The sequence below is a fragment of the Eurosta solidaginis genome, chromosome 3, assembly GCF_040869045.1.
Source record: "Eurosta solidaginis isolate ZX-2024a chromosome 3, ASM4086904v1, whole genome shotgun sequence".
NCBI lineage: Eukaryota > Metazoa > Arthropoda > Insecta > Diptera > Tephritidae > Eurosta > Eurosta solidaginis.
In genome coordinates this window covers 111,078,783-111,222,961 of record NC_090321.1, presented here as the reverse complement: position 1 = coordinate 111,222,961, position 144,179 = coordinate 111,078,783, and positions in this window count along the sequence as shown.

The following is a 144,179-nucleotide window of genomic DNA, read 5'->3' as shown; positions in this document are numbered from 1 at the left end:
CTTGACATTGCCCTGGAACCACTCTGCATAGGTGTAAGATGGCGGTGGACCAGGGTTGTCTTTCTTAACCTTAACGGCCACCGTAGCGAGCGCGGCCTCGATCCACTTCCACTGTTGTTTCGGGATCCTGCCATATTCGCTGCTCTCGTCTATAACGCCAATGATCTGCCGACCCTTGGCAATTTCGGCGAAAGATCGCGTCCAGCCTCCCTGCGTCTTGGCCCTTTTCGGTGCCGTGGGGTTGAATTCATCCATGGACCGCTGGCGTTTCGAGGTTTCATCACTCTCGACTAAAACTTTTAAAATTACTTGAACTAAAAAATTAAAAATAATAATAGTTTAAAAAAACTAAAAAAACACGCTTTTATAGCTAACCGAACTAAAAAATAGAAAATAATTTTCAATTAAAAAGAGTTTATATAACAGTAGTAGAAGGTCAAACAATTATTTATAGTTAATCACCTCAAAATACAATTATAATAAAATTTAAGTTATTAACAGAATAATTTAGTTCACAGTAAAAAGCGTGGGGTGCTTTACATTGAATGTTACAATCATTCTATTGGCAACTATCTGAGAGGAAAGGTATGAAATGTAGTCAAATGCACTCCACGCTTTTTAATCTGAATTAAATTATTCTGTAAGAACTTAAATTTTATTATAATTTTATTTGAGGTGATTAACTATAAATGATTGTTTGACCTTCTACTACTGTTATATAAACTCTTTTTAATTGAAAATCATTCTCTATTTTTTAGTTCGGTTAGCTATAAAAGCGTGTTTTTTTAGTTTGTTTAACTATTATTTATTTTTAAGTTTACAGGCGGTCTTTATAATAATTCGAAAATAGATATTTCTTTCTTATTATTTTATCTTTTCGTTTGTATCAAAGTTGATTATGGCATATTTTATGTGCTGTTTCCACCAAACCCAAACACCGTGTTTGCCTGTTTTGGGTTTGAAATAGTTGTCAACTGTTTCCACTGCGTGTTTGAGGTAATCAACTCTATTAGTTCCAATCATTGCATTGACTTTTCTATATCTCGAACTTGCTTTAAAAATATGTTATTTTCTGTTTTAAGCTAAATAGTTTAGTACTATCCATATACATATGTACACATATATCCGTATGGAATATAATCTGTAAGATTTTTGTAATCATAGACTTAAATAAATAAATATGAAATATGAAATAAATTGTGTTCAAACTGTCATTCGCTTGATTGTTTATTTTGTTGTGAAGTTTGAAGTTGAAAAAATTATATTAATTACAATAAAATTAAAAATGGTTCATAAAATTCAATTAATATGATGATTGTGTCATTATTTTTTAAAATAAGAGATAGCGAAGTGACAACTAACTATTTAAAACGAAAAGTTCTTTATAATAAAATGCTATTGACTATAGCTGCATGTTTCAACAAAATTATAATACGCTAGGTGTATGGAGTTTGGTATGTTAGCAACTTCAATATACAATTTTTAGGTTTAATAAATAAATTTCAGGAACATTCAAGTACATTTTAGGAGGTGGACAGCAAGAAGAACGGCCCAAAGTTTTTTAAGGAAAACTTTAGAATGACACGATCCAGCTTCGACAAGTTGTGCAATCGCCTTCAAAAAATGAAGAAGAAGGACACAATCATAGGAATGCGATTCCTTTAGAGAAGCGTGTTGCTATTGCTTTATATGCACTGGGATCTTTCAGTGAATATAGATCGATTGCAAATTTGTTTGGAGTAGGCAAAGCTACTGTTTGCAAAATTTCAATTGAGATTTGCAATGAAGTCTGGGCGTGCATAGCGCCGGAATATTTCAAAAGTTTCCCCCTCACAAGGACTGGGATAGAGCAAGGAGTAGCAGACTTCAATGCAATGGGTTATCCACAATGTATTGGATCCATAGGTAGGCAAATTAATAGCAACATGGAAAACAGTTTAAACCACAATTCGTTATCTAATACAGATGGTTGTCACATAGAGATACAGCCTAAAAAAGAAGAAGCTGTCGACTACTACAATTATAAGGGTTGGTATTCCGTAGTGCTTTTGGCTTTGGTAGACGCAAAATATAGATTCATGTACATCCACTGTGCTAGCCCGGGAAGATGTAATGACTCGAGTATATTTGAGCGGTCGTCTCTCAAGCGGGAGCTGCAGGAATGTGCACTTCTCGATGAAATGAGCTGGTATCATGGGCGCACAAAAATACCAGTGCATATTATAAGCGACTCCGCGTTCCGACTCTCGCAATATGTTATGAAGCCTTACCCGTACAACGTCGAAAACTCGGCTGGACAGAAATTGTTTAATTATAGGTTATCCAAATGTCGACGAGTTGTTAAAAACGCTTTCGGCCATTACAAAGCCAGGTGAATATATGTAAATAATAAAAACGGAAATCGCTTTCAGTCCTAATACAAGTTTCTTTATATTTTAGGTTTAGAAGAATTGGAAAAGGTATTGATAATCATATCAAAAATGCAAATGTCATAATTTATGCAGCATGCGCTTTACACAATTTTTTTGATCGACGAGAAGGACCCTGTCCTAAAAAATTGGCTTGTGGATATGCAGCGAGATATTAGGCGCAGCCCCCTAGGTCACAATAATTTAAATGACAGATCAGAAGGAGAGGTTATAAGGAACGGATTAATGGAATATTTCGGTAAGTTTGCTTGTACAATTTATGCACTTGCGCGTGTTTCTTTGCTGAAACGCACAGTATCGTTAATTTATTTAGAGAGGTCCTTAAATCAATCACCTCATTAGAGAACCATTTCTGTGCTGATGATATGGGCAAGTTGAGGTCAGCTGTGACACTCTTGTGAAAACCCTGAAAGCAACTCGACAGCTTTCTCTGGGCTTTGGCGTTAATGTTGTTTCGGTCGTTGTTTTGCTGAAAAATGTATATGTCCTTCTTAGGTAGACAGATCTAGACTATGAGCCAACAGGCAGGTGAAAAACATCGACTCACCCTATTCCTGCTCCATTACAACAATAATGACCTGTGGCTGAACCCAAATCGCTCTCATTACGTCGTTCGTGGTGGCACTTGATCTGTAGGAATCCTTTCGGTGTCATTTCACCCCTATTTAGCTCGCCACATATTACGCCAAAAATATTCTCAAGGAAGCTAGCATTGAATATGTTTGAAGGCGCCATAGGCTATATGCATACACATTCTGGGCTTACCTATGGATGTGGGATGCACCGTTGTGACGAGCTATGTAGCCATCAACGCCGGTTGTTTGCTCGGTCACTAACCGCAGGTTAAGATTAAATAAACTAACTACAAATATCGTCAAACTAAACTATATACAAAGATACGTTTACATATATCCGGACTGGAACTGGACATTCCAAAAAAATTTCGGCTGATTTAAACTATCTGTTGGCATGAACTCTTTAACCAGTTTGGTGTCGACAGAAAGATATTTTTAGGTTTTTCTACATTTTGGTATATTTAATACATTTGTACATAAGTGTGAAGGTGCCAAAGTTCATATACATTTTAATTCTATATATAGTGTTGTTCAAAACAAAAGCAACAATTCATATAAATTTTAAGGCAATATATAAAGTTGTTCAAACCAAAAACAACAAATTCAATGCAAATATATAACTGGCTATATTTTTTATGATAATCAATTGGCATAAACGATTGTTTTTAAATATAAAACAGCCATTGGCAGGTAAATTATTTTTAAAACATTTACTAACTTAAAACAGTTATATTCAAGCACAACAAAAAAAAAAACACACACTTTGCCTAGTATGGAAGAGTGCCAAACTAGAGCAACAAACCCAACGAACCTTCCTATTTGAGAACGGGAATACATCTTGAGGCCCAAGGTTTATTGGTTTTGAGTAGCGATCTCAGCTGTCAGTCCCCATTGATGTTTCATAACTGGTTATAATTGTTTGTTGCATGGGAAGCTTTAATTGAGTACATTTCGGCTTAATATCCCATGGAGGGTCTCGAGGGGACTCAAGGCTTTTTATTGAGATTAGATGCCGTTCGGAGACGTAAGACAGGCGCACAAAAATTCAATACTGCGTTCATTGCCATCACCACCGATGAGTATGTACATCACACACATAATAATTATAACAACACTTTAATTTGTCAGCAGACTGTTAAAACCCATTCAAAACTATGGAAAGAGATTTGTTTAACCTCGGTAAACCGAAAAGCGTTTACGAAAAATGTTATTTCTGGGAAGAGATATTTTTATACCATAGTTGAAAATTCGTAAACAAATACACTCATTGTCACTGCTGATTCAGAAAAGTAATCTACTTACTAAGAAATACTATATATCATAAAGCCAATGTGACCAAACCAGGAATATATTACAAAGTGCGGCCGATATTATTTATTCCTGTCTTTCAATATCCCTTTCCACATTTTTGGGTCTTGTCGACGGACAAATGAAAAGTTTACCATACTAATTTTTGGTATTTTACAAATATTAATGACAATATCTGTCTCGATTAATAAAGTTACCTCGTATACTGTCCATAACAACGGCTTCAACGTTGTTAATTCGATCGTTTCCTATAATGCGATGAACACGTTCATAATGCTTCCAAGAAGCAGGAGAACAGCCTGTTCCTTGGCCTCTTTTGCATTTGCTGAAAAAATGTTCCACATAACACTCAAATTAATAGTTATGTGCAAATATGGATAATGTTCTAGGACCGTGGCCGAGCCCAAAAAAATAGCTAAAAATCCGAAAGTGGTACCCAGAGATGCATTTTGGCCCCGGGATATCCAATTCGAAGGCGAAAATCTGATATATCTGATACTCCTCACAAATTTTTTTCTGTGTACAACAAAAATACAACAACCACATGAAAACTTCAATTTTGTTTTGCAAATATCCCGAGAAGTATGAGAGATATCGGGTATCCGCTTCCGGATTCGAGATCCTGGGGCAAAACAGCGTGTCTGGGTATCACTTTCGGATGTTTTGCTATTTTTTTAGGGCTCGGCCACGGTCCTAGAACTTTACTCAAATATGTATATATATTTAGTAATGGTCTAGGACAGCGGCTGACTCTAGAAAAGTTAACTAGAGTGATATCTAGAGTACGGACGTTTCGGGACCTCGAATTCGTTGTATGGAACCCGATATCTGTAATAATTCTCAAGAAATGCTCAAAAGAAGGTTGTAAGTTGTCATGTCCTTGTAGTATTTTTAAAGAGTCAGCGGTAATTCTATACGACAGCATGACACTGCTAATACGCGTCCAAAAATATCGACGTATTGACATCAGTATTAATAATCCGAAACCGGAAAAGAAAAATTTTAAGTCGTTCAAAAGATATTAACGAAAACCCGAAAAATTACCCACGGGTCCCTCGGAAACCGGGTGTGGGATCCACAGTATTTTTGCGCAGAACACCTTTCTGCATTGGCGGCCTTCGGCCGCGCTTATAAAAAATTACCCTGAGTGGTCCAACACCGATTTGGATACCAAAACTATATCCGCGCAAAACACTTATGTTCACAATTTTTTTTGTTGGTACATCATTACAACAACCACATGAAAATCGCCACCTTCAACTGCAAATATCTCCGGACAGTTTTCCGGATAAAGTTTTTCTTTTCCGGTTTCGGATTATTAATACTGATATCAATACGCGTCTTTTGACATCTCTCTCCATATTTTTAAACGCGTATTAGCAGTGTCATGCTGTCGTATAGAATTACCGAGTCAGCTGCTGTCCTAGATTCCTACCCCATATTTCTTAGCTATATCTCATTGTAAAATTGTGTATTTTATACTTTATATTGATGGAACGAACGTCGCCAATCAATCCTGCCAATGACTGGGCCATTTCTCCATATATGTGAGAGTTTTTGCGTGGCCCACGCAACTCGCTGCCCTTCTCCTCCCACAGGTCTATAAATGTCTCGTATGCTGCAGGCGTCCATAGTATTTTAGTTTTTTTTATTAATATTTTGCGCCATATTTGTGGTTTTACCACTTTTTAACTTTTTTACCTTTTTTAATTTTTTAACATTTTTGACATTGTCATTGACAATCGCAAACAATGTTGCCATGACTTCGAGAAGAATGTGAAAACAAAAGAGAAACAATTTACATAAATGAACATTATTGCCATCAGTTAATAATAAAAAGTATGCAAACCCAACACAAACACTCTTTCAAAGATGGTTTGGAATGAGTTTGGGTTTCGATTTTTGTATGGAATTTGACAATTGTTTAGACTTGTGTTTTGCCCTTAAACACGCTCTTCGAAGGTAAAAACGGGTTTGCATTTGGTGGAAACATGATATTAGCGTTGTCGTCTAGTTAGACGAACATACATAATTTTAAGCCTATAAGACCTCATAGTTCGCATTCATTTTAAAATTTATCAATAAAAATTCAAATTTAATTCCGGTTAATCACAGTGTGCGACAAGTTTTCTTCAAAATTTAAATAAAAATTCAAATATTTGTGGATTTTATTTTATCTTTTTTTTTTTTGTACCAAAGTTGATTATGTCACATTTTAGCGTTGTCGCCTGGCTAGACGAACATATTTTAAGCCTATAAGACGTCATATTTCGTATTCATTTTAAAATTTATCAATAAAATTCAAACTTATTTCTGAATAATCACAGTGTGAGACGAGTTCTCTTCAAAATTCAGATATTTGTGGATAAAGACCATAGTGTCAAATTTCGTCTGGCAAGACGACAACGCTATGATGTGTTGAATTTATTCACCGCTAATCGGAGGGATAAAGTAAGCTGCTTCCAGAATGAGTTGCCGATGAGGTGTGAAATCTTTTTCGAACACGAAAAATTGTTTCGCCACCCTCTGCGATAAGGTGAACAAAAAATGTGAATATTTTCGGGTGCAAATAAAAATCGCAATAAGGGTGATTAAAGCTTGGCGTAGATGTTCTGATGAAATATATAGCATTGTCCGTAGACTAAACAAATATAGGCTGGAAACTACAGAAAGTGGTTTTCGGGCGCATATCTCCAGATTTTTCGGTCTACTAGAAATCCTCAGTATGCAGCCAGAATTACAGCTTGATGTTTGTCTCGTGAAAAATTTATTCAATTTATTCTTATGTTGTCACACAATCTTATTTATTTATAAACAAACTTAATTAAATGTTTATTGGGTACTGTGAAAATGTTTACTTTGGTAGATACCCAAAAGCGAATCGCACTAGTTTCGAGCTAGTGCAGATCTGTCGCATTAGGGGATGGTACTAGTTTTAATGATGTCCCCTTGACACTTTTACAAAAGTGTGATGTACTACGAAACGGAAATTGCGGATCTTTTGAGTGCAATCTTAGCTGTTTCAGTGGTTGGTGGTTCTGAAATAGTCGCAACCTGTGATTAATAAATTTAAATCTAGCTCAGACTTCAGCGCTGTTGGTACAACTTCGAGCTGCAATATTACCGATAGGGCGCCATTCGAAAATGTGTGTAACATAGACATATGTACATTAAGATGGTTCTAATAAATCAAATAAACGACTTTCCTCGTCTCTTTACCTTATATTGTAGTCGCAGGGCCAAAAATATATCATACGTATTTTGGTCCCGGGTGGTGACGGTCTAAGGATGTCGCACATAGTAGGTACATTTTTGATTAGCCTATGGAGATAAAAATGCTACAGAAATTTTTTTCGCAAAATCGATAGTTCTATAGTAGATAATGTCATACATAAATCTAAGCCCGGTACCATGTTATTTATTTAATTTGTTAAGACCAGCTTAATGTATGTTCATATGCTCATCTCAACGCCTCCAAATATTACGAGATAAACGAAGTGACCGGCTAGAAATTTCGGTAGGCCATACTTATAGCTCCCGTGGAAATCGGGCTTGTACCGCATTTTATGCAATGTCTACGGTGAGTGTTTTTGCGGTTACAGCAGCAACAAAAATCTAATAAAATTATCGATAGTTTTGCAGCTCTTGTAAAAATGTTGTTAATAACTGTCTCACTCTGCATCCGATTAGCACAATTTCGAAGGTAGGGTTTAAGTCTGAAGTGCGAAAATGTTGCTTTGCGTGACTGTCTCCAATATTCGTTGCATATGTACATTAGGGTGGTCCTTATAATCGAATGTAGTATTTTTTCCAGTCTCAGCCCCTAGCTCGGTTGCACCACGGTCAACTATATCGCACAACAAGTAAGGAAGGCTAAGTTCGGGTGTAACCGAACATTACATACTCAGCTGAGAGCTTTGGAAACAAAATAAGGGGAAATGACCATGTAGGAAAATGAACCTAGGGTAACCCTGGAATGTGTTTGCATGACATGGGTATCAAATGGAAGGTATTAAAGAGTATTTTAAAAGGGAGCGATCCTTAGTTCTATAGGTGGACGCCTTTTCGAGATGTCGCCATAAAGGTGGATCAAGGGTGACTCTAGAATGTGTTTGTACGATATGGGTATCAAATGAAAGGCCTTCATGAGTATTTTAAAAGGAGGCGGGTCTTAGTTCTATAGGTGGTCGCCTTTTCGAGATATCGACGTAAAAGTAGACTAGGGGTGACTCTAGAATGCGTTTGTACGATATGGGTATCAAATGAAAGGTGTTAATGATTATTTAAACGGGAGTGGGACTTAGTTCTATAGGTGGACGCCTTTCCGAGATATCGCCATAAAGGTGGACCAGGGGTGACTCTATAACGTCTTTGTACGATATGGGTATCAAATTAAAGGTACTAATGAGGGTTTTAAAAGGGAGTGGCCCTTAGTTGTATATGTGAAGGCGTTTTCGATATATCGACCAAAATGTGGACCGGGGTGACCCAGAACATCATCTGTCGGGTACCGATAAATCAATTTATATATGTAATACCACGATACTGTTCCTGCCAAGATTCCAAGGGCTTTTGATTTCGCCCTGCAGAACGTTTTGATTTTCTTCTACTTAATAAGGTAGGTGTGACACCCATTTTACAGTTTTTTCCAAAGTTATGTTTTGCGTCAATAAACCAATCCAATTACCATGTTTCATCCCTTTTTTCATATTTCGTATAGAATTATGGGATTGTTTTAATTTTTCGTAATTTTCGATATCGAAAAAGTGGGCGTGGTCATAGTCGGATTTCGGCCATTTTTTATACCAAGATAAGGTGAGCTCAGATAAGTACGTGAACTAAGTTTAGTAAAGCTATATCGATTTTTGCTCAAGTTATCGTGTTAAAGGCCGAGCGGAAGGACAGACGGTCGACTTTGTATGAAAACTGAGCGTGGCTTCAACCGATTTCGCCCATTTTCACAGAAAACAGTTACCGTCATAGAATGTATGCCCCTACCAAATTTCACAAGGATTGGTCAATTTTTGTTCGACTTATGGCATTAAAAGTATTCTAGACAAATTAAATGAAAAAGTGCGGAGCCACGCCCATTTTGAGCTTTCTTTTATTTTTGTATTTTGTTGCACCATATCATTACTGGAGTTGAATGTTGACATAATATCATTATATACTGTAAAGATATTAAATTTTTTGTTAAAATTTGACTTGAAAAGAAAAATTTTTTAAAAAGTGGGCGTGTTCGTTCCGATTTCGCTAATGTTTATTTAGCACACATACAGTAATAGGAGTAACGTGCCTGCCAAATTTCATCATGATATCTTCAACGACTGCGAAATTACAGCTTGGTAAACTTTGAAATTACCTTCTTTTAAAAGTGGGCAGTGCCACACCCATTGTCCAAATTTTTACTTATTTTCTATTCTTAGTCATAAGTTCAACGCGCTTACCAAGTTCCATTGCTTTAGCCGTCTTTGGTAGTGAATTATCGCACTTTTTCCGTTTTTCGAAATTTTCAATATCGAAAAAGTGGGCGTGGTTATGATCCGATTTCGTTAATTTTAAATATTGATCTGAGATGAGGGCCCGGGAACCTACATACTAAATTTCATTAAGATACCTCAAAATTTACTCAAGTTATCGTCGTTACGGACGGACGGACGGACATGGCTAAATGAATTTTTTTTCGCCCAGATCGTTTTGATATATAGAAGTCTATATCTATCTCGATTAGTTTATGCCGTTACGGATTACCGTTATGCGAACAAAATTAATATACTCTGTGGGCTCTGCTCAGCTGAGTATAAACAATTTTATCCCGATTGGAGATGGTTTATGCGTGTCCCAGGGGGGTCAAAGTTGAAATTGCTCTATGGAGACTCAAAAAATAAAAGTAATTTTTCTTTTTATCTAATACTCGAAATCGGTAGCCCTATGGTATAGAATATCATATGCAAATTCTGGTCCCCATTAGAAACGCTTAAGGGGTGTACCAGGGGGGTTGAAGTTCAGACTACCCTATGGAGACTCGAGAAATAAAAGCGATTTTCCTTTTTATCTAATACCTGAAATAGATATCACTAGGGTCGAAGATATCACATACAAAATTTGGTTACAGGGGGTAAAAGTTTAGACTACCCTATGGAGACTCGAAAAATAAAAGTGATTTTTCTTTTTATCTAAAACTCAAAATAGATATCACTATGGTCGGAGATATCACATACAAAATTTGGTTATGATTGGAAAAGCCTAAGGCGTGTCGCAGGGTAAATGTTCAGACTACCCTATGGAAAATAAAAGTGATTTTTCATTTTATCTAATACCTGAAATAGATATCACTATGGTCGGGGATATCACATACAAAATTTGGTTATGATTGGAAAAGCCTAAGGCGTGTCGCAGGGGGGTAAAAGTTCAGACTACCCTATGGAGACTCGAAAAATAAAAGTGATTTTTCTTTTTATCTAATACCCGAAATAGATATCACTATGGTCGGAGATATCACATAAAAAATTTGGTTACGATTGCAAAAGCCTAAGGCATGTCGCAGGGGGGTGAAAGTCCAGTTTAACCGATGGAGGCTCAAAAAATGTGAATAATTTGTTTTTATTGAGTTTTCAAGTTATAAATAAAATAATAAATTCATGTTCGTTCATTTTACATCATAATTAAACAATAAATTTCTAAATAACCAATGGTTGTAATAAAGATTGCTTTGTAGCGTTTGGGTACTTTTCTTTATAGTATTTGAATACCTGCAAGATACATTGTTTGTCCTCTTCGTTTTTGGATAAGATTTTGTTGTACTCTTCTACAAGTTTAACTCCTCTCTCTGCCGTATCGTTTACGACTTTCAAATTTTTTAATCTATCAACAGCTTTAATATAATTTTCGTTAGCTGCCCAACAATTTGGGTCTGAATGAAGAAACTCTTTATTTATGCAAAACCTATCGAAAAAATCTAAGCTGCTTTTATTTACAAACTGATCTAGATTGGCAAATACTCTTTTTTCACTTCCTATTACAAAGTCATACTTTTTTCCTACAAAGTAATTGTCTTTTCCTAGAGCTGCAACCATTTTTTGCTTTGTTTCTTTTAAAATTTTGTCATCAAATAGTGCCATATAAACTGTTTCCGGTGAGAGATACCATAAATGATTTTTGAACTTCGAGAACGTGGCTTCACCTATCACCTTGTCATAGTTTTTGTATTGGTATAACTCATTAACAAAAAAGAAGTCAGCGCCTGGGGCAGCTACGGATTTAAAGGCGTGCGTGCTTCCCATTCTCTAAATAAATCTTAACTATAAAAATGCATAAATCCCGAAGTGCTATTTCTAAATTTTTTTCCAATATGTACTCTTCTCGAAAGAGTATAAATACCCTTTGCCATCCACCGAGCGTGGTGGAAGGCGCCTAGTGTTGAAAATGTATAGCTCTTTGGAGAACAACCAAGAAAAACAAGTGCTAGTTCTACAAATTCTTTATAGTTTTCACGAGGCTGTCTTGATACTAAAATGTGATGGAAGCTATCTAAAAGCTCTTCTTTATTAGGTCTTGCTCTTCTGACGAAGCCGTCCTCAATTCCAGCTTTGAAATTACGTTTGTCTAAATTGGACCAGGCGTCTCTAAAGTTTTTAAAAATCTCAACATTAGGTCCTTTTGATAAGGGTATTTTTGCTCTGAAAGCGCTGCGTAACACTATTTCGTATATATGTTGACGACACGGCAAATGCAGCAAACTTTTACCAAGTTTTTGTTCCAAGAAAACACAAGCTCCCTGTAACCTGCCCGTGTTCGATGCCGTTGTATCACAACCTACCGCTTCAACTTTGTCGTGTACTTTCCACCTAACAAGTAAGTCGTATACTACAGAAGCTTGTGCTTTTCCACCTCCGTTCGAAATTGCTGGAGCACCGAGTAGTTGTTCTCCATCTTCCCAGGAAATAATTGTTGGAAGCCTGTCTACTTTCCCTGTTCCTTCTGTTGCAGGCAACAACTTCCCATCCCAGTGAACGGTAACTGACATAATTGCTTTGGATTCAAACGATTGTTTTTGCTGCTTCATTATGTATTGGCACTTTTGTAGACGACATCGTCGGATTCTACTCCGGTTTACGGTTTACGTTTTTACAATTGCACCAAGGGCTTCGGATACTGCTATTAGTATTCTGACTGCATTTCGATCGCTGACTTTACAACTGTCAAGAACTGATACTAGTTTGGGTGTAATAAAATTTGTTTGCCCTCGTTTGTTTTTTTGCCACTTTTCGACTTGATCGTTCTATTGAGCAATTTACTTTACGCTTATCAACAACTGATACTTGTTTGGGTGTAATTAAACTTTTCTGCCCTCTTTTCTTTTTTGGTTCATTTCGACTTGATATTTCTAGTGAGCAATTGCTTCCCCGATCAAAATCTTCATTTTCGCTTTATTCAACGGCTTCTTCTAACGCAGTATTGAAATGATATATGGAATTACATAATTGTAAAAAGTAACAAAGAATGTTTATTACCTCCAGGCCAGTCTACGTAGCAGATTTTTTTAAGCACTTCTTTATTATTTCCGGTACAATTTGTTCTTGAAAATGCGCCTAAACGTCCCTTCTTCCTCTGATTGATAAGAAACTCCTTATCAGTTTGGTTGTTGATCATGTCCAATGCTTTTTCGTGAGCTATATCAAATAAATTTTCCAGTTCTCCGCAAAATCTCGACTCTTTCGCTTTTGGTGTGCAGAATGGCGTTTACTGCTTTTAAAAAGCGCTTCTAACTTCGCAACACTATGATGTTTAGACTTGAGAGGGATGCGTGCTTTTTGCCAAAACACTTCCGTCGCTTTTATCACAAGATATGCCCTCTCGCGAACACTTAATTTTATTTTTCTAATATTGTAGAAAAAAAAACCCGTAACACTTGCCCATTAGAAGGCAACTTGGTACCCGTAATTTGGTTTTCATTGAGGCCTACTAAATAAATCTTAATTTTTTGTCGCGATACAGTATTGAAACGAAATATCAACTTCAGTTCTTGATCACTTGAAAACGTAATTTATTTTATGCAATTAATTTGCTTATAATATTGACAAAACCCATAAGTTACTATATATAGACCATTCCCCTCTTTTCTCTTTCTCTTTTATTTTGCGAGTCTCCATAGGGTAGTCTGAACGTTTACCCCCCTGCGACACGCCTTAGGCTTTTCCAATCATAACAAATTTTGTATGTGATATCTCCGACCATAGCGCTATCTATTTCGGGTATTAGATAAAAAGAAAAATCACTTTTATTTTCCGAGTCTCCATAGGGTAGTCTGAACTTCAACCCCCCTGCGACACCCCTTAGGCGTTTCCAATCGGGACCAGAATTTGCATCTGATATTTTCTACCATAGGGCTACCGATTTCGAGTATTAGATAAAAAGAAAAATAACTTTTATTTTTTGAGTCTCCATAGAGAAATTTCATTTTTAACCCCCCTGCGACACGCCTAAACCATCTCCAATCTGGATAAAATTTTTTGTGTGATATATTCGGCTATATTACTATCGATTTAGGGGTTGAGACTTTGGAAATCTGATGATAAAATTTTCTCCATACAAATAAGGATCACCCTAATGTACATATGTATATGTAATTAAAAAGAAGTCGGATCCAGGGGGCGTTTTGAGGGGTGGGTTTGGAGGAACTCGAAAAATAAAATGTATTGATTTGTGATTATATTCCTTTTATTGTCCATACAAATATAAACACCAATTTCAGAATTTAAAATAATCGAATGTTTGGCTATTTTGCAATACTTTTCCAAAAATTCATTCGATGAAACCTCAATGTCATAATTTACTATGAGGAGAGGTAGTCCATTGAGTATATCCTGAAGCATTTACTTCTAAGCCAAGTTTTTAGTCGTCTCAGAGAAGAAAAAGACCTTTCAGCCATAGCGGGCAACGTGCAAAGCATGTTAGGCAAAGTATGAATGGTACGAAAGATGTTTTTGACACAAGTTTTCAGTGAATCGATAATAGATGGTATTTAAATTCGAGATACAGATTACAGCTTCCATTTTTGTTGCCAAAGTACAGATTCTCCGTAGTTTCATCTTTTCAGTTTCAACAATTATGATCTCAGTTCTTTCTCTTTTTAGTCTTGCCACTAGTGATGTAATTTGTTCCGAAACCTTTAGAAGATCAGTTGTTTCGCTTTGTAAAATTACACTCTAAGAATTCCCTTATTACAAGCCCATCTGGATTCGCCCAGAAAACGTATCGGTGGATAAGACGGGCCTAAAATAAAAAAATAAGCATAGCTACTTCCAGAAAATTACGTGACTTCAAGAGCTTATCAAGGCAATGCCAAAGATTCGAATGATTTGAAAATCTAGAACGCAAACGTTCTAAGGTACTCCAGCTGTATTGTTATTAACCCAAGCACAGAGTAGAAGCCATACTTTCAAATGCCTTTCAAGATTTTTTCCTATATTACTAATCTACACCAGTGTGATGTTATTTTGGGAAGTTTTGCTGAGGTAAGTTTCATATGGTTTGTCGAAACTGTATTACCAGAATCAATAAATTTGATCAACTGTCTGAAATTGTCGCCATTTTCTTTCGAAAATCTAATTGGCTCGTCGTCTCTATGCCCTCGTAATGATAATTTTGGTTTTCAAGCAAAATAATTGCATTGGGCTTTTATTGTTGTTTACGAGGATTTTCCCCTACAGCCATTGCCTTTCTGTGATCTGAATAATTCGAATCATTCAGACAAATTAAAGCATAAGAGTGCGAAAAACATTAAATTTAAGAAAAAATAGCGTATTTTCACGTGCTTTTTTGATCTAAATATCGAAAATTAACATTTTATCTTGTCCACTATAGACAATTTGTACATCTGGTTTTTACACTGAGTCAAATGTTACTTAATGGCTCATAGCTAGAGCGTTCACTTATTCGACTTTTTCACAAACCGGGTTTCGAATTATTCTATTTTTGAAACCCGGTTAAAATCGTATAAACTGCTTTTTAGTACCTTCCTTAAATAATTAATCGTAAATCGGTTATAAAAAACAAAGGAAATCCTAAGTTAATACAGTGTATGCAGAAGAATATTAAGACTTTTTTCATATCATAGTACGCTATTCATTTGAGGTATTAAAAACTTGTCAGATGTGAAAATATTGCCATTAAAAAAATTTTTAAAGAATTTTCTGACAAGATCGTCAAAAATACCTTTGCCGCACTTTTTCGCAAAATGATTTGGGTTTTGAATACCTCTAAAGATTTAATCAAACTCACTCTTTAAATCATTTTCTGAATCTGAAACACTTAGCTCTGCACTATAATCAGATGTGTGAACTTGATTCACCTCAAACAATCGACCATACAATGCTGCAGCGTATTTTTTGTTTCAATTTGAGAAGCGTAATCTAAATAAGTATAGTTTAAAAAACTAAACAGCACGCCGTAGCACAGGTCGTGTCTCCGCTATTAATACAACTCGTTTTGTAGCGAGTTATTTAACCACTGCCTTCTTCAATAATTGCCGCTAGATGGGCCTCTTTGCGCGCCTAGCCTAGAGAGGGTCCCGTCCCGCCAATTTGTAGGAAAAATTAAAAGGAGCACCAAACAAATTGGAAGAGAAGCTCGGCATAAAACCTTTTCGGAAGCTATCGCGCCTTGCATTTATTTATTTTATCTTGAAGGCATTTATAGTCCTTGTGAAAACCTGGTTAACCGAAGTGAAAAAAACAGAGTTATTCGATATTTAGAATTTTAAGATTTGAAAAAAACTGACCAAAAAACTAAGAAAAACCCGGTTCGAATAAACCGGGTCAATCACCATACTCACAGCCTATGAATATAAAAGCTTAAGTAGTAAGTAAATTTCAGTCTATATGTGTTAATGTATTATTTAACCTTTCAATCTTATTGAAAGTGCACAAAGTACACACATGCGACTAAAAACAAACGGTAATTGCGTTTGTACAGTATAATAAGGCTATATGAGAAGAAAACTTGGTTCAAAGGTTGTTTTGAAGCGTGATCCAGATATGGATAGAAATTTACAATGCAAATGCAACAACAAATTGATCCATATGGGTCACATTGTTCTTGTATTTGCATGTTTAATCTCTATCCGTATCTGGATCACGTTTCATTGGAACACGAGGACTATGTTGTTAGGGTTGCCAGGCGTAATGACTTTGGCGAACAATGATGTTCTTCTAATGGACTGTTTTTTTTTTTATGAAACCAAAGTCAATATGCAATTACAGTGATTTTCGCCTACTACACGGTTAAAATTTTGAGCCGATATTTGAAATTTTTTGCACTCCATATGACGCTCTGCAATAGGAGGCCCCTTATTATATTATACGATCCGTAATCGGAGCTCATTTTTTAAATCAAAACAGCTCTGAAATGGTTGATCGGATTGATGACATATTTCGCATAGCTACAACGAGTACGCTTCCCATGGCAGCCGGTTCTATCTACCGGAACGTGTAACTTAATTTGTTGTCTGCCCCCTAGTGCATTGTATCAAGACTGTATTTTTTTTTTGGGCCTCGAACACACCTGATATTGGGCCAAACCAAAATCCATTGAAACATTTCTTGCGCATACCTTTCTGTTGATGCATATCCAACAGCAATTTAAACAAAAATGAGTTTTAGATGGTCAAATGGTCTCTCGATCACCTAACGTATATGATAATAATTTAATTTAGCACAAATGGTATTAATTCTCATTTTAAAATTATCTCTATCAGCAATGAAATATTTTTTCAAAATCCCCTATCACCATAAGTTTTTGTCCCCTGTTATTCTAGTCAATATGTAGCTATTATATGTAGCTTCAATCGAATAATTGGGTCGCAATGGTGTAAAAAGGTTTATAGGCATACACTTTCGTTTATCAATATTAGCAGTAGGGGGACTCATGATAGCATATAAACTTATAAGGTGTAAAATTATATCCATTTACACACGCGGTTATATGAACGCACCTAGTAATACTCTTGATAAACTTGATTGTTTTTCAGCTGTATTATTTCCAAAAAAATTTTTTTGATTGTTATACAAATTAAAAAATACCAAGATTAAGTGAAAAATCAAAACTAAAACGCCTTTACTTGCTGATGTTGGAGATTTTTGATGAAAATGCCTTCTGTAATGTCTGCAAGGTTGCATTCCTTTGAGTTTACCGCGTTTACACAATGAAATGTGCGCGTAAATTTATACAAATTGTGTAAATGATTTTTCATACAAAATTTGACAGCTCGTGCGTAAACTAGATAAATTTATACGTTTACACACTTTATAAGGCATTTATACGGTTACATGAGTCCCCCTAGTGTTTTTTTACACGATCGCTTAGAAAATGCTTAGAATGCACATCTAGCGGGAAGTAGCTACAGAACATGTTGTACCGAAAAGCGCAGACACAAACCTCTGGTGGCCATAGTGTATAACATATAGTTGAATCAGTTGCGATGAATGGTGGACACACACAATTTTTAGAGGCGATTAGTGTAGAGGTGAAACATAGTATAATGCGTATTGAAATTTAGTAGTACTCATTTTATGAGTAACAGTTTCGGAAGAGTAGATAAAGTTCGACGCTTAGCAGTCCATATAAAGTTCAAGCGTAAACGTCTATAGATGTAACACAAAATACAGCCATTGTCAGTGTCGCAAAATATTTTTATTTGGCCAGGTCTGCCCGTGCGTCCGCCCACGGCTAACGTTTTCCATAAGACCTGCTTTGAGAATCAACATCATTGTTTTCTATTTAGAGCTCCAGCAGGTTTCGTGTTTTCGAACGAATCGCAGCACCTCGAATTTTGGCTTTCGGCATATCTGGATTTATAATAGCTCATCGTCCATGAAGAACTGTTATCATCAACATTTTCTTTTTCTTCACTTTCGTCCTCCTCTCGTTTGTCGGGAATTAACTCATCTACATCCTTTTTTAAACGGTTCTATTTAGCTTGACTCTGTGTAGCGGCGGGCCGTTGTGAACGAATTTCGTAATTAAAATTTAAGCTACAAGCTATAAACTTGGAATATAGTTCAGAACCCGATGACAATGCAATAATAAGAAAAAACTCCGATAGGTGGCGACGGATCGAAATATTTAAAAAAGTCCTATATGTGGTGTGATTGGGCACATCTTTGGAACACATAATACATACATGAATAGAAAGCGATCTATGAAAAAATCAGCGTCAGGTGGCGCAAGGATCGAGATATTATAAAAAATCGTATTTGTGGTCCGATTTGGCTCATATTTGGAACACATATTACATACAGAAATAGAAATCGCGTTATGAAAAAAATGCGGCTAGGTGCGGCAGGGATCGAGATATTAAAAATACTCGTATTTGTTGTCCCATTTGGCTCATATTTTGAAGAAATATTACATACAGTCCGGTAGAAGTGACATCAAAATACTTTGCAGTTCGAGGAGGGACAAGCATACGCGGCGCCGAGTCGAGTAAAGTCTTTGGAATGATTATGTATTGAGGACTTAGATTGTCATAAATTGTCAGGAATGAGTCACTAAATGAACTAAATAGAATGAGAAATAATAGGCAATTAAATAAAGACTAAAAACTTGAAAATAAAATAATTAAAAAAAACAGCTTTAAGTTAAACGTTTTTATTGAAAACAATACTTTTAAGTAATAATAATACTAAAAGCTAGAAAATAATTAGGTAGGTACTAGTCCTCATCAATCTAGGGCGTTGATCAGGCAATTAAATAAAAGCATTGGGCGGGTGAAATTTCTAAAAAAGTGAGGCGTAGCATACCTAAGCGATTTGTGTGGGGATGCAAAGTTTCACGTTTTTTGTGGTCTGTATGAAATAGCTTTTACCGTGAATAATTTATCTCAACAATATATGCCGTAAACGTAAGTATTTGATGGAATTTGAAGCTTCTAGCCGTTAAAAAGGGGGCACAAATGACAGTTTATAGCGAAAAATTTCTTATCTGAACAATCGGTTGTATGGGACATATGCTAATATACGACAAATCTCTTCGACTTTTTCAGACAACAATATTTGCTATGTATATACGAAAGCATATTGTAACAAATTTACTTGCAAATACTCTTATTTGCAATCCTCTGCTAAGTTCGAATCACTAAACTGTTGAATAAATAACTCCAATATTGAATAATGGAAAAATGGCCTTTATTAAAGTACTTCACAATACGACTTATACTTTGCTACTCGCTGGCTTAATAACCAAACTGATTGATAACTCAAATTAAACTCTACTATTGGCCGCCAGATCGCGTGCTTAATCAATAACTAATTGAGTGCTCAACTCAAACTGAATTACAGCGCCTCTACATCTGTCGCCTTTTATACTCTTTGGTTTCCTCGTTCGCATTTTTCTAGAATCTACTAGCATTGTCCATGAGCTCTCAAAATTCTCAGCTATAACTAAAATTGCACATTTTATACATCTTTTAGGCGCTTCCAGAATCTACTAGTCCAGTAGCTCTCAAACTTCTCAGATATATGCATGTGTTAGTGCATTGACTCTCCGCTGCTCGTATACGTACATGGTACATATATGTAGACGCAATTATTTATTCGTTTATGTAGATACATAATGATTGAATTATTGATGTGAATATTTGTAGTTTACAGTCTCTCGCGCACACATGGGCGTATAAGTAAATACATCTGTGTGTGACATCTCTCGGCTGCCTTATATATGTGTATACATGATTTGATTATTGACGTAAATATCGCTTAGCATGCCTTAGCATGGTATAGCTTAGTGATGCTAATATCCGTGACACTGCCCTCCACCTAAGTCTGATCGTCCCGATCAGATAAATCTCTCCATCTAAACGCCGCTAGCATCTCCAAATGAACCACCTTTCTATTTCGTGGTTTCCCAATGGTTTGTATGCGGTAGATGGAATTACTGATCTTTTTCACAACCTTGTACGGGCCTTCCCAAATGCACCGAAATTTGGCTGGAACACCTTTCCGCCGGTGAGGGTTGTTTAACAGTACCAAATCTCCCTCCAAGAACCCTTCCGAATTATTGTTCTCATTGTACCTGCGTTTGATCTTACTACTCATTATCCTTAGTCGTTCCCTCGCACTCTGTTGTTTGACCAATGAACTAATTCGCAGAGCTTGCGCTTGACGGATTGGCTTGACAGTATCGTTCCGCCGTTTCCCAACAGAAGTGCGCGATGGCTTGAAACCACCTTTGCATTCTTCCTGCAAAATTCTTGCAGTCGTTTTAGTGCGTCCATTAGGGTTTGTCAATGCCGGTGTTTTTCTCGCAGGTACTTTTGATTTCGCTTTGTTTGGCCCATTCGTTTCATCAACCTTTACCTTTGACTTTCGTGACCTTTGTCGACTTTTCTCCACCAGTACTCGATTACTGCTGAAACCTTTTTCCAAACTGAAGTTAATTGGCACATCTTGGTTCTTATAATGCATAATCCTTTTCTGCATGTCGATCCTGATGTCATAGTCAACTAGGAAATCCATTCCCAATATGACTTCATCAACGATTTCTGCCACAACGAATTTATGTAGAACCATGACCTCCCCAATTAAGACCTCACATACCACTTCTCCCTGGACTTGGTTATACTCGCCAGTAATCGTACGCAATCTTGCTCCAGGTAATGGCTTTACTTTCCTTTTGACCAAATCAGATCGGATCAATGAATGAGATGTGCCCGTATCTACAGTCAGTACACGCTCCTTGCCATCCACATTTCCTTTGACGGTAAGACTGCTCGATTTCCTTCCAGTTTGCGAGATAGGTATCACACGACATTCCATAGCTGGGGCAAGTCCTAGATTTTTACATTTGACTCGCTCTTGTTTATCTCCTCCAGCTTTGCTTTTACGACCAGCCAAGTTGGAACTACCATGACCGGTTCTGCAATGACGTGCAATGTGACTTGGGTTACCGCACTTGAAACACTTCATAACTCCGGCATTATTTTGTTGTAATCCCTTCAGTGCTTCCAAAATTGTGTCTACCCAATTGGGCCTTTCCACTTCCACGCGATGAGCTTTGTATGCGGGCTTACTCAAAAGTGACGCTGTTTCCTGAGTCAGTGCATGGGATACCGTTTCAGCAAATGTTGACTTTGGGTTCGCGTATGTGGCTCGCTTCATTTCGACGTCCCGTATGCCGTTAATAAAGCTCTGAATCTTTACCCTTTCTCTGTATTCCACGGGTGCGTCCGTATTTGCAAGATGAGCCAATCTTTCAACATCCGAAGCAAACTCCTGCAACGTCTCGTTTGATTTTTGGTAACGGTTTTGCAACTCAATTTGGTATATCTGTTTTCTATGCTCGCTTCCATAACGTCTCTCGACAGCGGCCATCAATGCTTCATAGTTGTTCCGCTCTCCTTCGGGAATCGTCTGTAGGATTTCGGCTGCTGGCCCCTTCAATGCTACGAATAGAGCAGCCACTTTATCTTCAGCATTCCAGTTGTTCACTGCTGACGTCTTCTCAAATTGAAGCTTGAATACTTCGAAAGGAACAGAGCCGTCAAAAGATGGAGTTTTTATCTTCGAATTGCTCGCTGGACCAGGTGAGCGATTTAGTTGTAACTGTTGCATAAGACCTTTCAACGCTTCTATCTCGGCATCAATTTTGTCCTCGAGTTGTAAAATTTTTGCATCCTGCTCGTCCAGTTTCGCAAAGAGCTGCGATGATACCTGTTCCGAAATGTTTGTCGACATTCCAGATATACGTGCCTCTTGCGCTTCCAATTGAGATGACATATATGTCTTCTGTTCTTCCAATTGAGATGACATTTGCGACGCCATTTCGGAAATGCGTGCCTCCTGTGACTCCAGCTGAGATGCCATTGTCGATGTTTGTACAGATACTGTGTTCGTCACTGTCTGCGGTGTTTCATTTTTTTCTTCCATTTTTGTTGTTGTTTTGTCGCTTTCATAATGAAAGTCATACTCCTCAGCATTGTAGATTCCTTCAAATACCATAGCTACACTTAGTCGTTTTTGTAGCTGGGATTTATCGCCAAAAGTAGCCACTCCACGGACTTCCAACCCCTCCTTCAGTTGCTGGATCGTCAATTAACTCAACTTTGGCATGTCCAAGTTTATTCGAAATCTTCGGAATTTATTCAACAATTCCTTTTCTGACACCAATTGTAACGAATTTACTTGCAAATCCTCTTATTTGCAATCCTCTGCTAAGTTCGAATCACTAAACTGTTGAATAAATAACTCCAATATTGAATAATGGGAAAATGGCCTTTATTAAAGTACTTCACAATACCACTTATACTTTGCTACTCGCTGGCTTAATAACCAAACTGATTGATAACTCAAATTAAACTCTACTATTGGCCGCCAGATCGCGTGCTTAATCAATAACTGATTGAGTGCTCAACTCAAACTGAATTACAGCGCCTCTACATCTGTCGCCTTTTATACTCTTTGGTTTCCTCGTTCGCATTTTTCTAGAATCTACTAGCATTGTCCATGAGCTCTCAAACTTCTCAGCTATAACTAAAATTGCACAATTTTATACATCTTTTAGGCGCTTCCAGAATCTACTAGTCCAGTAGCTCTCAAACTTCTCAGATATATGCATGTGTTAGTGCATTGAATCTCCGCTGCTCGTATACGTACATGGTACATATATGTAGACGCAATTATTTATTCGTTTATGTAGATACATAATGATTGAATTATTGATGTGAATGTTTGTAGTTTACAGTCTCTCGCGCACACATAGGCGTATAAGTAAATGCATCTGTGTGTGACATCTCTCGGCTGCCTTATATATGTGTATACATTATTTGATTATTGACGTAAATATTGCTTAGCATACCTTAGCATCGCTTTAGTTCTAGCTGTTTTAAATGGGGCAAAAATTACGAAAAGTTTCTTATATGAACAATCTGGTGTATGGGATACATACCATATATACGACCGATCTCTATGATTTTTCAGACAACAATATAAGCATTTGGTGAAATTTGAAGCCTCTAGCTGTTAAAATGGGGCAGTAGTTACGAAACGTTTCTTATCTGAACAATCGGTTGTATGGGATATATACTATATATACGTCCGATCTATATAATTTTTTTAGACAACAATGAATGCCGTATACGTATGCATTCGTTGAAATTTGAAGCATCTAACTGTTAAAATGGGACAGTAAAGCTTCTTATCTGAACAATCGGTTGTGGGGAATATATACTATATCTACAACCAATCTCATCCATTTTTTCAGACAACAATGTGTGCAATATGCGAAAGCATATGGTGAAGTTTGAAGCAAGTTTGAGGAAGATATGACAAAAATCATATTTTCTGAAAAATCGGTTGTATGGGGGATATATGCTATAGTGGGCCAATCCGGCCGGTTCCAACAAATGTTTACACACAAATATACCCGCTCACCAAATTTTATCAAGGGATCTCAAAAATTTAAGGACTAGTTTGCATCATACAAATAGATTCAGCTCTTCATCTTGATCATTTCGGTATACTTATTGGTGGGTCTATTTCTTCTCCTTTAAGGACTTACAGTTTTGAGCTTCGTGACAAACTTAATATACCATTTAATTTATATGAAAGGTATACAAATTATTATGTATCTTTAACTATTCTGAAACTGCATTACCTATTATTTCTTACAATTCCTGTGACTACAGCTAGTTTTGAACGATCATTTTCAAAACTAAAAACTTTCTTAAGAAACTCTATGAGACAAGACAGGTTATGTAACTTGACTATTCTGTCTATTGAAAATTCTATAGTCCGATCTTTAAACTTTTATGATGTTATAGACACATGTTCAGGACAGAAATCTGGAAAAAAAATTTTTTTTTTCTTAGTAAATATGTTATTGAAATTACATTGCTACTTTTATTTCATAGTATATGCATTCAGGACTCCGCATTGGGCTACCGTGGACTACATACAGCCCATTCTCTTTTGCCTTAGAGAGGAAAATTATGGCCATTAGTGGGGCATATACAACGTGCAATTGAGTACGCTGAAAATCTCGAAGTTAATTAAAATTAAACTGAGTATAACGTGACGATTGATAGGGTCCCATCAAAAGGGGTTGACGCCGTTCCCAGATGCTATAGTTACGCCACTGCCCAGACGTATGGTAGGAAGCTGTCATAGTTCGACAGACATTTCCATCGTGAGCGCAGGACTTGTTAACTGCGCCAACTACCAGCCGATGGTAACAGTGACATCCGACCACCTACCTACACTCCTTTTGCTCGAGCGATCAGCCGAATTTTTCTTAACTGAAAAACGCACTTTCATCAACTTCAAAAAAGGAAAGTGGGAAGACTACTAAACATATACAGACAATCGCGCGAATTTTACACATCATTCATTACATTGTTTCGACATGTTTTGTATACATTTACTGTTTCGTAGAAAGTATTTTTTTCCTGCTTTGCACAGGGTTATTCATGTAAATGCTCTAACTAAATATATGCGAGCTAACGGTAAGCCTAAATATGCACAACAAACCATCAGCTTTTCTCAATAAAATCAGCTTAATTAGTATTGAGAATGCAACAAAACCTAAACAAGTATATCAAAAGAGAAAATAAAGCATTCGAAATATTCTTGATAAAAAGACAGAGTACACAAAAATTGAAGTTTTGAGAAATTTAGCATATTCCACTTCGCTATGCTAACGTGTCCGTAATTTATTTGTAGATACTTCCATATATTTATGGTTGTTTAATTTAACTTTGAAATAAATTTAGTTGGTTTAGTATATCGGAAATTATGTTATATAATTTGTGTCCTTAATTTGAAATTAATGAAAGCAATTTTGTTATAATCAAAAAATTCAACGAGCATGCATGTGTGAATATACGGTGTAGGGTGAACCAAATATTTATAATAAGCTATAAATTTTGGCAAACAATTTTCGAAGTTTGATAAATTTTTGTGATTTGAGTATAACTCTCATCTTTTTTTGTATTTTTTATTATATATGTATATACTATATATGGATATTATTCCCAAAAATTACGTTATTGTGATTAGGAAACAGATTTTTTATATTGATGCCGTATTAACGCCCACCATTCATTGTACAAGTATAGTTTTTTTTTGATGCTGGCAGGATGCTTACTTTCCATCACCAGCAGCCCCCGTAGCTGACTGATTAAACTTTCCCAGTTAGGGGATGTTAGTTCGTGGAGGCTGCGTTTTCCGACCAACCCTGATTTTGATGTCATACAGAGGGCAATAACACACCCGCCTCCCTGAAAACTGTGCTTTCTTATTCTGCGCTGTCTCGGGTAGAGCAATTTAACAAGGAGTGCTTTTTCGACTTCTCATAACTGTATTTAATATAGTGAGCTTCAGCCTCACTATGTAGTTGGTCTTGTGTAGATTAATATAATATTTTGGAGAATCGTAGTACAAGATCGGCAAGTCGTCGGCAGCGACTTAAATACCTTTAGCGACTCTGCACTATGGGGGCAATTGCATCGAAATATACTGAAGAGCCAAAGAGGTTAACAGTTTGTTTTGGAGCATCCTATTCTTTTTTCGTAATGCCGAAGACTCACTCAAACAAAATCGGGTCTGAGGCATGAGTTCCCTCACTTGCCCTTCCACAAATTAGCTAATGTTTCTCTCAATGGAGGGCGAGGACGAACGAGCCAGAATTCTGTGTGTGAAATTATTTAATGCATTTAATTTAAAGAAATGAATAAATCAAAATAAAAATTTAAAAAAGTTGAGAGCCGAAAATTTTAAAATTTTTGCAAGCGTCATTTGCCTCTCACCATGTAATAGGGCTGACTACATTCACGACGGCGGTGTATCCGCCACATCTGTCATATTATTTTTACACATGTTCTTATGAGCGTCGTTATCTTCGGCGCAACAGAGCGGCACGACAATCAATCACGAAAGCCGTTGTAGCCAGATTAAACCTAATTCTATTTTTAGGAAGCGGCAGTGAGTTGTATTTCGATATACGTTTTCGACATACATTCGAGTCGAAAAGGGGGCAGAGAAACGCCCGCCCTCCTGAAAAGTGTGCTTTTTTATTCTGCGCTGTCTCGGCTGAGAGCAATTTAACAAGGAGTGCTTTTTCGACTTCTCATAACTGTATTTAAAATAGAAAGATTCAGCCTCACTATGTAGTTGGTCTTGTGTAGATCAAAAGCCTATTGTGGAGAATCGTAGCACAAGATCGGCAGGTCGTCGGCAGCTACTTAAAGACCTTTAGCGACTCTGCACTATGGGAGCAATTGCATCGAAATATACTTAAGAGCCAAAGAGGAAAACAGCATTGTTTTGGAGTATCCTATCCTTTTTTCGTGACGTCGACTACTCACTCAAACAAAATCGGGTCTGAAGCATGAAGTTCCCTCACTTGCCCTTCCACAACTTAGCTAATGTTTCTCTCAACGGAGGGCGATGGCGAATGAGCCAAAATTGTGCATGTGAAATTATTTAATGCAATTAATTTAAAGAAATGGTTGTTTATGCCCGCTTTGTTTTTAATGAAAACAAAATCAAAATAAAAAGTAAAAAAAAATTGAGAGCCGAGAGAATTTTAAAATTTTTGCAAGTGTCATTTGCCTCTCACCGGTTTTACCATGTAATAGGGATGACTACAGTCATGACGGCGGTGTAGCCGCCACATCTGTCATATTATTTTTACACATGTTATTATGAGCGTCGTTATTTCGGCGCGACAGAGCAGCACGAAATTCAATCACGAAAGCCGTTGTAGCCAGATTAAACCTAATTCTATTTTTGGGAAGCGACAGTGAGTGGCGTCCTTTTTATTTTGTCAATAAAAACTAAAATAGAAGTAAATAACAGATTATAAAAGCTAAAATCATTCTTTTGGACATTTTTTAAACATAATTAATATTTTCTTTTCAAAATTTTTCGCTACTGTTTGCTGTAATTTTTTTTGGTGGCTGCCGCTTTCAAAGTAATCAAGAATTTGTTGTCAAGCTTTGCTTTATTGTGGCTGTGGTCTGTAGACGCCGTGTTGAATGTGATCAGCCCTAATATCTGTATCGTGGATAAAACTAAAAGAAGGTAACTCCATTCTTTCTTCTCGGCTACAATAAATGTTTTTTTATTTTTAAAAAATATTTAGAACCACTCTCCCAAACTTTGTTCAAATGCCAAATCTAAGGAAACATGCAAAAGTTTTTTTAAATTCAAAATAAAAAAAATTATAAAATTTGGATTTCTGGCTTTATTGTGGACTTAGAGAATTTAGTCCCCTTTTTATTTATTTCTTTGCTTAAAGTCGACAACAAGCGTAAAAGGGTCGACTACATTATATAAAAAATATATACATACATATGTATATACAAATCAAAGGTTAAAATTAAAATACATCGAAATTTCAACAATGTTATTTTAGAAACATAGAAATATATTATTTAACATTACAACTTAATTTCAAAATATAATAGTAAGAAATAAGAGCAATAATAAAAGCATATACTAGCGAAATAGCAAAACGAGCAAAATGGTCCATAAGTAACGCCTACACTCACAGCGATCATAAAACTATTAGCGTAGAGCTGCTCGAAACTCCACGAACGGTAGCAGCAAAACGACTACAAAGTAGGATATGGAAACAACACCTATTTTATCCACAAATATTTGATATTATCTGGAAGGATGCCATAGTATGAGGGTCGCATGCGGAAGACCAGTCGGTTCAAATAACTAAGTCGCTATGTATGGCATGTGATGCTGCCATGCCCAGAAGTCGCGGAAAACCCAGCGCGGTATATTGGGGGAACGACGAATTGCGGAAGGGCGCAGAGAGCACGCTCATCACCATGATGTGCGGAGCTACACAGCTCCTATGTTGTACAAAGAAAGGCACTTAAAAATGCCATAAAAAAGAGCAAGAAGTTGTGCTTTAGGGAACTGCTGGATAATGCCGACCTTGATCTTTGAGGATCAGCATACAAAACTGTGATGGCCAAAGTTAAAGGACCGATATCACAGCAACCCACGTACCCGATAATAATGACTAATATTGTTCAAACACTTATCGAAGCGAGGATCTCGAAAGTACCGAAATTTCGCAAATTACAGAGCAAGAGGTGCTGGATGCTGCAAACAGAGTTGCTGATAACAAATCCCCAGGACCCGATGGAGGATCAGAAGTAGGACTACATTGTTTACTGATTTTTTTAGTGCCTGTATGCAAGAAAACTTGTATTCTTGCTGAAAACTGGTAAACAGCTGGAGCAACCATCCTCATACAGGCCACTTTGTATGTTGGATTTCCTAGGAAAGATTTTCGAGCTTATAATTAGCGAGCGCCTACTTCTAACTTTGGAAAGTGGCTTGTCGAATAATCTATATGGATTTAGCAAGATCCGCCGTAAATGCAATACAAACAGTCGTCAATATAGCTAGAGACGCTACCTCTGGAGGCCAAAATAAAAGGAAGTCTGTGCACTGATTACGTTGGACATCAAAAATGCTTTTAACACTGCGAACTGGATGCAGATAATGGCAGCGCTGCGAAGCTCGGCACACCAGCTTACTTACGCAGAATAATAGGTAGCTAATTTAAAGACAGTGTCCTTCTTTTTAACACGGATCAAGGAGCAAAAGAGTACAACATCACTGGAGGCGTCCCATAGGCGTCTGTTCTCGGTCCAATGCTTTGGAATGCAATGTATGACGGGGTGCTAAAGATAGACCCGAAAACACGCAAATTGTGGGATATGCTGATGATATTGCAGTAGTAGTGGCCAAGAAAATGGATCTGCTTCAAGCATTATGTAATGACGTAGTAGGAAGAATAAAGGAATGGCTGACCAAAATGGGACTGGAGTTGGCTAGCCAAAAGACAGAAGAGGTATTACAAAGCTCCAAACGGTCGGCGATCGAGTTAGACTTAACTGTTGGGGATCATCAAATCACCTCAAAGGATTCTCTAAAATACTTAGGAGTGCACATTGACTCTAAGTTAACTTTCAAAGTGCACTTCAGAGCGGTGGGAGAGAAAATTACCAAAGTTAATGGAGCACTTATGCGAATAACATTGGTGGTCCGAGTGAAGCTACCCGTCAGCTTTGTCCACAGTAACCAGCTCGATAATACTGTACGCAGCACCAGTGTGGTACGGATCTAAAGGGACCCATCAAAAAGATATATCAGCAGAATACCGAATTGCAGCTATAAGAATAGCAATTGTTTATCGGATGGTGTCCGACGACGCGATCCTGGTCCTAACCTGGAAAATTCCAGTGGATTTACTGGCAAGCGAAATGACCGACCTGTATCACACTAATATCGGTGGGAGGCCTCGAGTAAAGGACCTTCGCGTTAGTTTGGGACGTAGCTCAATGGAATGAGCAGAAGCATGGCGAACTGGACTAACATCTCACGCAGACACTGAGTGGACATGGTGGTTTCAAAGAGTATTTATGGAAGCGTAGGTCAGAGGAAGATCCTCTTTGCCGAAGGTTTACCATGGAGTTAGAAAACGTAGAACACGTCATGTTCCACAGCCCCCGTTTTCACGAGAACCACGTGAAATTTAGTATCACAAATGTGCAACAGGAAGGAACGCTGGCCTGCAGTGAGAACTATGGCATTTATAGTCATGACACGCCTGATGGATGCTGAGAGGGAGCGCAGAGAAATGCGCAGGCGAAGCAGTGGCGATTAAATCGACACTCAGAGCAAATAGCGGGAACCTGAACGCAGGGATAACAGTAGGTTCTTAAAAAATTAAAAATATGGAATGCCACCCTGAAGTAATGCGAAAGTGGTACCGGGGTTGGCGACGGGGCTGTTGTTTAGTCTACGGACACATGGTTGCTACAACGGCAGCAATTATGACGCATTAGGCTTTTTTCAGCCTTCCCGCGAAAAAGGAGCGCAAAATTGTGTTAGCGGCGATCTTCAGAGGGCTAGTGTAGATCGGGATCAAATATTATAGATATAGATTGTTTAGCTGATTGTCTTACTAAACAAATGCTAAATACAAGCGACTTGAGGATTCCGTTGCGGGTTAGGTGGTCTAGAATATTTCCGCGATAAGCATCACGATAGGCAGAAGCAGATATCATCCACAGAGCGGCTCCGTCACGCTGGAACCCGCTATGACAAAAAAAAAAAACAAGTTTTTTCACAACGTAGACGTTTGTAATAAAATTTATTTGTTTGCAGTTTAAGAAAACATAATGTATTGTGTTTTAAGCAACAAAAATCAGTCAAAATGCGTTAAATCTTTTGCGCTAAATCGGTTGCAGTATACGGAAATAACAAAACAATTTTTGCGCTGGAACCCGTTTTGGAAAACACCAAATTTTTTTCACACTTCTATTACTACAAACGATGAAAATGATTGTAGTGAACTTATCTTTTGAAATTTTTTTCGATACCCAGAAAACATAATGTATTATGTTTTAAACAGCAAAAATAAGTTATAACGCTTTAAATCGTTTTGAAATGCGCTTTTAATCGTTTGTAGTATACGGAAATAACAAACAAAAAATTTTTCTTCAACTTAGCAAACAAATTTTAAAATGTCATAAAAACAAATGTTTTAAACATTCAAACCACTTTTTCTACAACTGCAAACGATGTTATTGATTGTAGTAAAATAATTTACATAACCTAATGTATTATGTTTTAAGCAGCAAGAATAAGTTATAATGCGTTATATCGTTTCGTTTTGAAATGCGTGTTAATTGTTTGTAGTATACGGAAATAACAATAAAAAATTTGTTTCTTCAACTTAGCAAAAAAAAAATTTTAATTCCATAACAACGAATGTTTTAAACATTGAAACAACTTTTTCGGCAACTACAAACGATGTTGTTGATTGCAGTAATATAATTTTTTCTAATTTTTTTTTGTTGTGCGCTGAAAAACATAATGTATTATTTATTAAGCACAAAAATAAGCTATACTGCGTTAAGTCGTTTTGAAAGTATGTATGTCGTTTGTAGTATGCGGAAATAACATAAAAAATTTGTTTTCTTCAGCTTAGCAAAAAAAATTTTTCAACTTCCATAAAAACAAATGTTTTAAACATTGAAACCACTTTTTCTACAACTACGAACGATTTTATTGATTATAGTAAAATAATTTTGTAAATTTTTTTTGTTTGAGCTAAAAATTATAATGTATTATGTTTTGAACAGCAAAAATAGTTATAATACGTTAAATCGTTTTGAAATGTGTTTTTAATCGTTTGTAGTATACCGAAATAACAAAAAAAATTTTTTCTTCAACTTAGCAAAAAAAAATTTAAAATGTCATAAAAACAAATGTTTTAAACATTCAAACCAATTTTTCGAAAACTATAAACGATGTTGTTGATTGTAGCAAAATAATTTTGTAAATTTTTTTTCGTTGTGAGCTAAAAAACTTAATGTATTATGTTTTGAACAGCAAAAATAAGTTATATTACGTTAAATCGTTTTGAAATGTGTTTTTAATCGTTTGTAGTATACGGAAATAACAAAAAAAATTTTTTCTTCAAGTTAGCAAAAAAAAAATTTAAATGTCATAAAAACAAATATTTTAAACATTGAAACCACTTTTTCCACAACTACAAATGATGTTATTGATTGTAGTAAAATAATTTTTTCAAATTTGTTTTGTTTTAAGCTAAAAAAACATAATGAATTATGTTTTAAGCAGCAAAAATAAGCTATGTGGCGTTAGTTCGTTTTGAAATGTGTTTTTAATCGTTTGTAGTATACGGAAAAACTAAAAAAATTTTCTTCAACTTAGCAAAAAAAAATTTTATATTCCATAAAAACAAGTGCTTTAAACATTGGAATCACTTTTTTGACAACTACAAACGATGTTATTGATTGTAGTAAAATGATTTTCTCATTTTTTTCTGTTGTGAGCTATTAATGTATTATGTTTTAACACATTTAGCCCCATTTGCGGCACCTGTGAGCACGACCTGAGTACTCGTTTTGGCCGCGTTTCATATATCAACACGTTACCTTAATGGGGGTTAAGATACTTGGCTTGGAAATCATATGTGGTTCCAGGCTCTGGTTCAAGGACTGGTATCAATCTGAGACCGGCCATAGTGACGAATTGTCACACGTGATTAGTTATCACGTCCTGTACGAGGTGCCCCTGATTCTACTGATAATGGCGGATCTGGAGAGGATAACTCGATAAAACCCACACCCGTGAGTCACTGTGCCGAGCTCAGGGGAGGCAGGACCCTGTTAATGGTCAAGATCAGTACACAACGGTGGCGAACTGGATTGTTAGGGATTTTGATTTTGACTCTGTTTTGGACTTGATGACTTTGGGCTGGTAGGTGCGGTATTCTGCCACCTTAGTAGACCGGGGTGAAACCTTACCGAAATGGCTGGTCACATCCCGTTAAAACCGTGGCGCGCCTCAAGGTACGTTCCGGCTACGTCGCCGTTAAATTGGTGGTCTAGGTGCGGTTGAAAATTTTCCCACTTTGCATCCAGTCTGGCTCTGAACGCATTACCCATTAGGTAATGCGTCAACCCTGGCGTGGCCTCCCTGCGTAGCATAGATAAGGACGAGACCGTTGAAGGGCGACTACACAATCGGCTCCGAATACCGGCCTTGAGGGGGACTGGACAAGACTAACACGAATCCGCCAAGTGTGGGGTGCGGAAGAGGAGCGGTTTTGATGGAAATCCGTCAAATCAATCTTCAGCCCTCTAAGGCGGCTTCCGCAAATTTGTAGCTCTGCCTTGAAAAAGGCGGAGTGGATATAGTCCTTGTCCAGGAGCCGTGGCTGAGTAGTAACGGCAGAAAGATTTATGGATTAAGTACTGGAAAATTCAACACCTTGGTGCATGGGCAGGCAGGTAGGCCTATATCGTGTGTGCTTGTTAAAAAAGAGATTAAAGCTTTTATTCTCTCTAATGTCAGCAATGCTGACGTAATCACGGTCTGCCTCGGGCGAGGCAGTAATGAAATGTGGGTGGTCTCATCGTACATGCCCCATGGGGACGTAGCGGGACCACCACCTGCGATACTGGGCGAAATCACCGCTGAAGCAAGGCGGAGAGGTGTTGGCGTGATCATCGGTGCCGATGCTAATGCACATCATAGCATCTGGGGAAGCTCAATACCAACACTAGAGGTGAGTCTTTATTTACTTTTATTGTAGATGAGGGGCTTTGTATATGTAATAGGGGGAATGATCCGACTTTTATTACTGCGGTAAGGAAGGAGGTCCTGGACCTCACCCTGGTTAGTAGACAACTGGAAGGTCGGATATCTGGCAGGAGGGTTCTGAACGAGCACATCTTCTCTGATCACCGATATAATCAGTTCTCGGTGAACGAAGAACGTCCGGTAAAATATCTTTTAGGAACCCTAAAAGTTCTAACTGGGACTTGTATTGTAGAAAGATGAAGAGCTGTTGCTTGCCGCGCCTACCGTTACTTCGGACCTGTAAGAATCTGAGATAGACGTTCTGGTGGAAAACTTCACCTCGGCTAGCGCCTTTCAACTGTCCTGCCCATTCAAAACTTACAGGCGGAAGGCCAATCCGCCCTGGTGGTCGGATTCTCTTGAAAACCTAAGAGCGTCCAGTCGGCGGCTCTTCCACAGAGCCAGGAGGAGTAAATTACCTTCGGACTGGGAGCTCTATTAGGTGAGTATGAGAATTTATAAATCAAATAAAGGTAGCCAAGCGAGATTCATGGCGAATCTTCTGCGAAAACGTAGAAGGCTGCAATGAATCCGCGAGGCTTAGAAAAATACTCTCTAGGAATCCCGCTCCTCTGGGGTTTCTGAGAGATGATGGTGGGGACTGGTCGATGAGTAGCGAGGAGTCCCTAAAGCTTTTACTGGGCAATCATTTTCCCGATGCCCTAATTGCGCGGGGATCTTCGCCTACATGGTCGACGGTCGTTGGCCATGCAGAAATGAATGCCAATCCAATACGAGAAAGTCAAGTAACCTGGGTTATAGGGTCGTTCCAGCCCTATAAATCTCCGGGCCCGGATGAAATCATTCCTGCGCAACTTCAAAAGTCTTTGGGGATTTCCTGCCGCTGGTTGGCCATCATCTACACTAACTGCCTCACGCTTAACTATATCCCGAAATCTTAGCACACGTTTAGGGTTGTTTTCATTCCGAAGGCCGGCAGAAGCTCTCATGTATCACCTAAAGATTTCAGGCCAATCAGTCTCTCGTCGTTTCTTCTTAAGACGTTTAAGCGGTTGATTGACCTGCACCTACGGGAAAGGATACCTCGGGGATTACTGTCGGCTTCACAGCATGCGTACTGCAAGGGCAGATCGACGGAAACGGCTCTCCGTTCGATTGTAAAGCAAATAGAGGGGTCCCTAGAACACAAAGCGTATGCTCTGGGTGCCTTTCTAGACATCGAGGGAGCTTTTAACAATGTCTTACCGGGGGCGATAGAAAGATCTCTGGTGGGTTCAGGAGTCGATGCGGCTCTGGTTGAATTTATTAGCAAACTTCTGTGTGGCAGAATTGTCGCAGCGGAGTGGGGAGGGGGCATAATTATGAGGAAGGTGTGCAGGGGCACGCCACAGGGGGTGCTCTATCTCCTCTGCTCTGGGTTGTGGTAGTCAACGAGCTTTTTGTGGAGCTGGAAGCCAATGGTTGTCGGATGGTTGCCTTTGCAAATGACCTCGCTATCCTAGTCAGAGGCTAATTTCTGGGCACCCTGGGCGATGTTCTGCAAGGTTACCTAGATACTGTGGCTAGGTGGGCTGAATCAGTGGATTGGCGGTCAACCCGGGAAAAACGGAATTGATTATTTTACAAGGAGACATAACATGCCCGATTTCAGAACTCTCTCGATTGGAGGAGTACCGTTGGTACCTTCTGATAGGGTTAAATATTTCGGGATTGTTATGGACAAGAAACTGTCCTGGTGACCGAATGTGGAAGATCGGGCCAGGAAGGCCGCCGTTGCCTTATACTGCTGCAGAAGCGCTATCAGAAAGTGATGGGGACTTTTGCCAGGAGTAGTACACTGGCTTTATGAGATGGTGGTCAAACCGATTCTGCTATATGGGTTGCTGGTCTGTGGAAAGCACTGGACACGGCGAGCACCTCCAAAATGTTAATGTCCGTGCAACGGACGGCGCTGATCGGTATCAGTGGCGCTCTCAGAACAACACCTACCTTGGCACTGAACGTCAGGCTGAACATATACCCAGTAGATATTGCGGGAAAGGCGGCCGCGGCAAGGTCGTTTGTCAGGCTTCGTGATATAGCTATGGGCTTTATCCCGGACAGAACGGACTATTGTATGCCGATAACTGCTCCCTATACAACCTTCACCACAGTCATTCCACTGAGAGAGGAGTGGGGAAAGGTATTATCTGGAGCATGGGACCGGTTAACTTGTTCACGGATGGGTCGAAGCTGGGCGGAAAGGTTGGTGGGTGGTCTTTTGTCAAGAGCTAATTGTGAGCCGCAAGTTTAAGTTGGCTGATCACTGGAGTGTATTCCAAGCGAAACTTGCTGCGATTAAGGATGCGGTGGATGGAATGCTATCCAGTGCTACTACGGTTAGGAAATTTAACATATATTCTGATTGCCAAGCGGCTATCAAGGCCTTGAGCTCAACTACAGTGCGATCGAGGGTGGTCTGGGAGTGCCTGACCTCGCTTGCGATTGCATCGAATTATTTTACCAATAAGATTATCTGGGTCCCGGGCCATAGTGATATCCCGGGTAACTGTCAAGCGGATCTCTTAGCCCGCATCTGTACAACTGAACCGGATGAAGATGGCTGTGGGGATTTCAGGATTCTGCTGGCCACCTGTGGATTGCTCCTCCATAGGTGGGCCTTGAGTCAGCTCAGCAAACGTTGGGCGGACAGGGTAACAAGATCTTTCTGGCCGAAAGTGGATGGCAGGTCTGCTGAAATAATTGGGTTCACTAAGGAAACTATCAATGGTCATTGGAGTTTTGACAGGGCAGTTTCCTATGGGTATCCATGCGGTACGTCTCAATATACTGGAAACTCCATGCAGCTGCAGCTGTATGGAGGATGATGAGGTGGAATCACCAAATCACTTAATGCTTGATTACCCAACTTTTGCGAGAACTAGGCGAAAGTACTTCGGTCGTAACCCACTTGGATCTCCCGAGGATTTATTCAAAGTTGAGATCGGTATCATTCGGAGCTTTATCGTTGCTACCCACCGATTCTCTAAGTAGATAGATCTAAGTCATCGTTATTTTTTGTGTATGTGGTATCACAACGGACCTTCGTGTTGTCCAAGTGAGTTATCCTTATCAGGGCAGCTACCACCTAACATAACCTTACCTAACCTACCTTAATGTCTTTAGACGTGAATGTGGCATAGTGCACACGATTTACGTTGGGTTTATATACATGAAATGAATCTGTGGCCCCAGAAGAACGTGAATTTGTGCTTGTCCTGAGCAGTCTGCATACCCATAATGCGTCAGGGGCGGAGAAAATATAGGGATATTTAGTTCAATGAGAACAGGTGGATGGTTTTTTGTAATAGTATTTTTTCCTTTTTATACTGAAATAAACCATTTTTTACCATACAAAAAAAAAAAATGATAACATTCAAATCCATTTTTTTTATTTTTCAAATTTATGTATTAGGAAAAAAAAGTAAATTCAATCTCAAAATTTCAAAATATACATGACCTAAGCAGAGTGTTGTTCAAAGCACTTGATACAAACGGGTATATTCCTTTTGATACAGAAGGTATTAATCATTTTTGCAGTTTTTTTAGCATAAGGAGTTCCCCGTTCTTCAGTCATCTTTTTGTAGCACACCGAACACCTTTTTCTAGTTTTCCTCTTGAGTCCTTCAGCTTCCTTCAAAATATGCTTGATTTTAACGGGGGGTATCTGCGCTGTCTGTGGTTGCTCAGAGGCCACGGACATATCATCTGGTTCCTCTTCTTTCTCAGATGCTGGTTTGTCCGATTGCCCTAGAACCAGCTTTCTCACTAATTCTTCTTTGCATTTTTTGATGGGCATTTTTTATTGTTGATTTTGTTGTACAGGTGCAGAGCATTGACAATAGTTATTGCAGTGATTAGATGGAAAGCTAATGGTTTGTACCATTTTACAATTCGGCGCAAGTATGGGGAATATGCGGAGAACTGGTCATGCTGGCTGAACGATATATTGACGGTTTATCAGAACGTGAGGATTGTCTATCTGTTACCAGATTGTCTAGTATTTCTTTAGAATCGTCACACCCAGACGGAGGTGGTACTGTGATGCATATTAGTAGGTCCACGCTAGTTGAAGTGGCGGAACAACTTCTACATCTGACCTTTCATCACAACTATTAGAAGGAATGTAATCCTTGTCTCTATCAACATCATCATCGTCTTCTGAGTCACATAAATCTGACAGATCAGAGAGATTATAATTCAAAGCTACATTTATCTCTTTATCACTAAGTTTTGTCCATGATATCTTTAATTTTTTTGGTTATTTTTTCAAATTAGCTGAATTAATTCGTCTAAAGCAATAAAGGTGAGTAATTTTACTTCCTGGGGCCGTGCGATCACCGGTGTACACACGGAAAATTGATGAAAAATTATGGAAAAATGAAAATATTCACTTTCTGTTTTCAAATATACAATAAACGGACATGAACAGAAACTTTTCAGAAAAAAAGATATTTGGCCGAATGAGTAAATCGCTATTTTGGGGCTTGGCGCGAGATGTGTTAAGCAGCAAAAATAAGTTATAATGCGTTAAATCGTTTTGAAAAATTTTTTTTATTCATCTTAGCAAAAAAATTTTTAAAATGTCATAAAAACAAATGTTTTAAACATTGAAACCACTTCTTCGAACACTACAAACGATGTTATCGATTGTGGTAAAATAATTTTTCCATTTTTTTTTTTTTTTTGTGAGCTAAAAAACATAATGTATTATGTTTTAAACAGCAAAAATAAGTTATAATGCGTTAAATCGTTTTGAAATGCGATTTTAATCATTTGTAGTATACGGAAATAACAAAAAAAAATGGTTCTTCAACTTAGCAAAAAAAGTTTAAAATGCCATAAAAACAAATGTTTTAATCATTGAAACCACTTTTTCGACAGCTACAAACGATGATTTTGGTAAAATTATTTAAAAAACTTTTTTTTTGTTGCGAGCTAAAAAGCATAATGTATTATGTTTTGAACTGTAAAAATAAGTTATAATGCGTTAAATCGTTTTGAAATGCGTTTTTAATCGTTTGTAGTATACGGAAATAAAAAAAAAATTCTTTCTTCATGTTTCTTCATCTTAGCAAAAAAAAATTTTAAAATGTCATAAAAACAAATGTTTTAAACATTGAAACCACTTCTTCGAACACTACAAACGATGTTATCGATTGTGATAAAATAATTTTTCCATTTTTTTTTTTTTTGTGAACTAAAAAACATAATGTATTATGTTTTAAAGAGCAAAAATAAGTTATAATGCGTTAAATCGTTTTGAAATGCATTTTTAATCATTTGTAGTATACGGAAATAACAAAAAAAAAATGTTTCTTCAACTTAGCAAAAAAATTTTAAAATGTCATAAACACAAATGTTTTAAACATTGAAACCACTTTTTCGACAACTACAAACGATGCTATTGATTGTAGTAAAATAATTTTTAAATTTGTTTTTTGTTGTGAGCTAAAAAACATAGTGTATTATATTTTAAGCAGCAAAAATAAGTTATAATGCGTTAAATCGTTTTGAAATGCGTTTTAAATCGTTTGTAGTATAGGAAAATAACAAAAAAAAATGTTCTTCAACTTAGCAAAAAAAGTTTAAAATGCCATAAAAACAAATTTTTTAATCATTGAAACCACTGTTTCGACAACTACAAACGATGATTTTGGTAAAATTATTTAAAATTTTTTTTTTGTTGCGAGCTAAAAAACATAATGTATTATGTTTTGAACTGTAAAAATAAGTTATAATGCGTTAAGTCGTTTTGTAATGCGATTTTAATGGTTTGTACCATACGGAAATAAAAAAAAAATTTGTCTTCAACTTAGAAAAAAAAAATGTTTAATGTCATAAAAACAAATGTTTTAAACATTAAAACCACTTTTTCGACAACTACAAACGATGTTGTTGATTGTAGTAAAATAATTTTTAAATTTTTTTTTGCTGTTAGCTAAAAAACATAATGTATTATATTTTAACCAACAAAAATAAGTTATAATGAGTTAAATCGTTTTGAGATGCGTTTTTAATTCTTTGTAGTATACGGAAATAACAAAAAAAAAAATTTTTCTTCAACTTAGCAAAGAAAAATTTAAAATGCCATAAAAACAAATGTTTTAAACATTGAAACCAATTTTTGGCAACTACAAACGATGATTGTGGCAAAATTATTTTTTCAAATTTTTGTTGTTGTGAGCTAAAAAACATAATCTATTTTGTTTTAAGCAGCAAAAATAAGTTATAATGCCTTAAATCGTTTCCAAATGGGTTTTTTTCACGTTTGTAGTATGCGGAAATAACAAAAAAAATGTTTTTCTTCAACTTAGCAAAACAAAAAAATTTAAATGCCATAAAAATAAATGTTTTAAATATTGAAACCACTTTTTCGACAATTACAAACGATGTTATTGATTGTAATAAAATAATTTTTAAATGTTGAAACCACTTTTTCGACAACTACAAACGATGATTTTGGTAAAATTAATTAAAAACATTTTTTTTGTTGCGAGCTAAAAAACATAAATGTTTTAAACAACAAAAATAAGTTATAATGGGATAAATCGTTTTGAAATGCGTTTTTAATCGTATGCATTATACGAAAATAACAAAAAAAAAATAATATTTTTTCTTCAGCTTAGCAAAAAAAGAAAAATTTTAATTCCATAAAAACAAATGTTTTAAACATTAAAACCACTTTTTCGACAACTACAAACGATGTTGCTGAGTGTAGTAAAATAATTTTCAAATTTTTTTTGCTGTGAGCTAAAAAACATAATGCTTTATGTTTTAAATAACAAAAATAAGTTATAATGAGATAAATCGTTTTGAAATGCGTTTTTAATCGTTTGTAGTATACGGAAATAACAAAAAAAAATTTTTTTCTTCAACTTAGCAAAAAAATTTAAAATGCCATAAAAACAAACATTGAAACCACTTTTTGGCAACTACAAACGAAGATTGTGGAAAAATAATTTTTTCAAACTTTTTTGTCGTGAGCTAAAAAACATAATGTATTATGTTTTAAACAACAAAAATAAGTTATAATGAGATAAATCGTTTTGAAATGCGTTTTTAATCTTATGTAGTATACGAAAATAACAAAAAAAAAATTTTTTTTTCTTCAGCTTAGAAAAAAAAGAAAAATTTTAATTCCATAAAAACAAATGTTTTAAACATTAAAACCACTTTTTCGACAACTACAAACGATGTTGCTGATTGTAGTAAAATAATTTCTAAATTCTTTTTTGCTGTGAGCTAAAAAACATAATGTATTATGTTTTAAACAACAAAAATACGTTATAATGAGATAAATCGTTTTGAATTGCGTTTTTAATCTTATATAGTATACGAAAATAACAAAAAAAAAAAATTTTTTTTTCTTCAGCTTAGAAAAAAAAGAAAAATTTTAATTCCATAAAAACAAATGTTTTAAACATTAAAACCACTTTTTCGACAACTACAAACGATGTTGCTGATTGTAGTAAAATAATTTTTAAATTCTTTTTTGCTGTGAGCTAAAAAACATAATGTATTATATTTTAAACAACAAAAATAAGTTATAATGAGATAAATCGTTTTGAAATGCGTTTTTAATCGTTCGTAGTATACGGAAATAACAAAAAAAAAAAAACAAAAAAAAAAAACTGTTTCTTCAACGTAGAAAAAAAACAATTTAAAATGCCATAAAAACAAATGTTTACATGATATTTAATAATCGGGGATTGCCCATATTGCTTTTTTTTAAATGTATGAAAACATTTATTTGAAGCAATTTTTAATTTTATAATTTATTTAATAATTTGGGAAAAATTTTTTTTTAAGTTAAATTTTAACAAAAAATTTAATATCTTTACAGTATATAAGTAAATTATGTCAACATTCAACTCGAGTAATGATATGGTGCAACAAAATACAAAATTAAAGGAAAATTTCAAAATGGGCGTGGCTCCGCCCTTTTTCATTTAATTTGTCTAGGATACTTTTAATGCCATAAGTCGAACAAGAATTTACCAATCCTTTTGAAATTTTGTAGGGCCATAGATTTTATGACGCTAACTGTTTTCTGTGATAATGGGCGAAATCGGTTGAAGCCACGCCCAGTTTTTATACACAGTCTTCCGTCTGTCCTTCCGCATGGCCGTTAACACGATAACTTGAGAAAAAATCGACATATCTTTACTGAACTTAGTTCACGTACTTGTCTGAACTCACTTTATCTTGGTATAAAAAATAAACGAAATCCGACTATGACCACGCCCACTTTTTCGATATCGAAAATTACGAAAAATAAAAAAAAATGCCATAATTCTATACCAAATACGAAAAAAGGGATGAAACATGGTAATTGGATTGGTTTATTGACGCGAAATATAACTTTAGAAAAAACTTTCTAAAATGGTTGTGACACCTACCAAAAACAAATTCAATAACAAAAACGAAAATCCGATTAAAGGTAGAGCAAAGAATGGTAGCAAAGATAATTCTGTCAAGAGAGTCGATGCCGGCAAGCAGAATATCCGTGATAATGGTGCTCCAATTGTCGAATTGAGCAATAATAAGAAATCTATTAAAGTGACAGCTGAAATAGTTTCGGTCACAAAGAGTATTGTTGGCACTGTTGACAGTATTTATGCCTCTAAGACGTTTACTCCAATCTATAACATAGCCAACTCTGCCATAGCTGAGAGTGTTACCTCGACTATCTCTCTATCTGCTGTTTCCTCTACGCCCGCAGTCGCGCCGTCTAACAACATAACTTATGCTAGTCGCATGGCCACCCCATCTGATAGTGATACTGCTACTATTCGTGTTGTAACTGTTACCTCTGCGCCTCTTACTTCTATTCCATACAATCATAATAACACTGTGCGGGTCAATAATGGCAATGAGTTAAGGGGCATTAGGGGCGTTTATGTACGTAATGAAAATGCTGAGCTCGAAGTTGTTGTTAGGAAGAAATGGCTGCATGTTTCCTCATTCAAACCAACTGTCTCTGAATTGAACGTCATTGATTATGTTTCGAAATATGCCGGTGTTGACCGGAGCCATTTATCCTGCCGCAAGTTAATAAAAAGTGGTGTTCCGCTGGATAGCTTAGAGGGCGTGAATTTCAAGCTTGGAGTTACTACGGCCTTCTATGACAAAATTTTGAATCCAAATGTGTGGCCGGCTGATATTATTGTTCGGCCATTTCGTTTCTTCCAAGGTAAATTCAGCGACATGTAGTGCAATTGGATCACATCCTTATTTATTTATTTATTTAAAGCCAACGCAAACACAAAGCGGTCGACTAATTATTGTAATAGACAGATATATATGTACAATACAGAGCCATTCTTAAAATTAAAAAATTCAAAAAAGGTACATAGAAAATTTGTATGTTATAAACATTGGACATCGCATTGTATAAGAAAAAAATAAAATTAAAATATCAGGCTAAACATAAGAGTATAGCAGTATGTAAAGCAGCAAACGAACATTCAAAGCCAATGCAGTTATACAAATCATTGTACCGCGAGCACCAATGGCGCAGGGGACTGTTTCTAGCAAAATTTTGCCGGCATAGAGGTAAATGAAAAGGTACAAAATGTCTGGACGCCCTAGCAGGAACCGCAAAATTTAGTTGACTGATTAGGTCAGGGGAGTCAATCACACCAATGATGAGCTTGTGAATGAACATAACGCCAAGTAATACTCTACGATTCTCTAGAGATGGCAAATTAATTAGAAGAAGTCTATTCCTGTATGGTGGAAGATGAGTACTTGATTCCCAGTTGAGACCTCGTAATGCAAAAATTAAAAAACGTCTCTGGACCGACTCAATCCGATCAACATGGATTTGATAGATCGGAGACCAGACACATGAACAGTACTCGAGAATGGGACGTACCAGCGAGGTATAAAGGATCTTTGTGAAATAAGGGTCATCAAACTCTTTAGCCCAACGTTTGATAAAACCTAATACACCAGTTGCTTTGTTTATAGTGGTTGAAATATGTGTGGTAAAACTTAATTTCGGATCAAAAATAACTCCTAGATCAGTTACAATAGATATCCGCTCCAAGGGGTCGCCGTTAAGTGTATAAGATGATAGGACCGGCTTCACACGGTGAAAAGTCATTTGCTTACATTTAGAGTAATTCAAAAAAAGTAAATTTGCAGTACACAAGCTTTGAAATGAGTCAAGATCGGCCTGAAGCTGATTAAAACAGAACAAGTTCGAAGGCAGATATTTGTAACAAAGTTTTACATCATCTGCATACATAAAAACTCTAGAATGTAATATAACCTTTGGTAAGTCGTTAATGAACAGGTTAAAGAGTAATGGACCCAAATGGCTACCCTGGGGCACGCCAGAAGTTACATCAAACGACTTTGAAAGATTGTTGTTAAAGAAGACTCGCTGAGTCCTATTTTCAAGATAACTTGAAATCAAACTTAATAAAGGCGCTGGAAAACCCAGAAGATCAAGTTTGGTAACTAAGAGCTCGTGATTAACAGAGTCAAATGCTTTACTAAAGTCGGTGTAAATTACATCTGTTTGTTTGCAAACTAAAAAACCATTCATAACAAAAGACGTAAATTCAAGCAAGTTGGTAGTAGTTGATCTCCGATGAACAAAACCATGTTGACAAGGCGATATTAGAGAGCTACACAAGTATTGAAGCTGGTATGTAATTATCTGCTCAAAAGTTTTAGGGATAGCTGAGAACTTAGCTATGCCTCTGTAGTTCTCAATATTAGACCTACTACCTTTTTTATGCAAAGGTATAATAAAGGATTGTTTCCAAATAGATGGGAATGATGCGGATTCCAGAGACAGTTTAAATAATTTAAAGATAGGCTCTGATAAGCTGACAGCACAGTACTTAAGTACACAACTAGGAACACCATCTGGACCCGGTGAAGATATCGGTTTCAATGCAAGAAGTTTATTAAGAACAGTATCTTTATCAATAAATGGGTTTAAAATATTATTAGAACTTTCCAAGCAATATGGATAAAGATTAGACTGGACACATTGGGATGAATAGGTTGATTTAAAGAATTCAGCAAATAAATCTGCGATTTCGTGATCAGAATTTGCGTTTTTTCACCCATTAATAAAAGTAGATGGGAAACCAGAAGTTTTCCTTTTGGAATTAACAAATCTGTAGAAACGTTTCGGATTATTAATAAATTGGAATTTGCAACATGATAAGTAACGTTTATAACACTGCTGGTTAAGACGATGAAAATTGGAGCGCGGCACTAAATATTTAGATAAATCAATAGCTTTACCAGATCTTTTGAAACGCGTATAGAGTCTAGATTTAATATTATCAAGTCTTAATAGTTGCTTTGAGAACCAAGGTGGTTTACCCGTGGTGGTACTGGAATAACGAAGGGGGACACAGCTTTCAAACAAAGCATCAATAGAACTATAAAACAAGAAAGTCGCTGTTTCAACGTCTGTACACGCATAAAGACTCGACCAGTCATGGGCAGAAATCAAATTATTGAGCTCACTAAAATTCGTCTTTGAAAAACATCTCGACCCGGGTCGGGAATTGGGCTTAGAAACATCGAGCATCACAGGTTGAACAACATCCAGTACTATCTCAAGCGTAGGATGAAGAGGGTCTTCAGGAAGGGATAATGGGGGAGTTCGGGTTAGAGTAATACCCGCAGAGTCATCTGTAAAAACTAAGTCTAAGATTTTCCTTTTGGAATTTAAAACATTATTAATTTGGAGAAGAGATGTATCTAGCAGGCTATTTAAAAACTCGTGCTGAGTAGTGGGAGTCATAAAATTTGAGTCAATGGTATTGATCCAATTTACTGATGATAAATTGAAATCACCAAGAACTACTAGGCGGTCTTTGTCTCGCAATTGCGAGTACAAACTACAAATAACAGTGCTATGACATGTATAAACGTGTATATCCGTTCGTGGCGGTATATACGAGCATCAGATAAACAAACTAAAATTGTGCAAGGCAAGCTTTACTGCTATAAATTCAATGTCATTTATGGTGTCCAATAGCAGCAACTGAGATGGAAGCGCCGAGTCATTTTCATAATTATCTTAATGTTCCTGTTATTGTGGATGATACCTCCCTCAAATGCTACTTCCAAAATATGGGTGCTATGCGCACAAAATCTGAAGAAATTCTGTTTGTAACGTCCCGTTTGGACTATGCTGTTTTCGTCCTCGTTGAAACATGGCTTAATAGTGACTTTTTCGACGAAGAGTTTTTTGATCCTTGTCTTTTTCATACCTTTCGGAAAGACAGGGACTGTAAAGACTGAGCACCGAAAAGGAGGTGGAGTTCTTATCGCCATAAAAAGAAATCTACGCTACTCGGAATATCAACTTTCACACAATGATTCGTTAACTGACCAATTCTGTGTTCGCATAATCGATTCCGCTGGATCTACATTCATTTGTGTATCTTATATTCCACCAAATATTGCGGAAAGCTTATATAACTCTCACATTGAAAACATTGTTAGTATTTGCGAAACTAACTGTGATGTTCATTTTTGTATTCTCGGGGATTTTAACTTACCCGATTTTACTTGGTTAGATCTCCAAAATAATGGTATTATGTTTCCGGCTAATGTTACGCGTACTCTTTATATAAATTTTATAGATAGCCCCTTAAGTTGTAATATCATTCAAATTAATAATATATTTAATGCACTTGCTAAGCTTTAAGATCTTGTTTTTTATAAGCTATTATTTAGTTTCACTTTTGTTGTCTGTAATGGAATCTTGCAAGTTAAATTTGATACACTTCCCGGTGTCCGATTGAGCTGAAATTTTGCACACATGTATAACTCCGATGACAATGCAATATTACTTTGTTAGAATTCGATAAATTAATCGATAACACAGTTATCGGTAAAGATTTGTATTTACTTTGGCATAACAGCCTAAGTCCCATACAAACCCGCCGGTACCTATCCGTGGATTGTGATATTTGGACGTGGTGAATCACGCGTGTCACGCGTGGTGAATCTCAACGCTTGCGAAAAGCGGAGACACAACCCTCTGTTGTATTTCTGTGTATAACCAACATAGCTGAATTTTTAAGGCTGTTTAACTCTGTAATCTTTTCTGTAATTTATTTTGCTTTTGGAAAAATTACGTATTTGTAAAAAACTGGCAGAAAAATATTGGCATAACAGCTTAAGTTAAATCAAGAATGGAAAAACTTGGAAAATTTGAGCAGATGTGGCAATTGCGCGTGCCCGTTGAACGAAATATTGACAATCTATTGATAATCGCTAGGAAATTAGCGACATTCCAACAACTTAGCAGCACTTTAGCAATACTACTGTTATTATTTGGCCGCTCAAACACACCCATATTAATTGTGCATTAAATTTAAAATATACAACTCAAAAGCTGAACTACCAGCGCTACCACCATCAGCTCTTTGTCATCATTGCCAGTAGCGCCAATAACACCAAACTCGTGCCTGACACACAAAAGTCGTTTCACTCAATAGCGCAAGTGAAATGTACTACGCACTCACTACTAAGTAACGTCAAATATTCGATTGGAGTCATTTCGTCAATGAGCTACCATTGAGCTGGCACCGCATTGGCGCTGGCACCATGGAATTTACATCACTAAAATTGCACGAATGTCCAGGCTCATGACTTTGTTAAACCAGATGGTGAAAACGAAGACTCAAAGGAATGCAACCTTGCAAACAACAGCCGTCATTTTCAAAGTGTAAAAATTCTGTGATACAACGAACGCTAACGCCGTTAGGCTGTTATCGGTAAGTGTTGCATAATTTTCTGCGCACTTGATTTTGTTTTACAGATTTTTGGCGATGGAATTTTAGCTAAGCGAAAGTAGAATTTTATTTTAAAACAGATTTAACCCACAGATGAGAGATCTGCAATAAGTAGTTGTAAACTGAACGCGGCATAGGCAAAGTTAAGTTATTTAACACTGTTTGACATAATTTTATATGTGCTCTCTGTCAAAAATGCTTCAACTAACTTAGTCACATTAGAACTGTGATATAAACTGTAAGGTTTAATAATTTGGGTGTAAAGTTTTAATGTTAAAAATATATATTTATGTACAATATAGAATTCTTTTGCCGCAGACGAAAAAGCCTAATTATCGTTAAAGCTTACAATGAACTTATAAAGTGTTATATTTCTTTAGAGTCAATTTATTGTTTACTTTTTAGTTAATTTTATTAACCAATAATAAAAGCTTATTTTTAAAAAAGTTTTTTTTCTTTAATTTTATTTGATGATAATTCTATTTTTAGCCTCTCTGAAAGCATTTTTCCGTTGTGGGAACCTGATAGGTATCATGTTCCGCTCGTCACTACCCTTTTTAATATTGATTCCATCCCGACCTCTTCGGATCTAAGTAACCATTCTTTTAATTTTCGGTCAACTGACTTTAGTGAACTAAATAATACTTTTGGTGATATAACCTGGGAAACTATTTTGCAGTCTAATGATGTTAGTGTCTGTTTCGAGATTTTCTTGGGGACGTTGGCTCAGGTTTTTTCTGATAAGGTGCCTCGGCGGGTCCCCAAAATACATAAATTACCCTGGTACATTATTACTCTCAAAAAGTTGAAAAACATACGTAATAAATATGAAAAATTGTACAAGGCTGTATTTAAGTACAGTATTTAAACAGTGTGAAGGAGTTCAATGTTCTTGATAAATTTTTATATAATCGATATATGAGTATGGTAGAATCGGAGTTGAAAGAAAATCCAAAAGCATTTTGTAATTTTATTCGGTCCAAGCGTGGTTCTTCCAATATTCCTATTTGCATGAAGTACAATTGCTCACAGTCTCTAAATGACACTGTTGCATTTTTTGCAGAATTTTCAAATCTAATTTCGAAGGTGAAGTTACTATTCAGGATATCCTCCACTCTAGCTCATACTTATTTGAACGCATAGATTTCGGTTCACTGTCTTTATCTGTGCAGGATGTCAGTAAAGCTATGTGCATTGTACCATGGGTACATGTTAGAATCGCTTTACTTTATCTGCAAAAGCAAGCTTTATTCCATATATCGTATTTCAACACGATTGATTACCAGTCTACTTTTCTGCATACACGGACGCCCTGTACCTTTCACAAAAATAAACGCATTTATTTTTTTTATTTCCTTTTTATGCTATGTTTGTCTGGAGAAATAGCGATAGACATGACTGCCAATTTGGCTTAGTATCAGCTTCCGCAAATTTTCCTCTTTCTTTTCCTTTGGAACTTTGGAATCGACGGTAGCTGATTAGCATATTTAATGTGTGTCCAAAATTGGTAGATGACTAGTGGACATTTTAACTTTGATTTTTTTTAAAGAAAAAAGTAAAATAATTTAACTACCGCCCCAGGAGAATACCGTAACTGACAGTATATTAGCAGAGACAATCATTGGTAAGAAGAATAAAGTATATAGTGAAGTGCCCAGTGATCATTTGCAATTTTTTTTATTAGGTGTTTGAATTTCTACTTAAAGAAATTGTGTTAAAGGGATTTGGGGATCGAGCAGCCGGAGCAGCGTGACCGGCACCCGGCCTAAACGTTTGCTAACAGCCACAGGAGCTGTTTATATTAATACAAAATATATTAATTTATTTAAGATTCTTGAAATTTTTACCTAACGCGCGAGTAGGCATACAAAGGCTAAGGATTTCTCGTCTTACCTCTGCGTTTAAATTTGCTAAAAGCCTGCGGGCTAAGATATAAAATTTACAAATTTTCTTTGCGATCACAGAAAAATACAATTATTTCATTTTTCCCACCATAAAGTTCACGCAAATATTTAACTATACATAATTATAGAAAATGAAAAAAAAAAATAAGAACCTGAAATCAAAGGAAATATACAGGGCAAGGTCCAATATGCATTTCCATATTAAATTTGATACTCACCTCTAAATATACATAGGTATACGCACTAACCTTAATACTTACAATAAGATTTCCTGAAATTAATTACGCAATATGAAAAAAAGCTTAAATTATAAAAATTATAATACAATAGAATTTCGCTGCTTTTAGATATTTACCAATATTCAAGTTTTAAATGTAATCTAAAACATGCATATTTACTTATAATTTTTGCAATCATACATACTTATACTTACGTTTGATTGTCGAACTATGTTAAAGTGGTAGGTACACACATACAAACTAGTGTATAGGATTTAACAAGCTTCTTGCTTAAATCTTAATAATGATCAATAAGATCGTCCCACCTAACTCAACATAGGAGTATGTTCATACACATTAACTCAATTTATATGTACTATTTAAGAGCGTACGCTTTTAAGAGCACAAGACATTTCGGTTGACATTTCCTTCTTTGATTATACTCAGTTGAGCAGACCTCACATAGTATATTAAGTTTGATTGGATAACGGTTGGTTGTACATATATAAAGGAATCGAGATAGATATAGACTTCCATATATCAAAATAAACAGGATCGAAAAAAAATTTGATTGAGCCATGTCCGTCCGTCCGTCCGTCCCATCGTCCGTCCGTTAACACGATAACTTGAGTAAATTTTGAGGTATCTTTATGAAATTTGGTATGTAGGTTCCTGAGTACTCATCTCAGATCGCTATTTAAAATGAACGATATCGGACTATAACCACGCCCACTTTTTCGATATCGAAAATTTCGAAAAACCGAAAAAGTGCGATAATTCATTATATAAAATTAAAGAAAAAAACTTTTTTAAAAATAAGCTTTTATTATTGGTTAATAAAATTAACTAAAAAGTAAACAATAAATTGACTCTAAAGAAATATAACACTTTATAAGTTCATTGTAAGCTTTAACGATAATTAGGCTTTTTCGTCTGCGACAAAAGAATTCTATATTGTACATAATTACATATTTTTAACATTAAAACTTTACACCTAAATTATTAAACCTTACAGTTTATATCACAGTTCTAATTGTTCTAATAAAAAACGTGTTGAATTTTGATGGTATAATTAAGAACATTTAGGATCTCCTTTTCTTGCTATCGCAATGTAACACGCTTTTATTAGAACAATTAGGACTGTGATATAAACTGTAAGGTTTAATAATTTAGGTGTAAAGTTTTAATGTTAAAGATATATAATTATGTACAATATAGAATTCTTTTGTCGCAGACGAAAAAGCCTAATTATCGTTAAAGCTTACAATGAACTTATAAAGTGTTATATTTCTTTAGAGTCAATTTATTGTTTACTTTTTAGTTAATTTTATTAACCAATAATAAAAGCTTATTTTTAAAAAAGTTTTTTTCTTTAATTTTATTTTTTACTTTTTAGTTCGTTTTATTAACAAGTAATAGAAGCTTATTCTTAGAAAAGCCTTTTTCTTAAATTTAATTTAAATAGGAATTTTTTTTAATTTTTATTAGGGTAAAATATTGTTTAAATTAGTTACGTAATCTTTACTTAGTTATTTGTAACGTTTCTCATTCTATCCATTTCTTTTAATGCATCAACTTACTTTTTAGTTAATTTTATTAACCAATAATAAAAGCTTATTTTTAAAAAAGTATTTTTTCTTAAATTTTATTTTTTTCTTTAATTTTATGATATCATAATCCGAATATATTGGGGCATATTCATAATCGAAATAAAATGTGACTAAGTTAGTTGAAGCATTTTTGACAGAGAGCGCATATAAAATTGTGTCAAACAGTGTTAAATAACTTAACTTTTTCTATGCCGCGTTCAGTTTACAACTACTTATTGCAGATCTCTCATCTGTGGGTTAAATCTGTTTTAAAATAAAATTCCTACTTTCGCTTAGCTAAAATTCCATCGCCAAAAATCTGTAAAACAAAATCAAGTGCGCAGAAAAGTATGCAACACTTACCGATAACAGCCTAACGGCGTTAGCGTTCGTTGTATCACAGAATTTTTACACTTTGAAAATGACGGCTGTTGTTTGCAAGGTTGCATTCCTTTGAGTCTTCGTTTTCACCATCTGGATTAACAAAGTCATGAGCCTGGACATTCGTGCAATTTTAGTGATGTAAATTGCATGGCGCCAGCGCCAATGCGGTGCCAGCTCAATGGTAGCTCATTGACGAAATGACTCCAATCGAATTTTTGACGTTACTTAGTAGTGAGTGCGTAGTACATTTCACTTGCGCTATTGAGTGAAACGACTTTTGTGTGTCAGGCACGAATTTGGTGTTATTGGCGCTACTGGCAATTATGACACTGAGCTGATGGCGGTAGCGCTGGTAGTTCAGCTTTTGAGTCAGAGAAAGAATTGATGACCCGTGCAAATTATTATGGCTTTGGCCGTGTAAATTATTATGTTGTATTTGCACCAAATAAATGCTGTGGACATAACAACCGGAGTCATTTTTGAGTTGTATATTTTAAATTTAATGCACAATTAATATGGGTATGTTTGAGCGGCCAAATAATAACAGTAGTATTGCTAAAGTGCTGCTAAGTTGATGGAATGTCGCTAATTTCCTAGCGATGATCAATAGATTGTCAATATTTCGTTCAACGGACACGCGAAGTTGCCACATCTGCTCAAATTTTCAAAGTTTTTCCATTCTTGATTTAACTTAAGCTGTTATGCCAATATTTTTCTGCCAGTTTTTTTCAAATACGTAATTTTTCCAAAAGCAAAATAAATTACAGAAAAGATTACAGAGTTAAACAGCCTTAAAAATTCAGCTATGTTGGTTATACACAGAAATACAACAGAGGGTTGTGTCTCCGCTTTTCGCAAGCGTTGAGATTCACCACGCGTGAAACGCGTGATTCACCACGTCCAAATATCACAATCCACGGATAGGTACCGGCGGATTTGTATGGGACTTAGGCTGTTATGCCAAAGTAAATACAAATCTTAACCGATAACTGTGTTATCGATTAATTTATCGAATTCTAACAAAGTAATATTGCATTGTCATCGGAGTTATACATGTGTGCAAAATTTCAGCTCAATCGGACACCGGGAAGTGTATCAAATTTAACTTGCAAGATTCCATTACAGACAACAAAAGTGAAACTAAATAAAAGCTTATAATAAAAAGACAGATAAAGCGACAAAACTTGGTAGATGAGTTGAACTTATGACGCAGAATAGAAAATTAGTAAAGTTTTGGACAATGGGCGTGGCACCGCCCACTTTTAAAAGAAGGTAATTTAAAATTTTTGCAAGCTGTAATTTGGCAGTCGTTGAAGATATCATGATGAAATTTGGCAGGAACGTTACGCTTAATAAAAATTAGCAAAATCGGAGAACGACCACGCCCACTTTTAAAAAAAAATTTTTTTTAAATTCAAATTTTAAAAGAAAAGTTAATATCTTTACAGTATATAAGTAAATTATGTCAACATTCAACTCCAGTAATGATATGGTGCAACAAAATACAAAAATAAAAGAAAATTTCAAAATGGGCGTGGCTCCGCCCTTTTTCATTTAATTTGTCTACGATACTTTTAACGCCATAAGTCGAACAAAAATTAACCAATCCTTTTAAAATTTGGTAGGGGCATAAATTTTATGACGTTAACTATTTTCTGTGAAAATGGGTGAAATCGGTTGATGCCACGCCCAGTTTTTATACACAGTCGTACGTCTGTCCTTCCGCATGGCCGTTAACACGATAACTTGAGCAAAAATCGACATATCTTTACTGAACTTAGTTCACATACTTATCTGAACTCACTTTATCTTGGTATAAAAAATGAACGAAATCCGACTATGACCACGCCCACTTTTTCGATATCGAAAATTATGAAAAATGAAAAAAATGGGATAATACATACCAAATACGAAAAAAGGGATGAAACATGGTAAGGTAATTGGATTATTTTATTAACGCGAAATATAACTTTAGAAAAAACTTTATAAAATGGTTGTGACACGCACCATATTAAGTAGAAGAAAATGAAAAAGTTCTGAAGGGCGAAATAAAAAACCCTTAAAATCTTGGCAGGTATTACATATATAAATAAATTAGCGGTATCCAACAGATAATGTTCTGGGTCACCCTGGTCCACATTTTGGTCGATATCTGGAAAACGCCTTCACATATACAACTAAGGGCCACTCCCTTTTAAAACTCTCATTAATACCTTTAATTTGATACCCATATCGTACACACTCATTCTAGAGTCACCCCTGGTCCACCTTTATGGCGATATCTCGAAAAGGCGTCCACCTTTAGAACTAAGACCCACGCCCTTTTAAAATACTCATTAACACCTTTCATTTGATACCCATATCGTACAAACATATTATAAAGTCACCCCTGGTCCACCTTAATGGCGATATCTCGAAAGGGCGAACACCTATAGAACGAAGGCCCACTCCCTTTTAAAAATACTCATTAACTCCTTTCGTTTGATAACCATATTGCACAAAGAATTCTAGAGTCACCCCTGGCCCACCTTTATGGCGATATCTCGAAACGGCGTCCACCTATGGAACTAAGGATTACTCCCTTTTAAAAAACTCATTAACACCTTTCTTTTGATACCCATATTGTACAAACAAATTCTAGGGTCACCCCTGGTCCACCTTTATGGCGATATCTCGAAACGGCGTCCACCTATGGAACTAAGGATTACTCCCTTTTAAAATACTCATTAACACCTTTCTTTTGATACCCATATTGTACAAACAAATTCTAGGGTCACCCCTGGTCCACCTTTATGGCGATATCTCGAAACGGCGTCCACCTATGGAACTGAGGATTACTCCCTTTTAAAATACTCATTAACACCTTTCATTTGATACCCATATCGTACACACGCATTCTAGAACACCCCTGGTCCACCTTTATGGCGATATCTCGAAAAGGCGACCACCTATACAACAACCACCACTCCCTTTTAAAACCCTCATTAATACCTTTAATTTGATACCCATATCGTACAAACACATTCTAGTGTCACCCCTGGTCCACCTTTATGGCGATATTTCCAAACGGCGTCCACCATGGAACTAAGGATTACTCCCTTTTAAAACACTCATTAACACCATTCGTTTGATACCCATATTGTACAAACAAATTCTAGGGTCACCCCTGGTCCACCTTTATGGCGATATCTCGAAACGGCGTCCACCTATGGAACTGAGGATTACTCCCTTTTAAAATACTCATTAACACCTTTCATTTGATACCCATATCGTACAAACGCATTCTAGAGTCACCCCTGGTCCACCTTTATGGCGATATCTCGAAAAGGCGACCACCTATACAGCAACCACCACTCCCTTTTAAAACCCTAATTAATACCTTTAATTTGATACCCATATCCTACAAACACATTCTAGAGTCACCCCTGGTCCACCCTTATGGCGATATCTCGAAAAGGCGACCACCTATATAACAACCACCACTCCCTTTTAAAACCCTCATTAATACCTTTAATTTGATACCCATGTCGTACAAACACATTCTAGAGTCACCCCTGGTCCACCTTTATGGCGATATCTCGAAAAGGCGAGCACCTATATAACAACCACCACTCCCCTTTAAAGCCCTCATTAATACTTTTAATTTGATACCCATATCGTGCAAACACATTCTAGAGTCACACCTGGTCCACCTTTATGGCGATATTTCGAAACGGCGTCCACCTATGGAACTGAGGATTACTCCCTTTTAAATACTCATTAACACCTTTCATTTGATACCCCTATCGTACAAACGCATTCCAGAGTCACCCCTGGTCCACCTTTATGGCGATATCTCGAAAAGGCGACCACCTGTATAACAACCACCACTCCCTTTTAAAACCCTCATTAATACCTTTAATTTGATACCCATATCGTACAAACACATTCTAGAGTCACCCCTGGTCCACCTTTATGGCGATATTTCGAAACGGCGTCCACCTATGGAACTAAGGATTACTCTCTTTTAAAATACTCATTAACACCATTCGTTTGATACCCATATTGTACAAACAAATTCTAGGGTCACCCCTGGTCCACCTTTATGGCGATATCTCGAAAAGGCGACCACCTATACAACAACCACCACTCCCTTTTAAAACCCTCATTAATACCTTTACTTTGATACCCATATCCTACAAACAGTCACCCCTGGTCCACCCTTATGACGATATCTCGAAAAGGCGACTACCTATACAACAACCACCACTCCCTTTTAAAACCCTCATTAATACCTTTAATTTGATACCCATATCGTACAAACACATTCTAGAGTCACTCCTGGTTCACCTTTATGGCGATATTTCGAAAAGGCGACCACCTGTATAACAACCACCACTCCCTTTTAAAACCCTCATTAATACCTTTAATTTGATACCCATATCGTGCAAACACATTCTAGAGTCACCCCTGGTCCACATTTATGGTGATATTTCGAAACGGCGTCCACCTATGGAACTGAGGATTACTCCCTTTTAAATACTCATTAACACCTTTCACTTGATACCCATATCGTACAAACGCATTCCAGAGTCACCCCTGGTCCACCTTTATGGCGATATCTCGAAAAGGCGACCACCTGTATAACAACCACCACTCCCTTTTAAAACCCTCATTAATACCTTTAATTTGATACCCATATCGTGCAAACACATTCTAGAGTCACCCCTGGTCCACATTTATGGTGATATTTCGAAACGGCGTCCACCTATGGAACTGAGGATTACTCCCTTTTAAAATACTCATTAACACCTGTCATTTGATACCCATATCGTACAAACGCATTCTAGAGTCACCCCTGGTCCACCTTTACGGCGATATCTCGAAAAGGCGACTACCTATACAACAACCACCACTCCCTTTTAAAACCCTCATTAATACCTTTAATTTGATACCCATATCGTACAAACACATTCTAGAGTCACCCCTGGTCCACCTTTATGGCGATATTTCGAAACGGCGTCCACCTATGGAACTAAGGATTACTCTCTTTTAAAATACTCATTAACACCATTCGTTTGATACCCATATTGTACAAACAAATTCTAGGGTCACCCCTGGTCCACCTTTATGGCGATATCTCGAAAAGGCGACCACCTATACAACAACCACCACTCCCTTTTAAAACCCTCATTAATACCTTTACTTTGATACCCATATCCTACAAACACATTCTAGAGTCACCCCTGGTCCACCCTTATGACGATATCTCGAAAAGGGGACCACCTATATAACAACCACCACTCCCTTTTAAAACCCTCATTAATACCTTTAATTTGATACCCATGTCGTACAAACACATTCTAGAGTCACCCCTGGTCCACCTTTATGGCGATATCTCGAAAAGGTGAGCACCTATATAACAACCACCACTCCCTTTTAAAACCCTCATTAATACCTTTAATTTGATACCCATATCGTACAAACACATTCTAGAGTCACTCCTGGTTCACCTTTATGGCGATATTTCGAAACGGCGGCCACCTATGGAACTAAGGATTACTCCCTTTTAAAATACTCATTAACACCATTCGTTTGATACCCATATTGTACAAACAAATTCTAGGGTCACCCCTGGTCCACCTTTATGGCGATATCTCGAAACGGCGTCCACCTATGGAACTGAGGATTACTCCCTTTTAAAATACTCATTAACACCTTTCATTTGATACCCATATCGTACAAACGCATTCTAGAGTCACCCCAGGTCCACCTTTATGGCGATATCTCGAAAAGGCGACAACATCCACCACTCCCTTTTAAAACCCACATTAATACCTTTAATTTGATACCCATATCGTACAAACACATTCTAGAGTCACCCCTGGTCCACCTTTATGGCGATATCTCGAAAAGGCGACTACCTATACAACAACCACCACTCCCTTTTAAAACCCTCATTAATACCTTTAATTTGATACCCATATCGTACAAACACATTCTTGAGTCACCCCTGGTCCACCTTTATGGCGATATCTCGAAAAGGCGACCACCTATACAACAACCACCACTCCCTTTTAAAACCCTCATTAATACTGTTGCGACTAAACAACTTTTGGCTAAATTTACGAGGCTTTCGAAAGTATAAAGAACAGGCTTTACTGAGTTTTACAGAATTCGCTTTTATTATTTATAACGTGTGAATATTGTTTAGTTTAAAATGAATAGTTAAATGCAATATATGGCGCACTTTTGCGCTCTACTAATAGTTATAGAGAAATTGTTTAAATTAGTTAAATTGGTAAATCGTTTCAACACAGCTCAGCTTAGTGGCGGTTTTGTTTGGTTTCGTTTGTTTTTATATCTTTTCGTGCCTCGTACGCGTCTGAATTCTCGTAGCAAACTAAACTCCTCGAAGGAACGTTTCGGTTAATTCAAACGCGCTTACATTTTTGGCACGGTTGCATTTTTGAGTATCAATACAGATAAGTTGCAATTTTTTGTATAAATAATAAGATAATTCAAATTCGGTTTCGAAGTGATTGACAAGCAGTTTCATTTAAATAAGATTTAAAATACTGTAACGTTCTTAAGGAATATTTCCGAGCATTCTATGGTTTAAACTGTAACATCCTCCCCCCCGTGATTCACGTCACTGGTAAGAGAATCACTACCAACGTCAAGTATTGCAATTTTGGATGCTGGCCTTCGTATGACTCCGGTTGATGTCTTAACTAAAACGGATCTGACTTGACCATCTGGAGCTGGCTTTGCCTCTGTGACGATGCCCCTTTTCCAGTGCCCTCGGCTTTCGTTGTCGTCGCAGATTATAACAACGTCACCTACCGCTATCGGCTTTACTCTCTTATACCATTTAGTACGACGTGTCAAAGTGGGAAGATACTCAAGTATCCACCTCTTCCAGAAGGTTTGCTTCAGTTGCTGCGCTATATGCCATTGTTTGCGCAGACATTTTTCGTATGAGAGTGCAGGAGTTTGTATTTCATTTGCGCACCCTAGCAAAAAATGATTTGGTGTTAGAGGTTCGGCGTCTTTGTTTTCTAGTGGAACATGTGTTAATGGACGCGAGTTTATCAAATTTTCTGCTTCAATCAGTAGACTCTGTAACGTTTCCAACTGTGGCGCTCGTTCTTTAAGTGTGAATATTAAAACGCGTTTTACGCTTCTTACCATTCTCTCCCATGCGCCTCCTGCAGATGGATTGGCAGGTGTGTTGAAAACCCACTCAACTCCTCTACGATCGCATTCCGATTGCATGCCAACCTGCACACTTACCCAGTCTTCCTTGCTCGCGCCGACAAAATTTGTTCCCATATCGCTCCTAAGTCGCACCGGGACACCTCTTCGGTTTACAAAATTACGACAGACAATTATGGCGGAATCAGTCGACAGGTCCTTAGCTAGTTCTAAATGGATGGCTCTGATAGTTAAACAAGTAAAAAGCGCGACCCAACGTTTTTCTCGACGCCGGCCTATGGATACCAATATGGGCCCGAAATAGTCGACCCCTGAATACGTGAACGGGCGAACGAAGGGCGTAGTTCGATCGCTGGGTACTTGGCCCATGATTGGTGGTTCAGGTACAGCTGATAAGTTTTTGCACATTTGACAATTAGCTTTAATTGACCTTAGTACTCGGCGTGCGCTTGGAATCCAAAACTTCCGACGTATTGCGCATAGTGCTGCATCAAAATTATGGTGATAGAAAACTTCATGATAGTGTTTGGCTATAAGGCGGGATATAGGGTGGTCTTTTGGCAGAATTATTGGTCGCCTAGTTGACAGTGGTAGACATTCTGCGTAATCAATCCTCCCGGCCAATCGTAATGTGCTTTTCTCATCTAATATTGGGCTGAGCTTAAAGAGAGAACTACATTTCGGAATTTGAGCACCCTTACGTAACAATTCTATCTCGGCAGCAAACACATTGTGCTGTACTAGTGCGCAAATCAGTAACTCAGTTCGCTTAATTTCATTTGCATTAACAAAATTTGACGCATATTCATAGCCTTTACCCTTGCGAAATTTTATTATAGCATATCGTACCCATGTCATTACTCTTAAAAACTTATAATAATTTGAATACTTGTTGAATGGGATTACCACGTCTGGTAAAGCTATCGTGTATATTTGCTTAGAGGGTCTCTCCTCTTGGCATTCGTTTCGATTAATATCGCTTGGCATTACTGGCCATTCAGTATCAGGTAATCTCAAAAAGTTAGGTCCATTTAACCACTTACCATTTCCAGAAAATGTTTTGATGCGCGTTGCATCATCGGCTGGGTTTTCTATACCTGGGACCCACCTCCACTGACTGGGTTCAGATGTTTGCAATACCTCAGCTATACGGTGTGCTACGAACTGCTTGTAGCATCTGGCATCGGACCTTATCCACTGCAGAACTATTTTTGAGTCTGACCAAAATATCACTTTATTTGGCTGAACGTCATGGCTATTGATGACCGCTTCTTTCAACCTTATACCCAGGACAGCTGCTTGCAACTCAAGCCGTGGAATGGACAGGGGCTTGAGCGGGCTGCATCGGGATCGACCAGCTATAAACATAACTTCCGTGTTGTTTGTGTATTGAATGCGCCAGAAAGCGACGGCAGCAAATGCGATCTCGCTCGCATCGACAGAAACATGCAGTTGTATGTTAGCATTCGGGTTCAAAAAACTTACGCTATAGCATCTGGGCATCTTAAAATCTTCGATGGTGTTCAGTGTTTTGTACCACTGCATCCATTTCTTATAAATGTCCTCAGGGATTGGCTCATGCCAGTCAACGCTTCTGTGCCACAAGCTTTGCATTAGCACCTTTGCTCGTAAAACCATTCCACAAACAAAACCAAGTGGGTCGAATATCGACATAGTAACGCTTAACATTTCACCTTTCGTCGGTCGTCTACTATAGTCCAAAACAGCTTTTGGCACTTTTGAAAATGTTAGCTTGAATAAAAAATAATCTTCGTTTGGGTTCCAGTGCATACCCAGTACCTTTTCGGTAGCACCTTCACCTCGGCATATATAGTTATTTTGTTGCGTACACGATTGCGCATTGTTCGATACGGCTCGTATAAGCTCTTCTGAATTTGATACAAACCCTCTTATATCGAAGCCAGCGCTGCTGTGGATGCCAATTATATCTTTGGTTACTTTAATACTTTCTTTGACGGTGTCAAAACTGTCCATGTAATCATCTACATAGTGCCTGTCGACGATGGCATCTACGGCTCTTGCGTTCATATTTCGATATTTTTCAGCATGCATATTTTTTATAAATTGCGCCGAGCAAGGGGAACTTATTGATCCAAATATCATTGCGCACATCACATATACTTCAGGTGCTTTTGATTGGTCGCCCTCTCTCCAAAGAAAGCTTTGTGCTCTTTGATCTTCTTTACGAATCAAGATCCGATGAAACATCTCGCGGATGTCACCACAAACTGCTACTTTACCCTGCCTAAACTTGCATAATATTGCTAAAAGCGATTTCGGTTGGTATTTTTCCGGCCCTTTCATTAAGGCACAGTTCAACGACATATTATTGATTTTTGATGCAGCGTCGAAAACAAGTCTGCGTTTGTTACCCTTATTTATGTTACATGTAGCAAAATGTGGTAAATACCACGTACGATCGGCACTTACACTTAATTCATCGGGGGAAAGCCGCTTCGTGTATCCCTTGTCTACATACTCGGCAATTTTTTCCTTGTACCACTTTCCATACTCTTGATCTCGTGCCATTTTTGCTTCAATTTGCTCTAAACGTTTTACGGCCGTACTGTAACTCTGCGGAAAATTTATATTATCTTTATTCCACAGTAAACCAGTTTCATACCTGCCGTTTACATAATTTGTTGTCTGTTGCAATAAATTTTCGGCTCTTATATCTACTTCTGATTTTACAATTGGCGATTTTACAACTTCAAACTTTTCTGCAGCAAAATATTCTGACATCTGTTTGTTTATTTCATGCAGTTGTGTGTAATCAATATTTACGTGACCAACTGTGACGTCATTAGAGCGATATTCGTTCGATCCAAATAGTGTCCAACCTACCATTGTTTTGTGGACTGCAAAACCATCATCTAAATTGACATGTTTACTTGTTCTTATTAAATCTGCATGCGAAAGTCCAATTAGAATTTGTAGTGTTACATTGTTATAATCTGTGATTGGTATATTTCTCAGCTGTTCGTGACGTTGCATGAATTCGCTCAAGTTCAACGATTGCTGTGGTAGATACAACTTCTTTGTTGTACGAACTCCCCTCATTTGATAACTCGGTGCTGCTTCATTTATGCCGCCGATCTCAAACGATACTTGCCGCGACTGTTCGCTCATACTTTTATTTCCAATCCACTTCAGCCGAAGTAAATCGGTTTTGCCTTTGAGGCCAATGGCGTCTGCTGCCTTTTCTTCTAACAGCGATATTTTTGCGCCTTCGTCTATAAAAGCAATAACATTGATTTCTCCTTTTGGACCTTTTATTTTTACAGGCAAATATTTTAGGAGTGTTTGTTTACGTTGTGGTGAATTCGACATTTGGTCAAATGGTTGCTTTGGATTCAAATACATTGTAGCGACAGCTGTTTCAACTGATGAAATATTTGTTTTGTTATTATTACTAGGATTGTGAAGCAAACGATTATGATATTTATTACATGACGATATACCACATACACGTCGTTTTCGGCAGTTTTGCACACTATGACCGGGCTGTAGACAACAAAAACACAAGTGTTTCTTTTTGATCAAATCCCACCGTTTGGAATAATTTTCCTCTTTAAATTTTGGGCATTGATTTAAGCTATGGTTTTGATCACATAATGAGCATGATTTTTCCTCTTTTGTGACAGTCATTATGGGTTTGAGTGGGCCTTTCGGCTTGTGGTGTGAAAGATCGTTGGACATATTTCGTGTCGGCATAACATCTATCGCCACTGACACGTACATGGCGGTGTTTTGCAACCAGTTTGAGAACTGATGCACATTTGGATATGGATTCTGCATTTCGAGGATGTGGCGTGTCCACTCTTCTCTCTTGTTGAGGGGCAATTTGCTCACTAACTCATCTATTAATATTGGGTTATTCAGATGTGGCGTAGCACCCGAAGTTTCTAAAAATGCTACTAAATTCGACACCATCGAACTAAAATTTAGTATATCGCCGATTCGTCCGGCAGTGACAGGTGGAAATGTTCGAGCCTTGGCAATTTGGCTCCTAATCAGAAGCTTTGGGCGCCCGTAGTGAATTTCTAATGTTTTCATGGCTGCATATACGCTAGATGGGTGTATCAGTAGTGACTCTACTCGCTGTCTAGCCTCTCCTTTTAGGGCTTTCTGAAGACGCAGCAAATTCTCCAACTGGGAGTACGAGTGCATTTCAGTGGTTTCCTTAAAGGCCACGGAAAACATAGGCCACTCTTCAGGGGAACCATGGAACTCTGGTAAATCTAAAATCTTACGTGTAGCTGAATATCGTATCGGACTCCAGGATGGGTGTTCCTGAGGGGTGGTTTGTGGGTTATACACTGAAGTTGTCGTGGGCGGAAAATTTCTTCCTGGTGGAAAATTACCTCGATAGAAGTTGTTTGTGTAGCAGTGTGGCTGCATTATTGGTGGCCGGCATGTTGGCGACCACATGAGAGCGCCACTGGTTGCATCGAGTTTGACGTTGGCTGTATTAACGTCGGCAGAGTTTAACATTGAGGCGTTGGCGGGATTAACGCTGACTGAAGCTGGGTCGAAGAGGTTTGCAGTGGTATATAGGCCACTGTTATAATGACTGCAAGTACCCGTAGTGCTGGCAAAATTAGCGCTTGTGGATATACAGTTTGTAGGTATGGTGCTGGTACGATTAGCACCTGGAGATATAAAATTGGCATGTATGGTGCTGGCAGAATTAGCACCTGGAAATATAAAATTGGGATGAATGGTGCTGGCAGAATTAGCACCGGCAATATAGGCACTAGCTGAAGTAGTGCTGACTTTAGTGAGGTTTTCATGACTTATTGTGCTTGCGATCGAAGGATGGGGTGTCTCAGATACAAATACACGATTACCTGAGTTAACAAAGATGACTTCATCGGGCTTGAAGCCGGCAGGCTTGGCTTCGTTGCTAGGTACGTCGGCGGCGGTGACGTTGTTAGCTGTTTGACGATGTAGGGCATCCTTGTATTCTACCTTTTCCTTCTCCGATGATACAAGTGACATTTGCAAGGTTTTTATTTGCTGGCGTAAGTCTTCAATGAGTTGACCATGTGCCACCATTGTGGTGTTGGCTTCGTCCTCACTGCTGGAACTCTTATTCGTACTATTGTTGTCGGCCATTTTCTTGTCTCGAATATTCGATGAACGCTTTCTCATACGAAGATTATAGCGTGAATTTACTGGTGCAGATTTTACGCGAGTACTTTTTGCGTATTTCATTAACAATATTTACGATTTGCGATTATATAAGCGCGGTTAGCGTAGCAATTTGTACGTAAATTGCGAAAAGATATAAAAAGATGTTGCGACTAAACAACTTTTGGCTAAATTTACGAGGCTTTCGAAAGTATAAAGAACAGGCTTTACTGAGTTTTACAGAATTCGCTTTTATTATTTATAACGTGTGAATATTGTTTAGTTTAAAATGAATAGTTAAATGCAATATATGGCGCACTTTTGCGCTCTACTAATAGTTATAGAGAAATTGTTTAAATTAGTTAAATTGGTAAATCGTTTCAACACAGCTCAGCTTAGTGGCGGTTTTGTTTGGTTTCGTTTGTTTTTATATCTTTTCGTGCCTCGTACGCGTCTGAATTCTCGTAGCAAACTAAACTCCTCGAAGGAACGTTTCGGTTAATTCAAACGCGCTTACATTTTTGGCACGGTTGCATTTTTGAGTATCAATACAGATAAGTTGCAATTTTTTGTATAAATAATAAGATAATTCAAATTCGGTTTCGAAGTGATTGACAAGCAGTTTCATTTAAATAAGATTTAAAATACTGTAACGTTCTTAAGGAATATTTCCGAGCATTCTATGGTTTAAACTGTAACATCCTCCCCCCCGTGATTCACGTCACTGGTAAGAGAATCACTACCAACGTCAACTATTGCAATTTTGGATGCTGGCCTTCGTATGACTCCGGTTGATGTCTTAACTAAAACGGATCTGACTTGACCATCTGGAGCTGGCTTTGCCTCTGTGACGATGCCCCTTTTCCAGTGCCCTCGGCTTTCGTTGTCGTCGCAGATTATAACAACGTCACCTACCGCTATCGGCTTTACTCTCTTATACCATTTAGTACGACGTGTCAAAGTGGGAAGATACTCAAGTATCCACCTCTTCCAGAAGGTTTGCTTCAGTTGCTGCGCTATATGCCATTGTTTGCGCAGACATTTTTCGTATGAGAGTGCAGGAGTTTGTATTTCATTTGCGCACCCTAGCAAAAAATGATTTGGTGTTAGAGGTTCGGCGTCTTTGTTTTCTAGTGGAACATGTGTTAATGGACGCGAGTTTATCAAATTTTCTGCTTCAATCAGTAGACTCTGTAACGTTTCCAACTGTGGCGCTCGTTCTTTAAGTGTGAATATTAAAACGCGTTTTACGCTTCTTACCATTCTCTCCCATGCGCCTCCTGCAGATGGATTGGCAGGTGTGTTGAAAACCCACTCAACTCCTCTACGATCGCATTCCGATTGCATGCCAACCTGCACACTTACCCAGTCTTCCTTGCTCGCGCCGACAAAATTTGTTCCCATATCGCTCCTAAGTCGCACCGGGACACCTCTTCGGTTTACAAAATTACGACAGACAATTATGGCGGAATCAGTCGACAGGTCCTTAGCTAGTTCTAAATGGATGGCTCTGATAGTTAAACAAGTAAAAAGCGCGACCCAACGTTTTTCTCGACGCCGGCCTATGGATACCAATATGGGCCCGAAATAGTCGACCCCTGAATACGTGAACGGGCGAACGAAGGGCGTAGTTCGATCGCTGGGTACTTGGCCCATGATTGGTGGTTCAGGTACAGCTGATAAGTTTTTGCACATTTGACAATTAGCTTTAATTGACCTTAGTACTCGGCGTGCGCTTGGAATCCAAAACTTCCGACGTATTGCGCATAGTGCTGCATCAAAATTATGGTGATGGAAAACTTCATGATAGTGTTTGGCTATAAGGCGGGATATAGGGTGGTCTTTTGGCAGAATTATTGGTCGCCTAGTTGACAGTGGTAGACATTCTGCGTAATCAATCCTCCCGGCCAATCGTAATGTGCTTTTCTCATCTAATATTGGGCTGAGCTTAAAGAGAGAACTACATTTCGGAATTTGAGCACCCTTACGTAACAATTCTATCTCGGCAGCAAACACATTGTGCTGTACTAGTGCGCAAATCAGTAACTCAGTTCGCTTAATTTCATTTGCATTAACAAAATTTGACGCATATTCATAGCCTTTACCCTTGCGAAATTTTATTATAGCATATCGTACCCATGTCATTACTCTTAAAAACTTATAATAATTTGAATACTTGTTGAATGGGATTACCACGTCTGGTAAAGCTATCGTGTATATTTGCTTAGAGGGTCTCTCCTCTTCGCATTCGTTTCGATTAATATCGCTTGGCATTACTGGCCATTCAGTATCAGGTAATCTCAAAAAGTTAGGTCCATTTAACCACTTACCATTTCCAGAAAATGATTTGATGCGCGTTGCATCATCGGCTGGGTTTTCTATACCTGGGACCCACCTCCACTGACTGGGTTCAGATGTTTGCAATACCTCAGCTATACGGTGTGCTACGAACTGCTTGTAGCATCTGGCATCGGACCTTATCCACTGCAGAACTATTTTTGAGTCTGACCAAAATATCACTTTATTTGGCTGAACGTCATGGCTATTGATGACCGCTTCTTTCAACCTTATACCCAGGACAGCTGCTTGCAACTCAAGCCGTGGAATGGACAGGGGCTTGAGCGGGCTGCATCGGGATCGACCAGCTATAAACATAACTTCCGTGTTGTTTGTGTATTGAATGCGCCAGAAAGCGACGGCAGCAAATGCGATCTCGCTCGCATCGACAGAAACATGCAGTTGTATGTTAGCATTCGGGTTCAAAAAACTTACGCTATAGCATCTGGGCATCTTGAAATCTTCGATGGTGTTCAGTGTTTTGTACCACTGCATCCATTTCTTATAAATGTCCTCAGGGATTGGCTCATGCCAGTCAACGCTTCTGTGCCACAAGCTTTGCATTAGCACCTTTGCTCGTAAAACCATTCCACAAACAAAACCAAGTGGGTCGAATATCGACATAGTAACGCTTAACATTTCACCTTTCGTCGGTCGTCTACTATAGTCCAAAACAGCTTTTGGCACTTTTGAAAATGTTAGCTTGAATAAAAAATAATCTTCGTTTGGGTTCCAGTGCATACCCAGTACCTTTTCGGTAGCACCTTCACCTCGGCATATATAGTTATTTTGTTGCGTACACGATTGCGCATTGTTCGATACGGCTCGTATAAGCTCTTCTGAATTTGATACAAACCCTCTTATATCGAAGCCAGCGCTGCTGTGGATGCCAATTACATCTTTGGTTACTTTAATACTTTCTTTGACGGTGTCAAAACTGTCCATGTAATCATCTACATAGTGCCTGTCGACGATGGCATCTACGGCTCTTGCGTTCATATTTCGATATTTTTCAGCATGCATATTTTTTATAAATTGCGCCGAGCAAGGGGAACTTATTGATCCAAATATCATTGCGCACATCACATATACTTCAGGTGCTTTTGATTGGTCGCCCTCTCTCCAAAGAAAGCTTTGTGCTCTTTGATCTTCTTTACGAATGAAGATCCGATGAAACATCTCGCGGATGTCACCACAAACTGCTACTTTACCCTGCCTAAACTTGCATAATATTGCTAAAAGCGATTTGGGTTGGTATTTTTCCGGCCCTTTCATTAAGGCACAGTTCAACGACATATTATTGATTTTTGATGCAGCGTCGAAAACAAGTCTGCGTTTGTTACCCTTATTTATGTTACATGTAGCAAAATGTGGTAAATACCACGTACGATCGGCACTTACACTTAATTCATCGGGGGAAAGCCGCTTCGTGTATCCCTTGTCTACATACTCGGCAATTTTTTCCTTGTACCACTTTCCATACTCTTGATCTCGTGCCATTTTTGCTTCAATTTGCTCTAAACGTTTTACGGCCGTACTGTAACTCTGCGGAAAATTTATATTATCTTTATTCCACAGTAAACCAGTTTCATACCTGCCGTTTACATAATTTGTTGTCTGTTGCAATAAATTTTCGGCTCTTATATCTACTTCTGATTTTACAATTGGCGATTTTACAACTTCAAACTTTTCTGCAGCAAAATATTCTGACATCTGTTTGTTTATTTCATGCAGTTGTGTGTAATCAATATTTACGTGACCAACTGTGACGTCATTAGAGCGATATTCGTTCGATCCAAATAGTGTCCAACCTACCATTGTTTTGTGGACTGCAAAACCATCATCTAAATTGACATGTTTACTTGTTCTTATTAAATCTGCATGCGAAAGTCCAATTAGAATTTGTAGTGTTACATTGTTATAATCTGTGATTGGTATATTTCTCAGCTGTTCGTGACGTTGCATGAATTCGCTCAAGTTCAACGATTGCTGTGGTAGATACAACTTCTTTGTTGTACGAACTCCCCTCATTTGATAACTCGGTGCTGCTTCATTTATGCCGCCGATCTCAAACGATACTTGCCGCGACTGTTCGCTCATACTTTTATTTCCAATCCACTTCAGCCGAAGTAAATCGGTTTTGCCTTTGAGGCCAATGGCGTCTGCTGCCTTTTCTTCTAACAGCGATATTTTTGCGCCTTCGTCTATAAAAGCAATAACATTGATTTCTCCTTTTGGACCTTTTATTTTTACAGGCAAATATTTTAGGAGTGTTTGTTTACGTTGTGGTGAATTCGACATTTGGTCAAATGGTTGCTTTGGATTCAAATACATTGTAGCGACAGCTGTTTCAACTGATGAAATATTTGTTTTGTTATTATTACTAGGATTGTGAAGCAAACGATTATGATATTTATTACATGACGATATACCACATACACGTCGTTTTCGGCAGTTTTGCACACTATGACCGGGCTGTAGACAACAAAAACACAAGTGTTTCTTTTTGATCAAATCCCACCGTTTGGAATAATTTTCCTCTTTAAATTTTGGGCATTGATTTAAGCTATGGTTTTGATCACATAATGAGCATGATTTTTCCTCTTTTGTGACAGTCATTATGGGTTTGAGTGGGCCTTTCGGCTTGTGGTGTGAAAGATCGTTGGACATATTTCGTGTCGGCATAACATCTATCGCCACTGACACGTACATGGCGGTGTTTTGCAACCAGTTTGAGAACTGATGCACATTTGGATATGGATTCTGCATTTCGAGGATGTGGCGTGTCCACTCTTCTCTCTTGTTGAGGGGCAATTTGCTCACTAACTCATCTATTAATATTGGGTTATTCAGATGTGGCGTAGCACCCGAAGTTTCTAAAAATGCTACTAAATTCGACACCATCGAACTAAAATTTAGTATATCGCCGATTCGTCCGGCAGTGACAGGTGGAAATGTTCGAGCCTTGGCAATTTGGCTCCTAATCAGAAGCTCTGGGCGCCCGTAGTGAATTTCTAATGTTTTCATGGCTGCATATACGCTAGATGGGTGTATCAGTAGTGACTCTACTCGCTGTCTAGCCTCTCCTTTTAGGGCTTTCTGAAGACGCAGCAAATTCTCCAACTGGGAGTACGAGTGCATTTCAGTGGTTTCCTTAAAGGCCACGGAAAACATAGGCCACTCTTCAGGGGAACCATGGAACTCTGGTAAATCTAAAATCTTACGTGTAGCTGAATATCGTATCGGACTCCAGGATGGGTGTTCCTGAGGGGTGGTTTGTGGGTTATACACTGAAGTTGTTGTGGGCGGAAAATTTCTTCCTGGTGGAAAATTACCTCGATAGAAGTTGTTTGTGTAGCAGTGTGGCTGCATTATTGGTGGCCGGCATGTTGGCGACCACATGAGAGCGCCACTGGTTGCATCGAGTTTGACGTTGGCTGTATTAACGTCGGCAGAGTTTAACATTGAGGCGTTGGCGGGGTTAACGCTGACTGAAGCTGGGTCGAAGAGGTTTGCAGTGGTATATAGGCCACTGTTATAATGACTGCAAGTACCCGTAGTGCTGGCAAAATTAGCGCTTGTGGATATACAGTTTGTAGGTATGGTGCTGGTACGATTAGCACCTGGAGATATAAAATTGGCATGTATGGTGCTGGCAGAATTAGCACCTGGAAATATAAAATTGGGATGAATGGTGCTGGCAGAATTAGCACCGGCAATATAGGCACTAGCTGAAGTAGTGCTGACTTTAGTGAGGTTTTCATGACTTATTGTGCTTGCGATCGAAGGATGGGGTGTCTCAGATACAAATACACGATTACCTGAGTTAACAAAGATGACTTCATCGGGCTTGAAGCCGGCAGGCTTGGCTTCGTTGCTAGGTACGTCGGCGGCGGTGACGTTGTTAGCTGTTTGACGATGTAGGGCATCCTTGTATTCTACCTTTTCCTTCTCCGATGATACAAGTGACATTTGCAAGGTTTTTATTTGCTGGCGTAAGTCTTCAATGAGTTGACCATGTGCCACCATTGTGGTGTTGGCTTCGTCTTCACTGCTGGAACTCTTATTCGTACTATTGTTGTCGGCCATTTTCTTGTCTCGAATATTCGATGAACGCTTTCTCATACGAAGATTATAGCGTGAATTTACTGGTGCAGATTTTACGCGAGTACTTTTTGCGTATTTCATTAACAATATTTACGATTTGCGATTATATAAGCGCGGTTAGCGTAGCAATTTGTACGTAAATTGCGAAAAGATATAAAAAGATGTTGCGACTAAACAACTTTTGGCTAAATTTACGAGGCTTTCGAAAGTATAAAGAACAGGCTTTACTGAGTTTTACAGAATTCGCTTTTATTATTTATAACGTGTGAATATTGTTTAGTTTAAAATGAATAGTTAAATGCAATATATGGCGCACTTTTGCGCTCTACTAATAGTTATAGAGAAATTGTTTAAATTAGTTAAATTGGTAAATCGTTTCAACACAGCTCAGCTTAGTGGCGGTTTTGTTTGGTTTCGTTTGTTTTTATATCTTTTCGTGCCTCGTACGCGTCTGAATTCTCGTAGCAAACTAAACTCCTCGAAGGAACGTTTCGGTTAATTCAAACGCGCTTACATTTTTGGCACGGTTGCATTTTTGAGTATCAATACAGATAAGTTGCAATTTTTTGTATAAATAATAAGATAATTCAAATTCGGTTTCGAAGTGATTGACAAGCAGTTTCATTTAAATAAGATTTAAAATACTGTAACGTTCTTAAGGAATATTTCCGAGCATTCTATGGTTTAAACTGTAACAAATACCTTTAATTTGATACCCATATCGTACAAACACATTCTAGAGTCACCCCTGGTCCACCTTTATGGCGATATCTCGAAAAGGCGACTACCTATACAACAACCACCACTCCCTTTTAAAACCCTCATTAATACCTTTAATTTGATACCCATATCGTACAAACACATTCTAGGGTCACCCATGATCCACCTTTGTGGCGATATCTCGAAACGGCGTCCACCTATGGAACTAAGGATTACTCCCTTTTAAAATACTCATTAACACCTTTCATTTGATACCCATATCGTACAAACGCATTCTAGAGTCAACCCTGATCCACCTTTATGGCTATATCCCTAAATGGCGTCCACCTATAGAACTATGGCCCACTCCCTCATAAAATACTCTTTAATGCCTTTCATTTGATACACATGTCATACAAACACATTCCAGGGTTTCCCTCGGTTCATTTTCCTACATGGTTATTTTCCCTTATGTTGTCACCATAGCTCTCAACTGAGTATGTAATGTTCGGTTACACCCGAACTTAACCTTCCTTACTTGTTTTTGTTTCTATTTGCGTCTGAGATGAGCGCTTACTCCATCTACCATTCCGTGCTCTAGTTTGCTTAGTTATATAACTACTGATAACTCCAAAAATAAAATGTTAGTCATACCTTAGCAACATTTTTATATGTCCGATTTAGGTAGACCATTATATAACTATGACCGGCATAGTTATATTATAGAACAGTCATATAAACCTGTCGTCCCTCGTCGAAGGACAGCGTGGTTTAAATGCGCATCTTTTTTCTAACGCCGTTATATACATATGAATAAACCAAGCACAGTAAGCGGAATCGCTACTCACAGGAAGCAGCAGCAACACAGCAAGGAGGCCTCTTCGCTACGTGGGAATGCCAACAACGTGAGTTCGTCTGGTTTGATTTTTATTTATAAACATATATTAAGTATTGGTATTAATATGCATATTTATTAACTTGCAATAATCCATGCATATATGTATATTCACATTTTATTTGATAGTGAATCAAGAGGGGTTGGCAATTTAAGTCACCTTTGAATTAAAGAAACAAACCCAGGTGAACCTAAATGCATGAATTATTATAGATGTCGTGGTTAATTTTTTTTTCTTCGCTCTTCATGCTCCCTGTCGTACTTAGATCCGGCACATACTCCGGTATATGCTTCACTAACCACATAGACCAATAATATCGTTGCTTGACCACTCTCTGAGTACACCTTTTTGAATATCTTTATGCATTCAATTAGTTTTCCTCTCTTTTTAATAAATCGATTTCCGAGTTCCTTTTGGCTTATCTTACTTGCGAATGTATGCACATACTTTTATTTTAAATGGGTCAACGACACCAAAGATTCTTGCGTTGAGGTAGGTCGGGATACAAAATTATCATATTACGCCCTAGGAAAAATGTTCGTAGATATACTTTTAACCATTAAGTATTGTAATCAAGTTTAAATTCATTATTCTCTTTAGAAGTCATATATTGCTTAGTTTTACTTTTTATAGGCCTTATATATAGGTATAAGCAGCTATGATTTGAATTTTTAAATAAAATATTGTTATGCATTGCTGATTTGAAATTTTGGTCTGATTTAGAAGGAAGCGTAGGTGGTTGAGAAGGGGTTTTAAGAACATCAACAAAGCCATGGTAGGGTGGGTGCAGAGCAGTCGCCAATATCATTATAAGCAGGCGCTGCATCAGGTATAGGGGCATGAATGACACAAAGCGGGAGAAGGTTAGTCTGGAGTTGTGGTTATTTAGTGTGCAAACTAAGTTTTGTTGGTGTCATAGTCTGAGGAGGAAGGGGCTTCGTCAACCGCTAAGAGTTTTACCCACCCCAGGCTGAAGCTCCGGGAACAAGCGAGTGCACACGCCTTAGCGTTTGGCAGCATCACAAGACTTTCTCGCTGAACTGATACGACCGTTACGCCAGGCTCAGGCTACCAGCTCATAACAGAAATGGCGTCCAAATGTGGGGCCCGATAAAGGATGCGGCTGATTTTAATTAGCCAAAGTTTGCGGCTCCAACAGTATATTCCTTTTTGGAATAAGTTTTAGTCCGTTTGGGTTTTTTTCCTCTATAAATTGTTCTAATATGTTTTTGTTTGTTTTGTGAGACCAATCGTAACTATTTGGAAATTAAATTTAATGCGAAGAGCACAGATTTTTGACCAGGTTACTAAAGTTAGTATAATCTTGGTATTAATGTTAGTATGCAGACGACTAGCTGGAATTGCGACTTTTATAGACTATATGTTTTGGAAGTTGACCACTAGGATAGGGTATACATTCCAATTCTTGCCAGTTGATTTTCCGTTCCAATTCTATTTTTGAATTCTTGCAAGTTGTTTGGAATTGAGGGTTAGAACCATCTAAATGATAGTTGGCTCACCAGCAACGTTAGAGAATTACAGCTTCCAGAATTGACGACGTTTATTTCTCAGTCTTGCTTCGAGAAGCCTTTCAATAATACACATACAAACATTTTTTTTCTGATTTTGTTTGATTGATTAGCTTTTTGTCAAACTCCAGATTGATAGGAAACCCACTTTGGGTTGATCCTTAGCCACCTACACCAATAAATACCACCACATGACCGGAAAATCAGACCATTTTATTGATACCTTTTGTACCGCTCTCGATTACAAGAAAAACTACTTTATTTTTTTTTGTTGTACGCGGGAAATTCGTGTGGACATCCATACATACATTTATTAGTTTATTTCACATTCGTTACATTTATTTAGGTACTCTTAGTAGATAACTACTGTTGCGCTTTTACCAATTGTAGGGAACAACCTCAATTCTTTTTTATTACACATAGGTACATACCTAGAAGGGATAGCACAAAACTTAACAGGAACCTAGTGCTTGAGATATTTCCATAAGACTACTGGAATTATTCAAGCAAATTTCGTTGGTTCACACAATCTTTTTTTTCAAATTTGTTTTGTTGCTCGACCTTTGGGTTTTGTCGAATACCTACTGGTTATGAAGATGTCGCTAAAAAATGCAAGCGACTCTAGATTTGAGCCAGTTGGCTCCTGTTCTATTTGTAGAGATGACCTTTCGGAAGGTGACGATGTTCTGGTAACGACGTGTGGACATCGCTTCCATAGGACCTGTCTGCTAAATTGGCTGAAGAAGAACTCCTCGTGTCCCCAATGTCGGGCCAAATGCACCAGAAGTGAGTTTACTCAAAAATCGGGTGCACGTTCAAAAATTGCATGTGCCGCACAGTTAGACTCGAACTTGGATAATCTTACTTTGCCCTAGTCAACCCAAAACAAAGACCAGGAAGTTCAAGGAGCAGCCAGCCTACCTATTATAAATGAGGAAGAGAATCGTGTTCGTAACATTGTCGCCGCTGTAATATCAGCGAGACAAGCATCAATTTTTGATAACCTGGAGAACCGAGTTTCTCAATTAATTGAACAAAGAATGGATGGCATACTTCTCCTCCGCAGCCACAGCCGGCACACAACAGCCCTAACATTATCCCTGACGCTTTTGCCCAACCAGCCCCAAATCAACGTAACCGATCAACACCCATCTGGCCTAGGGAGATACCAAGCTTTAATCAAAACACGAATAATTTTCACCATCAAATTGACCAATTTCGGTTTAGCGATTTGTCCAGTGTGCCAAGCTCAGGAAGAATCGCGCATTTGATTTCGAATTGGGATATTAAATTTGATGGATCCCCCAAACTTTCGGTTGATAGTTTCATCTATCGTATAGAGTGTCAGGTGACTGATACGCTTGGGGGAAACTTCAGCGTATTATGCGAGCACGTACAAATTTTGTTTGTTAAAGAAGCTAGAGAATGGTATTGGCGATATAGACGCTCGGTTGAACGCGTCACGTGGCCCTCACTTTGTCAAGCTTTAAGAATAAATTTTCAACTTCACAAAAGCGACTTCGAGATCAAAGAAATGATTCGAAGCCGCAAACAGGGTTCAACTGAAAGTTTCGATGATTTCCGGAACGCTGTCCTTAAATTAGCTGAGACCCTACAAACACCCTTACCCGAACCCGAGTTACTTGAAATTTTGCAACACAACCTTAAACCACGTGTACGTCAACAATTACTATACGTGAATATAAGCTCACTAGCGGGGTTGCGTAGGTTATGTTTAAAAGGTGAAAGCCTGCTGAACGAAATCGCGAAACCAACCAGTCAATTACTGGCGGCCAACGCCCGGCAACAACAGCGGCGCTATGTGGATGAAATGGACGATGCAGACAGCTTGGCAGAGGATCTGGAGGTCCAGATAACTGAGGTGGGAAGAAATGCAACAAGGTCAAAGTTAGTTTGCTGGAACTGCCAAGCCGACGGTCATCGATACATGGATTGCCTGGAGGACAGATCAGTCTTTTGCTATGGATGTGGTGCTCCAAAGGTTTACCGCCCGAAATGTCCGACCTGCAGTCCGGGAAACTTGAAGGAGAGCGAGATTTCAAGACAGAATCCTCGCAACGACACGAATAAAAAGGTTTAAATAATGTCGCAATACGGTCTAACGGCAATGTCGTTAAACCACCCACTCGCGCTAATATACCAGTCACAACCAACCCATTGGTGCACAAAAGTATGAAATACGGTTAGCTAAATACAATCAAATTAGAGACCGAATTTTCAATGACAAAAATAAAAATGTAGATAGCCCAACCCGTTCCGCTACCAGAATGAAAATTTTTGGAAACGTGTAAAAAGAAGCCGAAAGGTGGTTAACACCTTTATCTTTGCCATTGAGCACAAACCCTCCGATTTGAGGCCATATGCCAAGGTCGGACTTTTAGGCGCAGAATACTTAGGTCTCTTAGACAGTGGAGCTCAGGTTTCGTGTTTAGGTTCCACTTTGGCTGAGCGCATTTGTAGAGGCGAGAAACTGCGTAAACATACAATGTCCGTCTGTACGGCGGACGGAAAACAACAAGTTGTTTATGCATCGTCGACTTAGTCGTTAGATTTGAGAAAAAAGAAGCGGTCATCAGTTTCTTCGTCATCCCTAGTATGTCGCAAAAGATAATTTTAGGAGTCGATTTCTGGATCAAGTTCGAAATCGCCCGAACGTTATTTCCGAGATTTCCTTTGATGCAAATGAAAACACTCTTTCCCTAAGTGGAGAGCAACAACAACAACTAGATTTAATAAAGAATAGATTCCCATCTTTTGAGAAAGAAAGTCTGGGAAAGACCTCATTGATGGAATACGTCATAGAGCTCCATCCAAACGTCCGTCCGATAAAGCAACGATACTTCCCGATATCTCCAGCTGTTGAAAAATTAGTTCATGCCGAGATAGATGAAATGCTAAAGTTAGGTGTAATCGAGGAGGCTCCAAACAGTCATGGTCCAGTCCGATTGTTTTAGTGAAAAAGCCAAATAAAGTCCGTCTGTGTTTAGATTCTAGGAAAGTCAATAGCGTAACCATCAAGGACGCTTATCTCCTACCTCATATTGATGGTATTCTGAGTAGAATACCTAAGGCAAGATTTATTAGTTCCCTCGATCTTGGACGAGCCTTTTGGCAAATCGCCCTCGCAGAAAACTCAAGAGATTACACCTGTTTTACCGTCCCTAATCGTCCGCTTTATCGATACCGTGTTATGCCTTTCGGTTTTTGCAATGCCCCGCAAGCACTATGTCGCTTGATGGATCGTGTTATCCCACCAACACTAAAAAACCAAGTATACCCACATTTCCGTTTTGTCCGAAATCTCTCATCATCTGAGGAAAGCAGGTCTTACCATAAACGTCGAAAAGAGCAGATTCTGCATCAGGGAAGTGAAGTATTTCGGATATATTGTAGGTGATGCTATCTTGAAAACCGACCCTGACAAAGTTTCTGCGGTTACTAATTACGCGGTACCAACAAATGTTAAACAATTAAGGCGCTTTTTGGGCATGGCTGGGTGGTACAGGCGGTTTGTAGAGAACTTCGCGTCCATTACAACCCCGTTAACTAAACTTTTGAGAAAGAGGAAAAATTTTACTTGGAATTACGAAGCCCAAAAAGCATTTGACACTTTAAAGAGCATGCTTTGTTCCGCGCCAGTGTTGGCCAGTCCTAACTATGACATCCCCTTTATAATTCAATGTGACGAAAGCAAACTCGGTGTCGGTGCTGTGCTGTCCCAGAAAGATGCTGAGGGTTTTGAGGTGCCTATCGCCTACTTCTCTCAAAAGTTAAATAAGGCCCAAAGTAACTACAGTGTAACCGAGTTGGAATGTCTAGCGGCTATCCTTAGTTTGAAGAAGTTCAGGGAATACCTGGAAGGCCAGGTGTACCATGGGTACATGTTAGAATCGCTTTTTTTTATCTGCAAAAGCAAGCTTTATTCCATATATCGTATTTCAACACGATTGATTACCAGTCTACTTTCTGCATAAACGGACGCCCTGTACCTTTCACAAAAATAAACGCATTTATTTTTTTTATTTCCTTTTTATGCTATGTTTGTCTAGATAAATAGCGATAGACATGACTTCCAATTTGGCTTAATATCAGCTTCCGCAAATTTTCCTCTTTCTTTTCCTTTGGAACTTTGGAATCGACGGTAGCTGATTAGCATATTTAATGTGTGTCCAAAATTGGTAGATGACTAGTGGACATTTTAACTTTGATTTTTTTTAAAGAAAAAGTAAAATAATTTAACTACCGCGCCAGGAAAATACCGTAGCTGACAGTATATTAGCAGAGACAATCATTGGTAAGAAGAATAAAGTATATAGTGAAGTGCCCAGTGATTATTTGCAATTTTTTTATTAGGTGTTTGAATTTCTACTTAAAGAAATTGTGTTAAAGTGATTTGGGGATCGAGCAGCCGGAGCAGCGTGACCGGCATCCGGCCTAAACGTTTGCTAACAGCCACAGGAGCTGTTTATATTAATACAAAATATATTAATTTATTTAAGATTCTTGAAATTTTTACCTAACGCGCGAGTAGGCATAAAAAGGCTAAGGATTTCTCGTCTTACCTCTGCGTTTAAATTTGCTAAAAGCCTGCGGGCTAAGATATAAAATTTACAAATTTTCTTTGCGATCACAGAAAAATACAATTATTTCATTTTTCCCACCATAAAGTTTCACGCAAATATTTAACTATACATAATTATAGAAAACGACAAAAAAAAATATTACATTTGATACTCACCTCTAAATATACATAGGTATACGCACTTACCTTAATACTTACAATAAGATTTCCTGAAATTAATTACGCACTATGAGGAAAAAACTTAAATTATAAAAATTATAATACAAGAATTTCGCTGCTTTTAGATATTTACCAATGTTCAAGTTTTAAATGTAATCTAAAACATGCATATTTAATTATAATTTTTGCAATCATACATAACTTATACTTACGTTTGATTGTCGAACTATGTTAAAGTGGTAGGTACACACACACAAACTAGTGTATAGGATTTAACAGTCTTCTTGCTTAAATCGTAATAATGATCAATAAGATCGTCCCACCTAACTCAACATAGGAGTATGTTCATACACATTAACTCAATTTATATGTACTATATAAGAGCGTACGCTTTTAAGAGCACAATACATTTCGGTTGACATTTCTTTCTTTGATTTTTGTTTCTATTTGCGTCTGAGATGAGCGCTTACTCCATCTTCCATTCCGTGCTCTAGTTGGCTTAGTTGGCATATAACTACTGATAACTCCAAAAATAAAATGTGCCCCTTAGTCATACTTTAGCAACATTTTTATATGTCCGATTTAGGTAGACCATTATATAACTATGACCGGCATAGTTATATTATAGAACAGTTATATAAACCTGTCGTCCCTCTTCGAAGGACAGCGTGGTTTAAATTCGCATCTTTTTTCTAACGCCATTATATACATATGAATAAACCAAGCACAGTAAGCAGCAGCAACACAGCAAGGATGCCTATTCGCTACGTGGGAATGCCAACAACGTGAGCTCGTCTGGTTTGATTTTTATTTATAAATATATATTAAGTATTGGTATTAATATGCATATTTATTAACTTGCAATAATCCATGCATATATGTATATTCACATTTTATTTGATAGTGAATCAAGAGGGGTGGGCAATTTAAGTCACCTCTGAATCAAAGAAACAAACCCAGGTAAACCTAAATGCATGAATTATTATAGATGTCGTGGTTAATTTTTTTTTCTTCGCTCTTCACGCTTCCTGTCGTACTTAGATCGGCACATACTCCGGTATATGCTTCACTAACCACGGAGACCAATAATATCGTTGCTTGACCACTGTCTGAGTACACCCTTTCGAATATCTTTATGCATTCAATTAGTTTTCCTCTCTTCTTTCATAAATCGATTTCCGAGTTCCTTTTGGCTTATCTTACTTGCGAATGAATGCACATACTTTTATTTTAAATGGGTCAACGGCATCAAAGGTTCTTGTGTTGAGGTAGGTCGGGATACAAAATTATCATATTACGCCCTAGGAAAAATGTTCGTAGATATACTTTTAACCATTAAGTATTGTAATCAAGTTTAAATTCATTATTCTCTTTAGAAGTCATATATTGCTTAGTTTTTCTTTATATAGGCCTTATATATAGGTATAAGCAGGTATGAGTTGAATTTTTAAATAAAATATTGTTATGCATTGCTGATTTGAAATTTTGGTCTGATTTAGAAGGAAGCGTAGGTGGTTGAGAAGGGGCTTTAAGAACATCAACAAAGCCATGGCAGGGTGGGTGCAGAGCAGTCGCCAATATCATTATAAGCAGGCGCTGCATCAGGTGTAGGGGCATGAATGACACAAAGCGGGAGACGGTTAGACTAGAGTTGTGGTTATTTAGTGTGCAAACTAAGTTTTGTTAGGGTCATAGTCTGAGGAGGAAGGGGCTTGGTCAACCGCTTAGAGTTTTACCCACCCCAGGCTGAAGCGAGTGCACACGCCTTAGCGTTTGGCAGCATCACAAGACCTTCTCGCTGAACTGATACGACCGTTACGCCAGGCTCAGGCTATCAGCTCATAACAGCATGTTAAAGCCCTCGCTAAAATGTGATCCTGATGGACTTTGTGCATTTGTTCTGAAGCATTGTAGCTCAACTTTATGCATTCCGCTTTGCTACATATTTAATTTTTCTCTATCTTCTGGATTATTTATTGACAGGTGGAAGTCCGCGTCAATCACGCCGATCTTTAAGTCTGGAAATAAGAACGATGTCTCTAATTACAGACCCATTGCTAAGCTTTCAGTTTGCTCTAAGCTTTTCGAAATAATTATTAAGGAAAAACGTTTCTTTGTTGCTAAGAGCACTATAGATCCGCACCAACATGGGTTTGTTTCTGGTCGCTCTACAGTCACTAATTTGGCTTCTTTTTCGAACTTTTGCATATCAGCCTTTAAAGTCGGTTCGCAGGTGGATACCATATATATACAGACTTTTCCAACATTTGACAAGGTGTCTCATCAGCTTCTACTGAAGAAATTGGAGTTCATTGGTTTCCACTCGGTATTCTTGAGTTGGTTGAAGTCTTATCTGTCTAATTTTGAAATTGGGAATTGTAAGTCGCACACTTTTGTGGCAACCTCTGGGGTTCCTCAGGGTAGTATCCTTAGATATTTAATTTAACTTTTTTCTATTATTATGCATATACTTTCTTTAGCTATTATAAATGCATATTATAATTGTTTACTATTTTTTTTTTATAATTTCTATATCTAGTCTGTAAGATGTAAATCATAGACTGAATCAACTGAATATGAATATGAATTAAGTAGAAGAAAATTAAAAAGTTCTGCAGCGCGAAATAAAAAAAAACCCTTGAAATCTTGGCAGGTATTACATATATAAATAAATTAGCGGTATCCAACAGATGATGTTCTGGGTCACCCTGGTCCACATTTTGGTCGATATCTGGAAAAGGCCTTCACATATACAACTACCACTACTCCCTTTTAAAACTCTCATTAATACCTTTAATTTGATACCAATATCGTACAAACACATTCTAGAGTCACCCCAGGTCCACCTTTATGGCGATATCTCGAAAAGGCATCCACCTATAGAACTAAGCCCCACGTCCTTTTAAAATACTCATTAACACCTTTCATTTGATACCCATATCGTACAAACATATTCTAGAGTCATCCCTGGTCCACCTTTATGGCGATATCTGGAAAAAGCGACCACCTATGGAACGAAGGCCCACTCCCTTTTAAAAAAACTCATTAACACCTTTCATTTGATACCCATATCGTACAAACAAAGTCTAGAGTCACCCCTGTTCCACCTTTATTGCGATACCTCGAAAAGGCGTCTACCTATAGAACTATGGCCCACTCCCTTTTAAAACCTTCACATATACAACTACCACCACTCCCTTTTAAAACTCTCATTAATACCTTTAATTTGATACCCATATCGTACAAACATATTCTATAGTCCCCCCTGGTCCACCTTTATGGCGATATTTCGAAACGGCTTCCACCTATAGAACTAAGGCCCACTCCCTTTTAAAATACTCATTAACACCTTTCGTTTGATACCCATATTGTACAAACGCATTCTAGAGTCACCCCTGGTCCACCTTTATGGCGATATCTCGAAAAGGCGACCACCTATACAACTACCACCACTCCCTTTTAAAACCCTCATTAATACCTTTCTTTTGATACCCATATCGTACAAACAAATTCTAGGGTCACCCCTGGTCCACCTTTATGGCGATATCTCGAAACGGCGTCCACCTATGGAACTAAGGATTGCTCCCTTTTAAAATACTCAATAACACCTTTCATTTGATATCCATATCCTGCAAACAAATTCTAGAGTCAACCCTGATCCACCTGTATGGCGATATCCCTAAATGGCGTCCACCTATAGAACTATGGCCCACCCCCTCATAAAATACTCTTTAATGCCTTTCATTTGATACACATGTCATACAAACACATTCCAGGGTTTCCTTCGGTTCATTTTCCTACATGGTTATTTTCCCTTATGTTGTCACCATAGCTCTCAACTGAGTATGTAATGTTCGGTTACACCCGAACTTAACTTTCCTTGCTTGTTTTTCTTCAACTTAGCAAAAAAAAAATTTCAATTTCATAAAAACAAATGTTTTCATTGAAACCACTTTTTCGACAACTGCAAACGATGTTATTTATTGTAGCAAATTAATTTTTTTAAATTTTTTTTTGTTGTGAGCTAAAAATTATAATGCGTTAAATCGATTTGAAATGCGTTTTTAATCGTTTGTAGTCGGAAATAACAAAAAATAATTTTTTTTCTTCAACTTAGCAAAGAAAAATTTTAAATGTCATAAAAACAAAAGTTTTCATTGACACCACTTTTTCGGCAACTGCAAACGATGTTATTTATTGTAGCAAAATAATTTTTTTAAATTTTTCTTGTTGTTAGCTAAAAATTATAATGCGTTAAATCGATTTGAAATGCGTTTTTAATCGTTTGTAGTATACGGAAATATCAAAAAAAATGTTTCTTCAACTTAGCAAAAAATATTTTTTAATTCCATAAAAACAAATGTTTTAAAATTGAAACCACTTTTTCGACAACTACAAACGATGTTATTGATTGTAATAAAATAATTTTTTCAAATTTTTGTTGTTGTGAGCTAAAAAACATAATGTGTTATTTTTTAAGCAGCAAAAATAAGTTATAATGCGTTAAATGGTTTTGAAATGCGTTTTTAATCGTTTGTAGTATAGGGAAATAAAAAAAATATTTTTTTTTCTCCAACTTAGCAAAAAAAATTTTAAATATCATAAAAACAAATGTTTTCATTGAAACCACTTTTTCATAAAAACAAATGTTTTCATTGAAACCACTTTTTCGACAACTGCAAACGATGTTATTTATTGTAGCAAAATAATTTTTTTAAATTTTTCTTGTTGTTAGCTAAAAATTATAATGCGTTAAATCGATTTGAAATGCGTTTTTAATCGTTTGTAGTATACGGAAATATCAAAAAAAAAAATGTTTCTTCAACTTAGCAAAAAATATTTTTTAATTCCATAAAAACAAATGTTTTAAAATTGAAACCACTTTTTCGACAACTACAAACGATGTTATTGATTGTAATAAAATAATTTTTTCAAATTTTTGTTGTTGTGAGCTAAAAAACATAATGTGTTATTTTTTAAGCAGCAAAAATAAGTTATAATGCGTTAAATAGTTTTGAAATGCGTTTTTAATCGTTTGTAGTATAGGGAAATAAAAAAAATATTTTTTTTTTCTCCAACTTAGCAAAAAAAATTTTAAATATCATAAAAACAAATGTTTTCATTGAAACCACATTTTCATAAAAACAAATGTTTTCATTGAAACCACTTTTTCGACAACTGCAAACGATGTTATTTATTGTAGCAAAATAATTTTTTTAAATTTTTCTTGTTGTTAGCTAAAAATTATAATGCGTTCAATCGATTTGAAATGCGTTTTTAATCGTTTGTAGTATACGGAAATATCAACAAAAATGTTTCTTCAACTTAGCAAAAAATATTTTTTAATTCCATAAAAACAAATGTTTTAAAATTGAAACCACTTTTTCGACAACTACAAACGATGTTATTGATTGTAATAAAATAATTTTTTCAAATTTTTGTTGTTGTGAGCTAAAAACATAATGTGTTATTTTTTAAGCAGCAAAAATAAGTTATAATGCGTTAAATCGTTTTGAAATGCGTTTTTAATCGTTTGTAGTATACGGAAATAACAAAAAATAATTGTTTTTCTTCAACTTAGCAAAAAAAAATTGTTTAATGCCATAAAAACAAATGTTTTAAGCCCTGAAACCCATTCGACATCTACAAAAGATTTTATTGAGTGTAGCAAAATAATTCTTTAATTTTTTTTTTGTTGTGAGCTAAAATACATAAGTATTACATTTTAAACAACAAAAATAAGTTATAATGTCTTAAATCGTTTTGAAATGCGTCCTTAATCGTTTGTAGTATTCGGAAATAAAAAAAATTTTTTTTCTTCAACTTAGCAAAAAAAACAAAAATTTTTCAAATCCCATAAAAACAAATGTTTTAAACACTGAAACCCCTTCTTCGACAATTACAAACGATGTTATTGATTGTAGTAAAATAATTCTTTAAATTTTTTCGTTGTGAGCTAAAAAACATTATGTATTTTTTAAGCAGCAAAAATAAGTTATAATGCGTTAAATCGTTATGAAATTCGTTTTTAATCGTTTTTAGTATATGGAAATAACAAAAAAAAATTGTCTTCAACTTAGCAAAACTAAATATGTAAAATGCCATAAAAACAAATGTTTTAAACATTGAAACCACTTTTTCGACAACTACAAGCGATGTTGTTGATTGCAATAAAATAATTTTTTCAATTTTTTTTTTGTTGTGAGCTAAAAAACATAATGTATTAGGTTTTAAGCAGCAAAAATAAATTATAATGCGTTAAATCGTTTTTAAATACGTTTTTAATCGTATACGGAAATAAAAAAAATGTTTCTTCAACTTAGCAAAAAAAAAATTTTAAATGCCATAAAAACAAACGTTTTAAACATTCAAACCACTTTTTCGACAACTACAAAAGATGTTATTAATTGTAATAAAATAATTTTTTCAAATTTTTTTTGTTGTGAGCTAAAAAACATAATGTATTATGTTTTAAGCAGCAAAAATAAGTTATAATACGTTAAATCGTTTTGAAATGCGTTTTTAATCGTTTATAGTATACGGAAATAACAAAAACTCATTTTTTTCTTAAACTTAGCAAAAAAAAATTGTTTAATTCCATAAAAAAAAATGTTTTAAACACTGAAACCCTTTCTTCGAGAACTACAAACGATGCTATTGATTGTAGCAAACTAATTCTTTAAATTTTTTTTTGTTGTGAGCTAGAAAACATAATGTATTACGTTTTAAACAACAAAAGTAAGTTATAATGCGTTAAATCGTTTTGAAATGCGTTCTTAATCGTTTGTAGTATACGGAAATAACAAAAAAAAATGTTTACTTCAGCTTAGCAAAAAAAAAATTTTAAATGCCATAAAAACAAATGTTTTAAACATTGAAACCACTTTTTCGACAACTACAAAAGATGTTATTGATTGTAGTAAAATAATTTTATCAAATTTTTTTTGTTGTGAACTAAAAAAAATTATGTATTTTATTTTAAGCAGCAAAAATGAGTTATAATGCGTTGAATCGGTTTGAATTACGTTTTTAATCGTTTTTAGTATACGGAAATAACAAAAAATAATTTGATAATTTATTTACAGACCAATTCTAAATATTCTTGCGGAGTTTTATTCTCGCGGATTTTTTTATTCCCGCGGAAAAATTCCTCCAAAACTCACAAGGAATTTTTATTAAGAATACGAGGAATGGGAGAAGGGAAACACTCGCATGGAATTTTCGTTTAGAATTGGGCTGTTAATAATTTGGGAAAAATTTAAACAACGTGACATCAGGACGGGCAAGGCGACAGCTGTTTCGATTATACCTTGTAAATCTCTTCAAAGCCTTTTCTCCCGGGAGTGGGAGTCGAACCGCAGTCCTACGATAGTTGAAATGGCTACAAACGCATTCAGCTACGTCATGCCTTAGTTCTTGGAAAGTGTTTCCCAATCGCCTTCTTTCGCATATATTATCTTCCACACATCCCATACTTCGTATGTAGCTATGTGTTGAAGTTATGTATGTTTGTAAGGCGGTTTCATAGAAACTTGGTATTTTGCTGTTTTTGTTCTATTTATAGAACTACAACGAATTAACCAAATGTTGTCTCTTTATATGAATTAATCGGGGATTGCCCGTATTGCTTTAAACGTATGAACATTTATTTCAAGCAATTTTTAATTTTATAATTTATTTAATGATTTGGGAAAAATTTAAACAACGTGACAACAGGACGGACAAGGCGGCAACTGTTTCGATTATACCTTGTAAATATCTTCAAAGCCTTTTCTCCCGGGAGTGGGAGTCGAACTGCAATCCTACGATAGTTGAAATGGTTACAAACGCATTCAGCTACGTCATGCCTTAGTTGTTGTATAGTTTTTCCCAATTGCCTCCTTTCGCATATATTATCTTCCACACATCCCATACTTCGTATGTAGTTATGTGTTGAAGTTATGCATGTTTGTAAGACGATTTCATAGAAACTTGGTATTTTGCTGTTTTTGTTCTATTTATAGAACTACAACGAATTAACCAAATGTTGTCCCTTTATTTGAAATAATCGGGGATTGCCCGTATTGCTTTAAATGTATGAACATTTATTTCAAGTAATTTTTAATTTTATAATTTATTTAATAATTTGGGAAAAATTTAAACAACGTGACATCAGGACGGGCAAGGCGACAGCTCTTTCGATTATACCTTGTATATTTCTTCAAAGGTATAATCGAAACAGCTGTCGCCTTGTCCGTCCTGATGCCACGTTGTTTAAATTTTTCCCAAATTATTAAATAAATTATAAAATTAAAAATTACTTGAAATAAATGTTCATACATTTAAAGCAATACGGGCAATCCCCGATTAATTCATATAAAGAGACAACATTTGGTTAATTCGTTGTAGTTCTATAAATAGAACAAAAACAGCAAAATACCAAGTTTCTATGAAACCCCATTACAAACATGCATAACTTCAACACATAACTACATACGAAGTATGGGATATGTGGAAGATAATATATGCGAAAGAAAGCAATTGGGAAAAACTTTACAACAACTAAGGCATGACGTGATGAATGCGTTTGTAACCATTTCAACTATCGTAGGAATGCGGGTTCGACTCCCACTCCCGGGAGAAAAGGCTTTGAAGAGATTTACAAGGATTAATCGAAACAGCTGTCGCCTTGTCCGTCCTGATGTCACGTTGTTTAAATTTTTCCCAAATTATTAAATAAATTATAAAATTAAAAATTGCTTGAAATAAATGTTCATACATTTAAAGCAATACGGGCAATCGCCGATTAATTCATGTAAAGAGACAGCATTTAGTTAATTCGTTGTAGTTCTATAAATAGAACAAAAACAGCAAAATACCAAGTTCCTATGAAACCGTCTTACAAACATGCATAACTTCAACACATAACTACATACGAAGTATGGGATGTGTGGAAGATAATATATGCGAAAGAAGGCAATTGGGAAAAACTTTACAACAACTAAGGCATGACGTAGCTGAATGTGTTTGTACCCATTTCAACTATCGTAGGAGTGCGGGTTCGACTCCCACTCCGGGAAGAAAAGGTTTTGAAGAGATTTAGAAGGTATAATCGAAACAGCTGTCGCCTTGTCCGTCCTGATGTCACGTTTTTTAAATTTTTCCCAAATCATTAAATAAATTATAAAATTAAAAATTGCTTGAAATAAATGTTCATACGTTTAAAGCAATACGGGCAATCCCCGAATAAGTTATATAAAGAGACCACATTTGGTTAATTCGTTGTAGTTCTATAAATAGAACAAAAACAGCAAAATACCAAGTTTCTATGAAACCGCATTACAAACATGCATAACTTCAACACATAACTACATACGAAGTATGGGATGTGTCGAAGATAATATATGCGAAAGAAGGCAATTGGGAAAACTTTACAACAACTAAGGCATGACGTAGCTGGATGCATTTGTAACCATTTCAGCTATCGTAGGAGTGGGGGTTCGACTCGCACTTCCGGGAGAAAAGGCTTTAAAGAGATTTACAAGGTATAATTGAAACAGCTGTCGCCTTGTCCATCCTGATGTCACGTTGTTTAAATTTTTCCCAAACTATTAAACAAATTAAAATAGTAAATGTTCATACTGTAACGAATTTACTTGCTAAGTTCGAATCACTAAACTCTTGAATAAATAACTCCAATTTGTAATAATGGAAAATGGCCTTTATTAAAGTACTTCACAATAACACTCAAACTGTGCAACGAATAGCTTGCTTATTAACCAAACTGATTGATAGCTCAAATCAAACTGAATTCCAGCGCCTCTACAATTGTCGCCTTTTATACTCTTTGATTTCAACCTTCGCATCTTCTAGGCGCTTCCAGAATCTACTAGTCCAGCAGCTCTCAAACTTCTCAGCTGTAACTACAATTGCACAATTTTATACATCTTCTAGGCGCTTTCAGAATCTACTAGTGCAGCAGCTCTCAAACTTCTCAGCTGTAACTACAATTGCACCATTTTATAGTTTTTCTCATTGCATACTTATATGAGTATCTCAGATATATGCATGTGTTTGTGCATTGACTCTCCGCTGCTCGTATACGTACATGGTACATATGTGTAGACGCAATTATTGTTTCGTTTATGTAGATACATAATGATTGATCTATTGATGTGAATTCACGTCACTGCTTAGCATCGGCTTAGAGATGGCAGCACTTCTTAATTTTGCTAATATTCGTAACACTGCCCTCCACCTAAGTCTGATCGTCCCGATTAGACAAATCTCCCGATCTAAACGTTGCCAGCCTTTCCAAATGGACCACTTTCATTTTGGTTCGTGGTTTACCAATGGTTTGTATGCGGTACACTACATCATTGATCCGTTTTACAACTTTGTATGGGCCTTTCCAATTACACAGCAATTTCGGGGACAAACCTTTTTTACGTTGTGGGTTGTATAACAGCACCAAATCTCATTCCTGAAAACCTTATGAATTAATTGCTTTATCGTATCTGGCTTTCATCTTATCACTCATAATCTTTGTTCCTTGCTTTATCAGATCATGTATTTCTCTTAGCTCTTCTTCCAAATCACTAGTGGATTTCTTGGCATTTCCCTCCGCATTGGAATCTATCCCAAATTTCAAATCAGCTGGCAGTCTAAGGTCATTGCCAAAAATTACTTTTGCTGGGGTTTGGCCCGTTGTCTCATGCACTGCTGATCGGTAAGCCATCAAGAATAATGGTATGCGGGTATCCCACTCTTTATGGTACTTGTCTACTACTTTCCTTAAGTGCTCCTCCAATGTTCTATTGAATCGTTCTACCATACCATCGGATTGAGGATGCAATGCAGTTGTTCGTGTTTTTCGAATTCCCAATGATTTACACATTTCCTGGAACACAGCTGATTCGAAATTCCTGCCTTGGTCAGAATGTAACTCCATTGGTACACCATACCTTGCAATTGTTTACAAACACTTCTGCTACCGTTTCCGCTTCTTGATTTGGCCATTTGCTGAAATAATCCATAACTACTAGTACATATTTGTTTCCGCCGTTGCTAGTAGAAAATGGACCGGCGACATCCATAGCGATCCTTTCAAATGGCGCACCTGAGTTATATTGCTTCATCTGGCCATGGCTTCGGGTTCTGGGCCCTTTCGCTCTGCTGCAAACCTCGCAGTTTGCAATCCACTCAGTGACCGACTGACGGCAACCAACCCAATAGAATCTCTGTTTAATCTTCTCGAGCGTCTTCGTGATTCCAAGATGACCTCCGCTTGGACCATTATGCAGCTCGCTGGGCACGTCAGGAATCCTCTTTCTGGGAACAACTATCAGTTTCCTCTTGCATTGACCATCCTCACTCTCCCGTACTCGATACAAGCAACCGGATATCAATTCTAAACTGTTCCACTGTGGCCAATATGACTTCGTAATGGGACTCTCTGCTGACATCTCTTCTCTGTTTGGTCTTTCGTTTCGTTCGAGCCCTTGCATAACACGTGACAGATCTGTATCTTCTAGCTGACACTTTCTTAGCTGTTCCTTGTCCCATTCATCTGTACATGTTATAGTCATTAGCCGGACATCTATAATGTCTTCTTTAGCCTCGGCTTTTGAACAGTGCTTGCATTCCAAACTACATGGTCTTCGTGACATTGCATCGGCATTTCCATGGGTACTACCTTTTCGATGCTCAATGGAAAAGTCGTAGCTTTGTAGTCGCTCAATCCACCGTGCCAATTGTCCTTCCGGATTACGGAACTGCAGAAGCCATTTTAATGCTGCGTGATCTGTCCTGACACGGAATCGCTGGCCGTAGAGGTATTTGTGAAAATTTTTAATGCACTCTACCAATGCCAACAGCTTTTTCAGCGTAACGCAGTAGTTCTTCTCTGGTTTTCCAATCGAGCGGCTGTAATATGCAACTACCTTCTCCTGTCCATCGACCAGTTGTGATAAAACGCCTCCTATAGCATATCCGCTCGCATCTGTATCTAGAATAAACGTTGCTCCTGGAATTGGATATGCCAACATTGGGGCAGTGCACAAACGCTCTTTCAATGTTTGGAAAGCTACTTCTTGCTCCTTCTTCCATTCAAAAGCTTTATTTTTTCTTGTTAGCTCGTGGAGACTATGGGCTACGCCGGCAAAATTTGGTACAAATCGGCGGTAATATGTGCACAGCCCAAGGAAACTTCTCAATTCATGCAGATTCTGTGGTCTTGGCCAATCCTTTACTGCCTCTATCTTTTCATTCGCTGTACGGATACCTTCTGTCGTTACCTTTTGACCCAAATAATTTACTTCCTTTTTAAACAGCGCACACTTCTTGGGACTTAACTTCAGACCAGCGCCAGCTATTCTCTGGAAAACTTCATCTGAGTTTTTAAGATGTTCATCAAAGTTCTTGCCCAATACGATGATGTCGTCCAGGTACACCAAGCATGTTTTCCAATGTAGTCCTTTCAATACCTGATCCATGAGTCTCTCTAAAGTAGCTGGTGCATTACATTGTCCAAAGGGCATTACTGTAAATTGCCAAAGACCATCTCCGACGCTGAAGGCTGTTTTCTCTTTGTCTTCCTCCTTCACCTCCACTTGCCAGTAGCCGCTTTTCAAGTCCAGTGTGGAAAACCATTTCGTACCAGAGAGCGAGTCCAGAGTGTCGTCAATTCTTGGCAATGGGTAGCTATCCTTTTTCGTAACGTCATTCAACTTCCAGCAGTCCCCGCAAAACCTCATTTTTCCATCCTTCTTCTTTACAAGTACTACCGGTGAGCTCCAGGGACTAGTGTCAATTTGTTTCACAACATTGGTGCGGCCCGGTTTGGAACCATCCTGGTCAAATATGTTTGCGTACTTTAGGAGCAGTTGCTTTGCCTTACTCTGATAATCTTCCTTTAGCCCCTCCGTCCATTCCGTGATGTCATTTGAAAGGTCAGTGTTACTAGATGAAACGTGTTCCTGGAGCTGTTCACAGTTAATAATTTTGGCATCTTCCCAAAATAGCTCCTTTGGTCAGTTTGAGTGGTGACTTGAACTCATTGATTACTCTTACCGGAATACGTCCATCTTGTTTTGTCATAGCAAGGGTTTTCCTACAAGTATGTTCGGTGCTGATTTGTTTGCTGCTTCGACAACCCACAATTTGTTTGTCTCACAATCTCCATCAACCTTTGCCCAGATGACTGCTTCGGATTTTGGTGGTATTTGCTGGCTCTCTTCCACCAGTACTCGTTTACTGCTGTAGCCTCTCTCGTAGCCGAAATTAAGTGGTACATCCATGTTCTTATATCGCATCGTCTTGCTTTGCATGTCGATCTTGATGCCTTGGTTGATTAAGAAGTCCACTCCAATTATCATTTCGTCAACAATATCTGCCACTATAAAATTGTGTAGTACCGTGAAGTTCCCAATTGCTACTTCACATTCTACTTCCCCAATTACCTGGGTGACCTCTCCCGTGGCTGTACGTAATCTTGCTCCAAGCAATGGTCTTATCTTTTTGTTGACTAAATCCGCTCGAATGATGGAATGAGATGCACCCGTATCTACAGTCAGTAAACGTTCCTTTCCGTCCACATGTCCTCCAACAGTAAGATTGCTCGATCTTCTTCCAATCTGCGAGATAGAGATTATGGGGCATTCAATTGCGGGAGCCAGCTGTCGCCCCTTGCAGCTGACTCGATTTAGTTTAACGATTGAGTGGTCTTGGAGATTTGCTCATCACCTTCTGCTCTGCGTTTACGACCACCCACATTGTTGGAACTGTTAGGGTTGGTGTTGCAATAACGCGCAATATGCCCTGGCTTCCCACACTTAAAGCATTTGGCTGCATCATTATTCTTCTGCTGCGTACCCTTCAATGCTTCCAAAATTGCGTCTACCCAGTCTGGCCTTTCCACATCCACGCGATGAGCTTTGTACGCTGGCTTAATCAAAAGTGAGGCTGGTTCCTGAGTCAGTGCATGCGATACCGTTTTAGCAAATGTTAGTTTTGGATTCGCATATGTAGCCCTCCTCCAATTTTGTTGTCTCATCGCCATCAAGATGAAAGACATACTCTTCCACGTCAATTCCTTCTAATTCCATTGCCTCTCGTAGTCGTGCCTGAAGTTCGAGTTTAACGCCGGTTGTATTCAATCCACGGCCCTCCAACTCCTTCTTCAGTTGCTGGATCTTCAATTCACTGAACTTTGCCATGTCCTTGTTGTCCTCCGGAATTTATTCAATAATTCCTCTTCTGACACCAATTGTAACGAATGTACTTGCAAATCTTTTTATTTGCAATCCTATGCTAAGTTCGAATCACTAAACTGTTGAATAAATAACTCCAATATGTAATAATGCAAAATGGCCTTTATTAAAGTACTTCACAATAACACTCAAACTGTGCAACGAATAGCTTGCTTAATAACCAAACTGATTGATAGCTCAAATCCAACTGATTTCCAGCGCCTATACAATTGTCGCCTTTTATACTCTTTGATTTCAACCTTCGCATCTTCATGCGCTTCCAGAATCTACTAGTCTAGCAGCTCTCAAACTTCTCAGCTGTAACTACAATTGCACAATTTTATACATCTTCTAGGCGCTTCCAGAATCTACTAGTCCAGCAGCTCTCAAACAAACTTCTCAGCTGTAACTACAATTGCACAATTTTATACATCTTCTAGGCGCTTCCAGAACCTCTTAGTCCAGCAGCTCTCAAACTTCTCAGCTGTAACTACAATTGCACAATTTTATAATTTTTCTCATTGCATACTTATAGGAGTATCTCAGATATATGCATGTGTTTGTGCATTGACTCTCCGCTGCTCGTATACGTACATGGTACATATGTGTAGACGCAATTATTGTTTCGTTTATGTAGATACATAATGATTGATCTATGGCTGTGAATTCACGTCACTGCTTAACATCGGCTTAGAGATGGCAGCACTCCTTAGTTTTGCTAATATTCGTAACAATACATTTAAAACAATACGGGCAATCCCCGATTAATTCATATAAAAAAACTAGCAGACCCGGCAGACATTGTTCTGCCCTAAATTTGGCCTACATTTTAATATGTTTTTTCCTTCTAACTCTGCCCTACCCCTCTACACTTTTTCCTAATCTTTTTATTCGCTCCTCCCTCCATCTTTTTCGCTTCATCTCCATCTTCGTCTCATTCTATCTTTTTCCCGGTCTCCTTCTCCCTTTTCTCTTCTCCTTCTTCTTCATCTCTTATTGCCAATCCCAGAGGGTGGTATGTATTTTGTTCCAGTCCCGTTCCGAGTTTCAATCCCAGTCCCACTCCGAATCTCAGTCTCAATCCCAGTCCTAGCCCTAATCCCAGTCCCAGTCCGTCTCTGGTATACTTCCCGGAAAAAAGCACCGTAAATATTAATATAGGCAAATTTATATACGAAATTTCAGGCAAATCGAATAGGACGTATGTAAATAGGTATGTGGGTATTATTAAATTTTGTCTTTATTTCGGCTTCGCATGCATATTTATCAGTTTTGCCAAGTTGATGCGACTAAATCGAATATCACAATGAACTTTAGAGCTCTCAGCAACAGCTTTCATTTGATATCCATAATACAAACACATTATAGGGGTATCCGGGTCCATGCTTTGGCCTCTATCTGGAGACCCTATTCACTCAGCGGTGTAAAACTTACTCTGTATAACAGCACACATCAACAGCTTCAATTTGATACCCATAATATAAAAACACATTCTAGGTGTATCCGGGTCCATGTTTGGGCCTATATCTGGAGACCCTAGCCTCCCAGTTGTATGAAAATTATCCTGTACTATAGCACTCATCAACAGCTTTCATTTGATATCCATATTGTATAAACACATTGTAGGGGTACCCGGGTCCACGTTTTGGGCTATATCTCGAGATCCTATCCTCCCAGTTGTATGAAAATTATCCTGTACTATAGCACTCATCAACAGTTTTCATTTGATATCCATATTGTATAAACACATTTCAGGGGTACCCGGGTCCACGTTTTGGGCTATATGTCGCGACCCTAGCCTCCCAGTTGTATGAAAATTATCCTGTACTATACCACTCATCAACAGCTTTCATTTGATATCCATATTGTATAAACACATTCTAGGGGTACCCGGGTCCACGTTTTGGCTATATCTCGAGACCCTAGCCTCCCAGTTGTATGAAAATTATCCTGTACTATAGCACTCATCAACAGTTTTCATTTGATATCCATATTGTATAAACACATTCTAGGGGTACCCGGGTCCACGTTTTGGCCTATATCACGAGACCCTAGTCACCCAGGGGTATGAAAATTATCCTGTACTATAGCACACATCAACAGCTTTCATTTGATATCCATATTGTGTAAACATATTCTAGGGGTACCCGGGTCCACGTTTTGATCTCAATACCCTAGGCACGTAGCAAAAAAAGGTAGACGTTGGCCGATTCTCAGACCTACCCAATATGCTCACACAATTTCATGAGAATCGGTTCAGCCGTTTCGGAGGAGTTAAGCCTCTAAAACCGTGACAGAAGAATTTTATATATTAGATAATTTGTTTTCTTCAACTTAGCAAAAAAAAATTTTAATGTCATAAAAACATATGTTTTCATTGAAACCACATCTTCGACAACTGCAAAATAATTTAAAAAAATTTTTTTTTTTTTTTTGTTGTGAGCTAAAAAACAAGAATGTATTATTAATGTTAGTTTTTTAATAAGCTGATGCGGTCTGATGTGCGCTAGTGCAAGAAAAAAAGATACACTTTTTCTCCACTTAACTCCCTACGTTTCGCCAATCTCCTTGGCATCCTCAGGGGCAAGATCTTTATTTTATAAGACACAAACAAAGATAATAAATAAGAGACAATATCATAAAGAACATGTATAAGTGTCACTTACATTGAAAAGTTGGAAAAAATGTATAATATAAAAACATTAAACAATAACAACATATTTTTTAAATTTGAGTCACATAACATAATTTATCTGTACCATCAATGTCAGGTACATTTGTTATCATAAACGTAACAAATATGCTGCCGCGATTTAGTCTCCATCTTCCTTTTTGTTCATTGTTTTTTTCTCTGTTTTTCAAACTATGGAGGCTCTCCAGTGTATATCTTGTTCTCTCTCTTTTCTCTCTGTCTAAATCTCTGGCGTTTTGTATATCAGCTGTATGCGCATGTGTCAGTATATGTTGCGCAAGAGCTGTACCGATATTGTTTCTTCTTATATCCGATTCGTGTTCTTGTAATCGCACTCCTAGTGGTCTTTTTTGTTGTTCCAATGTATATTTTGTTGCAGTCGTTGTTCTCTCCTCCGTTGCATTTAATTTCGTTTATGACATTGTTTCTATGTTGTGATTCTATTTTGCTTTTGGTTTTGGTGTATACAGTTGAGAGTATGCAATTTGATTTGTACGCCAGAGATATGTTTTGTTTGTGTTCTTTTAAGTTTTTGTTTAGCTCTTCTGAGAATTTTGGAATGTATATGATGCTGTGGTATCGTTTTGTTGTTTGTGAAAGGTTATTTGTTTGGACTTATTATTAATTTCTTTGGTTTTCTGTTCAATGAGGGTATTTACTAAATGACGCGGGTAGTTGTTATTTAAAAGCACTGTGAGGACCAAATATAACACCATTAATTTGGCCCACACAAAGCGAACCCACATCATATTCGATACAGCACTAACACAACAGCCATTCGCAAAAGGCTATAGCAACAGACCAATCAACAAGTTCAATACAGCATACATCATATTCGATACAACACTAACACAACAGCCAGTCACAAAAGGCTATAGCAACAGACCAACCAACAAGTCTCAGCAACACAACGGGCAAGCACAACACTTTAATGCCAACACAACAAACTAACAAATCTCAGCAACGCAACGAGCGTTCGCAACATCGAACAGCAACCATGGCAACGCAACCATTTGAGCCAGCAATACTAAACAAAGCAATAAAAGGAGCAACACAGCAGGATAGAAGTTAGTTAGCACGGAGCTGTGGCCGTGACCAGAGCTACTTGTGGAGCTCCTTGAAGTTGTCGGTTCTACCATGGGGACAGGTCGTTTCACAGGAGTAAGTCGTGGCCTCAAGTGGTGAATGTGTCGGTTATACCACCAAACACCGCTTGAGACTTCGCCAGCAACGGCACTACCACAGTAACGCGCACCCGCGAACAGGCAGCGTCCGCCCGCCTGCGCCGACAGTAACAGCGCCACAAACAGCGCTACGCAAGCTATACGTTGGCCGCAGCAACTCTACGCAAACATACAACGCTAGCCGCAACAGCATCATAGCTAATATATACGCCGGCCATACCATTACGCCAATCTACTACGCTGGCCGCAACAGCACCATAGCTAATACACTACGTTGGCTTCAGTACTGCGCCAATCTACTACGCTGACCACGACAACGCCCCGATAATATACTGCGTTGACACAGCAAAGTTACGCAAACCTACTACGTCAACTGTACCAGAGTTACCCTCGTGCCGAAGCGCGGAGCTGTGGTCGTGACCAGAGCTACTTGTGGAGCGTCGCTTGAAGTTTTCGGTTCTACCATGCGGACAGGTCGCTTCACAGGAGTGAGTCGTGGCCTCAAGTGGCGAATGTGTCGGTTATACCACCAAACACCGCTTGAGACCTTGTGAGCAACGGCACCACCACAGTGACGCGCCCCGCAAGCAGGTGACATTCGCCAGCCAAACTACCACGCTGGTCACAATCGCAAACATACTACGTTGGCCATAGCATTACGCCAATCCACTACCCCGGCCACAATCGCACACACACTACGTCGGCCACAGCATTACGCCAGCCACTACGCTGACCCCGACCGCACCACGCTAACATATTACGTGGACCACATCACTCCTAAAAGATACGACGTTGGCCACAGCATTGCGCCAACCCAATACGCTGACCGCAAGCGCCAACATACGACGCGGGCCACAACAGCGCTACGCAAGCACATTACGTTGGTCACCGCATCACGCTGGCCACAACAGCACTACGCACACATACTACGGTGACCACAGCAGAGTCACGCAAATACACGACGTCAACCACACTAGGGTTGCGTACATACACGCCAACGCAAGGCGTCACCGAAACACGTTTTACACGCACTCAGGCAACGACCAGCCGGGCGTCCTAACGGGACGATCCTAACGGGACACGCACGCGGACGCAGGGCGTCACAAAACACATTTACACACACACAAGCAACGACCATCGAGGCGTCATAACGGGACAGGAGTACCGTTGGCCCACCACGCAGTATAGAGCAAGAGTACAGTGAAACGAAAACAACCAATATTTCTTCTTTTGATTACGTAAAATTTTTCATTTTAATTATAGTGTACATACATATATAGAATTAGAGAAATAAAGTGAATTTATATGAAAACGATTTGCACGGTGTCCCAAATTTACAAATCTATTGTAAGCGAACCTTGGACACGGCGAGTATAGCCCTAGCACTTATTGAAGAAGCGCCGGGACCGAAAAAGCTTCGTTACAATTGGCGCCTGAGCAGGGACCCTGCAAATCGTTACCACGTCAGAAGGAACATCCCTGACGAGAAACCTAACCACAAAATGGTCGACCAGATCGATACCACGTGGTTAGACACAATTTGAAAGGAGCAGCTGATATCCATCACACAGGAATTGGGTATTGAGCAGACAGGTACCACCCGAGAAATCCGAAAGCGCATAGCAGCACTGGCCTCAAAGGCAAATACGGACTCGGAAATCCACGAAAATTTTTTATCCCTACAAGCCACCTACAAGGAAACTATGCACATGAGCGACGTAAATGAGGTTAAGACACCGACTCCGGCGAACGGAGGAGGCACACTGAAGGTCGCCGTTACAACAGTAGAACAAACTCAATTCGCGTTTCCTCCCAGGAATACAGTACCCACACAACAGTACTTACCATCAGGAATAGCGGTACCACCCAACGGTACATCTCAGGCACCTCCCAGGAGTACAGTACCCACACAACAGCACGTACCATCAGAAATTACGGCATCATCAACCGGCACATCTCAACCCACGCAACCGTACTTACCAGCGGGAATGACGGCACCAGCCATGAACTATACATGCCAGGTAACTCAAGCACCGACCGTGGTGTTCGCGCCCATCATCGACCAGGTAAGAAAGTGGTCCGTAAAGTATGAAGGCGGACGGTAACGGGTCCATCGTTCATCGAACGGTTAGAGGAGTTAGCCGAAGTATACGCGCTAAACGTGGACCTCCTGCCAAAAACCATGCCCGAGCTACTAGGGGGCGCCGCGCTACAATGGTAGCGCAATAACAATGTGCACTGGGGAGAGTGGACAAGCTTCAAAAAGGATTTTTTACGTTTCTTCCTACCAGTCAGGTACTTCGAGCGGCTCGACGACGACATACGCCAACGAAGGCAGAACAACAAGGAGAGGTGTAAGGACTACGTACTAGGAATCCAGAGCTTGATGAGACACGCAGGGTACACCAGCGAACAGCGGCTGGAACGAATCTTCCGTAACAGCCACCCCGATTACCAACTTTACATCCGTCGGAGGGACTTCACTAATCTCTCAGAGCTCCTGACACTTGCCGAAGAATACGAGAACATAGGCGAGGACTATCGAAGATCATCAGGTGGACATCACCGCGACGTTACGCGACACATCGCCAGTGACACAACCCGGGTGTCACCATCAACACCTGCAACACAACCACCACGACCACCGAACCTAACGAACCGCACGCCTCCAGGAAATCAGAGATACGACCCAACAGCGTATGCAGGAGATGCGGCGAACGAGGACATGACACCAATAGGTGCCGAAACCCACAGACAATTTTTTGCTGGGAATATGGCCGCAACGATATACGAACCATCGAATGCTGCCGCCGGCGTCAGGGAACGACAGAGGGTTCCACGAAGAAGAAGGCGCCGTGAGCCCAAGGGACGTAGCGCCGAAACGGCAGTAACGATACCCAAGGAACCCAGCGCTGAAACGGCAGTAACAGTGTACCAAGAGCATGGTCGCCTCTACGCCGTAGCCAAGCTCGGCGCAGAATCAGCCGATGCGGTCATCGACACAGGGGCATCAAGAAGTTTCGTCTCGAGCAGCTTAGCAGAACATGTGGTGAACTGGGGAAGCGGAGAAATGGTGAGAGTGGCCATCAAAATAACGATGGCAAACGGGACTAGCACTACCATCTTCGACGCCATAAGGACTGAGGTACCCCTCGGAGAAGCGTCACTCCACACAGTTTTACACGTCATGCCCGGAGCAATCGACGACATCATACTGGGCCTAGATACGCTAGGAAGCATGGGAGCCACCATATCATGTGGAGAAGGCCACCTCGTGCTAACCAGACCCCTTGCCCAGCACACACCGAATCCTGGAGCCGCGCCAGAAACTGTTAAGAGAACAACACCAGCAAGAACGAATATCGCCAGGTACGACAACCCTGGGACTATTCCAAGTTCAAGATCATCAAGAAAGGATATCGCCAGGTACGACAGCCCTGGGACTATTCAAAGTACACCATCAGCCAGAACGGATATCGCCAGGTACGACAGCCCTAGGACTATTCAAAATTCAACATCCTCAAGAACGGATATCGCCAGGTACGACACCCCAGGGACTAATCAGAGTATAACACGAGCGGGAAAGGGTAGCGCCGGGTACGACACCCCTGGAGCCCCATCTGAAACCATTCAGAGTGTAACAGCACCGAGCAGTAGTAACTTCAAGCACGACGGCATTATGCAAAACAACGACGACGACATACAAGAAGAAGCGGAACGAGTGCGCGGTTTTCTGGCAAAGGAACTCCGAAAATTCGAGAGCATGAGTGGAGTGACGACAATAGCCGAGCACAAGATTGTCCTGACGGACGAACGCCCCATCAAGCAACGTTACTTCCCACTCAACCCAGCCACGCAGACAATCATCAACAGCGAAGTTGACGAATTGCTCCAGAAAGGATGCATCGAGCCATCCTGTAGCCCACACAGCGCACCGATCGTACTGGCCAAGAAGAAAAACGGGAAGTGGAGGTTACGCGTGGACTATCGACAGCTCAACGCCCGATCCCTACGGCTACTGGCAAATACCACTGGAGCCCAAGAGCCGGCCCTACACAGCTTCCACAGTACCGGGACGCGGATTATTCCAGTGGCGCGTTATGCCTTTCGGCCTACACTCTGCACCCGCGACGTTTCAAAGAGCACTAGATCAGGTTATTGGGCCTGAAATGGAACCCCACGCCTTCGCATACCTCGATGACATAATCGTCATATGATCCACTGTGAAGGAGCACAATCGCAATCTGAGAGAAGTAATGCTACGACTACAGGTCGCCAACCTCAGAATAAATCCGGAGAAATGCAAATTCTTCAAGAAGGAAATCCGATACCTTGGACACCTAGTAAGCGACAAGGGAATTCACACCGACCCCGAGAAAGGCACAGCCATCAAAGACTTGAAGCCACCAACGAACGTGAAAGAGGTACGCCAATATCTCGGTATAGCATCTGGTACCGACGTTTCGTACCCGACTTCGCCACGATCAGCCAACCACTCGCAACCCTGCTGAAAAAGGGCAAACACTGGAAGTGGGGGGCTGAACAACAGGAGGCCTTCGAGGTCTTAAAGCAAAAGTTCACGGAAGCACCGATACTCGCCTGCCCGGACTTCACCAAGACCTTCACCTTACAAACGGACGCCAGCAATTTCGGGCTGTGTGCCGTATTGACACAGGACCAGGAAGGCGGAGAACGCGTGATCGCCTACGCCAGCAGGAAACTCAACAAGGCGGAAACCAACTACTCGCCCACCGAGAAGGAGTGCCTCGCGATAGTCTGGGAAATACGCAAGATGAGACCATACTTGGAAGGATACCGATTCAAGGTAATCACGGACCATATGTCTCTAAAGTGGTTAAACTCCATCGAAAGCCCTTCAGGCCATATAGCACGATGGGCCTTGGAGCTTCAACAACACACTTTCGACATCGAGTACAGGAAAGGGAAGCTGAACCTGGTAGCGGACGCACTATCACGGCAGCCACTGGAGACCCTACGCCTAGCAACGACAACAGAGCCACAATGCAAGTGGTGGCACAAGCGCGTCGGCGAAGTACGCACTAACCCCGAGAAATTTTCTGACTACATGATACAAGATGGGCAACTGTACCGCCATATTCCCTGCCGGTCACACGATGAGGAAACGGTCCCTTGGAAATTTTGTGTACCAACACCACTGCGACAACGAGTGTTAGAAGAAAACCACAACATCCCAAGCGCTGGACACATGGGCATCCGCCGGACGGTAGCACGGATTGCCAACCGGTATTACGGGCCCGGCATGTTTCGGGACATCAGTCGATATGTACGGCAGTGCGCGTCTTGCCAGAAATACAAGGAGGCACAGCAAAAACCAGCAGGAAAGATGCTCACACAGGTGGCCCAAGAACCATTCGCCACGGTATGCGTCGATTTCTTCGGACCACTCCCACGATCCACACACGGGAACACGATGTTATTAGTATTTTTCGACCGCTTCAGCAAATGGGTGGAATTGGCCCCCATGAGGCGTACGACAGCAAAGGGCCTTCGCCGCGCGTTCAGAGAACGCATCCTAGTAAGATTTGGTGCTCCCAAGATACTGATATCGGACAACGGCGTTCAGTTCACCAGCACAATGTGGCTGTGTTACCTCAAGGAAATGGGGATACGACAACAATTCACGGCGCCCTACACACCGCAAGAAAACCCGACGGAACGGGCGAACAGAACGGTAAAGAGGATCATAGTACAACTCACCAAATCACAACACAACAAATGGGACGACTTTCTCCCAGAGATCGAGCTGGCCATCAACACCAATGTAACCGCGTCCACAGGGTACAGTCCAGCCTTCCTCGTACAAGGACGGGAACCGCGATTACCAGGGGCATTGTTTGACGAGGTCAACCTGGGGACGGGCACAGCCACCACCACGGCAGAAGAAAAATCCGACAGAATGCAATAGGCATTCAGAATAGTGAGGCAGAACATGGAACGAGCAGCGGCAGACCAAGCACGGCATTACAATCTATGGCGGAGAAAATGGACCCCCGTAGTCGGCGAACTAGTGCTCGCAAAGGAACACCATCTCTCCAAGGCCGGGGAAAATTTCGCGGCAAAGTTGGCCCCCACATATGACGGGCCCTACCAAATCCTAGGATATGTATCCCCAGTGATACTCAAAATACGAAAACCCAACGGAAGAAAGGAAAAAACTGTCAACATCGCGGAACTAAAAGCATATCATACAGCAGAGATCATCGCGTGAAACCAAACAAATTCAGGGAGAACAATTTTTTATATTATTAATTAATATCAAGGACAATCAAGCGCCGGTCATTCCAACGCAAACCACCGAGGTGACAACATCGTTTTCGTTTGCTACGAATTTTTTTCACAAACCAATAATCTACAATGCAGAGCTATAACGCTAGACTAACCAACAGCGTCAAACGTATGCGCCAGCGCTACGAGGAGGAGGAAGCAAAACGCCCGAGGGCCGTATTGCTGGAAGGAGTTACAGGCGCCGACGTCAGCCACATGCGTGCAACTATACGCGCAAACAGGTACGCTGACGTCGTACACGGCATTACACCATTAAATACTACAGGCGGCGACGTCAACAACACGCGCGGAACTACACGCGCAAACAGGTACGTGTGAGGACCAAATATAACACCATTAATTTGGCCCACACAAAGCGACCCCACGTCATATTCGATACAGCACTAACACAACAGCCAGTGACAAAAGGCTATAGCAGCAGACCAACCAACAAGTTCAATACAGCATACATCATTTCGATACAACACTAACACAACAGCCAGCCACAAAAGGCTATAGCAACAGACCAACCAACAAGTCTCAGCAACACAACGGGCAAGCACAACACTTTAAAGCCAACACAACAAACTAACAAATCTCAGTAACGCAACGAGCGTTCGCAACATCGAACAGCAACCATGGCAACGCATCCATTTGAGCCAGCAATACTAAACAAAGCAATAAAAGGAGCAACACAGCAGGACAGATGTTATTTAGCACGGAGCTGTAGTCGTGACCAGAGCTACTTGTGGAGCGTCCCTTGAAGTTGTCGGTTCTACCATACGGACAGGTCGTTTCACAGGAGTAAGTCGTGGCCTCAAGTGGTGAATGTGTCGGTTATACCACCAAACACAGCTTGAGACTTCGCCAGCAACGGCACTACCACAGTAACGCGCACCCGCGAACAGGCAGCGTCCGCCCGCCTGCGCCGACAGTAACAGCGCCACAAACAGCGCTACGCAAGCATATTCGTTGGCCGCAGCAACACTACGCAAACATACAACGCTAGCCTTAACAGCATCATAGCTAATATATACGCCGGTCATACCATTACGCCAATCTACTACGCTGGCCGCAACAGCACCATAGCTAATACACTACGTTAGCTTCAGTACTGCGCCGATCTACTACGCTGGCCACGACAGCGCCCCGATAATATACTGCGTTGACTGTGTCGGTTATACCACCAAACACCGCTTGAGACCTCGTGAGCAACGGCACCACCACAGTGACGCGCCCCTCGAGCAGGTGACGTTCGCCAGCCAAACTACCACGCTGGTCACAATCGCAAACATACTACGTTGGCCATAGCATTACGCCAATCCACTACCGCGGCCACAATCGCACACACACTACGTCGGCCACAGCATTACGCCAGCCACTACGCTGACCCCGACCGCACCACGCTAACATATTACGTGGACCACATCACTCCGCAAACATACGACGTTGGCCACAGCATTGCGCCAACCCACTACGCTGACCGCAAGCGCCAACATACGACGCGGGCCACAACAGCGCTACGCAAGCACATTACGTTGGTCACCGCACCACGCTGGCCACAACAGCACTACGCACACATACTACGGTGACCACAGCAGAGTCACGCAAATACACGACGTCAACCACACTAGGGTTGCGTACATACACGCCAACGCAAGGCGTCACCGAAACACGTTTTACACGCACTCAGGCAACGACCAGCCGGGCGTCCTAACGGGACGTTCCTAACGGGACACACACGCCGACGCAGGGCGTCAGAAAACACATTTACACACACACAAGCAACGACCATCGAGGCGTCATAACGGGACACGAGTACCGTTGGCCCACCACGCAGTATACAGCAAGCATACAGTGAAACGAAAACAACCAATATTTCTTCTTTTGATTACGTAAAATTTTTCATTTTAATTATAGTCTACATACATATATAGAATTAGAGAAATAAAGTGAATTTATATGAAAACGATTTGCACGGTGTCCCAAATTTACAAATCTATTGTAAGCGAACCTTGGACACCGCGAGTATAGCCCTAGCACTTATTGAAGAAGCGCCGGGACGGAAAAAGCTTCGTTACAGCACTTTGCAAATTTTTTCCTTGTTCGATTCCGTAAATTTTTAATGGCTAAGGGTTAAAACTTTATTTATCATATTTTTAGCTGTATTGATTGATGAAGGTTGAAATATGCGAAGACGACTTATTGGTATCCTTCGATGTGGTGTCATTATTCGCTAACATACCCACATATCTTGCTATCAAAATCATAATGAGTAAGTTTCATCAGATCCAAACAAACATACCGAGAAATAAGTTTCTGGAAATACTGAGCTTCTGCCTGAAGGACAATAACTATTTCATGTACGATAACAAAACTTATACGCAAAACTTTGGAATGCCCATGGGCAACCCCCTATCTCCGACAATAGCGGATGTAATCATGGACGATTTACTCGATAACACCATTTTACAATTAAAGAAACTTCATAACATAAATATAAAGTTTATATTAAAATATGTAGTCGACATTTTTGCTATTGTAAAACAAAGCGACGTTGAGGTTACTCTGAACACTTTCAACCAGTATCATAACAAATTGCAGTTTACTATGGAAAAAGAAGAAAACCAAAAGATCTCGTTTTTGGATGTCCATATACACAGAAACAACAATGAAATTTTTCTCAATTGGTACTCGAAACCTATAGCGTCAGGCAGAATAATCAATTTTCTCTCAGCCCAGCCGAAAAAATACAAAATCAATACAGCTAAAAATATGATAAATAAAGTTTTAACCCTTAGCCATGAACAATTTACGGAATCGAACAAGGAAAAAATTTGCAAAGTGCTTATAAATAACAACTACCCGCGTCATTTAGTAAATACCCTTATTGAACAAAAAACCAAAGAAATTAATAATAAGTCCAAACAAATAACCCTTTCACAAACAACAAATGAGACAAAACCATACCACAGCATCACATACATTCCAAAATTCTCAGCAGAGCTAAACAAAAACTTAAAAGAACACAAACAAGACATATCTCTGGCGTACAAATCAAATTGCACACTCTCAACTGTATACACCAAAACCAAAAGCAAAATAGAATCACAACATAGAAACAATGTCATATACGAAATTAAATGCAACGGAGGAGAGAACAACGACTGCAACAAAATATACATTGGAACGACAAAAATACCAATAGGAGTGCGATTACAAGAACACGTATCGGATATAAGAAGAAACAAAAGCGGTACAGCTCTTGCGCAACATATACTGACACATGCGCATACAGCTGATATACAAAACGCCAGAATTTTAGACACAGAGAAAAGAGAGAGAACAAGATATACACTGGAGAGCCTACATATTTTGAAAAACAGAGAAAAAACAATGAACAAAAAGGAAGATAGCGGCGAAATCGCGGCAGCATATTTGTTATGTTTATGATAACAAATCAGTTTGACAAATGTACCTGGCATTAATGGTACAGATAAATTATGTTATTTGACTCAAATTTAAAAAATTTGTTGTTATTGTTTAATGTTTTTGTATTATAAATTTTTTCCAACTTTTCAATGTAAGTGACACTTATTTATTTATTATCTTTGTTTGTGTCTTTTAAAATAAAGATCTTGCCCCTGAGGATGCCAAGGACATTGGCGAAACGTAGGGAGTTAAGTGGAGCAAAAGTGTATTTTTTTTTCTTGCACTAGCGCACATCAGACCGCATCAGCTTATTAAAAAACTAACATTAATAAAAAATCCATAAAGTGGTCAGCAAATAAATATCATAATAATGTATTATGTTTTAAGCAGCAAAAATATGTTATAATGCGTTAAATCGTTTGTAGTATACGGAAATACCAAAAAAAAAATTTTTTTTCTTCAACTTAGCAAAAAAAAAATTTAAATGTCATAAAAACAAATGTTTTCATTGAAACCACTTTTTTTTACTGATTGTAGTAAAATAATTTTTTCAAATTTTTTTGTTATGAGCTAAAAAATATAATGTATTATGTTTTAAGCAACAAAAGTAAGTTCTAATGCGTTAAATCGTTTTGAAATGCGTTTTTAATCGTTTGTAGTATACGGAAATAACAAAAAATAGTTTTTTTTCTTCAACTTAGCAAAAAAAATTTTAATTCCATAAAAACAAATGTTTTAAACATTGAAACCAATTTTTGACAACTACAAACGATGTTATAGATTGTAGCAAAATAATTTTTAAACATTTTTTTTGCTGTGAGCTCAAAATCATAATGTATTATCTGGTGAAACCGAAAAACACGTAAAACTCCTTTTCGTCACTTAATATATTTTTTATTGTATTATAAAAACAATAATACTTTTCAATACAAAATTGTTTCGGCACTCGCGTGGTGTCATCATCAGTTGGTAGTGTTCAACTAAACATTGTCTAATACATATATCGCAAAATAAGTCAATAAATATTAAAAATATGCAAACATAATTTACTAAATACAGTAGCTACATATAACAAAAGTAATGAGGAAATGTGCAATGACAAGAACAATAACAATAGCAAGCAAATCATAAGTTTACTGTATGGCTGAAAAAAGAGTAGAGTACAGTGGGCCAATATCCCGATTCACCGCGACATTTTTGTTTACATAAATATGTAACTATGTAAATATGTTTTTTTTTTTTTTTAAATATGTAACGATTCTAAGATATTAAATCTATTGATATTAAATTCCGATTTAATCACTTTACAGTCATCCTCAATCAATACGTGCTCGTTCAATAAAGCGTGCTCCGCAATTCCACTTTTCGGTTCGATATTTTTGATGTACTTCAAATGTTCGTTCATCCTGATACGTACAGTGTGCGTCGACTAGCCTATGTATTCTGCGCCACATACATCTCCGCCGTTATTGATTTGTGAGCAAGTGACCGAATAAACCCCAGGCTTATCTAAACTGTCACACTTGTCTTTCGTCGATTTAAGCAAAGACTTCAGCTTTGTCTTTGTTTTTGGAACAACCATTACGTGTGCTTTCTTGAACACTTTTCTAATATTACTGAAATAATGTGCATCGTACGCGATACTACAAAGAGCGTTGCCACCATTTTTGCCCACTGTATCGAAAAACGAGGTGCATTCTCTTCTTTCCTTTTTTATTTGGTGCCTCTTAAATAGCTGTATGATGATGTTAGGGCAGTACCCATTCGTTTCAGCTATACTTATTATCTTCTCTTTTTCTCTTTTAAATGCGCTGCAGCTGCAGCGTTGACAGATTGACGACGCCATCGTCATTTTGACGATTTTCAAGTAGAATGACGCTTGGACGATTTTCTAATGAAAAATGGCGATTTGAGACTGCCTCTAACATTTCCGAGCAAGAAAAAGTAAAATTTAAACAAGATTGTGTTATTTTTATAGTGAACTGTATGATCAAATTAAAAAGCGTTTTGATTTTAAAAATGTTGTACTACAAAACTTAAGTTTCATGGATCCCAAAGAAGTTGTTCTTTTCATCTGGTCTTGCAACATTCTTCGGAAAAATGTGCAAGATATTGATAGCAAGTATAGGGAATTACAGTTTTTAGAATTTAAGACAAGTTTTAAGACATTTCTAAAGTTCCCCCAGAAGTTTTTTGGAAAACTATTTCTACTACCAAAGAGCTGAATCTATATACGCTGCATTCGCTGCAGATGTAATGTGCTTGTCATACTCATCAGCGAATGTAGAACGAACTTTTCTAAAATAAATTTAAACAAAATAAAAATCAGAAACTGTCTGGAAACTGATACATTAAAAGGAATATTGCTGGCTCAAGCTTAAAATTTTTGATGTTATATCGGCCTACTGACTTGTAAGATCACTTGTTCGAATCGAGCTCAAGGCTTAAAAATAATTATTTTATCTTATTATTGCTATGATGAGGGACGGAAAAAAATTATTTTTTTTTCAGAGTCGTAAAAGTCCTGGTAAAAAAATTGTCCTAGGTGAAAATGTTTGAATTCCCAGGTATCCCTATAGCAATATCATGCCGAATCATGCAACCTTTTTATTTTTCGAACTTTTTCCATAAAATCTCACATATAAAAGTAAAATCTGTATTTTTATTTTTTGAGTCCGATAGAACTAGTTAAACTCGGACTTTTAAAAATAAAAGTCCGGGAATAAAAGTTAAATCCGGACTTTTATTTTTTAAGGCCAAAATGAAAGTCCGGCTTGATAAAAAACAAACGGCTTATCCGAATTAAAAAGTTGCTTTCTTTCTTCTATTCTAATTTAAAAAATGTTTTCATCTAAGAAAAAATTTATCATAACAACAATAAGACAAAATAATTATTGTTAAGCCTGGAGCTCAAAATTATTTAAAATTAACTAACTTTTCCTGTCATAATATTGAACCGCAAATAAATATGCTAAATAAATTAACGTGAAAAATTTTAACTAAGAAACGAAATAGACTGAAGACAAGTACCTTTAATATGTAATATAAAATTTATCTTTTATGCCGTTTTTTGTCATTTATAAAATAAAACGCAATAAATTAAAAAAGGCTTTTACATGTTATATGTGGCAACAAGAAATAACAACCAAAGAAAATTTTCAGGAAACCGCTTTTAAAGATAATATTGTTGAATAAAACCGGCGATCTCATAGTACGGCACCTGGTAATAACCCAATTTTGCCCCAACTCGACTTTGGTTGTTGGCATAGATATGACGATTTTTGACGATTTTTTGGGTGGCGATTGACGACTTGGAAAAAAAATATATGGCAACGTTGTGCAGCTGAGCGGTACATTTACAAGGCCATGAGCCATAGAATTAAAAGCTGCCAATTTGTGGCAGTAGTGGTGGTTTGATTCAATTGGAATGAAACGCTCAGTGGATGTGGGTTTTCGATAAATATCGAATTCGATAAATCCGTCGATATTGTGTATAAGTTTGAGATCAAGGAAAGGTAGCTCATTAACTTCTTCAGTTTCATATGTAAACTGTATAGCATTATCAATTGAATTAAATAAGTTAAGCGTGTTTTCTATTTGTTCCTTCTCAATAACGACCACGCAATCATCTACATATCGTAAGTATACGGTGGGAAAAGTGAGCACTGGATTAATTGTTCTTCGACAGTGTTCATAAAAAGGTTGCATAAGAAGCGGCTTATATTTAACCCCATGGATAAGCCATCGGTTTGCTCTAAGAATTCGCCCCTAAACTGGAAAAATTATTGGTTCACGCATAAAACGGTTAGTTCAAATAAAGCACCAGTGACCGAGGGATTAATGTTTTGCCTATCGAGCCAAGCAAGTAGCGCATCCAAGGCTCCTTTCTTCGGCACGCTGGAGAAATACGAGGATATATCGAATGACGCAAAGCATTCATTTGAGCTCAGTCGTACATCTTTTATTTTCGATATTAATTCCAAAGAATCATTTATGGAAAATTCATCAAAGCTTTTGAGACTATTAAAATAATTGCTCATCCATCTGGCCATATTAGATGTAGGGGAAGTATAACCGGAAATTATTGGTCGAAATGTAGTTCCCGGTTTGTGCGCCTTGTATATTCGGCCGTGTTTTTCGTTTTCACCAGATATTTGCATCGCTTAGCACTCAAAACAAACATATAATAATAATGTATTATGTTTTAAACAGCAAAAATAAGTTATAATGCGTTAAATCGTTTTGAAATGCGTTTTTAATCGTTTGTAGTAAACGGATATGACAACAAAAAAAATATTTTTCTTCAACTTACCAAAAAAAAAAAATTTAATGCAAAAAAAAACAAATGTTTTAAACATTGAAACCACTTTTTCGACAACTACAAAGGATTTTATTGATTGTTGTAAAATAAATTTTTCAAATTTTTTTTGTTGTGAGCTAAAAAACATAATAATAATAGCAAAATAATTTAAAAAAATTTTTTTTTGTTGTGAGCTAAAAAACATAATGTATTATGTCTTAAAATAAAAAATGTAAGGCGCGATAACCTCCGAAGAGATCTAAGGCCGAGCTTCTCTTCCAATTTGCGTCGTGCTCCTCTTGATTTTCCCTACAAATTGGCCGGACGGGACCTACATGTTTTATGCCGACTCCGAACGGCATCTGCAAGGCAGATGAGTTTTCACTGAGAGCTTTTCATGGCAGAAATACACCCGGAGCGCTTGCCAGTCACTGCCGAGGGGCGACCCCGCTTAGAAAAATTTTCTTTTAATTGAAAAACCTTATTTCTAAAATTTTGATGTTGCTTTACCCGGGAGTTGAACCCAGGGCATACGGTGTGATAGGCGGAGCACGCTACCATGTAATCGTTGGTCCTTAATTTGCAAATTTAACGCATACAATAAAAAACTCCGTTTCAATGAATATGCGTCGTGTACGCTGAGCGTTTATTTTGCTGTGTCTTCTCTGGTTGCTGACCAACGCTTAATTCGAATTAGTCATGCACAAACAGAGCAAGCTCACAGCGTCAAAAATTGTATATTATATTTTCACATGAATTCAAAGTAACGGGAAAGTACATATGTGTATGTTTTTCTGACTTCAATTTTACATTGTGGAAACAAATAGAATATAATAGAATAAGCGAATTATGTATTTACATAAACGGATATATGAATGTATGAGTAAACTTCAAATGAATTATAAATGTATACGTATAGGTACGTTTGATACCACATAAAGCGAATGATTGAATGTAAGAATGCAAAATGATAGGTCGCAATAGATTATAGAGCGTGTGAGCGAATTGCGGTATAGGGTAGATGAGACGTTCTGCGACAACGAAAATAACAAAAAGTAATTTTTTTTCTTAAACTTAGCAAAAAAAAATTTTTTAATTCCGTAAAAACAAATGTTTTAAACATTGAAACCAATTTTCCGAAAACTACAAAGGATTTTATTGATCGTTGTAAAATAAATTTTTCAAATTTTTTTGTTGTGAGCTAAAAAACATAATAATAATAGCAAAATAATTTTAAAAAATTTTTTTTTTGTTGTGAGCTAAAAAACATAATGTATTATGTCTTAAGCCGCAAAAATAAGTTATAATGCGTTAAATTGTTTTGAAATGCGTTTTTAACCGTTCGTAATATACGGATGTAATCGTTAGTCCTTAATTTGCAAATTTAACGCATACAATAAAAAACTCCGTTTCAATGGATATGCGTCGTGTACGCTGAGCGTTTATTTTGATGTGTCTTCTCTGGTTGCTGACCAACGATTAATTCGAATTAGTCATGCACAAACAGAGCAAGCTCACAGCGTCAAAAATTGTATATTATATTTTCACATGAATTCAAAGTAACGGGAAAGTACATATGTGTATGTTTTTCTGACTTAAATTTTACATTGTGGAAACAAATAGAATATAATAGAATAGGCGAATTATGTATTTACTTAAACGGAAATATGAATGTATGAGTAAACTTCAAATGAATTATAAATGTATACGTGCTATGTTCATGTGTGTATAGGTACGTTTGATACCACATAAAGCGAATGATCGAATGTAAGAATGCAAAATGATAGGTCGCAATAGATTATAGAGCGTGTAAGCGTATTGCGGTTTAGGTAGATGAGACGTTCTGCGAAAACGAAAATAACAAAAAGTAATTTTTTTTCTTAAACTTAGCAAAAAAAAATTTTTTAATTCCGTAAAAACAAATGTTTTAAACATTGAAACCAATTTTCCGACAACTACAAGCGAAGTTATAGATTGTAGCAAAATAATTGGTTCAAATTTGTTTTGCTGTGAGCTCAAAAACATAATGTATTATGTTTTAAACAGCAAAAATAAGTAATAATGCGTTAAATTGATTGATGAAGGTTGAATATGCGAAGACGACTTATTGGTATCCTTCGATGTGGTGTCATTATTCACTAACATACCCACATACCTTGCTATCAAAATTATAATGAGTAAGTTTCATCAGATCCAAACAAACATACCGAGAAATAAGTTTCTGGAAATACTGAACTTCTGTCTGAAGGACAATAACTATTTCATGTACGATAACAAAACTTATAAGCAAAGCTTTGGAATGCCCATGGGCAACCCCTATCTCCGACAATAGCGGACGTAATCATGGACGATCTACTCTATACCACCATTTTACAATTTAAGAAACTTCATAACCTAAATATAATGTATTATCTGGTGAAACCGAAAAACACGTAAAACTCCTTTTCGTCACTTAATATATTTTTTATTTTATTATAAAAACAATAATACTTTTCAATACAAAACTGTTTCGGCACTCGCGTGGTGCCATCCTCAGTTGGTAGTGTTCAACTAAACATTGTCTAATACATATATCGCACAATAAGTCCATAAATATTAAAAATATGCAAACATAATTTACTAAATACAGTAGCTACATATAACAAAAGTAATGAGGAAATGTGCAATGACAAGAACAATAACAATAGCAAGCAAATCATAAGTTTACTGTATGGCTGAAAAAAGAGTAGAGTACAGTGGGCCAATATCCCGATTCACCCCGACATTTTTGTCTACATAATTGTGGGAGTGAAGCGACGAAGAGAGACAATAGAGAGAGATGAACGTTTCAAAAAGCAGAATTTAGTTAGTTGAAGACGAGCGCGCGTGACGACGAGACGACGTGTTAAAATCAATTTACATATTTCTGTATAACATAATTTATAAACTTTGTGCATAATCAATTTTCTTCAACTTTTAATCAAACTAAATATTAAAAACCCTAACTATTTAATAATAAAACAAAACTTTAGAGTTGTATTCACTTCTGGGGTAAAATACCGCCTAAGTAAAAAACACCGCGTAAGTAAAACCCTATATTAATTGGGGGCTCAACCCGTGAAGAAAAGCGTAATTTAAGATCGCATTTAAATAAGCATTAAAATAAGCAATACAAGTACAAAGTGTTGTGAAAATTTGCAAATAGCATTTATCGAAAGTAAGCCTATTTTTCGTATACAAAATGGCTTGTTTAAATGATTTTATTCAGTACAGCTTGCGCAGTAGCAGCAAAGCTAAAATACAGACGCTTCATAAGTATATTTTCGAAAGTGAAGGCGACAGAAATAACCGTCGTCGCTTGCGCGAGTTTAGTGGCTTTGACTACAACGAAAGCAGCGCAGAGTATCAGCTGAAAGCAGAATACGTTGAGAAAAATTTAAATGAACGCGATCTAGTAACAATTTGCAATATGATGGAAATTGAGCACGATGTGGCTGATGTAAAGCTTCAAATATTTAAGAACCTACGACGAAATCATTTGTTCTCTGAGCGAGTTAACGACGAAGATGATGAGAATGATAATACAAACGGTGTAAACGACGATAGCGACAAAGAGAATGATAACGATGTTGAAAGCAATAACGAAGGGAGTATAAAGCATGGTGAAGAAACAAATTACTTCAGTTTTCCTACACAAACAGCAAACGACGAAATAAGGCATGTAAACAAAACATGCGATAATACAAACGACGTAGGTATGAGCAGTAACACTACATATCAAAAACCGAAATTCGGAATGACATTTCGCGACGTAGAGGATTCAATTAGAATTTTTGACGGTTCTAATAAGATTCCAATTGAAATGTGGACACAAGAATTTGAAGAACAAGCAACAATAATGCAGTGGGACAATTTGCAAAAATTAGTGTTTGCGAAAAAATCATTACGCGGAGTAGCAAAGTTTTTTGTAATGACCGAAAGAGCCCTAAATTCGTGGAACGTATTAAAAGATGCATTAATAAATGAATTCAAAACAACAACGAATAGTGCTATTATACACAAGCGACTGTGCGAACGTAAAATTAAAGAAAGCGAAAGTGTCCAAGAATATTTCTATTCTATGAAAGAAATGGCTTCTCAAGCAAAAATTGAAAGTGATGCTTTGATACAGTATGTCATAGACGGGATTGCTGATATGAATGCAAACAAAGCAATTTTGTATGGTGCTAAAAATTTAAGTGACTTTAAAGAAAAATTGAAGTGTTACGAATATATGCGGCAACGCAACACGAATAAAGAAGGCAAATCAATAGTGAAAAACAATACACAAAAGAATGGAAAGAGTGAGAAGGATGAAAAGAGAGATATTAAATGTTACAATTGCGGGGAGAAAGGGCATTCATCAAACAGCTACAAAAATAAAGAAAAAGGCAGAAAGTGTTTTAACTGCAATGGTTTCTGGCATATTTCAGTAAATTGCATGGAAAAGAAGAAAGAAAAAGTGAATGCGAATATCCGTCAAATTGTAGTAAAACGTGATCTTACTAATAAAAGCGTAAGAATCGGTGACAAAAATTATGTCGAGTTGTTCGATACAGGAAGCAAATTTAATATCGTAACCGAAACTGTGTATAAAATCTTAAATAAGCCGAAATTAAGTGCGTGTAATATAACTTTAATTGGTTTTGGTGAAAATGCGAAACAAAACAAAATACGGCGTTTTTATAGGGTGTTTTGAACATGATATACAAATAGACGGTCAAACTTTCAATCTAGTTTCGTGCAAGTGTATGGATATTGAAGTGGTTCTCGGCGAAGAGTTATATTTAAAAGCGGAAATAGTAATAAATCGCAACGGCTTGCAAATTAGTAAGATTAATACGGACAGTGAGGGTTATGAAGAAATAACTTTAATGAAAATTGACGCGGTAATAAACGAATGTGAACTGGACATTGATGTTAGTGCGAGTGCAGTAGCAAAGCAAAAAGTGCGCGAGTTGATGACGAATTATAAACATTTGAAAACACTAACAACAAACGTAGAGATGCGCATAGTATTAACTGATGAAACGCCAATTTTTTCTAGACCACGTCGGTTACCATTTTCACAAGTGGCTATCGTTGATGCCCAAATTGACGAAAGGCTTAAGCACAAAGTTATTGAACCGTCGAATTCCGACTTCACCAGTCCAGTTGTTTTGGTAAAGAAAAAGGACGAATCACACAGGCTATGTATTGATTTTCGCCAAATAAATAAGGTAATTATTAAAGACCATTTTCCACTTCCCCTCATAGATGATCAACTAGATAGTTTGCAAGACGCCAAGATTTTCAGCACTATCGATTTTAAAAAATGGATTTTTCCACGTACCAGTGGCAGAATCCAGCCGTAAATATACTTCTTTCATAACTCAAAACGGGCACTACCAATTTTGTAAGGTGCCGTTTGGACTGTCTAATTCACCTAGTGTTTTTCAGAGGCACTTTTTCGGGATTTAACACGTAAGGGTATTGCATTACCGTACATCGACGATGTAATTATTCCGGCAAAAGACGAGAAGTAGGCATTAGAAAATCTTGAGTTAGTAGTTAACACTTGCCGAGACTATGGATTAAATTTAAATATTAAAAAATGTCAATTCCTGAAAAGAAAAGTTACGTTTCTTGGTTACATTATTGAGAACCAAAAGCTGCACGCATCGCCAGAAAAAATAGAAGCAGTACTCAATTACAGTATACCGCAGACACCGAAGCAGCTTCTCAGTTTTCTAGGATTAGCAGGGTATTTTAGAAAATGTATACCCAATTTTTCCATTATTGTTAAACCTCTAACCGACATGACTAAGCAGAATTGTTCATTTGAAATGGGGTTTCAACAAGAACAAGCGTTTAATATGATAAAAAAGGTGTTGGTCGAAAATCCTGTCCTAGGCATTTTTTTTTTTTTTTTTTTTTTTTAATGGACGTTGTGGCAGCGCGCTGCCCTCAAGTGGCCCAATGAAACCAGGCTAATCCTGTTCACGCGATCGATTTATATATATATATAATAACTTTTTTTTTTTTTTTTTTTAGTTTGCCGAGTCTTTGATGGGCAGCGGTTTGTCAAGCGTCACGATCTGAGACTGCTCAGCTACAGAAGAAATTTCATCAGCCAAGCGTAATACTTAAAGAGAACAGAAGCAAACGTATTATACATTAATTTAGAGAAGTGAGAACAATCTTTTTTATAGAAAAAAGGGAGTCCGAGCTATCAAATGTGTTTGAGTGAGAGTTATAATCTTGGCATAAACGCCGAAAAGGTTCATTTTGTTCGAAATTCGTTCTACATTGTTTCAGCAGAAGAGGTTTGAAGTGTCTCGATGTCCGAGAGGGAACGCAAAAGTTCACTTCATTCAGAAGGAATGGGCTCGAAATTGATCCATTTAAAAGTTTTGTCATAAATATCACACCAAGCATTTCCCTTCGACTAGCAAGAGTTGGAAGATTGATAAGCTTTAATCGATTAGTATAAGGTGGAAGATTAGTTAAAGAGTCCCATTGGAAATTTCTTAAGGCAAATAGTAAAAATTGTTTTTGTATTGATTCGAGACTGTCTGCATGGACTTGATAACGCGGATTCCAAATTATCGAGCCGTATTCTAATATTGGCCTAACTAATGTTGTAAAAAGTGCTTTAGTTATGTAAGGGTCGTTAAATTCTTTTGACCACCGTTTAACAAATGCAAAAACACCTTTGCCTTTATTCACTGTAGCATTAATATGAAGATTGAAACTAAGTTTGGAATCCATCATGACTCCCAAGTCAATAAAATTATTTACAGTTTCTAGACTATAGTTGTTAATTGTATATGAAGCTGGTGGCGAAACTCTCCGTGAAAAACACATGAATTTACATTTTTTGAGATTGAGCGGCATATAATTTACATTGCACCAGGTAACCAAGTGATTTAAATCCATTTGAAGCAAGGAATGTTCCTCAACCGAGGCACATGATTTGAAAAGTTTTACATCGTCTGCGTACATCAAGATTTTTGAGTATTTAATTGTACCAGATATATCGTTTATGAACAACAAGAACAGAATCGGACCAAGATGGCTGCCCTGAGGAACACCAGAAGAAACATTGATGACCCCAGAAAGTGTATTTTTAAAGATTACTTTTTGCATACGATAACCAAGATACGAAGAAATCCAACATATAAGACGGGGTTGAAAACCGAGTTGACTGAGCTTATGAATAAGTAATGGGTGTGATACTTTGTCGAAAGCTTTACTGAAATCGGTGTAAATTACATCAGTGTGAAGGCCTTTTCTAAATCCATTAGAAACGTGGGTGGTAAATTCTAGTAAATTGGTGATAGGTGATTTGCCCTTACAGAACCCATGCTGCGAGCTTGCAATTATGGGGGAAATAGGGAATGTTAGGTGGTGGGTAACAATAGCCTCAAATAACTTTGGGATAGCGGATAACTTTGCTATGCCCCGGTAGTTTTCTATTGAAGACCTGCTTCCATTTTTATGAAGCGGAATAAGAAAAGATTCCTTCCATATTGTTGGGAAAACGCCATAAATTAAAGATAAATTAAATAAATCTGTTAGCGGCTGATAGATGTTTGCGGCACATTTTTTAAGAAAGTGTGTCGGGATCCTGTCGGGGCCGTATGAATATGATACTTTTAAAGTTTTTAAATAAGATAATACATCTTCTGAAGATATAAATGGAGCTCTGATTGAATAACATGAATCAATATGGTATGGGTATTCATTAGGTGGAACGTTGGTCTCAATAGAGTAATTTGATTTGAAAAATTCCGCAAAGAAGTCGGCGATCTCTTGATCATCGCTGGAAATATTATCTTGGAATTTCATGGATGATGGAAACCCTTTCACCCTGCGTTTAGAGTTTACGAATCCGTAAAATGCCTTCGGGTTGCAAGTTATATTTCTTTTCATTTTACAAAGATAAGCTTTGTAACACTTTTTGTTCAATTGAAAATACTTGCAGCGTAGAATCGAGTACTGTAAGTAATGGTTATGTAAACCCGTCTTTTTGAACAACTTGAAAGATCGAGACTTTTTATTCTTTAAAATTTTCAGCTCTTTAGTGAACCATACTTGGCTTGTATCGGAATGTACACAAATCCGCTTAGGTACGTATTTTTCAAAAAGACAGTAAATGGTATTGTAAAAGTGAGAAACGCTTTGCTCCACATCAGCATTAAATGTTGGCCACACTATTCGAGATAGATCACGATTTAATTTTTTAAAATTGGCCTTCGCAAAGTCGAAGCGATAACTGGAGTCGTATCGTTTATTTCCGCTGTTACAAGCATAATTTACAACTTCGTAAACTATTTTGAGGGAAGGGTGGTAAGCATCTTCAGGTTCAATAATGGGTTCGCATCGACTAATGGAATATTTAGATTCATCATCCACAAAGGCTAAATCCAACACTCTTCCGAATTTATTCGATTGGATGTTGATTTGTTGAAGGCACAGCTCAGACATTCCGTCTAGAAATTCATTGTTGGAAGACTTTGACGAAACTGGTACGATATTAAAGTCAGAGATGCACCATGATATGTGTGGCATATTGAAGTCACCCAAGACAATAATGGAATCGGAAGGCTTTAGCATCGAATTAACAGTTCTTAGCAAGGAAATGTGATTCATATAAACGGACAGTTCAGAAGATGGCGGGATATAACAGATGGCCAAATAAATGTGGATATTTGCTAGTTGTGTGCGTATGCACAAGAACTCAGTTGTATCGGTGGCGGTTACGCAAATCTCTTCAGATGGTATTGAAGAGTGTACAGCAAGCAGAACCCCACCTCCAACCCTGTTCAGGCGGTCATTTCGATATATCTGGTAGTCATTACAGAGGATCTCTGAGTTAAAAACATGAGGTTTCAGCCAGGTTTCGGTTAAAGCAATTATATCGTAGCTTGAGTTAAATGATTTTAAAAACAGTTCTGTTAACTTGGTGTTTAAGCCTCTAACATTTTGGTAAAGTATATCTAAAGCAGATTTTTCGTTCAGTTTTTTGACTCAGTGTTATTAACAGGGATCTTTGCCAAGTTTGGAACACTCTTATTCCGCCTATATTCAAATTCCCGCACAAGTGCCCCAGAGGGCCAAAAATCGTTACTCAAAATAGTGCTAAAATGGTCAATAGGTACATCTAATCTAAAGGAAGATACGTTTCTTTCATAACTAAAATTAAATTTCCGAATTGTTACGTCATGGGTTTTCCTTTTTGAGAAGATATACGATTTCAGATCCTCCTCAGTAGTATCCCTGTCGAATCTTGACACGAATATCGATTTTTTAGGAGGGACTACAACCAACTTCCTAGTTCCAGGCTCAGTCGCCTGAGAACGGTTTGCAGGTTCAATATTTTTTCTAGCTGCTAGTTTTGTTGGAGGTGCCTTTGATGTTGAAGGCTCTACTGTAAGAGGACTTGGAGATGCTAAGTTTATTAATTCTATCGTGCTAGGTGTAGGAACGATTGGGTTCTGGATGTTTTGAACGGGGTCTAGGGTCAATACGCCAGCCGAGACATCAGTTCGTTTTCGTTTGCTGTCACGACTGTCGCTGTTAGCATTAGCAGCTGAATCGGTAATACATTTGAAAGTTTTAAACAAGTTTTCATAATACTTGAATTTATCCCCTAATGTAGAAAGTTCCTTACCGATTTCGGAGAATGCGTTTCGGGTATGTTTGAAAAGCTTAAAAAGATCCACTTCGGTGGATCTGCATTTCAAGCACGACCAACGCACACCCTTGTTATCGTTGATCGCATCACACACCCTTGCTGTCAAACTAGCGCACTTCATATGAGCAAGCTCATCACAAAGCCAGCCAATCAAAAATATGAAACTGAACTACATACTGACGCTTCGATGGATGGGTTTGGGGCTGTCTTATTGCAAAAATTTCCCGACGATGGTCAACTTCACCCAATATATTTCATGAGCAAAAAGACAACGGAAGCTCAAAGAAAATTCACAAGCTACGAACTTGAAATACTTGCCGTGGTGGAGGCATTAACCAAATTCAGAGTGTACCTATTAGGCATCAAATTCAAATTAGTTACGGACTGTAACGCTTTCACGAAAACATTAGACAAAAAGAATATATGCACGCGTATAGCCAGATGGATTTTACTTTTACAAGAATTCAATTATGTTGTGGAGCATAGAAGTGGAGCTCGTATGAAGCACGTTGACGCACTCAGTCGCAGTTATGATGATTCGCGACGACGACCTTACAATTAAAATAAGCCAAGCACAACTTCTCGATGAAAAATTAAATGCAGTTCGAGAAATAGTCAATAACAATAGAGATCACTACAATGATTATTTTTTAAAATCCGACGTTTTGTAAAAAATTTATAATGACAACGAATAAATAGTAGTTCCGGATTGTATGCAAAACCAAATTATTAGCCAAGCTCACGATAGAGGTAATTTTTCCGTTAAAAAAACAAAAGAATTAATTTTCCGAAATTATTTTGTACCCAACATCGACGAAAAAATTAAAAAGCACATTGCTTGTTGCGTGCCTTGTATGCTTAGCAATCGCAAGAAGGGCAAACAAGAAGGTCTGTTACATCCATTACAGAAGGAAGAGATACCATTGCATATATTGCATATCGACTTTTTGGGTCCTTTAGAGTCCACAAACAAAAACTATAAGCATATTTTAGCGATTGTTGACTCATTTACTAAGTTTTGCTGGTTGTACCCCACTAAGTCGATAACGACGCCAGAAGTTATAACGAAGTTAAGGAGTCAGAGTATGATTTTTGGAAATCCAGCAACTATTATTTCCGATAGAGGTGCTGCTTTTTCTTCAAACGAGTTTCAAACTTATTGTGATAGCAAAAACATAAAGCTACACAAAATAACGACGGGCTTGCCAAGAGTTAATGGGCAAGTAGAGAGGCTGAACGCCATCATAGTATCAGTCTTATCTAAGCTTAGCATTAACGATCCTACGAAATGGTATAAATATGTGGACAGAGTCCAGCAATCAATAAATTGAACGTTTTCAAGAAGCATAAATACGACACCTTTTGAACTTTTAGTCGGCATTAAGATGCGAACTAAAGGTGATCACCAAATACTCGACTTCATTCAGCAAGAAACTAATGCACAATTTAACAACAAATGGTGTGAACAACGTAAACAAGCTAAGTTACAAATCCTGAAAATTCAGCGAGAAAACAAGAAAACATATGATCGCAAACGTAAACCAGCACAGCAATATAAAGTCGGTGACATGGTGGCAACAAAACGTACTCAATTCGGTATTGGCCTAAAGCTGAAGCCAAAATTTCTTGGTCCGTACCGAATAACGAAAATCAAAGGGCAACAACTCATACAATGTACAAAGGCTTTCAAACTCTGAAGGTCCTATTAATTCTACGACTACTGCTGAATATATAAAGCCGTGGGCTATCGACGCAACATTCGGGGCGAATGTATAACAGGATGGCCGAATGTGGGAGTGAAGCGACGAAGAGAGACAATAGAGAGAGATGAACGTTTCAAAAAGCAGAATTTAGTTAGTTGAAGACGAGCGCGCGTGACGACGAGACGACGTGTTAAAATCAATTTACATATTTCTGTATAATATAATTTATAAACTTTGTGCATAATCAATTTTCTACAACTTTTAATCAAACTAAATATTAAAAACCCTAATATTTAATAATAAAACAAAACTTTAGAGTTGTATTCACTTCTGGGGTGAAATACCGCGTAAGTAAAAAACACCGCGTAAGTAAAACCTTATATAATTATGTAATGCTTCTAAGATATGTAATCTATTGATATTAAATTCCGATTTAAACACTTTACAGTCATCCTCACTCAATACGTGCTCGTTCAATAAAGCGTGCACCGCAATTTCACTTTTCGGTTCGATATTTTTGATGTACTTCAAGTGTTCGTTCATCCTGATACGTACAGTGCGCGTCGACTAGCCTATGTATTTGCCGCCACATACATCTCCGCCGTTATTGATTTGTGAGCATGTGACGGAATAAACCCCAGGCTTATCTAAACTGTCACACTTTTCCTTCGTCGATTTAAGCAAAGACTTCAGCTTTGTCTTTGTTTTTGGAACAACCTTAACGTGTGCTTTATTGAAAACTTTTCTAATATTACTGAAATAATGTGCATCGTACGCGATACTACAAATAGCGTTGCCACCATTTTTGCCCACTGTATCGGAAAACAAGGTGCATTCTCTTCTTTCCTTTTTTATTTCTTACCTCTTAATTAGCTGTATGATGATGTTAGGGCAGTACCCATTCGTTTCAGCTATACTTATTATCTTCTCTTTTTCTCTTTTAAATACGCTGCAGCTGCAGCATTGACAGATTGACGACGCCGTCGTCATTTTGACGATTTTCAAGTTGAATGACGCTTGGACGATTTTCTAATGAAAAATGACGATTTAAGACTGCATCTAACATTTCCTGTACTACAAAACTTAAGTTTCATGGATCCCAAAGAAGTTTTTCTTTTCATCTGGTCTTGCAACATTCTTCGTACACAATAGATCGGAAAATTGTGCAAGATATTGATAGCGAGTATAGGGAATTACAGTTTTTAGAATTTAAGCAAGTTTTAAGACATTTCTAAGGTTCCCCTAGAAGTTTTTTGAAAACTATTTCTACTACCAAAAGAGCTGAATCTATATACGCTGCATTCGCTGCAGATGTAATGTGCTTGTCATACTCATCAGCAAATGTAGAACGAATTTTTCTAAAATAAATTTAAACAAAATAAAAATCAGAAACTGTCTGGAAACTGATACATTAAAAGGAATATTGCTGGCTCAAGCTTACAATTTTTGATGTTATATCGGCCTACTGACTTGTAAGATCACTTGTTCGAATCGAGCTCAAGGCCTAAAAATAATTATTTTATCTTATTATTGCTATGATGAGGGACGAAAAATAATTTTTTTTTTTTCAGAGTCGTAAAAGTCCTGGTAAAAAAATTGTCCTAGGTGAAAATGTTTGAATTCCCAGGTATCCCTATAGCAATATCATGCCGAATCATGCAACCTTTTTATTTTTCGAACTTTTTCCATAAAATCCCACATATAAAAGTAAAATCTGTATTTTTATTTTTTGAGTCTGATAGAACTAGTTAAACTCGGACTTTTAAAAATAAAAGTCCGGGAATAAAAGTTAAATCCAGACTTTTCTTTTTTAAGGCCAAAATAAAAGTCCGGCTTGATAACAAAGAAACGGCTTATCCGAATTAAAAAAATTGTTTTCTTTCTTCTATTCTAATTTAAAAAATGTTTTCATCTAAGAAAAAATTTATCATAACAATAATAAGACAAAATAATTATTATTAAGCCTGGAGCTCAAAATTATTTAAAATTAACTAACTTTTCCTGTCATAATATTGAACCGCAAATAAATATGCTAAAAAAATTAAGGTGAAAAATTTTAACTAAGAAACGAAATAGACTGAAAACAAGTACCTTTTATATGTAATAAAAAATTTATCTTTTAAGACGTTTTTTGTCATTTATAAAATAAAACGGAATAAATTAAAAAAGGCTTTTACATGTTATATGTGACAACAAGAAATAACAACCAAAGAAAATTTTCAAGAAACCGCTTTTAAAGATAATATTGTTGAATAAAACCGGCGATTTCATAGTATGGCACCTGGTAATAACCCAATTTTGTCCTAACTCGACTTTGGTTGTTGGCATAGATATGACGATTTTTGACGATTTTTTGGGTGGCGTTTGACAACTTGGAAAAAAATATATGGCAACGTTGTGCACCTGAGCGGTATATTTACAAGGCCATGAGCCATAGAATTAAAAGCTGCCAATTTGTGGCAGTAGTGGTGGTTTGATTCAATTGGAATGAAACGCTCAGTGGATGTGGGTTTTCGATAAATATCGAATTCGATAAATCCGTCGATATTGTGTATAAGTTTGAGATCAAGGAAAGGTAGCTCATTAACTTCTTCAGTTTCATATGTAAACTGTATAGCATTATCAATTGAATTAAATAAGTTAAGCGTGTTTTCTATTTGTTCCTTCTCAATAACGACCACGCAATCATCTACATATCGAAAATATACGGTGGGAAAAGTGAGCTCTGGATTAATTGTTCTTCGACAGTGTTCATAAAAAGGTTGCATAAGAACGGGCTTATATTTAATCCCATCGGTAAGCCATCGGTTTGCTCGAAGAATTCGCCTCTAAACTGGAAAAATTATTGGTTCACGCATAAAACGGTTAGTTCAAATAAAGCACCAGTGACCGAGGGATTAATTTTTTGCCTATCGAGCCAAGCAAGTAGCGCATCCAAGGCTCCTTTCTTCGGCACGCTGGAGAAATACGAGGATATATCGAATGACGCAAAGCATTCATTTGAGCTCAGTCGTACATCTTTTATTTTCGATATTAATTCCAAAGAATCCTTTATGGAAAATTCATCAAAGCTTTTGAGACTATTAAAATAATTGCTCAGCCATCTGGCCATATTAGATGTAGGGGAATTATAACCGGAATTTATTGGTCGAAATGTATTTCCCGGTTTGTGCGCCTTGTATATTCGGCCGTGTTTTTCGTTTTCACCAGATATTTGCATCGCTTAGCACTCAAAACAAACATATAATAATAATGTATTATGTTTTAAACAGAAAAATAAGTTATAATGCGTTAAATCGTTTTGAAATGCGTTTTTAATCGTTTGTAGTAAACGGATATGACAACAAAAAAAATATTTTTCTTCAACTTGCCAAAAAAAAAAAAATTAAATGCAAAAAAAACAAATGTTTTAAACATTGAAACCACTTTTTCGACAACTACAAAGGATTTTATTGATTGTTGTAAAATAAATTTTTCAAATTTTTTTTGTTGTGAGCTAAAAACATAATAATAATAGCAAAATAATTTTTAAAAATTTTTTTTTGTTGTGAGCTAAAAAACATAATGTATTATGTCTTAAGCAGCAAAAATAAGTTATAATGTGTTAAATTGTTTTGAAATGCGTTTTTAACTGTTCGTAATATACGGATGTAATCGTTGGTCCTTAATTTGCAAATTTAACGCGTACAATAAAAAACTCCGTTTCAATGGATATGCGTCGTGTACGCTGAGCGTTTATTTTGCTGTGTCTTCTCTGGTTGCTTACCAACGATTAATTCGAATTAGTCATGCACAAACAGAGCAAGCTCACAGCGTCAAAAATTATAGGGGGACTCATGTAACCGTATAAATGCCTTATAAAGTGTGTAAGCGTATAAATTTATCTAGTTTACGCACGAGCTGTCAAATTTTGTATGAAAAATCATTTACACAATAGGGGGACTCATGATAGCATATAAACTTATAAGGTGTAAAATTATATCCATTTACACACGCGGTTATATGAACGCACCTAGTAATACTCTTGATAAACTTGATTGTTTTTCAGCTGTATTATTTCCAAAAAAAATTTTTTGATTGTTATACAAATTAAAAAATACCAAGATTAAGTGAAAAATCAAAACTAAAACGTCTTTACTAAGATATTCTTGTAAATTACTTGCTGATGTTGGAGATTTCTGATGAAAATGCCGTCTGTAATGTCTGCAAGGTTGCATTCCTTTGAGTTTACCGCGTTTACACAATGAAATGTGCGCGTAAATTTATACAAATTGTGTAAATGATTTTTCATACAAAATTTGACAGCTCGTGCGTAAACTAGATAAATTTATACGTTTACACACTTTATAAGGCATTTATACGGTTACATGAGTCCCCCTAATCTGTATAAATTTACGCGCACATTTCATTGTATAAACGCGGTAAACTCAAAGGAATGCAACCTTGCAGACATTACAGACGGCATTTTCATCAAAAATCTCCAACATCAGCAAGTAAAGGCGTTTTAGTTTTGATTTTTCACTTAATCTTGGTATTTTTTAATTTGTATAACAATCAAAAAAATTTTTTTTGGAAATAATACAGCTGAAAAACAATCAAGTTTATCAAGAGTATTACTAAGTGCGTTCATATAACCGCGTGTGTAAATGGATATAATTTTACACCTTATAAGTTTATATGCTATCATGAGTCCCCCTTATATATTATATTTTCACATGAATTCAAAGTAACGGGAAAGTACATATGTGTATGTTTTTCTGACTTCAATTTTACATTGTGGAAACAAATAGAATATAATAGAATAAGCGAATTATGTATTTACATAAACGGATATATGAATGTATGAGTAAACTTCAAATGAATTATAAATGCATACGTGTGTATAGGTACGTTTGATACCACATAAAGCGAATGATCGAATGTAAGAATGCAAAATGATAGGTCGCAAAAGATTCTAGAGCGTGTGAGCGTATTGCGGTATAGGGTAGATGAGACGTTCTGCGACAACGAAAATAACAAAAAGTAATTTTTTTTCCTCAACTTAGCAAACAAAAATTTTTTAATTCCGTAAAAACAAATGTTTTAAACATTGAAACCAATTTTTCGACAACTACAAACGAAGTTATAGATTGTAGCAAAATAATTGTTTCAAATTTTTTTTGCTGTGAGCTCAAAATTGATTGATGAAGGTTGAATATGCGAAGACGACTTATTGGTATCCTTCGATGTGGTGTCATTATTCACTAACATACCCACATACCTTGCTATCAAAATTATAACGAGTAAGTTTCATCAGATCCAAACAAACATACCGAGAAATAAGTTTCTGGAAATACTGAACTTCTGTCTGAAGGACAATAACTATTTCATGTACGATAACAAAACTTATACGCAAAGCTTTGGAATGCCCATGGGCAACCCCCTATCTCCGAAAATAGCGGACGTAATCATGGACGATTTACTCGATACCATCATTTTACAATTAAAGAAACTTTATAACATAAATATAATGTATTATCTGGTGAAACCGAAAAACACGTAAAACTCCTTTTCGTCACTTAATATATTTTTTATTGTATTATAAAAACAATAATACCTTTCAATACAAAATTGTTTCGGCACTCGCGTGGTGCCATCCTCAGTTGGTAGTGTTCAACTAAACATTGTCTAATACATATATCGCACAATATGTCCATAAATATTAAAAATATGCAAACATAATTTACTAAATACAGTAGCTACATATAACAAAAGTAATGAGGAAATGTGTAAGGACAAGAACAATAACAATAGCAAGCAAATCATAAGTTTACTGTATGGCTGAAAAAAGAGTAGAGTACAGTGGGCCAATATCCCGATTCACCCCGACATTTTTGTCTACATAATTGTGGGAGTGAAGCGACGAAGAGAGACAATAGAGAGAGAGGAACGTTTCAAAAAGCAGAATTTAGTTAGTTGAATACGAGCGCGCGTGACGAGACGACGTGTTAAAATCAATTTACATATTTCTGTATAACATAATTTATAAACTTTGTGCATAATCAATTTTCTACAACTTTTAATCAAACTAAATATTAAAAACCCTAACCATTTAATAATAAAACAAAACTTTAGAGTTGTATTCACTTCTGGGGTAAAATACCGCCTAAGTAAAAAACACCGCGTAAGTAAACCCCTATATTAATTGGGGGCTCAACCCGTGAAGAAAAGCGTAATTTAAGATCGCATTGAAATAAGCATTAAAATAAGCAATACAAGTGAAAAGTGTTGTGAAAATTTGCAAATAGCATTTATCGAAAGTAAGCCTATTTTTCGTATACAAAATGGCTTGTTTAAATGATTTTATTCAGTACAGCTTGCGCAGTAGCAGCAAAGCTAAAATACAGACGGTTCATAAATACATTTTCGAAAGTGAAGGCGACAGAAATAACCATCGTCGCTTGCGCGAGTTTAGTGGCTTTGACTACAACGAAAGCAGCGCAGAGTATCAGCTGAAAGCAGAATACGTTGAGAAAAATTTAAATGAACGCGATCTAGTAACCATTTGCAATATGATGGAAATTGAGTACGATGTGACTGATGTAAAGCTTCAAATATTTAAGAACCTACGACGAAATCATTTGTTCTCTGAGCGAGTTAACGACGAAGATGATGAGAATGAAAATACAAACGGTGTAAACGACGATAGCGACAAAGAGAATGATAACGATGTTGAAAGCAATAACGAAGGGAGTATAAATCGTGGTGAAGAAACAAATTACTTCAGTTTTCCTACACAAACAGCAAACGACAAAATAAGGCATGTAAACAAAACATGCGATAATACAAACGACGTAGGTATGAGCAGTAACACTACATATCAAAAACCGAAATTCGCAATGACATTGCGCGACGTAGAGGATTCAATTAGAATTTTTGACGGTTCTAATAAGATTTCAATTGAAATGTGGACACAAGAATTTGAAGAACAAGCAACAATAATGCAGTGGGACAATTTGCAAAAATTAGTGTTTGCGAAAAAATCATTACGCGGAGTAGCAAAGTTTTTTGTAATGAGCGAAAGAGGTCTAAATTCGTGGAACGTATTAAAAGATGCATTAATAAATGAATTCAAAGCAACAACGAATAGTGCTATTATACACAAGCGACTGTGCGAACGTAAAATTAAAGAAAGCGAAAGTGTCCAAGAATATTTCTATTCTATGAAAGAAATGGCTTCTCAAGCAAAAATTGAAAGTGATACTTTGATACAGTATGTCATAGACGGGATTGAATGCAAACAAAGCCATTTTGTATGGTGCTAAAAATTTAAGTGACTTTAAAGAAAAATTGAAGTGTTACGAATATATGCGACAACGCAACACGAATAAAGACGGCAAATCAATAGTGAAAAATAATACACAAAAGAATGAAAATAGTGAGAAGAATGAAAAGAGAGATATTAAATGTTACAATTGCGGGGAGAAAGGGCATTCATCAAACAGCTACACAAATAAAGAAAAAGGCAGAAAGTGTTTTAACTGCAATGGTTTCGGGCATATTTCAGTAAATTACATGGAAAAGAAGAAAGAAAAAGTGAATGCGAATACCCGTCAAATTGTAGTAAAACGTGATCTTACTAATAAAAGCGTAAGAATCGGTGACAAAAATTATGTCGCGTTGTTCGATACAGGAAGCAAATTTAATATCGTAACCGAAACTGTGTATAAAAACTTAAATAAGCCGAAATTAAGTGCGTGTAATATAACTTTAATTGGTTTTGGTGAAAATGCGAAACAAAACAAAATACGGCCTGAAGGTTGTTTTGAACATGATATACAAATAGACGGTCAAACTTTCAATCTAACTTTCTACGTAGTTTCGTGCAAGTGTATGTATATTGAAGTGGTTCTCGGCGAAGAGTTATATTTAAAAGCGGAAATAGTAATAAATCGCGACGGCTTGCAAATTAATAAGATTAATACGGACAGTGAGGGTTATGAAGAAATAACTTTAATGAAAATTGACGCGGTAATAAACGAATGTGAACGGGACATTGATGTTAGTGCGAGTGCAATTGCGAGAGAGAGATGACGAATTATAAACATTTGAAAACACTAACAACAAACGTAGAGAGGCGCATAGTATTAACTGATGAAACGCCAATTTTTTCTAGACCACGTCGGTTACCATTTTCACAAGTGGCTATCGTTGATGCCCAAATTGACGAATGGCTTAAGAACAAAGTTATTGAACCGTCGAATTCCGACTTCACCAGTCCAGTTGTTTTGGTAAAGAAAAAGGACGAATCACACAGGCTATGTATTGATTTTCGCCGAATCAATAAGGTAATTATTAAAGACCATTTTCCACTTCCCCTCATAGATGATCAACTAGATAGTTTGCAAGACGCCAAGATTTTCAGCACTATCGATTTAAAAAATGGATTTTTCCACGTACCAGTGGCAGAATCCAGCCGTAAATATACTTCTTTCATAACTCAAAACGGGCAGTACCAATTTTGTAAAGTGCCATTTGGACTGTCTAATTCACCTGGTGTTTTTCAGAGGCACTTTTTCGGGATTTAACATGTAAGGGTATTGCATTACCGTACATCGACGATGTAATTATTCCGGCAAAAGGCGAGAAACAGGCATTAGAAAATCTTGAGTTAGTAGTTAACATTTGCCGAGACTATGGATTAAATTAAAAAAAAAAAAAATAAATGTAAGGCGCGATAACCTCCGAAGAGATCTAAGGCCGAGCTTCTCTTCCAATTTGCGTCGTGCTCCTCTTGATTTTTCCCTACAAATTGGCCGGACGGGACCTACATGTTTTATGCCGACTCCGAACGGCATCTGCAAGGCAGATGAGTTTTCACTGAGAGCTTTTCATGGCAGAAATACAATCGGAGCGCTTGCCAGACACTGCCGAGGGGCGACCCCGCTTAGAAAAATTTTCTTCTAATTGAAAAATCTTATTTCTAAAATTTTGATGTTGCTTTGCCCGGGAGTTGAACCCAGGGCATACGGTGTGATAGGCGGAGCACGCTACCATCACACCACGGTGGCCGCCATTAAATGGATTAAATTTAAATATTAAAAAATGTCAATTCCTGAAAAGAAAAGTTACGTTTCTTGGTTACATTATTGAGAACCAAAAGCTGCACGCATCGCCAGAAAAAATAGAAGCAGTACTCAATTACAGTATACCGCAGACACCGAAGCAGCTTCTCAGTTTTCTAGGGTTAGCAGGGTATTTTAGAAAATTTATACCCAATTTTTCCATTATTGTTAAACCTCTAACCGACATGACTAAGCAGAATTGTTCATTTGAAATGGGGTTTCAATAAGAACAAGCGTTTAATATGATAAAAAAGGTGTTGGTCGAAAATCCTGTCCTAGGCATTTATAATCAAAAATATGAAACTGAACTACATACTGACGCTTCGATAGATGGGTTTGGGGCTGTCTTATTGCAAAAATTTCCCGACGATGGTCAACTTCACCCAATATATTTCATGAGCAAAAAGACAACGGAAGCTCAAAGAAAATTCACAAGCTACGAACTTGAAATACTTGCCGTGGTGGAGGCATTAACAAAATTCAGAGTGTACCTATTAGGCATCAAATTCAAATTAGTTACGGACTGTAACGCTTTCACGAAAACATTAGACAAAAAGAATATATGCACGCGTATAGCCAGATGGATTTTACTTTTACAAGAATTCAATTATGTTGTGGAGCATAGAAGTGGAGCTCGTATGAAGCACGTTGACGCACTCAGTCGGTACGCAGTTATGATGATTCGCAACGACGACCTTACAATTAAAATAAGCCAAGCACAACTTCTCGATGAAAAATTAAATGCAGTTCGAGAAATACTCAATAATAATAGAGATCACTACAATGATTATTTTTTAAAATCCGACATTTTGTAAAAAATTTATAATGACAACGAATAAATAGTAGATCCGGATTGTATGCAAAACCAAATTATTAGCCAAGCTCACGATAGAGGTAATTTTTCCGTTAAAAAAACAAAAGAATTAATTTTCCGAAATTATTTTGTACCCAACATCGACGAAAAAATTAAAAAGCACATTGCTTGTTGCGTGCCTTGTATGCTTAGCAATCGCAAGCAGGGCAAATAAGAAGGCCTGTTACATACATTACAGAAGGAAGAGATACCATTGCATACATTGCATATCGACTTTTTGGGTCCTTTAGAGTCCACAAACAAAAACTATAAGCATATTTTAGCGATTGTTGACTCATTTACAAAGTTTTGCTGGTTGTACCCCACTAAGTCGACAACGACGCCAGAAGTTATAACGAAGTTAAGGAGTCAGAGTAGGTTTTCGCCTATTTTAAATAATACACAAATATCTATGTTTTAATTTCTTTATTTTATTATTCCCGTGTGCGCTTCAATGGCACGACCGTTTCGCTCTACTCTCAAATCGCAACTAACTCAAACTCCCATCATTCCGCTCAAACATCCTCCGGCCTTGAGACTCGATGCATCTCGAGGCTCAATCGCTTCCATCGGTAATAAAAAAACGTTTCGGATCGGGGCGTAGTATTTTGGCTTAGTCCAAATGGGAACATTGTGCACATCACTACCAGCATAAATAGCAATGACTCGTCTCATTTTCCAACATTTAATGGTGTGAATAAATATTTAACAAGAATCAGGTTACCTGTCCTCATATTCTGTCAAGTTTCGGGAAATCTTAGTTATGAGCTACAGATATGACAATAGCTGAACCGACTCTCCGGCTGTTCACTTGGTACTGGAGAGTTCATTGTTTGATAAATACATATAATAGGGTTGATGGCTGATGTTGTTTGACAGTCTTTGTGAACCATTGTGAATCCATATCGTTAATCGAAGTTAGCAAAACAGAACAAATAGCGACGCACTAATTACTGATCTTTAATAAAAATACGCTGATATTGACAAGAGGTTGAACTACTGCCCACTCATCATGGCAGAAACAATCATCTGGATAAAGAGGAACCATGGTGCTGGAAACGCCAATGCCGGCTTCCATTTTGGGAATAGATTGCTAATGGACTTTAACCTGGTCACCAGCTGAAGTTGGTAGCATAGATGCTTGAGTAATCACCTCTTGAAAGTTGGTGCCTAGCTTTGAGCAAATAATGCTATTATGAAGTGACCTTGCGCACCTGGTACAACGACTGGATAAGCAATTTTTGGCGATGTGCCCCTTTTCGAAAACAGTGCTGACACAGCACCAATTCCAATATACGCTTTATTCTCCGCTCGCGATTTAAACGACCAACATAGGACATCCTTGAAGTGCATAATCCCCAGTACATCTTGGACAAGCCTTATAGTTCAGATTTGATTAAATGTTCACTCCTATTGGCAGATTCTTTCGAAAATCGGTAGTTTGATTATTTCTGTTGTCAGTAACATGAAACGCATGACTTAATAGCCCACTACTTCGACGCTCGAGCCATGTAAAAAATCGTTTTGTTAATTTGGAATGCGATCTATAGGCCGAACCATTTCCCAATGTAAACGCGAGGGGCTATCTTATCTTGATCCCAAAAAGTTTAATTTAAACAAGTCGCTCTTTGAGTCCCAATTGCCTAGCTATCCTACCCATATTACGACGGGTAACATCAAGCATAATACGGCATGCGTCGCCTTTGGTCAAGATGGCAGGTTGTATATTGCGGAACAGTGAGCTGCACAACATAAGTATTCGTTATCATATGCCAAACATAACGTTCGCCACGCATCAGCAAAACTGTGGTTTCGCCGGGCCAATACCCTAATGCCTGGAGGCATCGCCTTTAATCCAGTTTGGATGGGTTTTGGAGAACTTCCGCTGTGCATATGTCTCCAAATTGTACCCACTCAGGATGATATCATTTAAAGATGTTTTGCCAATGGCAGTTCAGATACGGCAACAATCGGCCTGACCTAGACACCCTCAACCAACTGCTGGCTTCCCATCTGCTCAATTTTTCCCAAGTTACATGCTTCAGTTCACGACATTTCACCTCCAAAAATATCTCTAGCCCTATTTAGGATATCTAAACGCGTTTCGAAAGCTCAAATGCTTATTCCATTATGAGTGGCCGCACGCAACTTATCTCATTGGCACTGGATTTACGCCAAAATAGAATCTGACTCTGCCTGGATATTATTTGCGTCATCTGAATTACTGCTCAATGAACCACCAGCGATTTTCGCGGTCAGTTCTGAAAACCGCTCACCAACTGCTTGCGCCATAACATCTTGTTTACATACTGAAAATATAAGAACAAAAAAACGCAAAACAATATGCAAGTATTTGATTTTCAACATTCCTATATTTATACATATTTAATTGTGATAACGCCCTTGCCACAACAAGGAATGCATCAATTCGCAGATTCAACAAAAACACAAGCTCTATTCGCAGAGATAGTTGGAACTATCCAAGATTCCATGCGTGTCAAAGATTTCCCGGAACACCTTATGTCGCCGATAATTTTCACGGAATGCCACAGCATCGATGCACCATCGCCGCAATTCTTTATTAGCGATATGTTATTAAAAAACAAATAAATCACTTCGCAGGCATGCATACAGCCTTTTCCTCGCAACACTGTAACCGCCAATCATTTCTTATAAACATAAATTAACACCTTATCTCGCCGATAATTCGCACAGAATGTACCTACATATGTATATATTTATTCATTTCAGCACGAAAAGACATGCACCATCTTCCCTGCTTTTATTGTTTGGCCTATCAGACCTCGCTTCTCCTCCTCTCTTCTTGCTATTTCCAACTGAATATCCGATTTCCTTCATCTTTTCATGGCTTCGTCAAAGAATACAGGAGTTCGACGGAAAATTACGCAATTAATTTTTCCAATACAATCCCGAACGCAAATAAGGCTCCGAGAATTCCTAACGAATTTAAATTGTTTTTGTTACGACCAAAAAAACTACATGCTACGGCTTGAATTTTCTTTACATTCACGACAACTAACAAATTAATTTTGTAGAGGCAAAGTCTTTCCCCGGCGGCGCTACCTACAACTATTCAATCATCTGTATCTATATGTGTATTTTTGCGTTACATGTGTGTCTAGAATGATTCTGCTGGTTTCTACCGCTGCCATTTGCAAGTAGTTTTGCCACCTATTTACTTTTTTATACATAGTATCCACTCAATAATGAGCTATGTGTTAATAACTACAATAGAACGGCAGTACAAAACTTCTAATATGCGCCTGAGATACCTCAAGCATAATGTCTGTAGTAGTTTTAAAATGGCGACGCAGAAAATATACTCATATTCACATGAAACAATCCCGAACAGCAGTGCTATAACACTGACGCTATTACTTAACGCACATATCTACCAAACAGTTTCAAGCAGAAGACGCAGCAGTGCTATTCAGCCGAGGACATCAACAAACATACTTATATACGCATGAAACAACTCGAAACACAATACGTAGCAGTTCTCTTAAAGCGGAGTCATTGGTGCCGTTTGTCATATCGCTGTAGTCGTATCCCTAACGTAATCAGCTGTTTATAGTTACGACGGTAAACCAAAACCCAATTGGTTGGCTACGATACGGTTACGGCCTTAGCGGCACCAATAATCGATTGCATTGATTCCCATAAGATTGGTCGAATCAGCTGTTATAAAAGGTTGCCGATAAAGCACCAATATCTGCAGCTTTACGCCGAATACATACAAACATACTTACATATACATATACACATGAAGCAACCCAAAGCACAATGCGCAGCAGTGCTAATACGCCGACGACTTCAACAAACATCCTTATATACGCATGAAATAACTCGAAGCAAATACGCAGCAGTTCTCTTACGCCGAACACCTCAACAAACATACTTACATATGCATACATATATATGAAACAATCCAAACCACAATGCGCAGCAGTGCTGCTACGACGACGACGTCAACATACACATTTATATTCGCAGAAAGCAACTCCAAGCACAATACGCAGCAGTGCTATTACGCCGACGACATCAGCAAACATATTAATAAATATACGCAGAAGAATCGCAGCAGTGCTATAAAGCCGCCGATATCGATATACATTTATAAATACATATATACTTATGAGAAAAAACTCAATATGTATTACGCCGAAGCCATCAACAAACATACTTAGATTATAATGAAATAACTCAATGCACAATACGCAGCAGTGCCACAACGCCGACGACATCACATACAGATGCACATGATGTCGGTGTAAAACGTGTAGGGATAAGATGATATGGCTCTTGGAGTATTCGAGAGAAAAGTTCTCCGGAAAATTTATAGTCCTATCCGTGATGTCGACGGCGAGTATGGAAAGAGGTATAATAATGAGCTATATGAGCTTTTCGCAGATATGACGATAATGCAGCGCATAAAAACAGAAAGTTTCGCTAGCTAGGTCATGTTATGCGGATAAACGAATACGCTCCGGAAAATTTGTAAACAGAGGAAAGAGAAGACCTTCACCGAGTTGGAGAGTTGGAGGAAGCTTTGACCTCGCTTGTTGCTCCCAATTGGCGACTGTTATCGCGAAACAGGGTTAGCTGACCTCATTTACTCAACGAAGTACGTTTTTATATAAAACTTCAAGAAGTGCTGTATGTTGAATTTTGGCAGGATTTACAGATCACATCCCTGCACATTTTTTGCTTACATTTTACCTCTTCTGTTCTCATTCCGTACGAAGAAAGTACAAAAACTGTGAGTAAAACGTGAACAGACATGTCTTAAGACACGAACAATGAATTCACGTCATTTCATCTAATCGTCACTTGTAAACAGTTAGCTTTTCATATGTGTGCAATGTATACTATTTTGCAATGATACTATTTACTTTTGAACTCGACCCAAATAAACCTTTGATATAAAAAATGTAAGAGCGGAGCAAAATACTCCGATTGGAATAAAGTCTGAACACTGCGTCAGCAATGAAACATATTGTCAAAAGCGTGACGTTACGCCGAGAAAACTTATTTCGCAACCGGCTATGATTTTTTTGCTCTCTCATTTTTTAATGCGGGACTGTTTATTGGATCATGTTTTACGCCGATGATATCAATCTATGTACATATGTATATATATATATTTTTTTTAATCGCTTCAAACAACTCAAGGCACAAGGAGCAGTAATTGTACAACGCCGACGCTACACATCTGCTCCCATTCGCATCAAGCAATTCAAATACGAGACGCTGCAATGCTATATCGCAGCCAGTGCAAATCTCCCTTAGAAATAACAACACAAGACGCAGTAATTCGACGTTACCATACACACGTATTTACTCTTCGCGCATCACAATGCAATGCGCTGACACTGCTTCTTTTCGATCTTCGTTCTGTATTGAGCGCACTGAGAGAAATTTCTATAATTAACTTGCTCTCTACTATCTCTCTCGTATATGCAGGACAGAACCGTTACGTCTGAAGATGAACAAATGTAAATACATTTACATACACGAAATTATGCGATTAATTTAAATTTTAAATTGCAGGAACTATATTTCCTTATGCTTCCTCTCTACTGCCACCAATTCCACCCCTCGCCATACGCCACCATCTGAGCAAAGTCGAGGAACTGCGCACAAAACCGAAACACACATAAACTTCAGCTCCGGCCAACCACATATTTGAAACTCATGCGCAACATATTTTCACAATTTAGCATATGTACATATGCATGACATTCTCACTTTATACACCATTTTTCATGATTGGGCAACTGCGCAGTATATACATATGTATATACGAAAGCAAAATTTGCTTGCTTTAGCACGTTTTATAATTTGCATTAAATTAACACTGTTTTCGCTAATATTTTTTAACAAATGGATTGTAAATCCTTCACCCTTCGGCTAGATGGACCAAATGTTTTCGCCTATTTTAAATAATACACAAATATATATGTTTTAATTTCTTTATTTTATTATTGCCGTGTGCGCTTCAATGGCACGACCGTTTCGCTCTACTCTCAAATCGCAACTAACTCAAACTCCCATCATTCCGCTCAAATAGAGTATGATTTTTGGAAATCCAGCAACTATTATTTCCGATAGAGGTGCTGCTTTTTCTTCAAACGAATTTCAAACGTATTGTGATAGCAAAAACATAAAGCTACACAAAATAACGACGGGCTTGCCAAGAGTTAATGGGCAAGTAGAGAGGCTGAACGCCATCATAGTATCAGTCTTATCTAAGCTTAGCATTAACGATCCTACGAAATGGCATAAATATGTGGACAGAGTCCAGCAATCAATAAATTCAACGTTTTCAAGAAGCATAAATACGACACCTTTTGAACTTTTAATCGGCATTAAGATGCGAACTAAAGATGATCACCAAATACTCGACCTCATTCAGCAAGAAACTAATGCACAATTTAACAACAAACGGTGTGAACAACGTAAACAAGCTAAGTTACAAATTCTGAAAATTCAGCGAGAAAACAAGAAAACATATGATCGCAAACGTAAACTAGCACAACAATATAAAGTCGGTGACATGGTGGCAATAAAACGTACTCAATTCGGTAGTGGCCTAAAGCTGAAGCCAAAATTTCTTGGTCCGTACCGAATAACGAAAATCAAAGGCAACAACTCATACGATGTACAAAGGCTTTCAAACTCTGAAGGTCCTATTAATTCTACGACTACTGCTGAATATATAAAGCCGTGGGCTATCGACGCAACATTCGGGGCGAATGTATAACAGGATGGTCGAATGTGGGAGTGAAGCGACGAAGAGAGAAAATAGAGAGAGATGAACGTTTCAAAAAGCAGAATTTAGTTAGTTGAAGACGAGCGCGCGTGACGACGAGAAGAGGTGTTAAAATCAATTTACATATTTCTGTATAATATAATTTATTAACATTGTGCATAATCAATTTTCTACAACTTTTAATCAAACTAAATATTAAAAACCCTAACCATTTAATAATAAAACAAAACTTTAGAGTTGTATTCACTTCTGGGGTAAAATACCGCGTAAGTAAAAAACACCGCGTAAGTAAAACCTTATATAATTATGTAATGATTCTAACATATGTAATCTATTGATATTAAATTCCGATTTAATCACTTTACAGTCATCCTCACTCAATACGTGCTCGTTCAATAAAGCGTGCTCCGCAATTTCACTTTTCGGTTCGATATTTTTGATGTACTTCAAATGTTCGTTCATCCTGATACGTACAATGCGCGTCGACTAGCCTATGTATTTGGCGCCACATACATCTCCGCCGTTATTGATTTGTGAGCATGTGACGGAATAAACCCCAGGCTTATCTAAACTGTCACACTTGTCCTTCGTCGATTTAAACAAAGACTTCAGCTTTGTCTTTGTTTTTGGAACAACCATAACGTGTGCTTTCTTGAACACTTTTCTAATATTACTGAAATAATGTGTATCGTACGCGTTACTACAAATAGCGTTGCCACCATTTTTGCCCACTGTATCGAAAAACTAGGTGCATTCTCTTCTTTCCTTTTTTATTTCTTACCTCTTAATTAGCTGTATGATGATGTTAGGGCAGTACCCATTCGTTTCAGCTATACTTATTATCTTCTCTTTTTCTCTTTTAAATACGCTGCAGCGGCAGCGTTGACAGATTAACGACGCCGTCGTCATTTTGACGATTTTCAAGTTGAATGACGCTTGGACGATTTTCTAATGAAAAATGATGATTTAAGACTGCATCTAACATTTCCGAGCAAGAAAAAGTAAAATTTAAACAAGGTTGTGTTATTTTTATAGTGAACTGTATGATCAAATTAAAAAGCGTTTTGATTTTAAAAATGTTGTACTACAAAACTTAAGTTTCATGGATCCCAAAGAAGTTGTTCTTTTCATCTGGTCTTGCAACATTCTTCGCACACAGTAGATCGGAAAATTGTGCAAGATATTGATAGCGAGTATAGGGAATTACAGTTTTTAGAATTTAAGACAAGTTTTAAGACATTTCTAAAGTTCCCCTAGAAGTTTTTTGGAAAACTATTTCTACTACCAAAAGAGCTGAATCTATATATGCTGCATTCGCTCCAGATGTAATGTGCTTGTCATACTCATCAGCAAATGTAGAACAAGTTTTTCTAAAATAAATTTATGATTTTTAATAATCGGGGATTGCCCATATTGCTTTTTTTTTTTTTTAAATGTATGAAAACATTTATTTGAAGCAATTTTTTAATTTTATAATTTATTTTAATAATTTGGAAAAAATTTAAACAACGTGACATCAGGACGGACAAGGCGACAGCTGTTTCGATTATACCTTGTAAATCTCTTCAAAGCCTTTTCTCCCGGGAGTGGGAGTCGAACTCGCACCCCTACGATAGTTGAAATGGTTGTAAACGCATTCAGCTTCGTCATGCCTGTTGTGAAGTCTTTCCCAATTGCCTTCTTTTTGCATATTTTAATCTTTTACACATTGCATACTTCGTATGCAATTATGTGTTAAAGCTATGCTTGGTACGGCGGTTTTCAAAGAAACTTTGGTTTTGTTGCTGCTTTCGTTCTATTTATAGAACTACAACGAATTAACCAATTTTGTCTGTTTGTATGATTTTTAATAATCGGGGATTGCCCATATTGCTTTTTTTTTTTAAATGTATGAAAACATTTATTTGAAGCAATTTTTTAATTTTATAATTTATTTTAATAATTTGGGAAAAATTTAAACAACGTGACATCAGGACGGACAAGGCGACAGCTGTTTCGATTATACCTTGTAAATCTCTTCAAAGCCTTTTCTCCCGGGAGTGGGAGTCGAACTCGCACCCCTACGATAGTTGAAATGGTTGTAAACGCATTCAGCTACGTCATGCCTGTTGTGAAGTCTTTCCCAATTGCCTTCTTTTTGCATATTTTAATCTTTTACACATTGCATACTTCGTATGCAATTATGTGTTAAAGCTATGCTTGGTACGGCGGTTTTCAAAGAAACTTTGGTTTTGTTGCTGCTTTCGTTCTATTTATAGAACTACAACGAATTAACCAATTTTGTCTGTTTGTATGATTTTTAATAATCGGGGATTGCCCATATTGTTTTTTTTTTTTTTTTAAATGTATGAAAACATTTATTTGAAGCAATTTTTTTTTAATTTTATAATTTATTTTAATAATTTGGGAAAAATTTAAACAACGTGACATCAGGACGGACAAGGCGACAGCTGTTTCGATTATACCTTGTAAATCTCTTCAAAGCCTTTTCTCCCGGGAGTGGGAGTCGAACTCGCACCCCTACGATAGTTGAAATGGTTGTAAACGCATTCAGCTACGTCATGCCTGTTGTGAAGTCTTTCCCAATTGCCTTCTTTTTGCATATTTTAATCTTTTACACATTGCATACTTCGTATGCAATTATGTGTTAAAGCTATGCTTGGTACGGCGGTTTTCAAAGAAACTTTGGTTTTGTTGCTGCTTTCGTTCTATTTATAGAACTACAACGAATTAACCAATTTTGTCTGTTTGTATGATTTTTAATAATCGGGGATTGCCCATATTGCTTTTTTTTTTTTTAAATGTATGAAAACATTTATTTGAAGCAATTTTTTAATTTTATAATTTATTTTAATAATTTGGGAAAAATTTAAACAACGTGACATCAGGACGGACAAGGCGACAGCTGTTTCGATTATACCTTGTAAATCTCTTCAAAGCCTTTTCTCCCGGGAGTGGGAGTCGAACTCGCACCCCTACGATAGTTGAAATGGTTGTAAACGCATTCAGCTACGTCATGCCTGTTGTGAAGTCTTTCCCAATTGCCTTCTTTTTGCATATTTTAATCTTTTACACATTGCATACTTCGTATGCAATTATGTGTTAAAGCTATGCTTGGTACGGCGGTTTTCAAAGAAACTTTGGTTTTGTTGCTGCTTTCGTTCTATTTATAGAACTACAACGAATTAACCAATTTTGTCTGTTTGTATGATTTTTAATAATCGGGGATTGCCCATATTGCTTTTTTTTTTATTTTTTTTTTAAATGTATGAAAACATTTATTTGAAGCAATTTTTTAATTTTATAATTTATTTTAATAATTTGGGAAAAATTTAAACAACGTGACATCAGGACGGACAAGGCGACAGCTGTTTCGATTATACCTTGTAAATCTCTTCAAAGCCTTTTCTCCCGGGAGTGGGAGTCGAACTCGCACCCCTACGATAGTTGAAATGGTTGTAAACGCATTCAGCTACGTCATGCCTGTTGTGAAGTCTTTCCCAATTGCCTTCTTTTTGCATATTTTAATCTTTTACACATTGCATACTTCGTATGCAATTATGTGTTAAAGCTATGCTTGGTACGGCGGTTTTCAAAGAAACTTTGGTTTTGTTGCTGCTTTCGTTCTATTTATAGAACTACAACGAATTAACCAATTTTGTCTGTTTGTATGATTTTTAATAATCGGGGATTGCCCATATTGCTTTTTTTTTTTTTTAAATGTATGAAAACATTTATTTGAAGCAATTTTTTAATTTTATAATTTATTTTAATAATTTGGGAAAAATTTAAACAACGTGACATCAGGACGGACAAGGCGACAGCTGTTTCGATTATACCTTGTAAATCTGTTCAAAGCCTTTTCTCCCGGGAGTGGGAGTCGAACTCGCACCCCTACGATAGTTGAAATGGTTGTAAACGCATTCAGCTACGTCATGCCTGTTGTGAAGTCTTTCCCAATTGCCTTCTTTTTGCATATTTTAATCTTTTACACATTGCATACTTCGTATGCAATTATGTGTTAAAGCTATGCTTGGTACGGCGGTTTTCAAAGAAACTTTGGTTTTGTTGCTGCTTTCGTTCTATTTATAGAACTACAACGAATTAACCAATTTTGTCTGTTTGTATGATTTTTAATAACCGGGGATTGCCCATATTGCTTTTTTTTTTTAAATGTATGAAAACATTTATTTGAAGCAATTTTTTAATTTTATAATTTATTTTAATAATTTGGGAAAAATTTAAACAACGTGACATCAGGACGGACAAGGCGACAGCTGTTTCGATTATACCTTGTAAATCTCTTCAAAGCCTTTTCTCCCGGGAGTGGGAGTCGAACTCGCACCCCTACGATAGTTGAAATGGTTGTAAACGCATTCAGCTACGTCAAATAAATGTTTTCATACATTTAAAAAAAAAAAAAGCAATATGGGCAATCCCCGATTATTAAAAATCATACAAACAGACAAAATTGGTTAATTCGTTGTAGTTCTATAAATAGAACGAAAGCAGCAACAAAACCAAAGTTTCTTTGAAAACCGCCGTACCAAGCATAGCTTTAACACATAATTGCATACGAAGTATGCAATGTGTAAAAGATTAAAATATGCAAAAAGAAGGCAATTGGGAAAGACTTCACAACAGGCATGACGTAGCTGAATGCGTTTACAACCATTTCAACTATCGTAGGGGTGCGAGTTCGACTCCCACTCCCGGGAGAAAAGGCTTTGAAGAGATTTACAAGGTATAATCGAAACAGCTGTCGCCTTGTCCGTCCTGAGTCACGTTGTTTAAATTTTTCCCAAATTATTAAAATAAATTATAAAATTAAAAAATTGCTTCAAATAAATGTTTTCATACATTTAAAAAAAAAAAGCAATATGGGCAATCCCCGATTATTAAAAATCATACAAACAGACAAAATTGGTTAATTCGTTGTAGTTCTATAAATAGAACGAAAGCAGCAACAAAACCAAAGTTTCTTTGAAAACCGCCGTACCAAGCATAGCTTTAACACATAATTGCATACGAAGTATGCAATGTGTAAAAGATTAAAATATGCAAAAAGAAGGCAATTGGGAAAGACTTCACAACAGGCATGACGTAGCTGAATGCGTTTACAACCATTTCAACTATCGTAGGGGTGCGAGTTCGACTCCCACTCCCGGGAGAAAAGGCTTTGAAGAGATTTACAAGGTATAATCGAAACAGCTGTCGCCTTGTCCGTCCTGATGTCACGTTGTTTAAATTTTTCCCAAATTATTAAAATAAATTATAAAATTAAAAAATTGCTTCAAATAAATGTTTTCATACATTTAAAAAAAAAAAAAAAAGCAATATGGGCAATCCCCGATTATTAAATATCATACAAATAGACAAAATTGGTTAATTCGTTGTAGTTCTATAAATAGAACGAAAGCAGCAACAAAACCAAAGTTTCTTTGAAAACCGCCGTACCAAGCATAGCTTTAACACATAATTGCATACGAAGTATGCAATGTGTAAAAGATTAAAATATGCAAAAAGAAGGGAATTGGGAAAGACTTCACAACAGGCATGACGTAGCTGAATGCGTTTACAACCATTTCAACTATCGTAGGGGTGCGAGTTCGACTCCCACTCCCGGGAGAAAAGGCTTTGAAGAGATTTACAAGGTATAATCGAAACAGCTGTCGCCTTGTCCGTCCTGAAGTCACGTTGTTTAAATTTTTCCCAAATTATTAAAATAAATTATAAAATTAAAAAATTGCTTCAAATAAATGTTTTCATACATTTAAAAAAAAAAAAAGCAATATGGGCAATCCCCGATTATTA